The sequence below is a fragment of the Acomys minous genome (assembly GCF_964271855.1).
Source record: "Acomys minous genome assembly, chromosome: 6".
Lineage (NCBI taxonomy): Eukaryota > Metazoa > Chordata > Mammalia > Rodentia > Muridae > Acomys > Acomys minous.
The window spans coordinates 129,507,596-129,629,710 of NC_140487.1; the positions used below are offsets into that span (position 1 = coordinate 129,507,596).

The window sequence follows — 122,115 nt, forward strand, 5'->3', positions numbered from 1 at the left end:
GTGCGTACGCCCTCACTAGGGGTGGGATGATACTATGAAGGCATGGTTCTGGATGACCTCTTAAGATTTTTGTTTTTGTTTGTTTCTTTGAGATCCAATTGTACTTTAAAAGAAATGCTCGTCAAACAAAGAAGGGTATCAAAGACCCCCAGAGATAGATTACATAGTGCCTTATCGACTTTGAATTTCTTGAATGTTAATGAACAAAAACCCAACAGCTGCAGAGAAACATTGGAGTTTAGAAAAATCTGCTGAATTAGATCAGCCTGTCTATTTCAAGGACTTCCTGACCTCAGAATGGAGAACAGGAAGTGTGTTACGATGGGAGAGAGGTTTTGCATCTGTTCATACAGGAAAGGAGAAATTGTGGGTTCCATCAAAACTGATAAAAAAAAAATAGATATGACAGAGGAAGACCCCCTGAAAATCGTACATACACCCTTAATCCTAACACTATGGAGACAAAGACAGGCAGATCTCTGTGAGTTCTAGACCAGCCTGGTCTCCGCAGTAAGTCAGGGCATGACCCCTGCTGATAAAAATAAGTTACTTACAGAGACAGCCTAGGATTTAAACTAATTTTCTTTCTTTCTTTCTTTCTTTCTTTCTTTCTTTCTTTCTTTCTTTCTTTCTTTCTTTCCTTTTCAAGACAGGGTTTCTCTGTGTAGCTTTGGCTGTCATAGATTCACTTTGTAGACCAGGCTGGCCTCGAACTCACAGCGATCCACCTGCCGCCTTCGCCTCCCAAGTGCTGAGATTAAAGGCGTGTGCCACCACGCCCGGCTAAGTTCCTTTCTCTTTTTTTTTTTTTTTCTTTTTTGTTTTTTTGAGACAGGGTTTCTCTGTGTAGCCTTGGCTGTCCTGGACCCGCTTTGTAGACCAGGCTGGCCTCAAACTCACAGTGCTCCACCTGTCTCTGCCTCCCAAGTGCTGGATTATAGGCATGTGCCACCACTCCTGGCTAAGTTCCTTTTTCTTAATAATACATTATATGTCCCTACTGATCTAAAGGATGATCTTAGGTTTATGTAAGGAAAATGTCACTGCTCTAAAAAGGCCATCCATTGGGAGAATTGGTGCCACAGGGTAATTGGCCTAAGAAATATGTTCTGTTGGTCTGTGTAAGGACCAAGGTTTGGCAGGGAGACAAACATGCAAGCTGCATGCCTCCCACATTGAAAAGCCTTTGTGGGGCTGGAGAGATGGCTCAGTGGTTAAGAGCACTGTCTGCTCTTCCAAAGGCCCTGGGTTCAATTCCCAGCCACCACATGGTAGCTCACAACTGTCTGTAATCCTAATTCCAATGGCTCTGACACCCTCACGCTAAAATAAAATTAAATAATTATTATTTTTTTTTTAAAAAGAAAAGCCTTTGTATGCTGAGTTGAGGTGTCACTGCTCTGGCAGCAGGCTTATCTCTCTAAATGCGAGCTACTTTCATGGGGGGCAGGCGGCGGTCACACCAGATGCAAAAAGACACAGAGGATTTACAGATGACAAAGTACACGTCAATTTAGTTAGGTCTCCAAAACTCAAAGGTTATAATTCATATACATAAAAGGGTACGCTTAATGCCTTTTCTTTTGCTCAGGGCAACCAGCTTGTCTCTGAAATGGGTTACATTTTCTTGGGAGACAGGTAGCAGCCTAGCCTATACATCAGGTACTATAGAGCCTAGAAAAGGAAATTTAGAACTATACAGTCTTGTTTTGATTTCAATTAAATAATGACTATATGTTCTTTGGCAATGGTAATATTATACCTCCTCTTTGAAAGAGGTCAAAATAAAACAGACCTGAATGAAAGGGAGACTGCTAACTTAAGTCAGTCTGTACGTACATGAATTCAAACTACAGAACCAGCCTCAATTGTTCTGTGCTTCCTGCACACCTCATGCATTTATGGTTTTAGAACTGTGTAATGCTTGTGAGAAATTATATATTGTCAGAGCAAAAGAATTGGACACTGATGATGGATCAGACGGACAGAATCCATCCTCTAGCATACTGAGACGCTGACATCCTGCGTTCTTCGTGTTCCAGCCATAAGTGCTTCGGTTGCTGTTCGTCATCAGGACAGAAAGTCTCCCAGGACAGCTTCGGAGAAAGCACATCATTCTAATTGGTCCAGCATTTCAGACTGTCCCACACAGGACTTTTTGTTTTTTGTTTTTGTTTTTGTTTTTGTTTTTTTGGTTTTGAAAGACAGGGTCTCTCTGTGTTATCTTTGGCTGTCCTGGACTCACTTTGTAGACCAGGCTGGCCTCGAACTCACAGTGATCCGCCTGCCTCTGCCTCCCGAGTGCTGGGATTAAAGGCGTGCGCCACTACGATTTATAAAAAAATTGTTTTGAGGATTTCTTGACAATGAGACAGGTTGACTCCTGGCAACACCAAGTCTGCCTCAAAGAAGGTAATGAGCATCGAGGAACCTCCTTATGGAGATGGCTTCAGATGTGGCTTCCTAGGCCAAACAGGTACAATTTATTGTAATACCAGGGTGTCCCTGAACTTAGAAATGCCCCTACCTCTCCCTCCCAAGGGCTGTGATTAAAGGTGTGTATCACTGTGTTCAGCACCAAATATGGAGTGCTTCATGAATTTTTGTGTTATCCTTGCACAGAGGCCAGACTAATCTTTGTAATGTTCCAATATATATATATATATATATATATATATATATATATGCTACCAAAGTGAGCATCCCCTTAGATTTTTAAAAAAGATTTCTCTATTTAGTATTTGAGTACCCTATCTGCACGTACCCCTCTACACCGGAAGAGGGCGCTAGATCACATTACAGATGGTTGTGAGCCACCATGTGGTTGCTGGGAATTGAACTCAGGACCTCTGGAAGAGCAGTCAGTGCTCTTAACCTCTGAGCCATCTCTCCAGCTCATCTCTTAGATTTTTTTTGTTTTTGTTTTTGTTTTTCGAGGCAGGGTTTTTCTGTGTAACAGCCCTGGCTGTCCTGGATTCACTTTGTAGACCAGGCTGGCCTCAAACTCACAGTGATCTGCCTGCCTCAGCCTCCTGAGTGCTGGGATTAAAGGTGTGCGCCACCACCCCCTGCCTTGTTTAGATTTTTTTTAAATGGTCAGAAACAATACTGCCCTCAACACGTGCAATGTGGAGTCAAGGCATGTGGTTTCCCTTATGTCCTTTTACTCAGACACAGCTTCTTGGTCAGAAGCTGCACAAGTTTCTGAGGTTAGCCTGCAGCGGAGTCCCCAGAGCCCCCTCCCTTCCCTGCCGTGGCCAGCCCTGCCTCTCAGGAGGCTTACATACCTGACACCAGGGAGCAAAAGGATTTGCACAGCTGCTGTCAACATCTGACATGTCCTAATGCCTCAGCTTCCTCCAGCTGCAGCTTAAAAGGATGTCAGACCAGGTTTCCAGGGTCTTCCATAGTCTCGTGGTCTCTGTGCCATAGTTATATCCTGAGATGACCGTGGCCATGCCTACCCCAGGACTGCCCAAAGTCCTCACCATGTTTCCCTGTGTTTAGCATCAGCTGGAAGATGTGAGAAGAAAGGCCGAATCATACAGAGAGGCTTCCTGGTAGAGGCAAACTTCCAGAACCTGCTAGTGGCCACATGAAGAAACTGAGGCTCAGAAAGACAGCACAGTCCACCAGTAGAGGCCTGAAAGGACTCCTTTCCTGTTGTCTAGAATAGTGTGAGGAGGTGAACAGAGTGGATCCAGAGAAAGCCAAGGGTCCAGCTGGAACTGCCAGGGCTGGATCTGGGCAGGTCATATTGCTCTTGGCTTCATGTACCTGCTAGGAATGCCCAGTTTATGATGACCTTCTCTGAAAGGTGCGATACGTGCTCTGGACTCCCCCCAGTGGCTCTCCTAGTTTCCCAGGCCATGGAGAGCTCCCTGGGGTGAAAGAGAAGGGAAGTTTTATACAACAACTAAGGGTTCCCACAGGTGGTGGCAGCATGTGTGCATGGCCATCCTTTTCCTCTGCAGCCTAGCCAGGGTGGCCATGCCGAAGCTGGAAAAAGCTTGTTGGAGCTCAGGAGACATTGAGAAAGATGGTGGCTTTGTTCTACACTTTACAGAAGACCTTTACAAGCACCACAGACACCGGAAACAGGAGGTGGACTTGGCCTGGAGCCCATTCTGGGGGGTGGGGACAGAGGCAGAGGCGGGGACAAGGCCTGTTGGAGCAGGCTGGGGACTCCTAAAATCAGCCAACAGAGAGAAGACTCAAGAGAAGCACTATGGGAGCGTGGGCCATGCTGTGTGGAGTCTCACTGATCTGTGTGCTGGACCTAGGTCAGCAGAGTGTGGACGAGGAGCCCAGCTGTGGCCCTAACAGCTTCCAGCATGGGACTGGCACCAACACACGCTGCTGCAGCCTGTGTGCTCCAGGTAAGGCAAGGAGGGGGCGGTGCAGGAGCCAGGATGTACAGCAGCACCCTTCCCCATTACGCAAGGAGGGTGGGCACAGGGACACGGGAGTGCGTAGGCAAACTTTCTCGGTCTAGAGCCTTGAGTCTGGAGCTCTGAGAAAGAGGCAGAAGGTGTCTATCCTGGCTAGCTCTTCAAGATCAGAAATGTGAGAACAGGGGCAACAGAAACTGGAATCTTCTCCCTCAAGAGGGATCTGGAGGGGCTGGAGAGATGGCTCAGCGGTTGAGAGCACTGACTGCTCTTCCAAAGGATCCAGGTTCAATTCCCAGCACCCACATGGCAGCTCACAACTGTCTATAACTCCAAGACCTGACACCCTCATACAGACATACATGCAGGCAAAACACCAATGCACATAAAATAAAAAATTAATTTAAAAGAAAGAAAGAGTCCAAGGTGAAAGAGGACCACCCCAGGGACTGTCAGGTGGGTCAAACCTTAGCTATCACTGAAGCTACGGGTCTGTCTGGGTTGGTGTTCCAACACTCTCCTCTGCCCTGTCCACTGTCTGTGACTTATAGTTGTAGGTGTAGGGCGTTCTGGGGACCCATCAAAGAACAATATCTCAGCACTTAACCTGCCATGCCTCCAGTGTAGAAAGGGGCAGCTCTGAGGGCCCACATCTCTGTGATGGAGATGTAGACAGTAGCTTCTGAGGTGTTCCTAGTACCTTGAGGGACAATGTAGGGTGGAAATAGGGCAGCATGGGCCCAGGGACCTTAGGGAACCCCCAGTGGGTACTAATGGGACTTATGAAGCCACGACTTTGGAGCAGTGGGAAGCATGCATATTAGCAATCAGCCCTCTGAGATGGAACCCTGCGCTGGACAAAGTCTTGCCCTGGGGTTGATTGAGAATGGAGGCATAGCACCCTAACCATCTGAAGGACCAGAGAGGCTCTGCCTAGCAGCTGAGGCTTGTTCTTGCCTAGGCGAGGAGGCCTGTCCTAAAGGAGACTGCGTGTGTGCCAAGCCAGAGTACCACTGTGAAGACCCTCAGTGCAAGACCTGCAAGCACTACCCCTGCCCACCAGGCCAGAAGGTGCAGACTCATGGTATGTCCCTGGGAGACGGCTGAAAGCCACAGACCATGACAAGCTAACCGTGAGTTTGATGTAGATGTCCAGTGAGCACATGTAGATGTGAAAGAATGCTTGCAAATATAGGGCTCATGGGCATATCTTCTGGGTAGGCAAGGACCTGCATCCTAGATTCCAGAAGGGATAGATGTGCCGAGTGCTCTCAGGGAACAATGGAGCACATCTTCCTGTTTTCCTGTTCTCCATCAGAATGAGGCTGCTGAAGTCTCTTCAGCGCTGGCTGTGAGAGGTGGTGGGGACTGCCCAGGTGCTGGTCTGCTCTCAGACTATTATTCTGACTATGGCTAGTAGGTCTTAGCACTAATTCTGTCCATCTTCATAGGGACCAGTGTATCACGCCAGTTCCGGGATAAGCATATATGGTACTGCCTATCCAGGCCTTAGTGTTGTGGACCTGGTGAACGGCTAGACCCTAGTCTGACTCCCTCCTCACTAACCCCAGTGGCCCTATAGTCTATCTGTCTGTCTACAGGGAATATTAAGTTTGGCTTCGAGTGTGTTGACTGTGCCATGGGCACCTTCTCGGCAGGTCGCGAGGGCCACTGCAGACCTTGGGCCAAGTAAGTCTTGGATGAGTAGCATCGGCCTATTCTGAGGGAAGCCTCTCTTATCCATCCCTCGTAGTTACCCCTAGGAGCTCCCATTCGTCTGTCAAACAGCCGCCCTTCTACTGTGGCTACTTGGTAACCTTTGCGTCTGTGTCCCAGTTGTGCTCAGTTTGGATTTCTCACCATGTTCCCTGGAAACAAGACCCACAATGCTGTGTGCATCCCGGAGCCACTGGCTACTGAGAAATTTGGCCATTTGATTGTCATCTTCCTGGCCATGGCAGGGTGCCTCCTCTTCGTAACCACAGTCCATCTCTGCCTGCACATTTGGCAGCTGAGGAAGCAGCACATATGTTCCCGAGGTCAGTTCTGTCCCAGGGAAGAGGGGGAAATGTGTCTTTTTTTTTCCCCCTGAGACAGGGTTTCTCTGTGTAGCCTTGGCTGTCCTGGACTCACTTTGTAGACCAGGCTGGCCTCGAACTCACAGAGATCTGCCTGCCTCTGCCTCCCTAGTGCTGGCATTAAAGGTGTGTGCCACCACACGCAGCTGGGAAAAATGTGTCTTAGGCCACTTGCTGACCAGAGTTTCATTGCAGAGACCCAGCCACTCCTGGAAGCGCAGCTACCAGCAATTGAGGATGTTTCCAGCTTCCAGTTCCCTGAGGAGGAGCGTGGGGAGCAGATGGAGGAAAAGTGTCATCTGGGGGACCGGTGGCCATGAGGACTATTCTCCCTCTGTACCCAATGCCTGACCCTCCAAGACTTGGCCAGATCTACCCTTGGTGAGAATGAGGGTTGTGCTGTGTGTCTCCCCTGGGCCTGGCCCTCCTCCCTTCTGTGATGGTGGAGGTGGGTATAAGAGGCCAATAGTGGAGAGTTACAGGTGGTGTTGTAAAGAGCAGTGACTATAACTGGGCCCTATGGCTGCCTTCCTCTTCTGCCAGCGTTGTTGGGGTCGGATCTTTGGACCCTCCGAGAGCATCATGTGCTCAGCATAAGATCTTGTACAGATGGTTTTTTAATAAATACTTGTCTAGTAACCTGAGTGGCTGTGTTCTAGGGACAGAGGAAAACAAGGAGCCCAGGGCTGCGTTTAGGAACCTCCCTTGTCATCCTATGCCTATAGTCATTCCCAGGTATAAAATGGAGCGGTCAGTCTGGTGATAAAGGCCCCTGCCCATAAAACCTGATGACCTGAGTACAGTCCCTGGGGCCACGTGGTAGAAGTTGTCCTCAGACTTCCCACATGCACACACAAACAAAACGCAACAGAAACTTTAAGAATAATTTTAATCAGCACTCGGGAGGCAGAGGCAGGTGGATCCCTGTGAGTTCGAGGCCAGCCTGGTCTACAAAGGGAGTCCAGGACAGCCAAGGCTACACAGAGAAACCCTGTCTCAGAAAAAAAAATTTTTTTAAAGGGAGGGGCATCTGAGGCCTGTCTTCAGTGCTCCCTCTTGGTGACAGTGGTAGGAGCACAAGTCAAGGTTAATCTTGGCCACAAACCCTCAGTAGAGACTATTAAACTAAGGAGGCTTTTAGAAAGTATTAATCTACACTGAATACCTGCCTTTGTTTCGTGTGTGTGTGTGTGTGTGTGTGTGTGTGTGTGTGTGTGTGTGTTCATGCCTTTGTGTGTTTCTGTGCATCATGTGTAACTCTTTGGAGCAGGAATTATGGACAGCCATGAGCCACCAGGTGGGTGCTGGGAACTGAACGCAGATCTTCTGGGAGAGCAGCGGATGCCCCTAACTGCTGAGACCGCTCCCCAGTCCTTCTCTTGGCTTCTGGTCCAAATTGCTCCCCTCACCTCTGTCTGGTCCATATTAGGCAGCCATGTATTTGGGCTACTGCCCTTTGGGATGCCTGTGGAAACTGGGTTTTGATGGCACCTTAAGACATTTACCCTGGCCAGGCGTAGTGAGTGGTGCACGCCTGTGATCCCAGCACTCAGGGAGGCAGAGGCAGACAGATCTCTGTGAGTTTGAGGCCAGCCTGGTCTACAAAGCAAGTCCAGGACAGGCAGTGCCACACAGAAAAACCCTGTCTTGGAAAAACCAAACCAAACCAAGAGCCAGCCGTAATAGTATACGCCTTTAATCCCAGCACTTGAGAGGCAGAGGTGGGCAGATCTCAGGAGTTTGAGGCCACCCTGGTCTACATAGTGAATTCCAGGACAGCCAGGGCTACATAGTGAGACCTTATCTCAAAGGAAAAAAGAAAAAGAGATCCAAGAAGGTCTATTTGGCATGGAAGTCCAGGGAGTGACAGGCCAGAGGGAAGGAATCTTAGTGGCACCCTGGAGGCATCTGCACACTGGGCACTTACTCTGCCCGTCTTCCCCCTTAGTGCCTCTTGTTTTATCATTACCTTATAGCAGGCAAATGGGGACCAGAGGGTGTATCTGATGCTAACAGCCCCATCTACACGCAGGCTCCTGGGAGAGACTGGAGAAAAGATGGAAAAATTACCATGGAAGTGGAGGACATTGGGATCAGAACACGAAGAGCTCAGGGCCACACGAAGTCCCTTGGGGATGTCCAGCATCCTGATTGCCTGGAGCTGCCTCTTCTGTCCCTACTGGGTGGGTGAGGAGTCAGGCACAAGCTGCAAAGGCTTGAGTCAGCCTGGAAAGGGAGGTGGGGTCCTGGGGCATCTCCCAGCTTGCCTACCACACCACACCTCTAGGTTCTGAGCCACAGGCAGTTTGCACTGGAACTGCCACAGGTGGGGCATCCCCAAATAGCGTGACGTGTGCAATACCCACAGGCTGCATCTGCTGGAAACTCCTCCTGTGGGCGACTGATGGGTGTGATACAGAGATGGCGGGAGATTGTGCCGGTAGGGTGAGGGAGCTGTAGCCTCTGCTGTACCCTTGCCTGTCCCCCGCCCCACCCCCCACCCATCCCACTCATGTCCACCTCACGGGTATGGGATGAGCTGTGCCAGCCTGTCAGATCTGGGGATTTCCACTGAGCGCTGGGAGCTGTGCAGGGCCTGCTCAGGTCCCACGGACTAAGGCTGAGGCTGAGGGCCTGTAGTTGAGGGGCAGGAACATGAAGTCCAGGGGTGACGGAATGTGGGGAAGAGGACCTGCAGGAGATGTTCTGCTGCAGAGGCCACTCCAGACCCTGCCTTCTGAAGGCTGCCATCTGCCCACCTGCAGGGTCCGGCAACCATTGACAGCTAGGTGTGGCTCTGCCTGGCCTAGACTAGCAGGAGGGAGGCCTTGCTGAAATTCCCAGAAACCCCTACCCCTCGGTGGCTGCTCTCCAGTTCTTCAGGAAAACCACAGCACACACCCTTCACCTTGATTTCATAAGTTTTGTTCGGGCTCAGATAAAGGCCAGAAACCATCTCAGTTCCCAGAAACGCTTCCGGCCACAGCTGGTGGCTCCTGCCCAGCCTCCACCCTCTCACCTTGCTGAGAGAGAACCTATCTTTTACTCAGTGTGAGGCATGCCCCAGCTTGACAAAGAGACCTGTGTTATGGAAAGTGAGGTGCTTTTCCTTTTTACAACTGGACCACCTCGCCCCCAACTTCAGCTCCAGACAGCTGTCCAGAGAGCCCGAGGGCAGGTGGGTAATGACTAGCCCTAGCTGCTGAGGTGTATGCCCTCTGACCACGTCCCTCAGCCTGTAGGTCTTTCCTCTACTGGGCTTGGGTCACATCCCAGGGACTATCTCTCAGGCAGCCACTAGGCACTATGGGAAGCAGCTTATTTGCCCAAGAAGCTCCATGGGTTGGGATGTTTTTCTGAAGACCGGGGAGAAAGTGGAGTGGGTATTTAGGATGTCCTGAATCTGCCAGGTGGCTAGATGCTCAGATGCCCTACAGCCTCTCTCCCCCCAGAGCTCTATTTGGTCCTAAACGCAGGGCTCTGGAGGACTCACATGTGGACTGTAAAGGCGGATAGAGGAGCCATCATTCCTGTGGAGTGAGCGAGCAGGAGGTCTCAAACGTTTATTCACTGTTCTGCAGCTGCCAGGAATGAAAGGTAGCGATGGCCCAAGCCCTTGGGGAGCCTGTGGTTGACAGCTGCTCTGCTTGGACAGCACAGGTTACTGCCAATGGACATTTGTCACATGTCCCAGTAAAGGCTCCATGTCCCCCAGCATAGCAGTGGAAGCATCCCCCCTCCTGAGAGCTTTGTCCCCTCCTCTGACATCTTGAGACACCGTCCCCCTTCCCCCCCCCCCCCCGGGATGGGGGCCAGGGTTGCAGGTCCATGTGGCAGCTGAGAGCAGGAAATTTGATGCTGGTGATGCCATCAAGGGACACAGCTCTGACTTGGCCAGAGAAATGTGAGAAGGGGGAGACACTATGGGAAAGACTTGGAGGTGGCACAAATTGAGAATGTATTGACAGGTGGCCCCAAGGGACATAGCTATATCGCTCCTTGGATGCCAGCAGAAATGTGGCTGTGACCCAAATAGCAGATGTGGATTCATCAAGACCTTGGCATTTAGGCCCTGGAAAGACGGGTTGGTCTTCATTTTCCTAGCTTTAGTGGGCTTCAGATACCCAGAGACTCACAGGCCAGGGTCGGGGTCTTTGCAAGTGGAACCACAGATGGCTGTAGGAGACACTGGACTAGGTTACATAAGGACAAGAACGCGCTTAACGCTGCACCTTGTACCTTACGCTCTAGGCAGCAGCAAGAAGGCCCGGCGAGAACCCCGGGGTGGAGCAGGCAGTCTGCATGGAGACTGGATGTGGAGGGTGTGAAGAGATGTAGGGTGTTCGCAAGCCACACTGGGGTCTCCACGATTATTTCCTCTGGGACCTGCGCACCTCACTTTACCTCTTTGAGCCTCAGTTCCCTTTTTGTTCTGTTTAAGGTTTCCTGCACAGAACCCCCACTGTATGCTGGCCAGAGCAACAGCGGTAGACAGAGCCCTCTAGTGGTAGGCAGGCCATTGCGTCCCAGAAACCGCGCTGCCGCTGCACACTGTTGTGCCGGGAAGATCCCGCTACTGGAGGGATTGGTCTGGCGCTGGGTCCACACGCGGTGGAGCTAGGCTTGCTGTTTGGGACAGGTCACTTGGAAGGGCAAGGAAGCGGAATTGCCACCTTGGATATGCAAGAGAGTATTCCAGGTGGGCGGGGCCTTCTGGAAGTCTGTAGGTTGTTGTCTTTGGAGGTTTGTAAGGGTGGGATAGCTTGAGAGGACAGGGTTTGGCTGGAGGGACTTAGAGGCGGGGTCCTGGCTGCTTTGCGGTAAGACGTGGACACCTCAGAGGGAGGTGCACGAGCATTAGAGAGTGCAACCACCACCACGCCAGTTTAGCCTCCTCCTTCCTGGCCAACTTCTCCGTCCCTTTCATCTCTGACACAGTGCTTCACAAAGTGTCTGAAAGGCCAGAAGGTGGTGGGCAGGACGAGCCTGAACCCCAGCTCTGCACCAGAATAGTAATGGGAGAGGGTGGGTCTTCCTGGGGACTCCATTGAAGAGTAGGTGGGTCCCAGTGCCAGGCTGCAGAGGTCATGAAGGCAGGTCAGGAGGGTCCTACAGGATGAGTGACAGGCGCAAGCAGGGGCGCAGGATTTGGTGGGTTACCCCAGGGAAAGAAGGAGGCCGGTGGAGTTTTTCCCTTCCTGAAGGACCCACTTCCGTTCTGCATGCAGCTCCTTCTCCTTCCCCTCAGGTCAACCAAGGAGCAAGGAGAGGAGCGGAGACAGACGGGCTTGGGTCGCCCAGGTGGGATCGGCTTCTAGAGGCCGCATTTGTCACAAAGTAGCTTTTATAGGTCCTGGAGAGGGCACGGCGGCGCGTGGGGCCGCTGGATGCTTAGGGCAGCTAGGAGCCCCGGTGGCTGGTGCTCCTCTGTTCCTCCTCGCGCTCTTCCTCGGATGGTCCCGGGGAGGGTTCCCGGGCTGCGTCCCTGCTGCCTTCCGGGGACCCAGAGCAGACAGAGGGTTCGGACTCTGCTACCGAGCCACGGCCGGAGTCAGGCAGCCGTGATTTGCGGGAGGTGCATGTGGGAGTGCTCCTGGAAGGCCCTGGCTTGCGTGCGCCAGACCGGTCTGCGGGGGCACGTGCAGAGGATGCGGCTTCACAGGTGGGCCTGGGAGGCGGCGTTAGAGGCAGGCGGGCAAGGGGGCGCGAGCACCCCCCTATGCGCTGCCACAAGTCCGTAGTCTCGCCATTGTAAAGGAGCACAAAGCGGCGCTGTGACAGTAGAGGCAGCATCTTCTGACAATGCAAGCTCTTTTGGCAGGTCTCAAGCGCCAGGTCTGTGGGAGGCAGCGGAGGGACAAGGTTGAGAGGGCAGGGAGGAGGAAAGGGGTCCGTGAGGGATTGGATGTAGGTGGGTGAGGTGACAGAGAAGTTGGAGCAGAGGGCTTGGCTGCCACGCAGATTATGGAGTGTTGGAAAACTTGGAGGCAAGTAGGATGGGGTACCCAGAACTAGAAAAGAAATATATGGGAAAGCTGTTGTACGGGGCTGCCCAGAGCTCACCCAAGGTCTCCATAACCACTCCAGGGATCACCTCCTTCAGGACTTCACAATTGGTATGGAGGGCAGGGTTGGAATTCATCTCTAGCAGCCACACCTGTGACAGACAGTGCTCAGCGTCTCTCTCTCCCCACTACAGCCAGTTGGCCAGTTAAAAAGCTGGGATTCTGGTCCATATTAAGCCATATGGTTTGTCTGCTCAAGGAATTAAGACTCATCTTGAGAGCTGCTCAGTTCCAGGAGGAGATGAGCTTTATGGACAAATCCAAGTTTAGGGCTGAGTCCACCCACTGGACCTACTTAGGTGGTTGATGTACAGATGGGCCCTCCCTCCTTGCACTGCCTACCAGACCTCATCTTCCCAAGACAGCACCTTGAAGTTCTCATCAATCAGGAAATCACAGCCAATGAGGTCAAAGTAGCCCAGCTTGCACTCCAGCTTGGACTTGACAGCCAGGAAGCAGTGCACCATGATCTGCTGCATCCGCTTCTGTGGGTGAAGCAGGGAGGGTTCCTGGCTGTCACCTGTTGGCCCAGATGAAATATCCTAGGCCTGAACAGCCACACCTCTCACCTACACGCTCACCCTCACGTGCACAGCTGCAACTGCCCACACTTTCACACGCTCAGAGTCACAGGCTCACAGTCAGAAACTCATTCAACAAAATCATGCGGCTTCTGCTGTGAGGCGGCTACTAAGAGATACAAAAGTGAAACAAATTAGAACTCACAGCAGGAGACACGGAAAACTAGAACATAGAAAACCCTGGTGAGAAAGGAACATTATAGCATTTCAAGTTTCCCTAGTTAGTTTTATCCCATATCTTTCACCTCAGTGAAAACCTTGAAAAATTTATCTCAGTATCAGAAATAGCAGAACACATCTAATTTACAAATAATTGTATTAGTTTTCATAAGTTTGGAGGTTTGTTGAAATATTCCTTTAGAAAACACCAAAGGACAGTTGAGTATCATCAATCAGAAAATATACAAATTCAAGAGGCTGGTCCAGCGGTGGTGGCCCACGCCTTTAATCCCAGCACTCGGGAGGCAGAGGCAGGGGGATCACTGTGAGTTCGAGGCCAGCCTGTTCTACAAAGTGAGTCAAGGACAGTCAACCCTGTCTTGAAAAACAAAAACGAAAACAAAAATTAAATGTAATTAAAAGTTTAAAGCATACAAAGTATAAAAGGAAGTGGACTAAAATTCCTGGAGTACAAAAATAGTGACTACAATTCTTAAAAAAAAAAAAAAAAAAGGGAGGTGGTGGTGGCAGATATGGTGGTGCATACCTTTTAATCCCAGCACTCGGGAGGCAGTGGCAGGCAAATCTCTGTGAGTTCCAGGCCAGCCTGATCTACAGAGCAAGTTCCAGGACAACCAAGGCTACACAGTGAGACCCTGTCTTGAAAAACGAGAGAGAGAGAGAGAGAGAGAGAGAGAGAGAGAGAGAGAGAGAGAGAGAGAGAACTTGCTTGTGCTGACCAGGCTGATCCCAAACTCACCTGCCTCTGCTTCCCCAGGACAGGGATAAAAGGCATGTGCCAACCAACACCCAGCTCACCATGTGACTTTTATTGTCCTAAAACTATACACACAAGACTGGCTTCAAACTTAGAAATCTGCTTGCTTCTGTCTCCCAAATGTTGGGATTAAAGGTACGCACCACCATGCCCAGCATAGTAAAATTAATGTAAAATACTGTAAATGTATGTAAACCAAACACATTATTTAGCTAAGGAGAACTGGAAAAATCCCTAGGAAAAGCTAATAAACTAAATAGAAAAATATTTTTTAAATTATAGAAATATTAATAGACATCAATCAAATGAGATTGAGGGGGTGGCTAGTGACAACCCTCCCCACAAAAGGAAGTCCAGGCTGCTTCACAGGGTGTGTCAATTTATGGGTTTGTTTTTCTCACTGTAACAAATACCTGAGAGAATTACTTTCATGGAGGAAAGATTTTTGCTTGTTTGTTTGTTTTTGAGACAGGGTTTCTCTGTGTTGCCCTGGCTGTCCTGGACTCGCTTTGTAGACCAGGCTGGCCTTGAACTCACAGCGACCCACCTGCCTCTGCCTCCCGAGTGCTGGGATTAAAGGCGTGCGCCACCACCGCCTGGCTAGGATTTTTGCTTTATAGTTTCAGAGAGTCCCATCTGAGGGTCTCTCAGATTTGATCAGGGCAGACTATCAAAGCAGTGAGATAATGTGGTGGGGCCTCTTCAGATAGACCTCAGATCTCTAAAACCGTGAGCCAGAACAAGCCTTTCCTACAAATCATCCTACAAATCAGTTGATCACCTCAGGTGTTTCATATAGTGAAAGGGAGATGATAGATCTGATATCAAAATCAGATAAAGGTCAGCATTACTTATGAGCATAGACACAAAAATAATTAAATACAATAAAATTAAATTCAGAAGTACATATTTCATTGATTAGAATAAAGGAAAACTAACACAGGACCACCTTAATCAGTACAGGAACAGCATTTCACATCACTCAGCATCCTACCCTTAAAAAAATGCTTAGTAAACTAGAGAGAAAAGAGAATTCATGAGCTTTCCCCTCCTATCAGAAGTACCACTTTTGCCATGTCAACTTGGTATTTAAAATCACATGTGGAGCAACTACACATGCTCTAGTAACTCCCAAAAGCCAAGTGTCTAGCCCAAAGCCTGGGCACTGTGCACAAAGAACCCAAAGCCAGACTGACCGTGAAGGTGGTGAAGACCCAATCTCTGGGGAGGCCCTTGCTCTTCCTAAACTTGTCATTGATGTATCGGTTGAGGTGCTCCATGCTCCACACAGTACCCTCTTTCAGTAACATGTACAGGGGGCTCTTCTTCTGCATGAACTACAACAAAAGCAGGACCTAGAGGTCACCTTTAAAGGAACCTATGGAGCTGGAGAGATGGCTCAGAGGTTAAGAGCACCGCCTGCTCTTCCAAAGGTTCTGAGTTCAATTTCCGACAACCACATGGTGGTTCACAACCATCTACAGTGAGATCTGCTGCCTTCTTCTGGCCTGCAGGTGCATATGCAGGCAGAACACTGTATATAAATAAATAAATCTTTAAAGGGACCATAGGCCTCACCGTGACCTCGTGACCCTCACAGCAACTCTGTCACCACCTCCTCACTGACTGTGAGACCCTTGTGTATACACCTTTATGCCTTGAAACTTCCCAGTCAGCAAATCCCCACAGAGCCAGAATAAGGATGTGTGCCAGACTCTCCCATTGGGCCTTTGGTCAGCACACCGATAGTAGCCGATTCAAGGATTTAGGCTCTAAGGTACTAAGACACCTGAGTCTCTGTCTGGGGCAAAGGCATGAGGCTGCTAGGCTACTTCCAAGCCTGGGCAGGCAGACTTTAACTAGACCCTTCCTCAGTGTCCCCAGATGAGGATGAGTCATTCTCTGAGCTCAATCACACCTACCGGAAGAGGACTTCTATAAGGGGTTCTCACCTGATTGGTCAAGTGACCACCGAGGTCACTGGAATGAAGATCATACAGGCTGAGGGTGAGGCGGGCATAGCCATGGCCAAAGAAGACCATGTAGGGCATGGCACAGGCAATGAGCAGGTAGGAGCGCACGTCAAACTTCTTCCCGTCGAGCAGCAGCGGGTTCTGGACATATCTAGGGGGTACCACAAGGGGCACCTGGGGCTGAGTTGCCTGGCCAGCTGGCCTACACCTGTCATCTCCACAAGGACCACTTCCTCATTGCCTCCCACCTGTCCCAGGCATGGCCATTGCCTGAACACTGTCCATGGTTAGAGGACTCTGAACTGGTCAGGGGAATTAGAAAGAGGGCCTCATAACCAGATCTTTACCACCCATTTGCAAGTGTCTGGGCCACCTTAAGGTGCAGCTCTTACTAGGAAGCATATGGGAGCCGCCTGGGCCCCTGTGGCAGGGAGGGGTGCCTGGAGGAGGAAGGCTGACATTGGACCATGAGCGGGGGAGGGGCATTTCACATAGGAAACTGCGGGTCTTCGAGGCTTAAGGTAGGGAGAGCATGCTTGGGACTGCCCTGTGGAAGGGGAAGGGGGCAGCAGGTAGCGGCTGTGGCACAGGCTGACTCTACTGGGACCTTCCTAAGGGTGAGCTGAGCTTTCCCTCCTAGTCCCAGGTGAAACTGAGCATCTGGGCCCCACTGTAGGCAGACGAGCCAGTGGTCAGCTCTGTGTTGCTGTAACTGGCCGGCTGGGCTGGAGGATAGAGAAGACAGTTGCAGGGCGGAGGACAAAAGGACCAGACCCTTGTTGACCAGCCCTCCCTAAAGCCTGTGTTTAGGGGCAGTGTCGTCGGCTGCCCTAGCTAAATGTGACACCTCCCCTGCATAGGCTATGGGGCTGGAGGTAAGCTGCCTGAGGCAGGTTGGTCGGGTGTTGGAGGTGCTGTGGCCTGCTATGGCCAAGGGCTTCTCTGCTGATTATCACCAGCGCTCACAGGCACCAGCCAGCCTGTTATCCCTGCTGAGACCCGGGCCCTTCCTGGCATCCATGCCCACACCTCTGCACCACCCGCGCCTGAGGTGCACGGAAGGGCATCTTGCGGTAGATGGGGTCGTCCTCAATGCTCTGGGTCTTGGCCTGCAGGGCAGCAGCCTCCTCCTGGCTCCTGATCAGAAAGATGCCCTTTCCCTGGTTGGAGGCCGTGGGCTTGCAGATCCATATCTGGGTTTCTGCAGGGAGTAAGCCCTGAGCCTCTGGCCCTGAGTTCTCCCTGCCCCAACCATCCCTCACCCCACTATCCTTTCCCTCAGCCCTGAGCATGCCAACCTCGCTGGCTCCAACCCTGACCCTACCCTGATTTCACCGCCTTGCTCCAGGTCAGAGGGCTATTCCTTTGTCACACCTTGATCACACCTATGATCCAGCTATGGCCCTGGCTCTGCCACACCCCTACCTCTAAGGCCACAACCCTTCTTCCTCCCACCCCTCAACACCAGAAACCACCAGGCCCCAAGCCCTGGTTTCACTTTTCCTTTCAAGAACTATTCCACCGTTTCCAGGTCTGGCCCTGCCCCACCCTGCTAAGGGTCCTGACCTGATCTTGTCTACCCGTCTAGTGTGCCTGGCCCTACTCAGGGGTCTCTCACCATCAAATAGAGTGAAGAAGGCCTGTCTCTCATCCCTGATGTCCAGCCGATAAGTCTCTGGAAAAAACTCTTCCATTTTCAGGACCCTTTGGGAGAGCAAGGATGTAAAGACGTGAGGAGGGCTGTCCTCCGCCTCAGACTTGTCCAGTGATCTGGTCGTTTGACCTGCAGGCTAGCTGGAAGGGGCATTTACTGCTGTGTCCTCCAGCCTTCTCAGCTATTTCCTTTTCTCACACTGTGCCGTGTAAAACATTCTTTTCAGTGCTTTCAGTTTCTCTGCTGCAGCCGGCCTTCTAGCTGCCGACCTACTGCGTGGTTCCTCTGTGTCAGCTCTCTTCTATGTGGGTTGGTTTCCAGTGCCAAGACAGTGCCTGGCATAGAACCATAGTCTGCCTCTGAGCTCCCAAACTGCCCTTCACGTTATCTATGAGCAGGTCGCACTGAGTGTTGCTCTGTCCCAGCTGTCTACCTCTGTGGCCCAAGGCATCCTGCGCTGGTCTGTTTGAGTTCCTCAAGGACTGATACCTCTGTTCCAAATCTGCATCCCCAAGGGACATAAACCCTGGTGTGGGGGTAGCTCTCTCCAGGATGATTGGAGGTGTGGGTGGGGTATGCAGTGTGGGAGTACAGGTGGGCTGATGGGTGCCTCGGGAGAGTGGCTCTGAGTTGCTGGTGGGAAGTTGGTAGGAAGCAGACAGCTGGACGCACAGATGTCAAGATGGTGTTATGGTTGGCTATGATCTAAATGCTGCCTTGAGGAGGGGGCATATGGTTGGATGAGTGGATAGATCTCTAAATAAATGTTTGTGTGAACGAATGGCTGGGCAAGTAATCAGTGAACCAGGCAGTGGTCCTGCTCCGCTTTGTGGTAGGGGCAGAGGGAATTGGATGGATGGATAAGTAGTAGGAACAAAGTGATGCCAAAGTGGGTGGGAGCAACGGATGACTTCTGGGGACATCCATGGGAGGCTGTTGTGGACATAGAGTAAGGAATGGTGGGCATGCATTTGAGTGGAGGCAGACTGGTGACCAGTGGGGAAAGAACGGAATATATGAAGGACAGTGATTAGGGTCAGTTACAACTGGCATCTTGGAAAGGACAGTCAAATGCTGAGGGCTTGCAGAGGGAGTAGTGAATACATGAAATGGGGGAAATGGTCCTAGATGACAGATGGAGGTAGAAGTGGGTGTGCCTCTGGGGCTGGGCAGGATGGGCTCACTTGGCTTGGGTGCTGGGAAGCAGCCTGGCTTTGCTCAAAGTGCGTGAATGCTCCCGCAGAGCACTGAGCAACCCGATCTTGGTGGTAAGCAGCTTGTTGTTAGGGAGCTGGAACAGCAACTGCTGGCCTGGCAAGACAAGAAGGGTCACGTGGGTGGTGCCTGGAGGCTGTGCCACACCTCCCCCCCTTCAGGGAGCGTCCCTTGCCTTCCCGGAAGCTGCAGTAGTTATCCCTGCACTTGATTTCACACCACTTTAGCTTGTAGTCCTCACAGCGGCTGTCCTGAGTGCGTTGCCAGCCCTTGCTCTCACAGTAGTTGCTGATTCTGTGGGATACAATGAGAGAGGAAAGCGCAGAGCTGGGGCAGCTCGGACCGCGGAGCCGCCAGGGAAGGGCGCGGAAATGCTATCTAACATCTGAAAAAGTACAGAGCCTTTTAAGCTAATACCAAATGATTTTAGCAGTACGGATGGTAGCAATACAAATGGCTTATCTGAAGTCCATAAAACTCTTTGGAAGGGACTTAAGAGATGGGGCTTTCTGGTGTGACCCACTCCCGGAGACGGGATTATACTCCTCTGAGCAAATGGCCAGAAAAAAAGGAACAACAAAGAAGGTTAAATTTTGTGTGTCCTGGTCCTGGCGCCTTTCCTCTCCGTAGTCGTTTGGATTTTAGACCCCTCCCTGCTTCTCATGTCAACTATAAGAAGAGTTCCTCGGGCTGGCGGCGTCCGGGGTCGTTTCTGAGACCTTTGAATTGGGGATCGGATGCGACCCAGTGCCTGGGGCTGAGTAAAAGATTCTCTTGTATTTACAGCAGTCTCGGGTTGATTTCTCTGGTTCTTTTTTGGGGGATGATCTGGGCGCAGCAGCAAGGCAATATTAACTGGGCACTTGGGGTTCCCTGAGGAAGGCAAGGCAGGTGTGGCTGCCTACAGCAGCATCTTGGGCTAGACCCAGGACAGGGGTGGTGGGCATACTGCCCAAACCCCACTCACATGGATGCTCCATTGGTGCCTCCGATGTAGAAGAAAGAGCCCTGACTAGGACTGGGCTGCTTGTCCCCTTCCAGCAAGAACTCCAGGGAGGTCACTGGGAGTTTGGCAGCTTCTTCTTCCTCCAGGAGGTCTGCGGGCAGGTAGGTAGGTGGTCAGACCCCCCAGGTTTCTGGCTCAAAAGGGTTTTCCTGCCCCTCCCAGATGCCAGAAGCCCCACCTGCATCTTGGTCCAGCCGACTTAGCACAGGTCGGAGCCCCTCCTTGATACTGCTCCCCATCCGTTTCTCATGGGTCCAGCCTGGAGACCAGTGTTGTCAGGTGGGGAGTAGGGAGGTATCCATTCTATCTGCCTGAGCCCTGCCAATGCCAGCAGCCGCTGGGAACTAACCCAGCCACTCTGGACCCTCTCTTCATGCCAAAACAGACCTCACCAGGAGGTCTGAGGGTCATTACACCCAAGAAAGGAGGCAGTCACCACCAGCCTAGTAGTGTGGAGACTACAGAAGGAGTAGAGGGCAGCCCCATCTCCACCCTCCTTACCAGCAGGAAAGGCTCCATGCAGGGGATGGGCTGGACTGTGAGACAGGAGCCCACACGAACATGATGTGGGGATGTCTCCAGAGGGCAGGGGTCACAATGTCTATGATGACATCATGGGTGACCCAGGAGGCTATGAGAGGTTGCACTAAGTGGAGTTGGGGTAGGAAATGCCCACTGTGGTGGCTTAGACCGGCAAAGCCTGCAGATTTTTGTTTGTTTATTCATTTTGGTTTTTTGAGACAGGGTTTTCTCTGTGTAGCCTTGGCTGTCCTGGACTCTTTCTGTAGACCAGGCTGGCCTTGAGCTCACAGTGATCCGCCTGCCTCTGCCTCTCCAGAGTGCTGGGATTAAAGGTGTGCGCCACCATGCCTGGCTGCCTGCAGATTCTTAAGCATAGAGTTCCTAGGATGTGGGCCCCTGCAAGCTTCTCTCAGAGCCTGGCTGGCTGGCTGGCTGGCTGGGCATGGCCTAGTGTGAGCCCAGTCCCCTTCCTATGAGATGCTGTTCCCGGTGGCCCTGACTTGAGGATATGTGAAGCCAGTCCCAGGGCCCATCTGCATTCACCTGGTACCCGAGTGTGGCATCGACGGATCCTGGACCGTTTGGGTCTCTTGGAGCCAACATGGGTCCGAGGGGGCTGACCCCGGCAGTGGATGAATATTTTACGGCTGCATGTTGCAGGCATGAAGGCACCAGGGCGAGGAACCCTTGAGGCAGATGTAGTCCCTACACCCCTTCGGGGTCTTCGAGCAGCCCGAGATCCCAGCCCTTGGGTAGGGCAGACACCTAGACCCACCCTGCCTGGGGAAGTACGCCTCCCTGTGTCCTGGGCTGTGGCTTCAGCTTGCGTCTCATTTCCATCTTTGTGATGGTCATGAGGCCTTCCGGCCCGTAGGTGCAAAGCCATCTTTGCATGCCGTCTCTGCCGACTGAGTCTTCTTCGGCCAAGAACCTTCTGGCCTCGACGAGTGTGGCCTTTGTGTCTGCTGCAAAAAGGGTGTCGATTAGTGTTGTTCTTGTTGGGTGCCTATTTGCAGGGTTAGGGCAAAGAGGCTCCTAGCCCCAAGCAAAGGTCCCCTCAGTCCACGGGTTCCCAGGTGCTCCGCCAAGGTCCTGCCAACACAACCTGTCTACAGCTACGGGCACTCTTCTTCCCCCAGCACTCCTGCCCTAAATGCTGTCCTTTTTCTCTATTTGCCATCTTTGGATTATTTTAGGGTATTTAAAATCAATTCCTAGACAAATCTTTGTGCCTCACATCAAGGAAATAAACCCAGTTTGTTGGGCAGGAGGGAGTGAAGAGACGGCGCACAGAGAGACCCGTGACTGAGAAGGGAAGACAAGCTGAGGCCTTTGGGTGGGAGCAGGTCAGCTCTAAAGAGGAAAAAGGGTCTGTGGATAGATGGACTGGCAGCAAAGGCCCAGGGCAGCCCCCACGTGACTGTCAAGCCGTTCAGGCTTTATGTAGATCCCACCGTTTCACCCCCACTGAATTGACAGAAGGGGAAAAAAATCCAAAACATTCTAGATGATGTTGAGAAAGCCTGGAACCTCCGCAGAGGGTTACCTGCAAATGCGGAAGAATCCAGGAGTGCCTGGAGAGCCCTTCCCACGGAGGGAAGAAAGGCTCACAGGAAGAGGCTGAGGCAGCAGCTTAAAAATTGGGCCGGGATGTGGGTGTGGGTGATTCTGCAATCACTAGGGGGTCCACTGGGTTTTCAGAACCCAGCAGAAGGTCAGAGATGGAACCTTAAGTCACTGGTGTCCCCAGCACTTGGGCGGCAGAGGCAGGTGGATTGTTGTGAGTTCAAGGCCAGCCTGGTCTACAAAGCGAGTCCAGGACAGCCAAGGCTACACAGAGAGACCCTGTCTCAGAAAAAAAAAAAAAAAAGACACTGGTGTTCAGGACTGTGCACAGCCTGAGAGGCTGCAGGGCCCCCAGGGACATCTTAGGGAGCCTCCTGGGTATGAACAAGAGGAACATACGGGCATGGACACAGGCAGAGGAAGAAAAAAATGTGGGATAGAGATGATATGGAGACTGAAACAACCAAGCTCGCTTCGAGAATGTGTTTGAGGGTCAGGGAGATGCTGTACCCTAAAAAGGCGCTGGGTTCTATTAGAACAGCAAAGAGCCCCCCGGAAGTTAGTCATGTGATACAAAGGTCAGAATTCAGTCCAGGAAATTGTTTGAGGAGAACTGAGGACAGGGCCCAGTGGACCAAATCAAATACAAATGCACAGAGACCCAACAGTATAGCTTGTTGAGAGATGAGGAAAGGAAGGAAGTTGGACAAAGGGTGGGGGTTGCCCTGTGGCCAACCAGAGCCCTCTAGCCTTTGAGGAGGGTACACACTGGAGTGCCAACTCCAGGAACCCGGGGAAGTGAGAAAAGGGTGACCAGAGAAACTAGAAAAGAGAAAATGGATCCTCTGTTACCTAATTTGTCTTTGTAACTCAGCTAGTTTTACTTGGAGTAAGAGCTTGACAGAATGCTATGCAGATCGTTTCTACCTAGAACATGTCAGGGTGGGGCAGGCAGCCCAGGAAGTATACCGTTGAGTATAAGGGTAGCCACACAGTCCCAGGAGGATCAGAGCTTGGGGACACCTAAGCAAAACAAGTGACTATATGAGGCAATGAATGTCTTAGGAAAAAAAACTTCTCTGTGTAGCTGCTCAGTTGGACTGTTGGTACTACATGCACATGAAAAAGCACACACACAAAAAAAATTAAAGGTCCTGTCATGTCTGCAGACAGCAGCACTGTCAGAGGCTGGTTGGGTGAACTGGGTGTGGGTGCACACACCTTTAATCTCAGCACTTGGGAGGCAGAGTCAGGAAGGATCTTTTTGTGAGTTTGAGGCCAGCCTGCTATACAAAGAAAGTTCTAGGACAGCCAGAGCTGTTAACACAGAGAAAGCCTGTCTCCAAACAAACAAACAAACACCCCCACCCCAAAGCCTATTTAAAGTCTCAAAAAGAAACCAGCAGATTTATCTGCCCCCTTCACGGATAACCTCCCAGCTCCACTGTCTCTGGAAGGTGGGTGCCTTTTCTACCGTGTGCTCCGGCCTTCCTAACTCCATATTCCTGGTTTTTTCACAATGAATTCAGCTATGAATTATTATTCCTTGTCATTCATATTTACTAAAACTAAGCTAGGAGTGGTGACACAAGCCTGTAATCCCAGAACGTGGGAGGCAGAAAAAAAACAGGATTGGCAGAAGCTAGCCTAGCCTACACACTGAGACGGTGTTTCAGGAAAACAAAAAATATCAAGGGCTCAATTGACAGAGTGCTGCATAGCATGCGTAAAGCCTAGATCTGATGCCCAGCAAAAACAAAAAGCAGGAATGACAAACACACACAATCTCAGTACTTGAGGAGGGTCAGAAATTCAAGGTAATCTTTAACTACGTAGGTTGGAAACCAGCCTGAGGCACATGAAACCCTACCTCAAAAATTAAAAAAAAAACAAGTACCCCCCCCCACACACAAAATAACCAAAACGTCACAGAAAGCCTATATTTACCTAAGAGAGGAAGAGATGGGATGCAGCGTCTAAACTGCTGCTCTTATCTGGTAGCATGCCTCAGGGATGAGACCCAGAGTCCAGAAAGGAAGGGTCACGGTAAAAGTTTCAGTTACTATTTCAGGGGGCCAGTTGTCCACTACTGTAGCAAGTCATGTGGTCATGAGTGTTGGGATATTACACAAAAGCTGAGGGAAAGCTCCAGGCTAGGAGCCAGACAGGAGCCTGAAGTCTTCATAATAAATTTAAAATAAACTTTTTACCTGGTCACATAAAAAGACCTGCAGGACAGCACAGCCCGGTACAATGGGCAGGAGACGCGTTTTTTAAGCCTGAAGAAGATGGCCAAGAAAATGACCACATCAGTGCTCCGCTGAAGTTTTCCCCAGACACGAATTTCGCAACACGGGGCTCTGGAAAGGTGCTGACATTGTCTGAAGGGCTGGTGCCTCCAAAGCAGCGCTCACTGTCTGGGGATGTGTTCTCTGAGGCTCTCAAGAGGTGGCCCTTCTGAGGGGCCAGTTCTGGGGGAGACAGACATGGCTCTAGGCAAAGAGCTCCTTCTAAGGGATCCCAGCCCCACCCCACAAAACACCCTTTCTTGGCTGAGACACTGGGGTTTGGCGAGAGGGCTCAGCTCAGCCAAGCTGCCCCTCCGCCCAGTCCCCGTCTACTTCCGGAAAGGGCCAAAAAATGGGACACAGGAGGGCAATGACTCAGCCTCAGCCCTAGTCACGACCCTCAGCCGAGACCAGTCAGAGTCTGTCTTACCTGCTCTGCGAGGTCTTAGGAACCGTCTGCTAGGATACAACAGTGGTGACCTGGCAACTGTCTCCAGGCAACTATTACTAAGGAACTATGATTCAACAGCTGCCCAAAAGTAAACAGAGTTCTAGGGGCAGCCTCATAGAAAGAAGTTGGGCAAAGGAAGCAGTGGAGAATGGGGTCGAATTGGTCTGAGGAGGGTGGGGGGGATGCTGATGCTGAAGAGGGGTCTCGTCCAGACACCCTCCCCATTCTGAATGTGGGGCATAGCCCCACTTCTTCCATCCTCCCATATATTCTTCCAGGATCATCCTGAGCATTCACAGGGACTCCTTAATTCAGAGCTAGTGGTCTGGGGGTTCCGACACCAAGCAGGCTTCGGGGTGGCTCTCAGTGCCAGTTTGTAGTTTCCTGCTGGGGTCCTTGCGACCTGGTGTGACTCCTGCTTCTGAACCCAAGTTTCCAGCCATATGGACCTCACATGTCCATCATCTTTCAGAGCCTTGTAAGGGTCACAAGGGTTTGAGGGGTTTTATGGCTGCTTCTAAAAAGCCAGACCATATGCTGAGTCCTGGAGCCTATGAACACGACTTTATTTTTAAAATAAAGGTCCGTACTGATGCGATGCAGTTACCAGGCAGACTCTAAACCCAATGACTGATGACCCACTCAGAAGGAAGCAGAGACAGGGTATGTGGCCATAAGCCACAGGACCTGGGAAATAATAGAACTGCTCTGTGCTTCCTAGACACTTAGGTGATAATATTTCCTTCTAAAATCCCTGATGGCGTTGAAGACTAGATAGTCACCGTCTTAGCACAACTTAGTTTAGCTGTTTAGGAACTAAGATAAGGGTTCACGTCTAAAAAGAGGTTTTAAGGTCTAGATGTTTGTAGGTTGATAGATATGGAAAGTGATTTAGCTGTAGAACTTGGACTTACAAGGGTAGGATAGACAGTGGAATACTTTTTCCAAGGATGCCAAATACGAATGGACTGGACATCATAAATGAAATTCTTACCTGATAATTCTAATAGTTAATCTTATTGTGTATAGTTTATTAATGTTAGATAAAAAGTCATTTCTTAAAAGATTTGTTTATCATATATACAGTGTTTTGCCTGCATGTACACCAGAAGAGAGTATCAAATCTCATTATAGGTGGTTGTGAGCCACCATGTGGTTGCTGGGAATTGAACTCAGGACTTTTGGATGAGCAGCCAATGCTCTTAACCTCTCAGCCATCCCTCCAGCCCAAAGTCATTTTTTTTTAAACAAAAAGAGGAATATGTAATGGAAGTCTTGGTTTCTTTGTAAACTCAGTTATGTAAATATGTTTTTGTTTTAATCCCAGGTGTAGGATTTTAGTTTGGGCTCTGGTTTGTCCACATGCACGGTGTGGTCTTTGCCCGTTGGTAATGGCCTGCAGCTCAGAGGGAGCCTGGTCTAGGACTCTGAGGAAGATAAATAGAAGAGCCCAGAGAAAGGGTGGTGTGCAGCGTGCAGCAGTTTGGAGAGCCCAGACTCGGAGTGGGATGGCTTGGAGATAGACAGAGAGGAAAGTTTCAATGCAGCGGCTCAGAGGAGACTGCTTGCTGTTGAAGGAGACTGGTATTGCCCCCAAAGAACCCACGGATCCTACACAGCTGGGAGAAGTAAATGGGTCCATGGCCCCTCTCCCCATTAACATTCTTTCTCATGCCCAGGGTTAAGGGGTTGGTGGAAGGGAGGTCAAGGCCTCAATACCCCAAATAAAATAACATTAAAAACATGTGTGAGCTGGGTGTGATGGCGCACGCCTTTAATCCCAGCACTCAAGAGGCAGAGGCAGGTGGATCACTGTGAGTTCAAGGCCAGCCTGGTCTACAAAGCGAGTCCAGGACAGCCAAGACTAACACAGAGACCCTGTCTCGAAAAAACAAAACAACCAAACAAAACAAAAAAACCACACCAAAAAAAAAACCAACCAAACAAACAAAAACTCTCCCTGGGTCCTTGGAGTATTTCAGAAGTTCTGGAAAACAATTGTTTGGGCTACTCTCTAACCCTCCTTCACCTTCAGGTTCGATTGTGGTTCTGCCCATGCAAAGGGGCTCCATCATCCTCCTGGAGGCTGTGCACCCCCAGTCACTCATGTGACTCCTCCCTTGAGGTCTCTTCCCCAGCAGCCAGTTGCTAGGCATGGCTGGAGGGGCACCATCTCTCAGCTGTGCCTGTCCTGCCTTTCCTATGCTGTGCTGGGGGCAGGGGTCTTTGTGGTCAGTCCAGTGCTGGATCAGGAAACCTCTCTGCCCCAGACTAGCAGTGTGGGACTTGCAGGTGGGCTGGGGCATATGGTCTAAGCCCTGGACTTGAGTTATTGGGGCATATGGGTCTCTCTGTGTAGCCTTGGCTGTCCTAGACTTGCTTCGTAGACCAGGCTGGCCTCGAACTCACAGAGATCCACCTGCCTCTGCCTCTTGAGTGCTGGGATTAAAGGCGTGCGCCACCACGCCCGGCTTTGACCTTGGTATATCCTAGCGTGTATACATCGCATACCAGAGCCAGCTTGTGTGGTAGCTGGCTGGGTACGATGAACCCTGTGTCTCTCTCCCGTAGGTCTTCTCTCCTCTCGGCTGGGAGCACAGAGCATTGGATGCCTTGTGTCCTCAGCCTGGTCCCTTGCAAAGCTGCTTGTTAATAATGTTTTGTATGGTTAAAATGAAGTGATGAAGATACGATTTCACAAATCATGCAATTTATTGCCTTAAAGAGATTATCCCCCTGCCCCCGCCTTGTTTGCAATGCTCGAAGAGAAGGTGATAAGGAGACCAGCCATCACAGAGTGCACAACGGGCAGACAAGCCCCTCAGCCACACAGAAAGAACCTCGATGTAGGGTCCAGTTGCTCACTTGGGGCACAGCAGGCCTCTGTGGGAGGCCAATCTCCATGTAATGGTTCTCTGGAGGGAATGGCCTGACCAGTGCTAAAAAACCATTAAGGGCACGTTGGGTCCTTTAGAGAGGGCAGTGAGTGAGGTAAGGCTTGGCTCTGCTGGACTCAGGCTGTACTGGCCAACTTCAGGTTTGCAGAGACAAGGTGCTGAGGGAAATGGCTTACATTCGGGGTTCACAGAGGTTCATTTCTAGTTCTTTTCACAGCAAAACTCATGCTGCTCATAAAGCAAACGACGTAAGAGTTGGGAATCATTCTAAAGGGACAGTTTTAGAAACAGCCCTTAGAAAATTCCCAGGGATGGGGGTAGAGGTTAGGATTGGGGTGTTCAGCACACAGAATTAAAGGATGGCTCTCTGCTCCTAGGAGCTGGAGGTGGGCTACAGAGAGGGGGCTCATGAGCAGGCTGACAACACAGGGCTATGCAGCCTTCTGCATTTTCCCTGGGTATGGGTCACTGTCACCTGGTCTGGCACCGAAACCCACATGCCCTCTCTTCCACCCTGGGTTCGGCCACAGTATTTAGACTTTTGTTCTCTTTGGCCCCATGAACTGAAAATTTGGGGGATGGGACCGAGGACCAAGGCTTTGGGTATCCTCTGGTTCTACACCAGTGTTTATAGCACAGGGGCTACAGAGTCTGCAAGTGGCAGTTGACTACAGCTTGAGGTCTCTCAGTGTGAAGCCCAGTAGGCTAATGGGGCCAGTGACACTGTGACAGCCCCACCCACTGCTCCTGAAAAAGACTTGATCTGCTGTGCCTACGACAGCTACCACACTACCACAGGGTCAGAGGGAAGCAGTCAGGCTTGGGGCAGGGGCTGTAGACTCAAACTGTTGTCTGTTTGGATAGAGGGTATGATGGCCCCAGCCATGGACCACACTGTACTAGATGGCTAAGGCAGGGTCTCTACCCAGTGTCCACGAGGATGTCGACTCCAGCGGTGATAAGGCCATGGATGGACGGCATTACCAGACAGTATTAGACAGAGGTATCCAGATCTAACCATGTCTGGTAAGACACCCATCAGCAGGCTGTGCACTGTGCAAGGGCCTCCCCATCTGGGCAGTTAATCCTGATTTGACACCTGTGGAGGGAAGGCGGGGTGGGTGGGGTGGGGGTGTCTCCTGCCTGCTCTGGCCTTGGAGTTTGCCCTTCTAGGACCTGGGGTTACTACTCTTAAGGATTTGTTACCAGGCCCCAGCCCACTGCCTGTGGGTGCGACAGGGAAGTCATCTGGTCACTCTTCTTCTTTGGCAAATGCTCATGACAGCACCTCTTTGGTTCTCTGACTGGCTGTTAGGTTAATGAGTAACACTGAAGCCCGGATCAGACCCTCTCCCCCCGGGAGAGGCATCTAGGCTCATGCTGGGTGGGGCTCCCTGCCCCTGTACTCTGGCTTCAAATAAAGAAAGATAAGAAGTAATCCTGGATTCTGGTTTGGGGCAAAGTTCCTATTCTGGACAGCCACTGGGAAGGAATTCCTTGTCCTTAATTAGGAAACAGCTGGTGACATCACAATTCTGTGTACCAGGCTCAGGTCCCTGAACCCACCCTTGCCCCCTGTCTCCTTACCTAGCCCAGTACCCTGGCCGACCATGACAGTCTCTCTAGGAATCAATGAAGCCCAAAATCTAGCCAGCAGGGGAGGAGTTGAAGGTGGGCACTGCTGCTCTGGGAATGGGTAACAGCTGCCTCTACCCCAGATGGTAAAACCATCTCTTGCCCCAGCATGAAGTAATAGACAAGGGTTCCCACCTGGGGCAAAGTCCAACCCCCATTGACTTACTGAGCTGTAGAGAGGAGACAGGCCCCCCTGCAAGCCCAGCGCATCCTCAGTCTTGGCCTCGCTGGAGTCTAGGAGCTAAGGCAAGTGTACAAGTGTATCGCCAGTCTCTCTCCGACGAGTGGTGGGTCACCTTTGAACATCGTTACCAGACAGTGTTAGAATCAAGCCAAGAAATCCAGCACTGTCCGGTAAGATGCCCACAGAGGCCCAGGTGTGCTTTGTCAGGAAGATACAGGGTAAGTAAGGTATGTGGTTTTCACCCTCAGAGAGGCCCAGTCGGGACCTGGTGCCATGAACAGCCATATATGCATTGGAATATACCAGCAGGGAGACTGTCTGCTTTGTCCAAAACAAGGGGACTGTGACACATTGGCTCAATACCCGTGTTGAAGGTGCTGCTGGTCTGCAGGTCAGTACCCACTTGATACAGGAGGGGAAGGCATCCCAGGCTTGAGGAGCCCCACTAGGGGTCAGTACACAGCTCCCAGATCTAGGTGAGGCAGCTTTTTGGCACGAGGCCCTCTGAGCCTGGGCTCAGACTTAGCCCTTTAGAGCCTTTGTTGCAGTCCCACCCAGCCCACACCTGCTAGGTGTGGTGGCAACACCTGCCTGGGTGTTGTAGGCAGGACCCAGGTACCCGAGTGTCCTAATACCCAGAGCACTGGGAGGGGGCTACCCCCAGGGCAATGGTAGGAAGCCTCTAATCCCAGGACACAGAGAGGCTCTCTCTCAGAGGTGCCTGGTTAGGGGAAGCTCTCCCTAAAGCCCCCATGTCCAAGGTTAACTTTCTGCCCCATAGCCCCACCTTGGGTAGGGTAGGTGAGAGGGCTGATCAGGAGGCGGCTCCATTGCTGCACGCAGGGCTCCGCCGTCATCATTACCAGGCAGTATTAGAGATCAGACACTATCCAATGCTGCCCAGTAAGATGGCCACGGCTGCCCAAGTTGGGTATGGAGGCCGCCCAGCAGGGAGTTGAAGAGAACTAAATCCCACGGTCCTAATCTCCAGAGCACTGCAGAAGGAGAGTACCCTCAGGACAATGGAGGGCGGAGAAGGGCAGACCCATCTCCAAAGATAGGTAGTGGGGGGCTCAACAGCTTGAAGTAGAGTCAAGTTCTCTTTTGGAAAGTAGATGGGAAAAAAAATTTTTTTTTTAGGATGGCAGTCTCATGGGCCCTGAGGTCTCTGTCTGCCCCTCCATGAGGCTCAGAGGAAGGGTTTTGGCACCAGGGGCCATCGATAAGCTCCCCTGTCCAGCCAGACCTGGGCTGACAGCCCTGAAGAGTTCCAGGCTAGATAGAGTTCCATGCGACCAATGGCCAGGTCAGGATCAGGTCATAGATAAGCCCTCCATGTAAGTATACTCCCTACAGAACAGCCTGGCCATGAGGCCCAGGCGCACTAGGGCCCACAGTCTATTTCAAGGTTGGTAAGGTTCAGCCACTGGACAATGGGCCTCTGTCTCCGGGTGCTTTCCTGCCCAGCTCCCACTTGCCTTTCTTGGGACCAAAGAGGGACTAACTACGTGGTGGAGTTTGCTGTCTGATGGTCTGGGGGCCTGACATTTTAAGTACATAGGATCAGCAGCCCCCAACAGAAGTACAGCAATCACACACCCATAGCCTGCAGTGCTGTGCCACATCTGCATAGGGGTGTTTGGAACAGGAATGTTCTTTGACCCTCTTGTTGCTAAGGGCATAGCCTATAGTCCCCACACAGACCCAGGAATCTGAGCACTTGCCCCAGGGATACCTGGGGGCGGGAAGAGATGCAGTCTGTGCTTCCCCTCATCCCGTCTCTGCCTTTACACAAGCGTTCCCCGAGTTTGGAGAGCCTGCCGAAGCAGCGTATCACGCTTTTCTGGCATCTTCTGTCACAGAGGCCACACAGGTGGCTCAGGCCCTGCACTGGTCTCCTTGGATCACGACGAACTCACTGCCTCCAGGCAGCTGCTGGTCTGTTCTCTAGCCACTTGCCCTGCAGACAACAATTCTCAGGGAACCTGACCGGAGCACAGGCCCAGCAGATGGGGGTGGACCGACTACAGGAGCCCGGGGGCTCTCAAACACCTCCCAAATATACTTCCCTTTCCCTGGACTGCTTTAGCTCTATCCTATCAGACCCATAGAGTGTGTGTGTGTGTGTGTGTGTGTGTGTGTGTGTGTGTGTGCGCGCGCGCGCGCGAGTGTGTGTGTGCGCATGTGCACTTTGGCAAACTAAAGCTTCTATCTGAGAACTAAGTAGAATTTCAGTTGTTCTCGTGGCTGCGGAGCCACAAAGAGAAGAGAGACAGGATGGCGCTGGGTGAGGGTTGACACCAAGGGCATTGCTGTCCTCCCGACTGGTTGTGTCAAAGACACAGGGAAGACAGAGCGGTGTCTAACAATGAGCCTGGTGTCCCTGTGTCCTTGGCCACTCAGGGCGAGCACTTCTTAGGGAACATGGAAGACGACAAAGGGGACCCTGCCAAGTACAAAGCTGGCCAGGCCGTAAGCCAAAAGGGCAGACCACTCTCTCTGTACTGAACCCTGTTCTTGCCCAGCAGGCTGAGAGGTACAGGGACAGGTGCCTAGACAGGAGAGAGAGAGAGAGAGAGAGAGAGAGAGAGAGAGAGAGAGAGAGAGAGAGAGAGAGAGAGAGAGAGGCTCTAAAACGCACAGCCTGCAGGTCCTCCAACAAAACTTAAAGGCTAAACAGACGCTAGAAGTCATGAGTAGGGGAGAGACCCTGTTTTATCCAGCACAGGGGTTAGGGAGAGTCAAAAACATGACAGGATTGCAGCTAACGGGTCAAGAAATGAAAAACGAAAATAGAGGTTCTATTTGGAGCCCTGTGTGGTGCCTGTCTGGTTAGCTGTGTCTGGGATGTGAGGACCGGGTTGTGGTCCCCGCAGCTAGTTAATTATCAGCACCCACCAGTCTTAGTTTAGGCAAATTGAGTAATGGATTCAGAAGCCCAGGGCCCCCCATCCCTCCCTTTCCAGGCTATCTGATCCCCACCTGCAAGAACAGAGAAAGTTGGGGATTTGTGGCAGAGGAATGCAATCCCAGTGTGAAAAAGTAAGTCGCTGGTTAACTTGCCCAACGGGCCTTAATCAATGGTGAGGCCAGAGAACAAAGCTCTGAAATTCAACCTCTCCAGAAGCAGATCGGCCAAACTTAGATGCCAGCGGCTGTGGGGGGCGGGGGCAGGAAAGGCTTGTCTTGTCTACGCTCTGGCTACTTCTTAGCGTCTGTTGGAACTACGTGTCTTCAAGGCAAAGCCGCCATTTCATCCACACAGCGGTCAGCATTGTCCCTCAGCCCCTGAGTTGTATAGCACACCCTGCATCCTCCGCACCCCTGGTGCTGTTCTCTTGCAGGTAGGGGACTTTTTTAGGCCGTTTTACCTGACCCTAAACATACTAAGAACATCCTGACCAATTGATTTTTGCAAATAAAGTATTTGCAAATTACCAAGATGTCTGAAAGTTAACAATGGACTACATCCATATTTTATGGCCCACTTGTATTTTCATAAATGCAAAACATTTTGCTTTATTCGACATTCTGCCAGTTGGCCTAACATTTTATCTGGGTTACTAGAAAAACAAAACTACTTTTCCAGATGCCCAGCCTAAAAAAGGCTTAAAATGTTCATCATATATTAATCAAAACACTGCACTCTTGCATCCTATGAATTATGTTCAAGAACAAACAACATACTCTATATTATACCTAAAGAAAACTAACCTTACTTCCCTTTAACATTATCAGCTCCAGAGCTTAAACTCAAAGAGTTGGCCATCTGGGTACAAGCTCAGGGCTGAGCGTGCCTGACGCCATAGCACAGGCTAAACGTCCCTCCAACCTGGCCTTTACATGGCTACTCATGGCTGCTGTGCTATTTGGCATTTACGAAAAAAGTCTTCAAAATAGACTCTGGCCCTGATCCTGAGTAATGGTTTGCGGAACTTGTTCCGTCTCCTCCAGTGTGGTCTCGCTTTGTTGGCACCTCAGAAATGAACAAATGAGAAAAAGCCGGAGGACAAGACTGAGCAATTCTGATCTCACACTGTCACCAGTCTACAGGTCTCAGCCAACCTCTGACCATAGGTCACTCGGGGTCATGGCAAAAGGAAGCCCTTCCCAGCACAGAGACCCACCAACAGAGATGAGAGCCTCATGCCGGCCAGCCGCACCCTTCCCTGCACCCACCTCTGAGGCAGCAGTCTACTGTGCTGGAAAAAGTAGCTCAGGAACAGCAGTGGCTGCTTCAAGAAAGAACTTTCCAGAAGGGTCTGTTTCCAGGAGTCTGCTCTCCAGGTGCTTGGACTCACCTGGTCTAAAGATACAGCCCGTGGGGCCCTGAGGCTCCAAAGCCTTGCCCAAGATGGCTCCGCATCTGAATCCCGGCTGCCGCTCAGTTGAAGAAGCCACTTTCTTCTTTGGAAAAAAGATCTGTTCGGTTCTGCACTCACCGATATACAGTTCACTAGAGAGAGGCTGATCTACGAGTCGCAGGCCTGTCACCACCATATCCTACTCCATGTCAGACACATGGGGGGGGGGGCCTTCGGCCTCTCCCTACAGAGTGGTATTCGGAGGCCTCTCTGGCCTCCCTCCTGCCCGTCCCTACCTGCCCCAACAGGTTCCTGACAGGATCCTCCACTGCAAGCAGCTCCACCCCCAGTATTGAGGCAGCACTGTGCCTGTGCCTAGGACCTACCAGGTGGGGTGTAAACCAAGGTTTATAAAGGACATGGAGAGGCTTGGGCATCCATCACCCCCATATACCTGTCAGCCGTGGTGGATAGGGCTGGGCGCCCAGCTTTGCCATCAACCCAAACTTTCCCTCAGCCGGGATTCAGCCTCAGGCGTTGTAGCTGGAGAGGCTCAGCAAAGAATGACTTGTCTTCCCTTCAGGTGAGTCTCAAACACAAAGAAAACCAGGGTGCACAGTGGGCTGGCACAGGCCGACAACTCGGGGACAATGGGGAGGAGAGAAACAGCTCGCAGCCAGCCGGGAAGGGGAAGGACAGTGTGGCCTGGGCTCGCCTTACATGTAGCCACTCACCCCGCCCCATGCAGGTGTCTGTTGCCTGCCAGCCAATCTCTGCTCCTGGCCCCCAACAGGTGTGTCCCCTGGGCTCTGATAGGCTGAGAGGGAGGCAGCTCTGATGATGAAGGCAAAGGGGCGGTAGGCTCACACATTCCTGCCCCCACCTTGCCCGCCAAGCCCAGGTTGAACAAAAACCTGGGTAGGAAGGGCCCCTGTGGGCCATGGTGCTTGGGCAGGTGATTACCTAGGCCCAGGCCACAGGAGCAGCTGCAGGCAGCAGCTCCTTTCCGGATCCGTGGGCACTGCAGGCTGCCTTAGAAAGGGGAAAGGTGGGGTATAATGTTTGTATGTCCTGGGCCTGACCATCTCTCACCTCCCAGGCCTCTCAACTGTGGCTATTACCTCTAGCTGGATCTCAGCCTCTACTCCTGACCAGAACTTGAAAGAGCTACACTCTCCTAGCCCCTCTCTATAAGCAGGTAGCCTTAGAACTCCACAGCCACAACTACTGGGGTCATAGGTGTCTCTGGGGCCTTCTTTGAACACAAAGGCTACTGCAGCCCCAAGAACCCTAATGAGCAGGGCGTGGTGGCGCGCGCCTTTAATCCCAGCATTCCAGATGCAGAGGCAAAGGCAGGTGGCTCTCTGGGTTCAAGGCCAGCCTGATGTACAAAGCAAGTTTCAGGCCCTAGGGCTATACAGAGAAACCCTCTCTGAAAAAAACAAAAATCAAAAATGATCAGACTAGTGGTGCAAGGTGTCTTATTAGGCCTTGGAAGGGCATGTGGTTTCTGGTTCTGGGGCTGGGAGAGTATGGCCCCAGTGTAGTCTAGGGATGAAACTGTTAGGTCCCTTTCTAAGAGTTCTCCATGACTCCACCAGACATGTTTGTTTCTTGGGCTCCCTGGGGAAGGGCCTATAATGAAAGACAAACGACCCTAGCAATTAGCCAAACCAGCAGAAAGGTCCCCAGGAGGCCCAACTATTTTCCATAACGAACTCAGCTGCTCTGCTGGAAACTCCTAATTATGAAGGGCCTGTCTCCTGGGCCCCGACACTTGCTATCCCTCTATGCCTAGGAGTAGAGGGAGCTTTGTAAGGTCTGCTGGCTGTCCTGTGTACAACCTCCAGGAGCAAACTTTCCTCCAGGGATGAGGTGGCCAAAGGAGGGCGGCCTAAATCAGGCAGTAGTTCCCAGCAACGAATGCTGGAGTTAGGACCATGGCCCTTCAGTTGAGTAGACTAGCTACTTAACACTGAGGGTTCTCAGTCCACTGCCTGCCCTAGACACCCTGGTTCATACCTCACTTGAGCTCAGCCTGCCTGAACCCAAGGGTTATGCTGGGGATAGGAATGTCACAGCCGGGCAGCATGAGTGACCTCTGGCTTCCTGAATCCCACTTCTTCAGGCTGTCCCTTCTCAGTTATCGGGACTGTTGCTCACCCTGATGTTCACTTAGAGTATCTGTGTTTGGAGGACAAGAATGGGGTCAGAGCTGGGTGCTGTGGCACACATCTTTAATCCCAGCACTCGGGAGGTAGAGGCAGGTGAGTTTGAGCCAGCCTGGTCTACAGAGTGAGTCCAGGGCAGCCAGGGATACACAGAGAAACCCTGCCTCGAAAAAACAAAACAAGTGCTCGCTTCGGCAGCACATATACTAAAACTGGAACGATACAGAGAAGATTAGCATGGCCCCTGCGCAAGGATGACACGCAAATTCATGAAGCGTTCCATATTTTTCCACGAAAGCCTTCACTTACCAGGAAACTGAGACAGAGGGGAGGACATTCTAGTGGCACTCTAGATGAGAGAAGCATGGGAGAATGGCAAAGTAGAAGGATTCAGAGGGTCCTAGAAGCCTACAAGTAGAACATTATGATAGGCAGATTTGGGCTCAGGGGTTCAGCTCAAACTAAGGCACCAGCCAAGGACAATACAGGCGGTAAACCTTAAGCCCCTACCCAGATCTAGCCAATGGACAGAACACTCTCCACAGTAGAGTGGAGAGTGGGATATTACTTTCTCACATACTCTGGTGCCTCACCTTTGACCATGTCCCCTGGAGGGGGAGGCCTGGTGGCACTCAGAGGAAGGACAGCAAGTTACTGAGAAGAGACTTGATACCCTATGAGCATATACAGGGGGAGGTAATCCCCCTCAGGAACAGTCATAGGGGAGGGGAATAAGGGGGAAATGGGAGGGAGGGAAGAATGGGAGGATACAAGGGATGGGATAACCATTGAGATGTAACAAGAATAAATTAATAAAGGAGAAAAAAAAGAAAAAACAAAACAAACAAAAGACAAAACAAAAAATGGGGTCAAGATACCCCCCTGGATACTGGACACCTGTGTTCTGGGAAGACTGAAGCATTTTCTTCAGACCCCAAACCTAAGGATGTTTGCCAACAGGCACAGGAACAGAAGAGCTGTTTCTTGTTAACTTCCTGGCTCAGATTTGCCTGTTCTTGCCTAGTAGGCATCTAAGTCTGGCCTGGTGAGATGGGCTGAGGGTGTAGGCAATCCCACAGATGGTAAGGGCAGCCACTATCTATGGAACCCTAGGAAACGGCGGGGCCAGACAAGGACCCCGAGGTACAGACCCTCATGGAGCTGTCTACACAGCTTAGTTTTAATGTCTGTAACTGTCTGGAAAGGACCAAAGAGAAGAGGTGGAGCATATTCGCCATAAGGGACAGTTGATATACAAGTCAGGGTTTCAGGGCATAGCATGACTGGGACTGACTATGCTCTGGTAGGAAGAATAGAGTCGTTAGACACTTTCTGCCCTGACTGCGTTTCTCCTGGGTGGATGAGCTTGAAGGCAGAGGCACTCCTTGCCAAGGTCGGGGGAGACTCAAGGGCTTCTGGTAGGAACATAGCAGCCATGGAGGGACCTGTTTCCCTGTCATCTCCATCTGCGATGCACTCATGTCTATGAGCTCCTCTGTCTGCACGTTCACTGATGCTCTACTGTCTAGCCTCAGAGAAAGAGTACAAATACTGACTTGAGCCCCACTTTAGAATGGACCCAGCTCTAAAAGCTCTGCTCTCTGCTCAGGTGCCCTAATTAAAGTCTGTTGAGGACATTTCTGGGGCATGTCCTAGGAGAGTCCGACAGCTCTGAGCTGTGGTACGTAGCCCTTAGTCTCAAGGAGCCACAGGCCGGGTGAGCACCCTAAAGATGACATGAACAGGTAGATATCTTCTGATGAGCTTGAGAGAACTGGGCCTGCATGAGAAGGAGGTAATCTGAGAGGCTCACCCAGTTCCTGCTCACATACACAGGCATCTGGGTGGGATCCTGGATAAGTGTTCTTTCCTTCGTCATCAAGAACTGTGTGCTGCCAAGACGGACAGACGGCTGCATTCAGTCCTAGGTCACGATGCTGAAGCTCGTGTAACCTCCCATTTCTTCCTACTCCCTCATAGCAGAGGTTGCTGTTCAACACGGGCTGAGCATCAGAAAGAAGGGACCTCCCACTTGGTAAGCTCAAGTCTCCTCCTTTCTTGTAGATGCAGCAGTGAACCTCGCATCCTCACAGCTCCTGCCCACGTCCGTCGCCAGGGAGTCAGCGCCCTCCACACAAACCCAGAGAGCTCTGAACAGGAGTTTTCCCTCCTAGTCTCAGAGTAGAGAGACAACCAGGTTTCCATGGGAGACTCAGTGGAAAGCCTCCACCAGGGAGCTGCCAGAGCAATAAGACGGAGCCATTGTACCAAAGTGTCTACAGATGTTCCTCTAGCCTTCTTGGTCCTAGATGGACGAAGCTGAGCCCTGACCTGCTCTGGCCTTGGCCCTTCACAGACGTTATGCTGAGTGGCCAGCGGCCCTGTATGTGAATGTTCTCAGGGAATAAAGCTGTCTTTAAATATTTTCCTTGGCTGTCTGGAAGAATCTCGGCTGGCTGACCACTGGGTTCTTGTTCCTGCAGTTACACCCATGGTTCCCGTGTCCTTCCTGAGTCCTAAGTAGAGTAACACGGCCAGAGCCGTCTGTGTCTGTGCTAGCGACTGGTCTAGAGAAGGCAAGGTTGCCACATCTTAGCACAAGTCTTCGAGCAACATGATCAGTTACCTCAGACTATTCCACTGCGGAGCTTCCTGCTTGAAGGGATGGAGCCTCAGATGGTCATCACAGTCCAGATCCAGCATCATGGTAGGGTTCAGGAAGCCTAAGGCAGTCCATCCCTTTCCCATCTAAAAAAAAAGGTTCTGGCCAGGCGTGATGGCGCATGTCTTTAATTGCAGCACTCGGGAGGCAGAGGCAGGTGGATCACTGTGAGTCCAAGGCCAGCTTGGTCTACAAAGTGAGTCTAGGACAGCCAAGGCTACCCAGAGAAACCCTGTCTCAAAAAAACAAAAAATAGGGGGCTGGAGAGATGGCTCAGCAGTTAAGAGCACTGTCTGCTCTTCCAGAGGTCATGAGTTCAATTCCCAGCAACCACATAGTGGCTCACAACCATCTATAATGTCATCTGATGTCCACCTCTGCCTGCAGATGTACATGCAGGCAGAGCACTGAATACATAATAATAAATAAATAAATCTTTTTTAAAAAAATAAATAAATAAAAATAAAAACAAAACAAAAAACAGGGTTTCTCTGGGTAGCCTTGGCTATCAGACTCACATTGTAGACCAGGCTGCCCTCAAACTCACAGGGATCCACCTGCCTCTGCCTCCTGAGGGCTGTGATTAAAGGTGTGCGCTACGACCTGGTGAGAAACCCTGTCTTGGAAAAACAAAAAACCAAACAAACAAAAAAGGTCCTACTGTCTTGCTGATGCCTAGGTGTTCATTGACAGCTCTGAGCACCCAAATGGATGGGCAGTCTGAGTTGTAGCAGGGTCTACCACCTACCATGTGAAAAAGCATAGTGAGGAAGGCCTGGGACTCATGTCTGTCACAAATCTTTCAGGGCAGGCCTCAAGTCTCAGAAGAGTCATCTCTCTGTAAATTCCACCTGTCAAGAAGGTCAGTGGATGTGGGGCACAATGAGAGAGAGCGTCTGCGGCCTTGCTGGTCAGTTGAGCTACTTCACACAACACACCAGGCCAATCTTATGCCAGCTGTGCTGGGTGTCAGAATCTCTGTGAAACCAGACAAAGGTTCTGTCTGGCCCACCTGCAGGGCAGGGCAATGTTACCATGGCAGCAGGAGAAGGTTAGTGGGTGGGAATATGTAAGGAAGCTCTCTAGGGACCTGGGAGGCCTGGCTGCTCCCCTTTGTGGCCTCTTCAGAGGAAGGGCTAGTCTGAGAGGTGTGGCAGAACCCCCCCCCCATTAGTCTGGTAGTAGAGTTGGCCTGAGGGAACCCAGCCCCCAGTCCCTCAGCCCTGGCTAGGCTGAGGCCTCCTTGGGTGGGGCAGACACAACAAAGGCCTATTGTGCTGGCAGCCAGGCTACTTCCTGGATGGCTACCAGCCTTGCCAGCACCCAGAACAAGCTGAGGAGGGGTCCCACGAGCAGCCATGGGCTCGCCTTCACTCTGGGACAACCTGGAAGGACAAAGGAGAGCCCTGGAGTCTCCACTTAGGCTTTGGTTCTCTTAGGCATGGCGGACTTCAAGGTTCCCTGAGTCTGTCATGTGCACACAGACGGCTGCCAGCCTGTCTATTTCTAGCTTTTCTTCCATGTGACCCACACACCTTCCCACTGGCTTTGACTCTTCTAACTTGCACACCAACACCTGGGCAGATATGGATGGATGCTAAGAACTGCCTAGCCCTATGTAGGGTCTATCTTAAAGCCAGCACCCTGTCCCAGGGAGCTTAACTCTGTTACCTCAGTCTCTGGCCTTTTGCCACATCGGGGAGGGAGCTCCAAGCTCTCCTATTGCTCTAGGGAAAGGTTGGCATCTCCTCCACTCCTGGTGGACAGTCTGTGGGTTATTTTTGTCTCTCCCTGCTCTAGCCAGTACTGTCCCTGGAACAGGAACATTTCTTTTTTTTTTTTTTAAGAAACCTAAGGCCGGGCGTGGTGGCACATGCCTTTTATCCCAGCGCTCGGGAGGCAAAGACAGGCAGATTGCTGTGAGTTCAAGGCCAGCTTGATTTACAAAGTGAGTCCAGGATAGCCAAGGCTACACAAAGAGACCCTGTCTCAAAAAAACAAAACAAAAAAGAAAGAAAGAAAGAAAGAAAGAAAGAAAGAAAGAAAGAAACCTAGGAAGAGCCAGCATTGTGGCGCTCATGTCTGTTAATACCAGCATACCAGCACTCAGGAGGCAGAGGCAGGCGGATAGCTGTGAGTTCAAGGCCAGCCTGGTCTACAAAGAGAGCTCCAGGACAGCCAAGGCTACACAGAGAAACCCTGTCTCGAAAAACCAAAAACCAAACCAAACCAAAACAATGACAAAAAAAAAAAAACCAAAGAAACCTAGGAAGAAAACAGCTCATAGAGTAGTAGCTATAGGGCCCCAGCCCCAGGGCTTGCAGAGCCCCATCTTAGTATTTGGGATTCAAGCAGATTGGGGGGTGTCTGGCCCAAGACCAAGGGCCACCAGTTCTGCCTCTTCATGCCTCCAATCCCCCTCTCTTCCTACACTAATCTGCCTCACCTTCTCAAGAAGGCCCACGGAGCTGGGCGTGGTGGCGCATGCCTTTAATCCCAGCACTCAGGAGGCAGAGGCAGGCGGATCGCTGTGAGTTTGAGGCTAGCCTGGTCTACATAGTGAGTCCAAGACAGCCAAGGCTACACTGAGAAACCCTGTCTCAAAAAACCAAAAACAAAAACAAAAAGGCCCATGGAGTGAGGGAACTGGAGTATTGATAGAACCCCAGGTCTATCTTAGATTTGCTTTCTGCCCTAGGTCCATGGCGCAGGTGCTTCTCAACACGCTCGCTGCTCTCTCCTAAGGGTAGGAACCAACAGGTAAACACACCTAGACACAGACGTCTCCTGCAGCTCTGCCCATCTACTCAAGGGCCCATACAACCCTTGGCCATGGAAAATTCAGGACATGAGGGTCAAGCCGAAAAGGTCATCCTGTTAACTTGAGGTCCCTTTACAGGCCTGCTTAGCCATCTTAGAGCATGTGCATCATGTGGCCTTAGGCCTGGCAGAGAGGTGGCACAGAACAGACGCTGCTAATACTGGACCAGGCCCTGTAGGCGGCCTCAGCCTTGACATACTTGAGCCCTCTGCTCTCATGTCTTCCCCAGTTCACCCTGCAGGTTGCTGGTTTGGTTTGGTTTTTTGTTTGTTTGTTTGTTTTGAGACAGGGTCTCCCTGTGTAGCCTTGGCTGTCCTGCACTCGCTTTGTAGACCAGGCTGGCCTCGAACTCACAGCAATCCACCTGCCTCTGCCTCCCAAGTGCTGGGATTAAAGGCGTGCGCCACCATGCCCGGCGAGGGTTGTTATATATTAACCATAGCATCTTTTGAAATCTCAGGGAAATGCAAGCAGAAAACACAGAACTTAAATTATGAAAACTTACATTCACTTAGGCACGCCCTTGTGCTACATTTGCCTGACCTGAAACTGCATATTTATTTCTTTCAGTTGTTCTTTGAGATCCACCTTTAATTCTTCAGAACTCCAGCCAGATTTCCAGAGGCCCAGCTGTGGTCAGCTACTGGAACTTCTCAGCCCAGCCTATCTGATGTCCACGTGCTTTGCAGTTTTGTTCTGCTCAGCCATGTCCTCACTGCCCCCCTCCCAACCCCCCATGGGCTCATTGCATGGGTACCAGTACCACAGGAAGAGAGGAAATCTGAGGCTGGAGTTCTGGGTACCGTCTGGCCTGGAAGCTGAGAGGTCTCACTCAGCGCAGACTTGTTGCAGGTTCTAATGGGGCAAAGGGGGTTCCCATGGAGAGCCCTGGTGGCTGACAGGCAGCACACTTGATGGTTCCTATTGACAGTAGACACTGAGGCCAGTGATTTACTGTGCTGTAAAGAACCCCAGGATTTGGTTGGGATGTGGGTGACTGCTCTGCAGAGAGGACAGAAGGAATTATGGGGTCTGGAGAGCTGAAGGAAGAACTCCTTCTCGCGGCCTCCTTGGGCACCTGCACATACACTGTACTCATACAGACACATATACATAAAGTAAAAATAAATACTTTTTTTTTTAAAGGGGACTTGCTGTTGAGCTTCTATTTTCTCCTGCACAGGGACCTGCTGTCAGATTGTGTTTCTGGGTGTCCGTCAGTCCCTGGTATTGATGACCTTCTCAGCCAGGCGCTTGAACATGAGCATGAAGTTCAGGGTCCAAGATGCTTCTGGACCAAACCCTACGCCAAACCCCAGAACCCTTTAAATGAAATTTCAGGAACCTCGGCATCATAGGGTCTTAGTAAGCACTCCACGCGAGCGGCCCTGCAGCTCAGTTGGCGCATGGCGCCTTGAAAACCTGCTTGCAGACCTCCGGGGAGGCTGGCTCTCTGCGGCCTGAAACAGAAGAGGGCCTGGGTAGAGAAAGCCCAGCTGGTGGAACCAAGACAGGTATGGAAATCTGAGGCAAATCAGTCTCAACAGGCTCAGCCCCACCCTCGCAAGCTCCTGTGGCCCAGGCTTCTGCATGCACAAAGTCGAGGGTGTAAAGTCTGACAGGGTATTCTGACGGGGTTATGGGAGCGGCTGGCCTGTGCAGGGGTCTCAGACGCTTGGGGCCAGCTTGCCATCCTGTGGAATGACAGAAGGTGCCCAGGATGAGCGCTCAGCGGGTTGCCACTGTTTGTACTAAAGGAGCAACCCTGAGAGCTGGTGGACTTCCACAGTAGGGTAGACAGTGGGGGAGAGAATGAGAGGGTCAGGGCTTCACCGGCCTCACAGCCCTGTAGCTCAGGGTCCCTCAGACCCGGGGGAAGAAGGGAAGTGGGTAGGCAGGGCCACTTCCTGTTTGAGTCTGACTGGCTGAGCCCTTCCTGCCCACAGCTTTATCTCTACTTGATTCCGCCGCCTGCCTCTAACCTCTAGGGTTTCCCAGCCTCTAACCACGCTTCATGCTAAATTCAAGGAGAACTCACAGGTCAGTTATGTCAGTGGCCCAAGGTGGGTCCAAGCCAGGCTGGGCTTGGTCTACTCCGAGGTAGGCAGGAGTCCAGGTGGGAGCTGCAGGGGGCAGGGGGTCTTTGGTGTTTGCTGGCTGAGCAACCAAGGAATTGAGGCCTGGAATGTGTGCTCAGGACAACACAACTCAGGGTTCCCGTCAGAGAGAACGGTCCCTACACAGCTGGGCCTGCTTCCTGAGGGACCTATGACAGCTCTATGTTCACCTGGGACACACACCAGATCCCACCTCTAAGTGGTTGTGAAAAACAGCAAAATATTCAAGATCAATCTTTTATTGGCTTTGCTTTTGCCTTGTTTATTTACTTTGAGAAAAGATCTTATGTAGCTTAGGCCAACCTTGAACACTAAGTAGCTAAGGATGACTTTGAACTCCCGATCCCCCTGCCTCCACCTGCAAAGTGTTATTGCCTTATTGGTGGCTCAAGTCTTTAATCTCAGCATTGGGCAGGGTGAGTTTGAGGTTAGCTTGACCTACAGTGTGAAAGCCTATTTCAGAAATAAAATACGAGAGCAAAAAGTGGCTTTGAGTTGGATGTCATGCATACTTATAACCTAAAATGCTCAGGACGTCGAGGCAGAGGGATCCATTGAGGCAAAGGGCAATATATTGAAACTTTCTTATCTAGAAAATGTCATGAATGGGGCTGGAGAGATGGCTCAGAGATTAAAAGCACCGACTGCTCTTCCAGGGGTCCTGAGTTCAATTCCCAGCACCCACATGGCGGCTCACAACCGTCTAATGCCCTCTTCTCTCATGCAGCAGTACATGCAGACAGAACACTGTATACATAATAAATAAACCTCTTTTTAAAATGCCATGGACAGGCTGGGCATGGTGGGGCACACCGTTAACCCCAGCGCTCGGGAGGCAGAGGCAGGCAGATCGCTGTGAGTTCGAGGCCAGCCTGGTCTACAAAGTGAGTCCAGGACAGCCAAGGCTACGCAGAGAAACCCTGTCTTGAAAAACCAAAAAAAAAAAAACAAAACAAAACAAAACAAACAAACCAAAAAACCAAAAACAAACAAACAAACAAAATGCCATGAACAAATAAATGTAAATAAATAGCCTTGATGCTGAACAAATAAATGTAGATAAATAGCCTTGATGCTGAGCCTTCCCCTGAGAGTGTAGGAAGCTGTCCAGGCTTTGATCAGTGCTGGAAGAAGAGGAGAGACCTATCCTTGCTTGTGACACGAGGACCCAGGGGTCCCTTTGGACAAATCTGGCCAGTGTCAATCAGTACACAGAGGCTAGCTCTGTGTGCCCATGGGTGGGTAGTACTAGACATTGCATCTATCTCCTGGTGTCCACACCTCAGTAGTACTCCCACACTGGGGAGCTGCAGAGAATCCAGACATCACTGTTGGAGCCTAGCTTTTTCCCTACCTATGGATCTGCCTCAAACCCAAGCACTGGAAGGACACAGCCTTGTACAGGTAACAGATTTGCGTTAAAAGCAGCACCTGGAGCCAGCATTAGCATCTAATTTGAAAATTCTTAGATTCAGGAAGAAGGTTAGGGTTGCAAGGAAGCCCTCCAGACCTACGGAGTAAGGCCAGTACGCTGGCCGCTGGCCTTCACTACTCTCAGCCCCATCTCTCTGAGCTGGGTCCTGAGCCAGCAGCAAACCTTGCTTGGGTGGGGAAAAGCATATTCTAAGAGAGCATGGTAGCCCTGGTGGCCCCCAGGCCTCCTGGCCCCTGCTTTTCTTTGTATGGCTTCCCAGTGGCCACACTGACTCCTGGCACCCTAGGTCAAATGTCTGCAACAGCGACCTGTTGACCTCCCTGAGCAGGAACCAAGGCAGCCCCAGTTATAAACTCTCAGGGGGTGCTCAAGGCACTAACTAATTGAAGGCCAGTAGACACCTTGCCCTGTCCTACTGTTGGGACTCCTAAGCGCCCAAATTTACATGGTGGACACTTTTGCCCAAGCCTCCTGCAGTTCTGGGTGCAGCCACCTGGGTCCTGACTGCTCTCCTGTCCCACCTTCCAACCCTGACTCCTCCCCCTCAATACCTTCCCTTCCTCCTTATAATTAACCCCTTATAACTCACGTGTCCCTCTTCTTGTGCCTTTAGACGGAGCACTTCATCTTGGTGCCTCTGCAGGCTGTAGATCAGAATTTATTCTGATCAATTTACATATGTATTTATTATTTATTTATAAAAGTACAATTTATTTATTCAAGGCTGTAGGTGACTGGCACAGCGTTGGGCCTGTGAGGCCTCATTGAGGTCAGATGGGAGTCAGACTGGGCCAGGTGGGGTTAGTAAGTCAATCACTGTGACAGGTGTGACTGATTGATCCCCCAGTCAGGCGCTGGGAAAAGCTGGGGCACTAATCGGGAGTATGTGGACCAGCATGGTAGATGACTTCTGAGGAAGAGGGAGGCAGGGCCTAGAAGCCCCAGGCACCCTTGGAATAGGTGCTGCCTTAACCAGGAGAGGGGTTTCTGGACGCCCAGGCTGAGCAGAAGCTAGTGTGTCCCTGTGGTATCATAGAGGTTTCTCAGGTTAGACCCCTGGTGGAGCAGGTGTGGAGGGCTTGGCTGCTCTTGCTGCGTGTGAGGGTAGGGGGCAAGTACGGGTAGGTGGAGGCCACTCATTCCCGCTATGTGAGCTTTGGAGGACCTGACAGAGAGGCCGGAGTAACCCTGCTCTGGGTCAGGACTCTTTTCAGATTGCATTGCAGAGGAGGGAGGCAGAACCATGCAGAAATCCCACAGGAGGCAGGGTCCCCAGCCCCAGAGGCTGAGGCCTCTCCCTGTAGCCAAGCTGGGGAAACTGAGCTGGGACTCCAGCTTCAAGCCAAAGTCCTGTGCTTGGTGACAGAACTAGGTAGGGGAGAGTGCCACCCTGTTTTCTGCACTCCCCAAGCCCCAGGTGTCACGGCTGGGCCCTTAAGGCAACGTCTGATGCAACCGCAGCACAGAAAGAAGGCCACTGTGGCCTATGGCCGAGCAGAAGGGAGCACTGTCACATAAGATTATTCTGTTCACCCTGGGGACCCTTGCTCCTGGCAGAGGTCTGAGCCCAGCGAGCCAAGTGAGGCCCCTCAGCCCCCTCAGGCGCCCAGCTGCCCAGAGCCCTAACCCAGTCATTCTTTCTGGCCTGATCGTCTCCCTTGCACAGCAATTCTGGGTTCTTAACAAGACCCCTGGGTCTCCACCTAAGTAATTGGTCTCTAAAGGAAAGTGTCATGGAGACAGAGCCCCGGGCCTCATGGGGTGGGTGGAGTCAGAAAATCACCACCCTTTTCCACTTTGGGTGTCTAATTGTGCTCAGGGGCTGCAACTCCCCAGCACCAAGAAGGCTTGTTTTTTAGAGTACAGGAGTGGTTTGGGGGCTCACTGGCTTCCCGTTCTCAGACACAAAAGACCACTTTGCTCTGCAAAGTACTCAGATACGTCCAGGAATCAGGCTTAGGGTGACATGGAGTGGGGGGGCGGGGCGGGTGACAAGGCTGGGGTTTAGAGCCAAAGCTACTTAATCAGCAAGGACTATCGATATGGGAACGTTAATCAGGTGTCTGAGGGGCTGCAGTACAGTCATACCGCACCTAGATCATGGACTAAGACGCGTGGGGCCGGAGGATGTGTTTCTGTGTTTGCAGTACAGTTTATTTCTAATCGGGGTCAAATTCACATGACATAAGTTAATCATTTTAGGAGAACAATGTATTGCACTTCTGTATTCATAGCATCTCAGTAACTACCAGATGTAGTTCCAGAGCATGCTTATCATCTGAGAGAAACACCTTGAGCAGTGCTTTCCAGTCTTACCACCCTTCAATGTCTATCTCTATGGGCTGAGTCTGTTCTGGGCACGTCCTAGGACTAGGTCACACACAATTATGGCTTTTTGTGTCTGGGCAGGGGACCCAGAGACACCCCCACCCCTACCCCCGTCAATCCCAATTTCAATCTTCCCATAGCTAAAAGTGTAGATATTTCTTGCTGCTGTTTTTTCCATCCCATGGGCCTTTGTTGTTTAGGAAGACACGCACCTGCTCATGGTCTATCCTATTGTCTGGGAGGGCCAAGAGAGAGAGAGAGAGCGTCCCAGAGGGAACCTCAAAGTTTAATGGAGTCAGAGCTAACTGGTAACGAGAGAGGGAATGCTCTCTGCCACGGCCTGGCCGGGCCAGCCTTGTTAATAGAGTGGCAGCACAGCTATGTCTTCAAACAGGAAGACAACGTCGGGAAAGAGTATGGAGGCACATTTTTATTATGAAACCATTATGTGTGGTGAGAAGGACTCTGCTGATCCCGTTGGTTCAAACTGTGTGTGAACAGGAAGCGTCCGACTGTGAGTCAACAGCGAGAAGAGAGAGAGACACCGTGGTTTTACAGTCACTGGGTGGAAGAAGCTCTCATTTAGAAGCCTGAGGCCACACGTTCAGGAGCTGAAGGGGCAGAAATGGGCGTGTAGCATTAGGAGAGCCCTGAACAGCTGGAACATGGGGGCAAAGCAGCTTGGTATGCACCCTAGGAAAAGGAGGCAGAGACAGCCCTCAAGAGAATGGAGAGTGCAGGAACCCGGGAGGCAAGAGTGGGGGGGGGGGGGGGAGTGGCCAAGGGCAAAGACCATAACAATGCCAGGCCTTGGCTAGATAGTCCCAGGGGCCATCTCTCCTCCTAAGCACAGGCCATGGCGGAGCAGGCTAGCACTGAGGAAATGTGGAGCAATGGTCTGACGTGAGCTATGAGAGTTTGCTCATTCTGATAGGTACCCTTATCCTTCCTCTCTCCAGGCGCACAAAAATAAGACTCTCAGAGCCGGGCGTGGTGGCATATGCCTTTAATCCCAGCACTCGGGAGGCAGAGGCAGGCGGACAGCCAAGGCTACACAGAGAAACCCTGTCTCGAAAAACCAAAAAAAAAAAAAATAATAATAATAATAAGACCCTCTGTCCCACCTCCAGGGCTCCTGGGTAAAGGGGCGTATACTAAACTAACTGCCCAATACTGGGAACAGTGATGCCTAGAACAAAATGGGTTTGGGTTCCAGAACTCTCTCCCTCCCAACATGACTGCATCCTAGCTCATGGGCCCACACATTATACTTTTCCCAAATCTCATCCTAAAGATCCCCAGACCTTCCTCAAGTGCTACTTGTGGTGCCCTAAATCTGGACTCTGAGTGGTCCTGCCCACCCATGATCATGTGCATTTCCTGTCTCTCTGGACCATCTGGCATCCTCGGGTGCTATCTGGCAGCAGGGAAGGATGCTGCACACGTAGGATGTAAGCATGGCTGTACACGTAAGTGTAAACAGGCTTATGTGAGAAGTGTGCAACTCAAGCATAGGAAAATGGCTGTGTGGGGTGTGGTGGTGCACACCTTTAATCCCAGCACCCTGGAGACAGAGGCAGGAGGATCTCTGTGAGTTAGAGGCCAGCCTGGTCTACAAAGCTAGTCCAGGACAGCTAGGGCTACACAGAGAAGCCCTGTCTTGAAAAAAAGAAAAAAAAAGGGGGGAGGAGGGGGGCTGGAGAGATGGCTCAGTGGTTAAGAGCACTGCCTGCTCTTCCAAAGGACCCGGGTTCAATTCCCAGCACCCACATGGCAGCTCACAACTGTCTGTAACTCCAAGATCTGACACCCTCACACCAATGCACATAAATTAAAATTTAAAAAAGAAAGAAAGAAAGAAAGAAAGAAAGAAAGAAAGAAAGAAAGAAAGAAAAGAGTGTGTACATACTGGCAAGCATGTAACTACACACATGTAGATGTTGACATAAAAGCAGGCACTCAAGTGTGCAAACAGGGTAGTGGAGGAAGGTGCGTATGTGCTGGAATATGGACATGGAAACATGACTGTATATATTGGCAAATATGCAGATATAAATTCTTGTGTTTGCACACGGGCAGCCACACGTGTGTGTGTGTGTGTGTGTGTGTGTGTGTGTGTGTGTGTGTGTGTGTGTGTACGCAGTGGTTACTCCTTAGCTCCAGCCTTCTGCTTCCTTATTTGTTAGATGATGACAGTGGAGGAGAAGCAGGATTATGAAAGACTTAAGACAGGAGTGGGTCTCCTTACTGGCCTCCAGGTTTTATCATTTTTACAAAGTAATTCTCTCTCTGCTCTTCTCCTCAGGCTCCATTCAGAGCCTGGAACAACCATCCACAACTTGAAAGTAATGACCATGCCTGTTCAGGAAGGGCCCAATGTTGGGAGAGGAGCTCTGGGTTCACAGAGCTTAGCAGTCAGTAGAGACAGTTCTGAGGTGTGCAAGGAGAGGTTTCCTGGAGAAGGTGGCCCCTTGATTTCCAAGTAGAGTGGACTGGACCCAGGACAGAACAGCCTGTGGGGAGCCGGTGGTGCACGCCTGTAATCCCAGCACTCAGGAGGCAGAAGCAGGTGGATCTCTGTGAGTTCAAGGCCAGCCTGGTCTACAGAGCGAGTCCAAGGCTACACAGAGAGACCCTGTCTCAAAAAACCAGAAGGAGGAGGAGGAGGTGGAGGAGGAAGAGGACGGCTATGTAGATGATTTGAAATGGGAACTGAGAAGCCTCATAACAAACAAACCCTGTGGATAAAAAGTGTGTACCAGATCAACAGCAAAAGCTAAATGTGGTGACTCACATCTTTTGACTCCAACATTGGGTGGTAGAGCAGGAGGATCGCTGTGAGTTCCAGAACAGTCAGGACTATGGAGTGAGATCCTGTCTCAAACAAACAACAAACAAGCAAACTGCGTACCAGAAGAGTAAAACTACAGCTCCATTTCAGATGATTCACCAAGCACGGTATGCCTTACAAGCTTAGCACAGAAAGCTGTATGACACTTTTAATTTCACAAACAAAAACTCACAAAGAGGAAAAGACTGGAACTTGATGGCATTCCCTGGTGGAAAAAGATGCTATGAGCAAAGTTAAATTTCAAGTAATAGATTTATGGGAACAGGAGGAACATCTTATACTCAAGGTCAGTACTCAAAACATACATCACTCATGCTCCTCCTTAAGGGCCCTGACTCTGAGCGTACACATCTCAGAAAGATGGGCCAGGTCAGCTGGCATGGCTGCCTTGCACTTCACAGTGTGTGTGCTGAACCCTAACCCTAACCCTGGGTCATGAGAGACTCATGCCACTAAGAGGGTTAGTCCACCCTTTCCTACCTGGACCATCTTGGCCAAGCCTCAGTTTCCCATCTGTACCAAGAAAACACCTATATATATATAGAAGATCCATACAGGGTACCATACTTTTCTCCTTTCTTCTTCCTTTTCTAAGACAAATCCCTGGATAAGATGGGAAGCAAGGCCAGCCTGGTCTACAAAGTGAGTCCAGGACAGCCAGGGCGATTACACAGAGAAACCCTGTCTCAAGAAACCAAAACAAAAAATCCAAAAAACAAAAAAAGGATGGGAAGCAAGAAGCAAAAAGCAGCAGGTATCCAAAGTTAAAATGTCCCTTTAACACAACTCATCTAAACAAGGCTTTAGTAAATTGTGCTTTCAGCAGGATGGCTCAGATAAAAAAACATTCTCTATTTGTACCAGCTGGGAACAGAAATAGGACACATCTCAACACAGGCAGGGCCTCTTCTTGCCCTTCAGTTTCTAATGTCCACCACATTGCACTGAACACAGGTTATACCAATGTTTGCTCCTTCTCTCAAAATCACAGGTTTGGAGCTGAGGGTGTTGCTCTGTAGCAGAGAACTTTCCACTTGCCTAACATGCAAAACCCTTAGTCTGATACCCAACAGCAAACAATAACACACTCATACACATATGGGGGGGACATGTGAGCTTGCAAGCTGCCTAACACCTGGACACAAACTTATTGTTCTGGATTTTTGTTGTTATTGCTGTTTTTGTTTGGTTTTGGGTGTTTTGTTTTTTGTTTTTGTTTTTTCGAGACAGGGCTTCTCTGTGTAGCCTTGGCTGTCCTGGACTCCCTTTGTAGACCAGGCTGGCCTCGAACTCACAGAGATCCACCTGCTTCTGCCTCCTGAGTGCTGGGATTACAGGCGTGCACCACCGCACCCGGTCCCCACAGGCTGGCCTATGTTCAGCCATCTTGTCAGAGTCTGTACCTTTAAATCTCTGTTTTTCCCAGAGATTGCCTTTCACCAGAAACTAGCTGACCCTGTTGTGGGTCAGCAGTTAGACTAAAGACAGAAAGAGATGGAGCAACCCTGTTATGGTTTAGCAGTTAGACTAGACAAAGAAGGAGCCAGATACCCTGTGTGGCAGGGCATTATGACCCTGCCTGGAATTCCCTGCGTTTTGAGAAAAGCCTGGAGCTGGGTTGCTATAGCAATATGCTTCCCTGCCTTCTGACTTATAAAAGCTGCTGCCTGACTGATAAAGTTTGAGAGTTTGATCAATCAGACTTGCTCTCCTTCTTTGTGTCTTGCATTCTTCAATAGGTGAACTTCCTCCTGAGTTTTAGTCGAACCCTGCAGGTTGGGGAACATAGATCTGCCTGCCTCTGCCTCCCAAGGGCTATTTTTGTTTTGATTTGAGAAAGAGTTTTACTATATAAGCCAAGGTGGCCTGGAACTCACAAAGACAGTCTTTTCTCTGATTCCCGAGTGCTGCAATTAATGGCATTAAAGGCATGTGCCACAGTGCTAGGTTATTCCTGGATTTTAAGACCTGACATGTGCTTATTTGCCGGAAAATACATTACAAATGCAGTCACCAGGCCTGGGAGGATGGCTCCGTAAAGTGTTTGCCATACAACTGTGACGACAGGTTCCCTAGTACCCACATTCAGCTGGGTGCTGAGGCATGCATCTGTAATCCTGTGACTAGGGACTGGGGGAGGCAGAAATAGGTGGATCCCTGAAGACCATTGGCTTAGCTAAAATGGGTGAGAGTGTGAGGTTTGCTGAGCACAATTGTGGAGGAGATCCAATGTCAACCTCTGGTTTCCACATACATGCACACACATGTTCACACACAACCACACAAAAGCATACATATACCATACACACCAAACAAGCAAAGGACGTCTTTGGGTGCTGGGGATGGAACCCAGGGCGTTTGGCTTATCAAGTATGTGCTTTAGCATTGACCTACCTCCCCAGTGCCTATAGATGACATTTTAACACTAAAAAGCCCAGAGCTGGAAACCTTTCCCTCTGTCTGGGGAGTTCCCACTAGTTGAGTAGTCTGACCAGACCAGCTAACCAGTAAGCTGGGAGTGCTGTTGGCCCCATCCTTGGGAGCCACAGAGAATGAGGGGGAGTCCACTGGCAAAAGTCCACCCTATGCCAGGAACCTGCCCCTAGGGGTTGGGGTGACTTCAGAACCAACAGGTGCTAGTTCTGAATTCCAAGAAGGCTGCCCCTGGTTCCTGTCAGGGATCCAAGGCCCCTAGCACAGGGCCACAGGATCTGAAGACCTTCCTGAGGGTTGCTGTGTACACAGAAGCACAAGCCCCCTGCGCCCTCCCCTCCCCCATCCCACCCCCACCCCCCAGCCAGGGCTTTTGGAGAACACCAAGACTGTCAGGTTAAAAGGTCTTCCTTTGAATTGCTGCAATTTTTTTTCACATTCCATAGGCCTTGGAAACTACACCTACATATCTGAGGCCAGCTGGCTATGGGTATGGAGACCACTCTTTCTGGTTCCTGGAAGGGCTCCTTCCGAGCACAGCTGCAGCACATCCGTCCAAGGCCTCCCGCAGCTTCCTGCTGACTTGCCTCCATCTTCTTTCCCATCCCTGCCTTAATTCCTCTGTGTCCTAAAGAATGAATAAAATTGCTAACACTCAGGGCCTGGATTGCAGAAAACAACGGGGTGGGGGGGTGCTTCCTAGAGGAATGGGGGCTTGCCAGGATTTTCCACTTGCCTGCCTGCCCAGAGCTGTTGAAATAAGTAAACCTTGGGAAGTCGTCCAGCTGAACAGGTCAGGGGCAGGTCAAGAGGGCCCCAGACCCGCAGAGACCCCAGAAAAACAGTCTTGTCGCCTTGAGTTTTGTTTCTGTTTGTTTGTGTGGCTGTCCTAGGCCTTTCCTGGGCTCCAAGGACTTCGCCCCGGGCCAGCAGGAGGCAGAAAGCCCACACAGGAGGATGCACCAGTTTGTTAGAAGTTATGCTGAGGCAGAGAGCTTTGAAGTGATTATCACTTGGCTCAGACTGCAGAGCACATACGTGCTCACCATAGGGCAGGGTGTTTATGTCTGAGCATGCATGGTTATGAATGCATCTGTATATGTGTTCTTGTGAATAGTGGCACAGAACAAGGGAGGAACTAGAGGAGCTCACAGAAAAGGGAGCATACCTTTCTATTCTCTTGGGGACAGGGACCCCGCCAACATGAGCCCCTCCTTCCTTCTGGAGAAAAGCTAGTTGGGACTACTCCCACCTCCAGTGGCAGGAGCGGAGCGTAAACACAAGGCCACAGGTGGCGCCGCTCTCTAACGAAGTCTTCTGAGGGAGGTGAAGTGGAGTTGCATCTGCTCTCCTTGGAAGCCTGTCCTGGTTGGGGAGTTCCCGCTGTAGCTCGACCATCCGGGAAGCTGGGAGGGCTGCAGGCCCTAGCTTTGGGAGCCACAGTGAAGGAGGGGAGAGTCCCCCACCCCACCCCACCCCCGGCAAAGCTCCACCCTATGCCCAGAAACTGCTCCTAGGGTTGTGGTGACCTCAGGAACAACAGCTGCTTGCTTGACTTCTAAATTCCAGGAGAGCAGCCCTTCTCTCCTGCCTGGGATTCCCTAGCTAGTCTCTACCCTACCCCAACAGTGCCCGGCGCCCTGAGGAGCCGCCTGAGGGTTGCTGTGGATCCAGGGGAACCCGGCCCCTCCTGCCAAAGCTTTTGCGGAACAGAGAGCGGCAGGCGGGGCAGTCTTAGTCGCGCGCACCTGGCGTTTCTGGTTTCCTCCTGTGTGGATGGCTCCTAGCCAACTCGAACTCAGAAGGAACGGAAGGGGACCCTGCCACCGAGCACCTCCGCCCATTGTCGGGAGCAAACTGGGGGTTGGGCGGTGCTAGGGAGAAATGAACAGGTGCACGCCGACCGAATGGGGAGGCCCAGGGGCCGCTAGCCACCCTATCCCTTCCGGCCCCACGCCGAACTGCCTGCTCTGTCACTGTGTGTACAGAGCTGTAGGGTCTCCACAGATGGGGAGTGGCCAAGTCCTGCCTAAGGACTGGTGGGTTTCTAATCTGTCTTCTGGCTGCCAACCAGGTTCCGCCCGCGCCGGCGGGAAAGGGTTCAATGGCCAGGAGACCGCGCCTTTGTTTGCTTGCGATCCCCACCTGTGTCCAATTAACTCGGACAAATGAAGGCGAACTGGATTGAATGAGTACAACAAAAATAAGAATTCGCCCCAGGGAGTGGCCAGGTCCTTCAGCCACGCAGGCGCCTGGCTCTGCAGCTGGCCCTCGCTGCCTTGGAGAACTTTAAGACTCAGATCTCTAGACCCTGCTCTTCAGACAGGCTTCTGTGTGTACCATCCAACCCTAACCCTACCAGTCCTAGGGCCTCTCCCCTTAGCCTCTGACCACCAGTCTGCCCTCCATCCCCCATGGCGTGCGTTTCCTTCCTTTTTCCTGTCCAACGAGTGACTGCATGGGCTGAGCCACAGGGAACCTGGTTGCCTTTTTCTCCTTCAAACAGACCATCCGTGACCGCCCATGCTCTCTGACCTCCCACACTCTGCTTCCTTCTAAAACACGTCAGCCCTAGCTTCCTGGTGTGAACTTTGAGGCTTCTCCCCAGGACAAGGTTCCTCAGGTGTCGCCCTACAAGCAGCCTACCCTAGATGCACGATACTTAGCTTCCACATGGATTCTCAGAGATTTGCTCATCCCTAGACACCTGCTGCCCCACACCACAGCCAGGGTTGAGAAGCACCTCCCACCTGTCCCCCAGGGCACCAAGAGGTGGACAACTGGCTCCCTTTGGCCTTGCTGGCTCTCAGTAAGGGTGAGGCTGTTGTTCTTCGGCCAGTGCTGGGCATTCGGCATCAACAGGCAGCCAGCGGCCACAGACACAGCACTAAGACCTGATTTCTCTGACCTGGACTCAGACCCCTGCACGGAGGGAACCATGTCCAATTTTTAAATTAAAAACTGAGGTCTGGGACTAGGTGGAGTGCTTGCCTAACACTGTGTTCAATCCCTAGCAATGCCAAAACAAAACAAAAAAATAACAAGAAAATGATAGGATTTAAAAAATGTAAAACCCGCCTTTTTCCTCGTTGGCTGAAGGCAAGATGGGTCACCAGCAGCTCTACGGGAGTCACCCCCGGAAGTTCGGCCAGGGTTCTTGCTCTAACCACCCACCCCCCACCCCCCGTCTGATCCGGAAATACGGGCTCAACGAGTGCCGTCAGTGTTTCCGTCAGTACACGAAGGACATAGGCTTCATTAAGTTGGACTGAGCGACCTTGAGTGGATTATTCAAGACTGTCTGCCCAGTGGAACTGATCATGCTAGCCTTTGTACATAAAGAATAAAAAAGTGAAGACCTCAAAAAAAAAAATGTAAAACCCAAATTTCTAGAAGCCAGGCCTTTGAGCAGCATGGCCCTTGTGCAGGGTCCATGTGGATGACAGATAAGGTGTGGGTAGGTATGAAAAACACCAATAATCCCTCATTTCATGGTTAAAAGTTTCCAGAAAGCCCTACTGTTAGGATTCTACTTCAGTCTGCCTACCTGCCATGGGGGCGTGGCCCCCTGCCCAGGGCCATATAAAAGGACAGACCCAGCCGGGTTGTGGTAGCTCAAGCCTTTAATTCCAGCACTTGGGAGGCAGAGGCCAGCCTGGTCTACAAAAGTGAGTCCAGGACAGCCAAGGCTACACAGAGAAACCCTGTCTTGAGAAAATCCCTCCCGGAAAAAAAAGAAAGAAAAAAAGAAAAAGAAAATCCAAAAACCAAACTAAAACAAAAAAGGACAGGCCCACCTCGCCCTGTCTCTCTTATCCCCTTTCTCGCTTACTGTCTCACCTACCCCTTTTCTCTGTTCCTCTGTCTCTCTCCTTCTCTCTGGGGGTACCCCTCCCCTTCCTTCTCTCCCCCATGCTCATTTAATAAACCTCATATAATGTAATATCTGCTGCCTGGTATTTTATTATCCTATTTCTTATTCTCTGGTATCTTATGTATTATTATTAAACATAAAACCAACACAGTGGAAAGCTATGGTCAGTCGGCGTTTTGGGAGTGCCCCCACCCCTACTCCCTGGGGAGGTGGCAACCTCAAAGTAGATATATGTGCATGTAATCCAGGTCCGAGACACTTGGCATCCCTGAACGCCAGCAGCTTCTGGCCTACACAGCAGGGTAGTTGGGAGGAAAAAAGGAGACAGTGACCTTGGTATGGTTGCAGGCTCTTGTGGGGACACCCACTTTGGGAGGGAGGACACCAAGGAGATGACTTGATGGCATCTGGTATTAGAGACTGATTAATCTTTGTTGTTGTTGCTTTTGGTTTTTCAAGACAAAGTTTCCCTGTGTAGCCTTGGCTGTCCTGGACTTGCTTTGTAGACCAGGCTGCCCTCGACGAACTCACAGGGATCTACCTGCCTTTGCCTCCCGAGTGCTGGGGTTAAAAGTGTGCACCACCACACCCGGCTCTAGAGACTGATTTTGAAATTAAGATACAAGTCAGCTGGGGGAGTGACATCATTGATTTTAGAGGAACTCCAAAAAGTCGGTCACTCCTTCCTAGGTCTTATGGGAAACTGTGAAGCCACATCCCTCACAGGTGTCTCCTTAGTGAGTGGGTGGTGGCTTCATCTGTTGCCTTGAAGCAGCTGATATGGAAGGAGCTAGAGGTGGGGCAAAGCTACCCTTGGGGCCCAGCGTGATGACTCGGAACAAGGAGTAGAGGGAGTAAAAGTCAGGGCGTTGTAACCACACGAACTTGTTCAGGCCTTTATGAAGTGAGGACCCTTGAGGTTCAGACTCAGGACAAAAGGCTGAGATGCCTGTTTAACATATCAAAGCAGACCTGGCCTCCAGGCTCACCCAGCATCCCTCAGTCCCTACCAGTCACAAGGCCTGGCTGACATACTCCACCCTCTGCCCTGAGCTTTCCAGGCCAGGGACTGGGCTTCCTCTCTTCAGGAAGCTTTTCCCTATGAACCCAGATGTTTGGTCTCTCCCCTCCCCTCTTTCTCTGTCTGTGCCCACACTCCCTTCTCCTTTCTCTGTCTCCCTGTCTGCATGGTGACTTCCCTGTGAACCTGCCTGAGAGCTGCCCCCAATAAGCCTGACTTTATACTTTAATTTGACTTAAATTGGCTCATTTAAGCAGAGAACACCTATCATCTTTATTAAAAATTGATACACTTGATTTCCAAATTCTCACTGCCATAACAAATGATTGCCAAATATCTTACATCTAAATTTGTTCTGTTCTACACTTAAAACCCTACTTCTTTTTTTGTTTGCTTGTTTGTTTGTTTTTGGTTTTCTGAGACAGGGTTTTTCTGTGTAGGCCTGGCTGTCCTGGACTCACTTTGTAGACCAGGCTGGCCTCAAACCCACAGAGATCCACCTGCCTCTCTCTCCTGAGTGCTGGGATTAAAAGTGTGTGCCACCATGCCTGGCTTCTACTCTTAATCTTTTATCTCTGATTTCTTTGCATTCTGATTTCAAAGGAAAAATAGATATATCTTAAAAGTATGCTCTACTGGGTATGGTGGTGCATGCCTAGGCAAAGTAAGATCAGTTTTTCTTCCGCAGGAAAGTCTCTCAGATTTGCTGGGCCTGGCAGCCGGAGAGTGATGGCTGCCCTAAGATCTGTGCCCCCCAATGAAGCCATTAACACCACTGGAGCCTAGTGGGGTGGCCATCTAAGTAATGGATAGGTCTCTGTCATTTTAACTGATACAGAGGCCATTTGGATTATACTTCCTGCTAAAATTTATTCTTCTCAGATCTCTGATGGGTTTGAAGACTAGACTAATGAAAGAAGTAACTTTTTTTATTATTTCCTTTATTTAAAGGAACTCACTTTACAGTGGCTGCTCCCAGTAATCAAACACCTATGTCTCATAGAGGTAAATAGTTGGATAAAAAAAAAAAAAAAAAAAGAAGAAAAAGAGTGGGGCTGGAGAGATGGCTCAGATGTTAAGGGCACTGACTACTAATCCATAGGTCCTGAGTTCAATTCCCAGCAACCACATGGTGGCTCACAACCATCTGTAATGGAATCTGACACCCTCTTCTGGCCTGCAGGTGTATATGCAGGCAGAACACTTACACATAATAATAAATAAATATGTTCTTTTATTTTTTTTAAAGAAAAAGAGTGTAAAGTTTACAACTATAAAGTTCAAAGCTTTAACATTAATCAAGAGAATTCTGATAAATTAGTAGTTTAACTCTGGTAAAACATTCTACTCTAGAATTCACTATCATAGTCACAAACTCAAGATTTTAAGTTGTTTGCCAAGCTTCTACTGTGGCACAAAGGCATGGATCTACTGCCTCCTCTACAGTGTGGATTTCAGTGCAGCTTACAGACAGCGGTAATGCTGACATATCTAAAATTTATCTCTTTTTGTAAACTAATAAAAGATTCTTGTACGCTCCAGGGAACCCACTTGAGTCCACCTCTCACAAGTCAAATGGACTCCAGATAAGCACTGTCAATCAGCAGCCTGTTTCCCCACCTGCCAATCCCGAGGGTGGGATCACTCCCCCTTTCTCTAGTTTTGGGATTCTCCCCACCCGCAACCAACTGTGACGATCACAGACCTAAAAGTTCCAAATGCACACCTATAAAAAGCATTTCTCTCTAAACTCTTAACTTCGTCTTCTGGCCCTGGCATATATGTCTGATCCAGCACCCTGCCAGGTCCAAGCATTTCATCATAGTCTGTATCCAGGACAGCCCCAACAATGGCTAGCCCAGATAGTCCTACAACCTGGACAGCAAGTGAAACAGCCTGCTTTTCCTGGACTTGGCCAATGTTCCAGCTTTTTGTATCTCTACCCTCCACCACCCGCCGTCCTGTTTTCTCAAGTCTTAGAAGACCCCTTCCTGCCCAGTACCCTCTCCACCTCGCCTTTACTCACCATCCACCTTGAACAATGCTTCCTGGAGCTGGCTCTGCCAGGACTAACTGGACACTTGTTATGAACACTGATTTGGGCCTCTCAAGTGCGCCTCTCTGGGTGTCTGCTTCCCTCCAAGTGCTCTATGTGGTCTGGTCCTAGGCACCTGTGGGGGGTTCTGGGGTCCTTCCTGTATCTGTACCACATGGCTTTTGACTGTGAGAAATTAATTTCCGCTAGGACCCTGCATGGAGCTCTAGTCTTTTTATTTATTTATTTATTTATTTATTTATTTATTTATTTATTTTTTGAGACAAGGTTTCTCTGTGTAGCCCTGGCTGTCCTGGACTTGCTTTGTAGACCAGGCTGGCCTCGAACTCACAGCGATCCGCCTGTCTCTGCCTCCCGAGTGCTGGGATTAAAGGTGTGCGCCACTACGCCCAGCTTGGAGCTCTAGTTCTTGTGTTACATAGCTACACTGAAGGTTTGTGGGGACTATACTGCTATGCCAAGGCACAAATGACTCCCAAAAGCCACTGCACCTGCTGAGGGACCATATTGTTATGCTCTTTAAGGAATTTTCTTCCTGGCTGGGGAACAAACTCATTGCCCTCACAGGACAGCAAAGACTAGTTTGTTTGGTTTTGGGTTTATTGTTGTTGTTGTTGTTGTTGTTATTATTATTATTATTATTATTATTATTATTATTATTATTATTATTTGAGTTTTTCAAAACAGGTTTTCTCTTTGTAGACCAGACTGGCTTAGAACTCACAGCGATCCACCTGCCTCTGCCTCCTGAGTGCTGGCATTAAAGGCATGTGCCACAACCGCCCGGCCTGCTTTTTGGTTTTTCGAGACAGGGTTTCTCTGTGTAGCCTTGGCTGTCCTGGACTCACTCTGTAGACCAGGCTGGTCTCGAACTCACAGCAATCCACCTACCTCTGCCTCCTGAGTGCTGGGATTATAGGAGTGCACCACCATGCCTGGCTAACGTGCCTGACTTTTTACATTGACTCGGGAGAAAAAAATTCAGTTTCCCTGACATGAGTATCAAGTACTCCATAAGGGGAACAAGTTAATCAAACATTTTTTTTTCAAGAAAGACAACTTAGGACGTAATTGCTCACACCTTTAACTGCAGTATTGCATAGACAGGTAGGTATATGTGAGTTCTAAACCAACCTAGTCTACATTGTAATTACAGGCCAGCCAAGGGTGTGGTGGTGCACATGCCTTTAATCCTAGCACTTGGGAGGCAGAAGCAGGCAGATCACTGTGAGTTTGAGGCCAGTCTGGTTTACAAAGCGAGTCCAGGACAGCCAAGGCTACACAGAGAAATCCTATCTTGAAAAATCAAACAAAACAAAACAAAAAACCCACAAAAAACAGGCCAGGTAGGGTTACACATAAGACAAAAACCAGACTCTACCTCCTAGGACACACCTTTCCCCACTCACAGAGGCAAACTCCAAGGAACTGCCACATCCAGGCTAGACAGGAACTCAGGTACTAACTGTGTGTGTATGTGTGCCCCAAAGCTCTTGATATCCTTGTTAGGAAGGTTTAGCCCTCCCCTCCCCCGACCGGAGGCAGCCAGGCTTGCACAGCTGGGTTCAAGACCATAAGTGAAGTGTTAAAATGCTAGGCTGGAGGTGGCTTGCCTTCCCAGGATGGCTAAGGGTCCTGAAAGAGATAAGATATCTGTAAGGCTAGATAGATGCCTTGAAGTGGACAGGCAGCCAAGGTGACATCCATCTATGAGGGACTACCTGCTGGAGAGAATACACCAGGGTCAGCCGACTGACCGTCCCTACCCATAACCCCAGGACCTCTGAACGTGAATGTTTGAAGGCCTTGGAGGACCGGATCTCAGATCCTTCTCTAGTCTGACTAGGATCTTCACCACACCAGGAAAAGGACAGTACAAACAACAACAACAGCAAAGAAATCATGAGAAGACACTTGAAAATGTACCAGGAAGAGAGGCCTAGAAAACAGCCCGGCCTACATCTTGGTGTCAGCTTGTAATCCTCAGGACTATGATGAAACCACCTTACTGCATAAGTCCCCTTGGCTAAGATATACCCAGTCAGCCCTGAAGGCATGCATCTTCCTACCACACATTATAGGAAGCTACAGAGGTGCCCCTATGGTGCCTAACCACCCTCGTCAAGCCCTAGAAGGACTATGGGAGCATCCACTGCGGTTTACAAACACCCAACTCTTGGCTGATAAACCAGATGGCCTTGAATCAAAGGCTACACGCTGTCGCTCTCCAGCAAATTCTCCTTTTGGCCATCAGACACATCAAAAGTAAAATGAGGTATCCTGGTTCCTCTCAACAGGCTCAGCCCTGACACCCAAGGTTCACAGCTGCTCATACCGCCTGACCTTGAGGCAGATTTGCCCTTCTGCTTCCTCTAGGCCAAGTATGATGGTGTGAGCCTGTCGTCCCAGCATTTGGAAGGTAGACAGGAGGATCACAAATTCAGGACTATGCATGGTGGTGCACGCCTTTAATTCCAGCACTAAGGAGGTAGACAGATATCTGTGAGTTCAAGGGTAGTCTGGTCTACCGAGTGATTCTTGGACAGCCAGGGCTATTACACAGAGAAATCTTGTCTCAAAAAAAGAAAATGAGCCGGGCAGTGGTGGCGTACACCTTTAATCCCAGCCCTTGGGAGGCAGAGGCAGGCAGATCTCTGTGAGTTTGAGGCCAGCCTCATCTACAAAGCAAGTCCAGGAGAGCCAGAGCTGTTACACAAAGAAACCCTGTCTCAAAAAACAAACAAACAAACCCAAAACAAAGCTAAAATAAAATAAAAACAAATAACAACAAAGAAAAACGGAAGCCCCTGAAACTAAAGACTAGGGAATTCAAATTGAAAGCGCCACTGGGCATCTGGCAGAAAGGAGGGGAGAGTAAACCTATGCACAGGTTTGTATTTGTGAAATGTCATACAGACAAAAGAAAAGTCCCCAAAAACTCCAGAGAAAAAAAACTAAAATCAAGTTTCATACCAAAACTAGGGATTAAAATGGCACTACCGAGCTGGGAGGTGGTGGCGCACGCCTTTAATCCCAGCCCTTGGGAGGCAGAGGCAGGTGGATCGCTGTGAGTTCGAGGCCAGCCTAGTCTACAAAGTTAGTCCAGGACATCTAAGACTACACAGAGAGACCCTGTCTCGGAAAAAAAAAATGGCACTACTGGGCCGGTGGTGGCACATACCTTTAATCCCAGCACTCGGGAGGCAGAGGCAGGCGGATCGCTGTGAGTTGGAGGCCAGCCTGGTCTACAAAGTGAGTCCAGGACAGCCAAGGCTACACAGAGAAACCCTGTCTCAAAAAACAAAACAAAACAAAAATAAAATAAGATGGCACTACTTATGTCGACGGAGGCCCTCAAGAGCAGTAGGAGGATGTGCACAGCCACAAAGTGACCCAGGCCAACTACGGTCCTAATGGCATCTTAGGACAGCACCTCCAAAGCCATATGTTTCCTATACCCTCCTTTTTAAGCGGCTATAGAAGGACCATCTACTTTGGCAAAGAGCAACCCAAGAAATGTGAGCTCCAGACCCAGGGAATCTGTGGGAAGCCAGGAAGATCTCCAGGACCTAGACCAGAGGCCGTCTCAGGATGCCAGTCCCACGCCAGGCACAGGAGGATCAGGCTGAGAGCCTTCCCCAGAAAGGCCCAGTGCAGACGAGTTAGTAATTTGATGAGAGAAAACTAAGCAAGCAAGGAAGAAAAAGGCAATTATTAACCCTTTGGAAAGTAGCACAAAAGTTCAAGTTAGAACAAGTATCAGAAGCCATAGGCCCCTCAAATGCAGATCTTGTTAAAGCAAAACAGTTTAACTGAAGTCCTCACATAACGATGGGAAAGACAGAAAAACCCAAGTGTTCAGTGCCAAGACAGGAGGTGAAAGACAAACACTGCCGCCCGGGTGAGGTCAGTGGGTAGCAGCTTCTAGTCCTGTCAGGGCAAGTGGCGGTGAATCCCACTAGAGTTGGGGCAGGCACAGGGTGTGGCCTAGAAAGTGTTTGTCTAGAATATTTGTCTCAAGCAACATTCAAATACAATGCTGATAGAAAACGAAAGTAAAAGTTATGCTGGTGCGCTCCGTGTGAGGCCTGACAGTGGTAAAATAATGCTGCCGTAACCTATTCCTCAAGGTCTGCTGAAGCAACTGTTCTTACGTCTTAAGAACGTGTTTCTGAATCACCTTCCCCACTCTTTGACCACAGAACATTTCACATTTTATACTTCACCTTGTCTTGATGACTTATACTGGCTGGGTTTTCCCATTATGGTGTGGCCTCATGAGGTCCAACTTCCCCGACCCACCTTAAGTGGCCTCCCCAGGCATAGTGCCCAGAAGCTTTGCTCGTGAGGCTAAGGACAGGCTCACTCCTGTAATACTCTGGACTTGTGGGTCTCCACCAGTCTGAATTTCAGTTTTAAAAGAGCAAACCTGGGACACCCAGTCTTACCCTATCTGGCTACAGATCCTACAGTTAAAGGGCATGCTAAGTACATGTGTGACTCAATTAACGGGACAAAACAGAAGCACTTCCCTCCAGGTACCAGACACAGGCAGGATGCGGTAAGACTGGGTTAGGACCTTCACACACATCGTTTCTCCCAGGAAGCTTAAGATATCTGTAAACATCACAGTGGCTCGAGACCCCTGACTTCTCCTAGGAGCTCATGGGTTACTCCATGGTTTGTCTGTAAACTTTTCTCAGGGAGAGAGAGAGAAAGAAAGAGAGAGAGAGAGAGAGAGACAGACAGACAGACAGACAGACAGACAGACAGGAGACAGAGAGACAGAGAGACAGAGAGACAGAGAGACAGAGAGACAGAGAGACAGAGTTCTGACCTATCCAGCTAATCCAATATCACAGTCTATTCCTCATCACAGCTCCCAACTTACACTGAACGTGGTTGTAGCTTTCTGGAAGACCCTTCTCTGCCCTCTGCAGAAGAGGCCTCCTCTCACATGGACTTGACCCCATGATAGTATCTGAGTGCCCAGCCTGACATGCCCTGGAAAAACACCCTCCCAAGACACTGACATCTACATATGGGGCCAAGAAGGAAAGGTTTCAGGGTAGGGCCTTGGACTACTCAGAAGCACAGAGGTAACCAAAGTAACTACAAGTCCACAGACAATTGTTCCCGTTCCCCACAGACTCTGATGGAGTCTCAGTCCTACCTGGTCCCTGGGGCCTCAGGTGCCTTGTGGGCTAGCAGGGCTGCCTTATCACAGCCTGGCTGGACGGAATGTGGTGAAAACCTTTGCCTGGTACAACTGCCGCTGCTCCACAGCCCAGGAATTTTGTGTTGAATAATTTTTAACTTCTGCTCTGAGAAAAAACAGGGTTTGTGTATAATGTTCATCGACACAGGAATGCCGAGGGGCTTTCATTGAAAAGTGGAGACTCTGTTATAACGAGGAAAGCCTTGACTTGGAGAAACAGCAAAGTGAGCAACAAAAAAAGGTCAAGGAAAGCTGCCCTGGGGGCTTGTATACAGACCCTGCTGGTATTTAGCCCTGACTGCTGAACCCTGGCCACTTGCAATTCAAGGGCAACAGTTCTCCCTGGAGAAAAACTGAGAACATTGTGGGGGTAGGGAACAACTCCCTTTCCCAGGATAGGTTTGTGTTTCCTGGTCAGGATAGAAACACCCTCCCCCACACATTTCTGCATACACTGCTTGTTCTGTGGTCACTCACCCCACCTGGCCCATAACCCAGTGAGATGCCCTGTGATTGTTAAAGATCTTTGTATTGCAGAAATTGCCCTGTTAAGGACCACTCTACAACCACTACACCCAGTCTCAGGGGCCGGCACTCAAGGGTCTATTCTAGGCAGGCTTGAGCCCTGCCTCCAGGCCATGCCTCACCCACCCACCAAGGCCCTGAGCCTTCTGTTAGTCTGAGACCCTCTTGCTCTGTCCTGGTGAGAATCTAAAATGATGATGACCTCACGACTTTATAGCTGGACAACGAGGAGACTGCATATGGTTGCCATGGCCCCCGTGGCCACTTGCATGGGGAGGTAGTCCATGGGTAGGGTCCACCTAGGACAAGTGTAGAGCCCCCAGGTGTGGCCAGGATTCTTCTAAGTCTTTGTTTTACTTTGACAGGGCATTTGGTGGCCTGCCTTTGTACTTCTGTGCCCTCTTCCCTGTGAAGCATCCAACAAAGACTGAGTATGAACACCAAGTCTGTCTCCCTTCTGTCTCCCGCTTGTTCACCTATCCACCAGGTGTAAGAAGCATCCATTAAAACAACAACAACAAAAATGAAGCATCCATGTACCTCTGAGTTATTGCCAGCTCATGTGCTAGGACAGTGTCCAGCACAAGGCTCTGCAGGGGCATTCAACCTGTCACATTGGGTCTTTCAGACATCGCTGCCTAAACTGCTCATGATCCTCACAGCTTGCACAAGCTCCAGTGCTTGGCCTTGCCAATTCATGGGTGATCGGAACCCATCTCAGCCTTTTATTTGCATGTCTCTAACTACTAATTCTGGGCCTCTGTTCATGGGGGCCCCAAGTTCAGGCCATCAGGTGGGGCATGGTGGCACACGCCTTTAATCCCAGCACTCGGGAGGCAGAGGCAGGCGGATTGCTGTGAGTTTGAGGTCAGCCTGATTAACACAGCGAGTCTAGGACAGCCAAGGCTAACACAGAGAGACCCTGTATCAAAAAACCAATAAATAAATAAATAAATAATTTTAAAAAGCCACTTATAGACTTTTGCTCGTTTTTTTCTTTCCTATGGAATTGTAGAATTCACATCCATCCAATTCCAATCACATTTAAATTGTTTCTTATTACATTTACTTGTTGACTGCTTGATTTTGTGTGTGTGTGTGTGTGTGTGTGTGTGTGTGTGTGTGTGTGTGTGTGAGCTCCATGATGAACATGTGGAGGTGTAGTGATAATTTTGGAATTTTGGTTTCCTTAAAAACACAAAAATAAGAACCAGGCATGAGCCAGCCATGGTGGCACCTGTTTTTTTTTTTTTTTTAATTTCAGCACTTGGGAGGCAGAGGCAGGGGGAATCACTGTGAGTTCAAGGCCAGCCTGGTCTACAAAATGAGTCCAGGCCAGCTAAGGCTACACAGAGAAACCCTGTCTCAACAAACAAAAACAAACAAACAAAAAGAGCCAGGCATGGTGGCACGCGCCTGTAATCCCAACACTCGAGGGAGGCAGAGGGCAGCCTGGTCTACAAAGTGAGTTCAAGACAGTTAGGGATACACAGAGAAACTCTGCCTTGGGAGAAAAAAAAACCCAGAGAAATAAATTGGACATGATGCCACACGCCTTTAATCCCAGCATTCATGGAGGCAGAAGCAGGCGGATCACTGTGAGTTCAAGGCTAGCCTGGTCTACAAAGCGAGTCCAGCTCACAGAGTGGTAGGCAGATCTCCCACTCTACCATTACATGCTGAACCTCTGGGTGTTGTGGTGGTGCTGCATGTCCACCACAGAGTCGGCCTGTGTTGGCTGCTGTGTAAACACCTCATCCCACTTCCAAGTTAGAGATCCAAGGGTACAGCCATAGGCCAATTCAGGGCCAGCGATGGCCACACCTTTACATCTGTGATTTACAAGTAATAGTATACGCCCCACATCCAATAAAGAGCAACCCTTGAGATTTGTGCTGTTCAGTTGTGAGAAACCAACCCAAAGGGAGCCCAGGTTCCTTCTACCGCTCTCCCTGATCACAGGGCAGTAAACAGCTGGATAGCTGTGGGGCATCACTGTACGTCCACCAGATGGATTCTGCTGTTGTTTGAACTTTGCAGGGAGGCTAGCACTGCCCTCCCACAATTCCCAAAATGACAGTAGGTGTTTTGGAGCTCCATGTCTTAAAAAACCAATAGTGGAGGCAGAGGCAGGCAGATAACTGTGAGTTTGAGGCCAGCCTGGTCTACAAAGGGAGTATAGGATAGCCAAGGCTAACACAGAGAGACCCTGTCCTGAAAAACAAAACAACAACAACAACAAAACAAAGAAACCAATAGCTTCTCTGAACTGATGTGTTTCCTACTAGCACCAGTGAATTGGGGGTTTTCTCTGTCAGGGAGAGGGGGATGGCGCTGGAAACATTGCCCCTCCTGACATGGAGATGCTTCCGTTTAACTCCAGGAAAAGCTTGGGTCACTTTGGAGCTGGTGTCCACTGCCCCCCAGGCTATACACCCCAGCAACCCCCAATCTCCTTCAAAAGTGTGCTTTCCAGAAGACTTCCAGCCCTTCAAAGGGTGGGCTCAAGGTCAGAGTATAATCCAAGGGTTCTTTCAGTCTCAGGCTTGGCTGACTTCTTGCCTGAGGAAACGCCAGGGAGAGGAAGGGACACTGGCTCTTATTAAATTCAGGCTCATGCCAAAGCTGAGCATTCATCAACCAGGCAGCCCCAGAGTGTCTAACAACCCACTGCACAGGATGGCCCAGTTCCACTAGTCACTCCTCTGGGGTCAGGGAAGGGGGACTCAGCCCCCTTCTGCCTTCAGTGCCTGAGGGGCATGTCTTGCTTGCTGCAGATCCTTCGAGTCCCGCAGGTGGAATTACCAGGGAAGTCTGAGGTGCACAGGTCACATTTCACAGGATTCAGGATTCTAGGGTCCACTTTTTGGAGAGGAGTTGGGGATAGAATTGAAGCAGGCTCTCACAGTGTATATCTCTGTCTGGCCACAGGACCCACTTCTGAAGGGAGCAGACATATTGTGCTCCTAGCTACTCCAGGGTTAAAGAACTTCTGGTGCCTGGTGGTTCTGAGCCAAGGCTCCCCCCATCTTCTTGTCAGTTACCCTCAGGCGTCTTTCCAGACCACAGCCCTCGTACAGGCACAGCAGCGCTCTGAGCTCCTTAATGGTCTATCTTCCCATTATCGCCCCATCAGAACACAGAGACCAGGTTGGCAGATGAAAGGAACATCAGGATCTATCCTGTGCTGGCACAGCCGCCAACCCAACCCTTGGTACCCACGTCCTTTGTACAAGGAGTGTGATCCAAGGCCCTCTGTTCCGGTTTCCTGTCAGATGAGACATCTTTGCTTTGTGTCTCCACGACATCGTGGCCCACTTAGCTCCCTCTGTGGCCGAGACATCTCAGACACTCACTCGCCGACGTCTAGTTCTCATGCTCACAAGCCCGTCCTGGTACAGCCTGACACTCGTTTATTCCTGTGCTGCTATGGCTGTGGCCTTCATCCTGGTGAGCCACTATTTGCCAAATAAATATTTGCTCAGGGTGGGACTTGAGTTTTACATGGGCCTAAAGTCGGAGGACTCTGTGGCAGCACCACAGAGGCGCAGGGGTAAGGGAACATGGTGGAAAGCTGACCTAAGGCTCTCACACTAAGACTCAAGAAGTCAGACCCAACTTGCCAGAGCACAGAACCCAAAGGAAAGGTGAAGGACAAGGAAGACTTGACAAGTGCAGGGCACATGGGAAGCCATCACCAACATCAAACCAGGGAGAAAGGTTCATGGAGCAGGAGCCATATGAGATACTTAACCCTGAATTCACAGGGCACCCTTCATGAGTTACCTACTGCTATTGAACAAGCACCTCCAAATCTAATGTCTGAGGACATACATTTATCATTTCTGTTCTGTAGCTTAGGAACCAGTGGGACCACTGTCATTGGAGGCTGGACTATATGGGGACAGGGTTGCCACAACCTCAAAGTTCAGTGGTAGCGGGTCTTCATACATGCTCCTTCCATGGAATTTTTTAGGTTTTGTTTTTGTTTTAAGAAAGGGTGTTGGCCTGCCATGGTAGTACATAGCTTTAATCCCAGCACTTGAGAGGCAGAGGTAGGTGGATTGCTGTGAGTTCAAGGCCAGCCTGGTCTACAAAGCGAGTCCAGGACAGCCAAAGCTACACAGAGAAACCCTGTCTTGAAGAAAGAAACAAAGAAACAAAGAAACAAAGAAAGAAAGAAAGGGTATTGGCAGGTGTGGTCCCACAAGCCTTTAATCCCAGCACTCAGGAGACAAAAGCAGGTGGATCATTGTGAGTTTGAGGGCAGCCTCATGTACAAAGCAAGTCTAGGATAGCCAAGGCTACACAGAGAAACCTTGTCTTTTTTTTTCCCAAAGCAGGGTTTCTCTGTGTTAGCCTTGGCTGTCCTGTACTCACTTTGTAGACCAGGCTGGCCTCGAACTCACGGTGATCCGCCTGCCTCTGCCTCCGGAGTGCTGGGATTAAAGGTGTGCACCAACACTGCGCGGCTGAAACCCTGTCTTGAAAAAAGAAAAAAGTTGGAGATTACCTTCGGGGGCTAGAGAGACGGCTTGGCAGTTAGGAGCACTGGCTGCTCTTCGAGGGGTCCTGAGTTCAATTCCTGGCACCCACATGCCTGCTCACAACTGTCTGTGGCTCTAGTTTCAGAGGATCTTACACCCTCTCACAGACATACATGCAGGCAAAAAAGAAAAAAAAAGTCAAAAAATAAATAAAGGATCTTATGTAGGTCAGGTTGATCTGGAACTTTTTTTTTGTAGCTAAGGCTCCTGGTCTTCTTTTTTCCACATCCCAAATATTGGAGCTATAGACAGGGACCACCATATCTGGCTCCATGGACCTCACTGCTGGGCTACCTGCAAGGATTGGCTGTTCAGAGCATGTCATGCTAGCGAAAATACCCAGGCCTGGTGGTACAGGCCTGTAATCCCAGCTACTTGAGATGCTGAGGCAGGAGAGTAAAATGTTTAAGGTGTACAAAAACAGAAGGCAAAAACATGGTGGGGAACCATTGAGATGGCTTAGTGGGGTAAAGATGCTTACGGCACCAAACCTGATAACCCGAGTTCGATTCTCAGGATTCACTTGGCATAAGGAATGAATCACTCCCATAAAGCTCTCCTCTACTAGTGAGCCACGCTGACACACATGTGTGCGTATATACACAACCAGTCAGCCAATGTAATTTAAGACAAAACACAAGGTGGAGATATACTTTAGTGTTGGAGTGATTGCCTAGCTTACCCGAGGCCCTCAGGCCCTCAGTTCAGTCTCCAGTAACACACACACACACAGATACACACACAGATACACACACACACAGACACACACACACAGACACACACACACAGATACACACAGACACACAGACACACACACACACACACACACACACACACACACACACACACACGCCTGTCACTTTTGTGCTTGTTCAAACACCAGCCATCAAGTATATTTAGGAAGCTATTTGGTAGATAAAGGAGTATGGGGAGGGAAAACCCTAGGGTGCTGCCATAATTAGCTGTCCTGGGTTTAAGACAGCTGCTGGTCAGACTCCTGGCCCACTAGCTTTGCTTGCTTTGGCTTTTTTCCCTGGGAGCCAGTCATCCTATTTGTGGGTTGTCTATGTTTGCTGATGGACTAGCAATTGTTTGGCTAATAGTATAAAGTCAGAGGACCTTTGAAAAGACCCACATTTTGTTCTAACTTAATATATATATAAATACACAGAACATACCCACCTGTTGTGGGGCCTGGAGATCAGACAGACGTCAGAGGCTTGCTTCAAATTGTGTTACGTGTTGCCTTCATCTGGTCTTTTATTTTCTTTCTTTGTTTCTTAGCTTTTCTAATTTTTTTGAAGATTTATTTATTTATTTTATGTATGAGTGCTCTGTCTGCATGTACACCTGCATATCAGAAGAGGCATCAGCTGGGCGTGGTGGTGCACGCCTTTAATCCCAGCACTCGGATCCCTGTGAGTTCAAGGCCAACTTGGTCTACAGAGGGACTCCAGGACAGCCAAGGCTACACAGGAGTTTTGTCTCAATCAGGGAAAAAAAAAAAAGGCATCAGATTCCAGTATAGATGGCTGTGAGCCACCATGTGGTTGCTGGGAATTGAACTCTGGACCTCTGGAAGAGCAGTCAGTGCTCTTAACCTCTGAGCCATCTCTCCAGCCCTCCTTTTTTTTCCCCCTTCTTTTTTTAGACAGAATTTCTCTACATAGACATGGGTGTCCTGGAACTCACTTTGTAGACCAAGCTGGTCTCAAACTCACAGAAATCCACTAGGTTCTGCCTCCTGAGTGCTGGGATTAAAGGTATGTGTCACCACACCTGACTTTCACCTGGTCTTTCACTTAATTTCCATAAAAAAATAGCTCAAGTTTTGCATTCATTTAGTGTGTTTATGGATTATTTAGTTTAAACCACATCCTCTTATCACCAAAGCCCAGGAACATCTTTAACTTTTATTATACCAAATACAAGCCATCTGTACATTTCAGAGTGATGGACAGGTCACAAAATAAACAGACCTGAACATCCAGGCCTGGGATGCAGACAGGATAAGGAATGGTAGTGGTACACAACGTGTTCTTATTTGAGTTCTCAGGGCAGAACAGCACCTTGCACTCTTAGAAAAGCCTTCCAGGACCTCCTTTGTACATTGTAGAATTTTGTTTTGTTTTGTTTTGTTTTGTTTTGTTTCGATAGAATGTCTCTTTGTATCCTTGGGGGTCCTGGAACTCACAGAAATCTCCCTGCTTCTCTGTCTCCAGAGTTCAAGGATTAAAGGCATGCACCACTATGCCTTGTTTGGTTGTTTTTGAGACAGGGTTTCTCCGTGTAGCTTTGGCTGTCCTGGACTCGCTTTGCAGACCAGGCTGGCCTTAGACTCACAACAATCCACCTTCCTCTGCGTCCTGAGTGCTGGGATTAAAGGTGTGTGCCACCACCGCCTGACTGGCCTTTATTTTTGGAGACAGGGTTTCTCTGTGTAGCCTTGGCTGTCCTGGAGTCACTCTGTGGGCTACCCCAGGCCTGGCTTTGGTTTTGAGATAGGATCTCCTGTGTAGAACTCCCTGTGTAGTTGTAACGACCTTGAACTCCAGATTCTGCCTCTGCCCTCCAGTCCTAGATTATAAACATGCACCAACACACTCCACAATGTGTTGTATTACCAGTAAAAAGTAAGAAGTAAGTGGGGTCCTAGACATCTGGAGGCTGTACTCTGGGTGGCTAGTGAGGTTTAGGGACACCAGGAAGCCATGGTCTGAGGCTGTAGGGGCTAGTGTTATGAGCTTTTCCTGGATGAGACCGCCAGGAAAAAGAGATGGTGACAGGGTCACTTTCTGCTTTTATTCCAAAGCCAAGTTAGCCTAAGGGTTGAGCTTGGCATTAACCCTCAGGCCACCTCTCTGTTCTTTGGCTGTAGAGGTTGAGGTTAATGTTCAGGTCCTGAGAACCTCCTGGAAAGATCTTAAGCTATACCCTGCCCTGTCTTCCTCAGTTCAAGTAGTAGAGTTGGAACAATAAAGTGACTGGCAGCGTTGGCCTAGTCTTGGTGGACAGCTGCTGGAAAGGGACGCCACCTGCAGGGCAACTCAGAAATCCACTGTTCCCAGGTTGTGTAACTTCTGCCCCAAGGCCCTGAAGCGCCTGAGTCAGAGCTCCCAACTGGGATGCAAAGCCCATTTGATGGCAAAGAGGAGGACAGGCCCTGTGTGGGCCCCATAGCAAATGCTGGCGAATATGATGGCAGCTGGGGCAGTGTCCTTCCTCTGACCGGTGAAGTCCAGAGGCAGCCGTGAGCAACCAACCCTCTCGACCGTCAGTGAGAGTGAGGTCATCCAGTCGTGGCTGAGCCTTGCTGATAACACGAGCTAAGGTTCTTTTGTACGGCCAAGCTCCTCTACCTCTGGGGTTCTTGTCATGACGATTGTGTTAATTGGCATTGAGGGCTAGCAGGATTCAGTCTCACAGCCTAAAGGGTGGCTATTAGGTTGGCACCCGCCATATACGGTGCCCCAAAGCCCTTCCCTCCCAGATCTGTGCTAAGCCTGCTTCATATGATCTCCTCACTCATGCAAACGTAGCACCTGTCCAGGAGGGCTGTCTCCATCTCAAGTCCATTCAGCTCTGACTAAGGCACCGTGTGCAAAGTAGGTGTCATGTAGAGATGCTCTCACCCCACCTAACCCTGCTGGTTACCAGAGGGTGGGACCTGTGGTTTGCAGGGCAGTCTGGGCTGCAGGAGGAAAGCTTGTTAGTTATCACAGCCTGCTTAGCCTGCTTCCTTCTGTGTCCTCCCTCACAGGATTCCACACAAGATGCTCAAGTCTAAAGCTGCCAGTCTAGGGCCTGGTAAGAGAAGGCGAGGGATAAACACAGCAATTAGGGCCTCCTTCTATTACATGGATTACGTAGCCTGGTAACTGAACCTCCCTTAGCTCCGGCTGTTTGGGAAGGAAGCGCTGAGGGTTCTTACCTGCTCATCCCTCCCATGTGGATGGAGGGCTTCTGGGCTTTGCTGGTGGCAAGGGTGAACAGGTACTTGAGACACACATAGTCTAGCACTAGGGGTGGTGGGCCAAGGGCTCCTGTGCTCTGTGGGGTCCTAGACACCATCAGCTTCAGCCCATTGAGTCAATTGAGCGGCACCTTCCCAGGAAGCTACATAACATTGTCCTGGAGACGAAGATCTGGAAGCAGTGAGGATGAGGAAGAACAAACCTCTGGGAACAACGTGAGGATGATTGCTTCCTTGTGAGACACCCAGAGCCAGCAAGCCTGGGCATGTTTACCCCAGGGACCTTCCTTCCTGATATGACACAACACAGCGAGCTCTGGTGCTGTCTCCAAGGACTCTTAAGGAAACTGCTGAACTGGCCACTCAACTGAGCCAGGTCTAAAGCTTTCAGAAGAGTCCATAGAGCTGTCAGGAGCGCTATCTACTTAAGTTATCCTTCTTTTAAAGGATTAATTTGTTTTATTTATTTATTTGTTTGTTTGTTTTTGGTTTTTTGGGACAGGGTTTCTCTGTGTAACCCTGGCTGTCCTGGACTCCCTCTGTAGACCAGGCTGGCCTTGACCTCACAGAGATACACCTGCCTCTGCCTCCTGAGTGCTGAGATTAAAGGTGTGCACCACCAACTCCTAATTTTCCTGTCTTTCTGGTTTTTGGTTTTGTATTTGTTTTATTTTTAATCATGTGTGCCTGTGCATGGGTATGTGCAAATAAGCTCAGGTGTCCAAGGAAGTCAGAGGCTTCAGAGCCCCTGGAGCTGAAATTTTGAGCCATTGTGAGCTGCCCCACATAGTAGGAACCAAAGCCTGCTTCTCTAGATCAGCCCATGCTTTTGGCCACTTGCCCCAACCTGAGGGGTTCAACCAAAACTCGGGAGGAAGGTCACCTGTTGAAAAATGCAAGACACAAAGAAGGAGAACAAGTCTGATTGATCAAACTCTCAAACTTTATCAGTCAGGCAGCAGCTTTTATAAGTCAGAAGGCAGGGAAGCATATTGCTATAGCAACCCAGCTCCAGGCTTTTCTCAAAACATAGGGAATTCCAGGCAGGGTCATAATGTCCTGCCACACAAGGTATCTGGCTCCCTCTTTGTCTAGTCTAACTGCTAAACCATAACAGGGTTGCTCCATCTCTTTCTGTCTTTAGTCTAACTGCTGACCCACGACAGGGTCAACTAGTTTCTGGTGAAAGGCAATCTCTAGGAAAAACAGAGACTTAAAGGTGCAGGCTCCGACAAGATGGCTGAACATTGGCCATATGGCCTATTGTCCCCAACAGCCACTGAGCCTTCTCTCTCTCCAACTTTTGCCGTCCCTCTCCTTTTTATTTTATTTTATTTTTTTCTGAGACAGGGTTTTTCTGTATAGCCTTGGCTGTCCTGGACTCACTTTGTAGACCAGGCTAGCCTCGAACTCACAGCGATCTGCCTGCCTCTGCCTCCCAAGTGCTGGGATCAAAGGCGTGCGCCACCACTGCCCGGCTGCCATCCCTCTCCTTGATGTGGCATATACTCCAGGACCTATGGATTCTGTCCAAACAACCTCTTTGTCGAGAAAAGGATAGAAGCCAAGCCAGTTGATTCAGACAGCCCCCTGGATGTTTGTTGAGCTCTGAGCCCCGCAGTGGCATATCTTGCAGAATACAATTACCACCGAGAAACTGGTGTGGCACCTGTGTGGCTCATGTCATCTCTTCATACAGGAAAACGTTGTAAGAATGTAATGTTGGGATCTCTTGCTGCTTAGGCCCCAGTACTCTGCAGTAACGTTGCCCCTTTCTCAGATACTGACTGGCACCGTACTGAGACAGTATCTATGAGTCTGCAATTAACACTTTCTGGTGCCAGTTTCTCTTACGTTGAAAGTGAGTTTACTTCAAATTGGGCATCGCCTTCCCCCATTCCTGCCTAGGAACTGGAGAGCCTAGCTGCAAGCTCCTGCTGTGAACCCTCCCACAACCTCAGAAAGCTTTAAAAATGGGCCTTGCTGGTCCTGGTGGCACATGCCTGTAATCCCAGCACTCGGAAGGCAGAGGCGAGTGAATCTCTGTGAGGCCAGCCTGGTTTACAGAGGGAGCCCAGGACAGCCAGAGCTGTACAGAGAAACCCTGTCTTGGGAAAACAAGAAAACAGGCCTCACTTGTGCTACGTTGGCTGATTCTTCTCTGTAGAGACTCCTCTATGCTGTTTTCCTTGGTGCTGGGGCCTGACCTCTCTCTGTAGCCCCTGCCATGCGGCTGCCTCTCAATCTGTTTGTCCATGGTATTGCTAACTCCTCCAAAAAACTCCCTGGAAACCTTTCTCAGTGTGTCCTTGATGAAGGCTGCTCTCCCCTCCCCTGCCACCATTCCTTCCTCATCATCCGCTTCCCATCTATTGTCTAACGTTTCAGGGATGTTTGGTACAAGGTCAAGTCATAGTGGACATGGATGGCTGGCTCTCTTCTTGCTGCATAGTGGTCTCTAGGGTGATTGCCTCAAGCAAGGGACATTATTATCAGTTCTACAGGACAACACACTGCCATCCTCCATCAGCAATGTGTGAGAGTACTTGGCAACAGTTACAGTTGCTTTTAATTATAGGTGTGGCAAGATGTCATTCTCTTAATGAACATTTCTAACTGGCAATGATATTTATGAGAACCGCCCCCTCCCCTTTTTTTTCTTAAATCTCTCCAAGGTTATTAGCCTGACAGAGACCCATATTCCTGGAGCCTTCTCCTCTTTCACACTGATTAGCCAGTTACATCAAAGTGGATGTGGAGTTCTCACTTCCAATTTATGGTATAAGATATAGTCACCACCTATGTTAGGGATAAAAGTCAGCGGCTGGGCTGGAGAGATGGCTCAGAGGTTAAGAGCACTAACTGTTCTTCCAGAGGTCCTGAGTTCAATTCCCAGCAACCACTATAATGTGATCTGATGCCCTCTTCTGGCCTGCAGGTGTACATGCAAAGCACTGTAAATAAATCTTAAAAAAAAAAAAAAACCAACAGAGGCCATCTTGACTGTGTGTGCTTATTAGAAATAAGTTCTGGGTCACGAAGAAAGAGACACCATTCTAACTGAAGTGTCTGGACAAGGCAAACCACTCCTGATCAAGAGGGTGCTCAGCACACATCAGTACAGGAAGTGAGAAGTGCATTTGGTTTTTATCCTAACTCAGGTGGAGGCCTTACAATCTTATTCAGTTGGCTGGCACGGAAAATATTTGGGGAACAGGAAATGGAGGAAAAGAATCACTGCTCCTAGGGGAACCGTGTCACTGTCCCAGGTCATCACATTCCTAGAATGGAGCCCTGGGCCTTTGTGTAAGCAAAGGTTCTAGTGCGTGGGGAGGATTAAGACATTTGCATAAAAGTCTTAAGAGAAAGTGAATAAGAAGTGTCATCAGCACAAAGCAAATGGTGTCCTGTCCATCTTTCCGTAGGCGTCCTTGGTGACGTTTGATAAACCTGTAGCCAAGAAGCACCAAACACAGGACACTGTCCCATGAGGGACTTGACTGGAGGTGAACAAAGCACTGAAAACCGGAGGGAAAGAAGCCTCCATTCTGGGGCAGTAGGGCTCATATAACTTACTGATAGTTTAACTCTCATAAAGCCAAGATGGGGAACATGTTAGCCAAAAATAGTTCTAAGAGAGTGTCCGAGGCAGGGAGCAACCAACTCCCTCTGGCAGGCCCAGAGGCGCCCCCCACCCTTCTCAATAGTCACAGATCTGATTTCAACTCATTTCTTTCCCAGGTGGGATAAAATGATGCCAAGGTTACGGACGCTCTCATTCCCAGGTTGTACATGGTCTCTAGGCACAACAGCGCCACCTATGGGTGTTAAGCACACCTCCCACTTCTTTGCTTTTCCTGGGTTCACTTTCCCAGCAACAGCTTGTTTCTAGAAGCTGAGGGGCAGTCAAACAGACCCAGATACATTGACAGGTACTCACAATTATAATTGTGGTAAGGCATATAAACTCATCTTTCTATTCTTTTTGTTCTGTTTTGAGACAGGGTTTCTCTGTGCAGCCTTGGCTGTTCTGGACTTGCTTTTGCAGACCAGGCTGGCCTTGAACTCATGGAGATTCACCTGCTTCTGCTACCCTGAGTGCTGGGATTAGAGTAGTGTGCCACCATGCCCAGCTGAACTCATCCTTCTTGGTTTGAGACTTTTTTGTTTGTTTGTTTGTTTTGTTTTGTGTTTTTGTTTTTTGTTTTTTTTTCGAGACAGAGTCTCTTTGTGTTAGGCTTGGCTGTCCTGGACCCGCTTTGTAGACCAGGCTGGCCTCGAACTCACAGAGATCCACCTGCCTCTGCCTCCCTGAGTGCTGGGATTAAAGGCGTGGGCCACCACGCTCGGTTCAGGCCCACAGCTCTTAACACTGAATTATTAGAGCTGCTGAGACTTAGAGTAGAGTTCCAGAGAAGAGTAATCAAGGTGGCCAGTAGAATATTGAGTTGTCTCACCGGCTCTACCAGATCGGAGACACTGAGGTCACGTCAGTATCTAGGAAGCGAGAGGCCTAGAGGAGAGCTAGTGCTTGGCAGCCGCGCTGCCTGAAGGCAGGTCCCGATACCAGGGTGAAAAACCAGTCCCGACACAAAGGCTGACACTCCCTAACCTTTATTCAAAACACAGCCCCGGTGTACACCCTTGTGCCCTCTCCGGATGCTGCCCATTGGTCCAACACCACTTCCGAGAAGATGTAAACTGATGGACTGCATAAAGCACATGGCCTCCTCCTTGTGTCAGGGTGGCACGTCCAAGGTGTATTAGGGAAGCAGCCCAGCTACCTGAGGCCTCCAAAGGGGGAGAGCTCGGGGTGATCAGGTAGCCCAGAGACAGACCCCTAAGCGTTCCACGCGGCGACTTCAGATGCTCGGTGCTCGGTTTAGCGTGGGTGTGGCCTCCCACTTGGGAAGAACAGGAGTCCAAGTCTTCAAGCAGACACTACAGATAAATTAGAGAGTCCAGATGTTTACAAAAGGCTTAATTTGAACTTCGTAAACGTTCACTTTGAGGGCTGGACGTGGTGGCGCACGCTGTGAGTTCGAGGGCAGCCTGGTCTACAAAGTGAGTCCAGGACAGCCAAGGCTACACAGAGAAACCCTGTCTGGGGGGGGGGAGTTCACTTTGAAACGGGGCTAGCCAATCAAACCATTCGTTCTGAATAAGTTTGAAATGCATCTGCTCCATCTCAATCACAAACTAGGGCCAGTTAAATATGCCAAAGGCTTATGTGGCGTTGATGCTCTAGGGAGAGAGAGATCGCAACGAACTCGGAAGTCACAACCCTTATCCGAACGGCCTAGAGCCAGAGGGTGGCCCTCCTAACAAGGACTACGGTGATTGGTCGCCGCTAGGACTATTGGGAAATGTAGTCGTTTCCCGGTCCTCTCCCTCTCCTTAGGTCCAAGTCAACTTGGACTACATTTCCCAAACAGAGCTCCGAGTCCAAACCTGCTACTAGAGAGAATCCCGGACAAAGGCACTTGGGTGAGGGGGCAGTTTGGAGTTGTAGTTTTTTGTCCAAAGCAGAACCAGCCGACGCCTGGGCGGGGGCGGACCAGAGACTACAACTCCCAGATGGCGCTCGTAGGGCGTTCGCTAGGCGGCTCGTACGAAAGAGGAACCCGCCTGGTGTATGGTGAGTGAGGGCCCTGGTCTGATGGAGGTGGCGGCTGCAGCTACAAGATAAGACTCCGGGTAACTTAGACTCCAGGACTGGCGCAAGGCCTAGCGGGACAGTGCCCACCCTGTCTCGCTGCCATTTTGTCAGCGATGTGGCGGTATGGGTGGAGCCGGGAGTGGAGCACGGTGGTTGCACGAATGGACAGATGAAGGGAGGGGAGGTTGAAAGGGAAGAGTGGACCGCCAGTAGCTCGGAGGTGCGCTGGAGCGGAGCAGGACGTGGGAGATGTGGGACTTCCTTTGTCTGTTGGTGTCATGAAACGGCCGAGGTTCTGCCACAGATGAGGACTTTGCTGTGGGACCCACTTGATCAGCGTGTTGCATTTCCTGCCGCATTTAGGCTTTTGGTCTTTGCAGCTCCCCCACCCCGACCCCCCGCAACTCTATTCCTACTGAAGTCTCTACTCGATAAGCCTATTAAATTTAAAGGTATCGAAGTTGGCCCAGTATTTTGTTTTTGCTGTTTTGAGAGGTTCTGGGCAGGTTGCCCCTGCCAGCTTTGGACTTGCTATCATCGTGCTCCTTACGTGAAGCTCTCTTGTCCACGAGCAGCACCTGTCACAGCACCTCTCAAAACTGCCACTCATATTTCTCCATGTTAATTTGGATCTATAAGGTACCTCATTAAAAAAAACAAACAAACAAGCAAACAAAAAACATCGCTTCCAGTCAGGCGTGGTGGCACACACCTTTAATCCTAGCACTCGAGAGGCCGAGGCTGGCAGATCTCTGAGTTCCAAGGCCCAAGGACAGCCAGGGCTACCCAGAAAAAAAACCCTATCTTAAAAAACAAAATAATAATAATGAACGAACATTTCATAGGGGCAGGAGAGATGGCTTAGTGGTTGAGAACGAGGATTGGACAAGAAAACCTGAGTTCTAGTCCCAGTCAGTACTCATGTCTAGGTGCTCACAGCCCACCTGCAGTTCCGATCTCAGGATCCAGCTCCCTCTTGTGGCCTCTACTGGCACCTGCATTTATGTTTATACACACACACACACACACACACACACACACATAATTACCTAATTAAAAATAAATACTTAAAAGAGAAACCCCAACCTAGTGCTGGAGAGGTGACTCAGCAATTAAGAGCACTTGCTGCTCTTGAGTGTGAGCCCTGTGGGTGCTTACAACTATCTGCAACTCCAGTTCCAGGTGATCTGACACCTAGATTAGTCTAAAACCATGAAATCGAAATCCACCTACCTCTGCTTCTGGAGTGGGATTGAAGGATTGTACCAACACTCTGGTGCTTTTTTATTTTTGTAACCCATTGAGTTCAGTTAATGCTGTCTGTTGGAATGTTATTGATCTTACTAGCTTGGTCTTGCACAAGTAGCCATAGCTTCAGTGAATTCATGAGTACAGTGGTGATATGTCCAGGAGACAGCAGGAGACTCTGGCTTTTAGTTTTATTTATTTTTCACTCTCGCTTTTAAATAATTCTTCTTCCTCCTCTTTTTCTTTCTCGAGACAGGGTTTCTCTGTGTAGCCTTGGCTATCCTGGACTCACTTTGTAGACCAAGTTGGCCTGGAACTCACAGTGATCCACCTGCCTGAGTGCTGGGATTACAGGCACTTGGCACTGCGTATCAGTTTTTTCTGTCCCCTCTTCCACAATCTTCCTTGAGCTTTGGGGAGGGGAGGGTTGAAATAGATGTCCTATTTATGACTGAGCACACTCATTTTCAGTTCTTCAACCACCAGATAGATTACCTTATCTATTCATTTGTTGACGCAGGATTTCACTATGTAGACCAGGCTGGCCTTGAACTCACAGAGCTCCTCCTGCCTCTGCCTCCAAAGTGCTGGGATTAAAGGTATGCGCCATGATGCCTGGCCTAGATTACCTTTTAAGGGAGAATATAATAGGATGTGACATTTTAATCTTTGGCACATGTACCCAGACCTGGATATCTGAGAGGTGATAGCATATTTCCTGTTCTAGTATTACCAGGGCAGTGGGAGGTGGTGCCCAACTAACCCTGAGGGACAGATGTACCCTCAGTGGCTCCCAAGGACGCTAGTCTTTGTTTAGCTGTCTAAGGATGAGAATCTATTCAAAAGAAAATTAATTTGAAAGTCATCATCTACATAAAGAGTTTGAGGCCATCCTGAAATACATAACACACACACACACACACACACACACACACACACACACACACACAGAGAGAGAGAGAGAGAGAGAGAGAGAGAGAGAGAGAGAGAGAGAGAGAGAGCGCTATGTGTGATCTGTACGCACATGCTTGTAATTCTAGCACTTGGGAGACAGTCTGGTCTACATAGTGAGTTCCAGGCAAGCTTGGACTTTATAATGAGATCCTTACTCCAAAAAAAAAAAAAAAAAAAAAAGTGCTGGGGAGCTAGCTCATTTAAAGGCACCTGCAGCTGGGTGTGGTGGAGCACACCTTTAATCCCAGCACTCAGGAGGCAGAGGCAGGCAGATTGCTGTGAGTTCGAGGTCAGCCTGGTCTACAGAGTGAGACCAGGACAGCCAGGGCCACACAGAGAAACCTTGTCTCGAAAAACAAACAAACAAAAAAAAGTGCCTGCAGAGCACGCGTGAGGGTCTGCGTTTGTGCCCACAGCACCCACATAAATGTGAGGCGTAGAGACAAGCAGATTCTTGAGCTTAATGACTGTCAGTTTAGCTGAATCAGTGAACTCCAGATTCAATGAAAGAGCCTGTCCCAGCAGGTGGGGCACACCTGTAATCCCAGCCCTTGGGAGGCAGAGATCTCTGGGGAGACCAGCCTGGTCTACAAAGCGAGTCCAGGACAGCCAGGGCTACACAGGGAAACCCTGTCTCAGAACAACCAACCCACCAACAACAACGAACTGTCTGGAAAAGTCGCTGGGTGGGGCCTGGGGAGATGGTTAGAGGCTAAGATGCAGGTGTAACCCTGAGAACGTGAATCCAGGGTCCCAGCCTGAGTGGGGAGAGGGGCATGCTGGCCTTGCAGCAAAAGTGATGCGGTCCAGGTTCAGTGAAAGACCTGTCTCAGGAAATATGGAGGGCTGCCCATGTTTATTCCCAGCATCTGAGCAGCAGAGACAGAAGGAACTGTGAGTTTGAGGCTAGCTGGTCTACATAGCCAGGGTAGCCAGTACTACATAGAGAAACCCCGTCTCCAAAACAAAGGATTGTGGGGTGTGATAGAGGAAGCCACCCATGACCCATCCCTGAGCACCAATGGACCATACACACATGCACCACACACAAAATAAGGTGGAGAGGGATTAAAGGCAGTGCTGACTTCTGGCTTACACACTTCCAAACATGCAGGTACACCACACACAACAGGAACGAACACACAGGTTGTCATTGAGATAGCTCAACAGCTTACGCACAGAGCTGAGTTTAGTTCCCAGGATTCCCATAGTGAGAAGAGAACTGACTCACAAGCTGTCTTCTGACCTCCATGCATGCCATAACACATGTGTATATATACACATAAATAATCAAAAATTATTATTATTATTTTTTTTTTGGTTTTTCGAGACAGGGTCTCTCTGTGTAGCCTTGGCTGTCCTGGACTCACTTTGTAGTCCAGGCTGGCCTCGAACTCACAGTGATCCACCTGCCTCTGCCTCCCGAGTGCTGGGATTAAAGGCGTGCGCCACCACGCCCGGCTAAAAATTTAAAAATTATATACAGAACTGCTGAACCAGTGAAGTGGCTCAGCGAGTAAAGGGGTTTACAGTCAAGTCTGACAACCTGAGTTTGATCTCTGGAACACACATGCTGAATGAAGAGAACTCACTGTTCTCTGACATCCACATACATGCTATCACGTGTTTCGTGGTGTGTGTGCATACTCATGTGCACATGCACAGACACACTAAGTGAATAAGTGCATGTTAAAGAACTGCCATATCTAACTAATTGGAAGACACTTCAATAAGACACGCGTGACTAATGACATGAGGAGATGCCAGCCATCACTAGTCAGGGAAATGCTGACAGCAATAAGATGCCACTATGTGCCCACCAGTACGTTCCAGATACTGGCGGCATGCAAACCCTGTAAGCTCTTCTGCTCTGCTGGTGGGAAAGTGAGGAGGTACCACTGTAGAAAAAGATTTGACAGGTTAAACACACCTCTCTGGTCCATTGCAAATTCCTTGGTATTTACCTATGAGAAATAGGAATACAGGTTCACATAGTGTGTGCTCGGGGATCTATGATTTCCAAAATAGAGCCAGCTCAGGGACCTGACAGTAGGTGATAGGTAAAGGAAGTGAGGTACAGCCACATGACATAGTAATGAGCAGAGCCTGCATAATACATCTAAAGAGCCTTGGTGTGAACGAAAGGAACCATTTATTTATTTATTTATTTATTTATTTATTTATTTGGGTTTTTGAGACAGGGTTTCTCTGTGTAGCCTCGGCTGTGCTGTACTCACTTTAGGCCAGGCTAGCCTCGAATTTACAGTAATCCGCCTGCCTCTCCCTCCCGAGTGCTGGGATTAAAGGTGTGCGCCACCACGCCTGGCGAAAGGAACCATTTATATCATGTTCTATTCATATGAAATTATGGGCTGCTTTGCAGTGACAAGGCCAGCTTGGTTGCCTGGGGCTGTAGGTTGAGGAAGGGGGCCTCATAGAATGCCCCAATACCAGTAGCTTTTTTGGTGCAGTAGTGGTGGTCTCATAGGTACACAATTTTCCCGAGCTCCCGGACTTATTTATTATTTATTTATTTATTTATTCATTCATTCATTCATTCATTCATTTATTATGTATACATTGCTCTGCCTGCTTGTGCCCCTACAGGCCAGAAGAGGACATCAGATCACATTATAGATGGTAGTGAACCACCATGTGGTTGCTGGGAATTGAACTCAGGACCTTTGGAAGAGGAGTCAATGCTCCTAACCACTGAGCCATTTCTCCAGCCCCCCTGACTTACTTATTTTAAGTAGATATGGTTTATTGTGTGGAAATTGTGCTTCAGTAAAGTTGACAAGTAACATAAGGCAGTGTTGATTTGAAATGTTGGACTTCTTTTACTTGACCTGGGCTTGAGCAGAAGGGTTTATTTAACATCTGGGTGTTTTCCTCCAGGGCAGAGAATTATGTTGTTAGGTAAGCAAATCTTAAATTCACAGAACAGTTGAATTTTGATTATATCCTATAGTTGAGGAGTGACCACACTATGATGTGAATATGTCTGTAAGATTTTCTTTCTTTCTTTCTTTCTTTCTTTCTTTCTTTCTTTCTTTCTTTCTTTCTTTCTTAAGATTTGTTATGTATACAGTGCTCTGCCTGCATGTACACTTGTACACCAGAAGAGGGCATCAGATCTCATTATAGATGGTTGTGAGCCACCATGTGGTTGCTGGAAATTGAAGCCAGGACCTCTGGAAGAGCAGACAGTGCTCTTAACCTCTGAACCATTTCTCCAGACCACAAATAAGGACTTTCACAAAGTGGGTGTGTAAGGAGTCCCAGATCTGTGAAAGAATCTTTTTTTAGTTTTTTGAGACAGGGTTTCTCTGTGTTAACTTGGCTGCCCTAGACCCCCTCTTTGTAGACTGGCCCCAAACTCACAGCAATCTGCCTGCCTCTGCCTCCCAAGTGCTTGGATTAAAGGCTTGCTCCTGGCTCTAAGACGTCACACCTTAAATAGAAGAGTTAAATCAAGGACAGAATGTATTTTGGAACTCAGCATGCATTACTGAAACAAAGAAAAAAGCATGTACTGCGTGCCAGAAAGGCTCTGGATAAGGTGTCACAGGTAACTCCCGAGCACTGCCTCTTGCCCCTTGCAGTGTGGGCATTTTCCTGACAGTCCTGGCTTAAACCCAGTATAAAGTGAATTATAGTGGATTCCCTTCCGCTGCTGATAGAACTAGAGCCACGTCATCCTAAAACCCTATGGGTCGTGTAGACCCACATAGTCGCTTCCCTGGGTCCTCGGGCGGGGCCTCTCACTGCCCTAGGTCAGAGAGGAGAGTCCCTTATTTTTAGCCTAAAGCTGAAACTTCTCTGTGTTCTCTCAGGGTTCTTCTACCAAAGTTCAGAATACTATTGTTCCAGAACTGGAGATGCCCAGCTTTGCTGCTATTTCAGTGCTGCAGAGGCCGCTGCTAAGTAAAAAGTCTTCATAGAGGTAACTTATTATTGTTGTTATTGATTATTATTATTATTATTATTATTATTATTATTATTATTATTATTATTTGAGGCAGGATCTCAGGTTGGTGTTGAATTTACTATGTAAACGTACTACTTTTTTTTTTTCCAAGACAGGGTTTCTCTGTGTAGCCTTGGCTGTCCTAGACTCACTCTGTAGACCAGGCTGGCCTTGAATTCACAGCGATCCACCTGCCTCACCTCCTGAGCGCTGCCTGGCTGTAACCGTATGGCTTTTGATCCTCTTGCCTCCAGCTCCCACGTGTTTGGATTACAGATGTGCAGCATCACACAGGTTATATGATAATGAAGATGAAACTTAGGGCTTTGTTCGTGCTGCTCAAGCACTTTCCAACTGAGCTACATCCTTAGTCTTTTAAGAGGTAACTTTAAGAGCTTGGCGTGGTGGCACACGCCTTTAATTCCAGTGCTTGGGAGGCAGAGGCAGGTGGACACTGTGAGTTTGAGGCCAGCCTGGTCTACAAAGCGAGTCCAAAGACAGCCAAGGCTACACAGTGAAACCTTGTCTCAAAAAACAAAAAACAAAAACAAAAAAAATAACAACAACAAGAGGTAAATTTATTGCCAGGTGTGGTGTCGCAGCCTGGTCTACAAAGGCAGTCCAGGATAGCCAAGGCTACACAAAGAAACTGTCTCAGAATTTTAAAAAGGTAACTTTATTGGTTTGTTTAAAGATTTATTTTCATTTTATGTGCTTAGGTCTTTTGCCTGCTTGTACCACACGCATGCAATGCTCTCAGTGGCCTGATCCCATGGAATTGGAGTTACAGACAGCTGCCATGTGGGTGATAGGGATTGAACTCAGGTCCTCTGGAAATGACTCAACTACTCAGCCAGCTCTCCAAAACTGGTTTTGTTTTTTGAGACAGAGTTTCATTATGGCCTGGAACTCACTAGGTAGGCCAAATTGTCCTCAAACTCATAAAGATCCTCCATACCCAGTTAACTTTTTTTTTTTTTTAAAGATTTATTTATGGGGCTGGAAAGATGGCTCAGTGGTTAAGATCACTGGCTGCTCTTCCAGAGGACCCGAGTTCAATTCCCAGCAACCACTTGGCAGCTGACAACTGTCTGTCACCCCAGTTCCAGCAGATCTGACACCCTCATATAGATATGCATGCAGACAAAATACCAATGTACATAAAATAAAAAAATAAAAAAGATTTACTTAAAAATTTAAAAAAGGGCTGGAGAGATGGCTCAGTGGTTAAGAGCACTGACTGCTCTTCCAAAGGACCCAAGTTCAGTTCTCAGCACCCACATGGCAGTTCACATCTGTCTGTAACTCCAAGATCTGAGACTCTCATACAGACATATATGCAGGCATAACACCAATGTACATAAAATAAAATTTTTTTTAAAAATTAAAAAGAAATAAAATAAATAAAAAAAATTTTTAAATTATGTATGCAGTACTCTGTCAGCACATACACCTGCACACCAGCAGAGGGCGTCAGCTCACACTATAGATGGTTGTGAGCCACCATGTGATTGCTGGGATTTAACTTAGTCACGGCCTCTGGGAGAGTAAACAGTGCTCTTAACCCCTGAGCCATCTCTAGCCCCCAGTTAACTTTTTATTCTTGTTTGTTTGTTTTTCAAGACAGGGTTTCTCTGTGTAGCCCTGGCTGTCCTGGATTCACTGTAGACCAGGCTAGCCTCAAATTCAAAGAGATCTCCTTGTCTCTGCCTCCCGAGTACTGAAATGAAATTAAAGGTGTGTACCATCGCTGTCTTGCCAATTTTTTTGTTTTTTTAAAGAGATAACCTTTAGGGGGCTGGATGGATGGCTCAGGGGTTATAATGAGCCTCTTCTGGTGGGCCCACCCACCAGTGGGCAGAACATTGTAGACATAGTAAATAAATAAATTTGAGAGAGAGAGAGAGAGAGAGAGAGAGAGAGAGAGAGAGAGAGAGAGAGAGAGAGAGAGAAAGAAACACCTTTCGGAGCTAGAGAGATGGCTCAGAGATTAAGAGCCCTGGTTGCTCTTTTAGAAGACCTGAGTTCAATTCCAAGCACCTACACAGAAGTTTACAACTGTCTGAAACTGCAGCTTCAGAGCATCCAATGCCCCCTTCTGGCCTCAAGAGTCCAGACACTACTACACAAACATGAGTGCAAGCAAAATGTACATACACATAAAAGGTAAAAAAAAAAATTTCGGGTGCACTGACACAGACTTGTAATCAAAGCACTTTGGGAGGCAGAGGCAGGCAGATCACTGTGAGTTCAAGGCCAGCCTGGTCTACAAAGAGTCCAGGACAGCCAGGGCTACACAGAGAAACCCTGTCTCAAACAAACAAACAGACCAAAAAAACCCTTTTTTTTTTTTTTAAAAAAGAGATTTATTTATTATGTATACAGTGTTCTGCCTGCATATACACCTGCATGCCAGAAGAGGGCACCAGATCTCATTATAGATGGTTGGGAGCCACCTTGTGGTTGCTGGGAAATTGAACTTAGGACCTCTGGAAGAGCAGCCGGTGCCCTTAACCTCTGAGCCATCTCTCCAGCCCCCCAAAAAACCTTTATGGCAAAAAGTATTCTTCAAATCTTATTTTGGACTGATTGATTGATTTATAGGTACCACGTTGTGAGTTAACGTAAGTTTGTTGTAAGAGGGACAGGGAGACTGGAGAGGTGGCTTGTGGTTAGGAGCACTTGATTTTGCAAAGGACCCACGTAGGGTTTCTAGCAACCCAGGTGCCAGCTCATAATTGTCTACAACTCCATCCGTGGATCTGATGCCCTCTTCTAGCCTCTGCAGGCGCTAAGGATACCTGTGATGTACATGCATACATACAGTTAAAACATTCATATACATAAAATAATATTTGAAAAAAATTAAAAGGGATGTAGAGGTGGTTCAGTTGCTTGCCTAGTATGCACAAAGCCTTGGGTTCAAGTCCCCGGCCCTGCGTAAACCAAGCTTGATGTTGCACATCGGTAATCACAGCACTCAGTGGTAGAAGCAGGAGATAAGAGAGATGGAGAGATGACTCAATAGTTAAGAGCACTCGGGAGCACTGGTTGCTCCCTCTGAAGGACCCAGGTTCAATTCCCAGCACCCACATGGCAGCTCACAACCATCTCTAACCCCAGGTCCAGGGGATCTGACACCCTCACACATACATACAAGGAGGCAGAACACCAGTATACATATGCTATAAATAACTAAGAAGAAGAGCACTGGCTAGTCTTCCAGAGGCCTGTGTTCTCTTCCCAGCACTCACATGGCGGCTTGCAACTGCAGCTGTTACAATCTGTAGCTCGAGCTCCAGTAGATCTGATGATCTTTTTTGGCTTCTGCTCATGGAACACAGACAAATATGAGGACATACATCATATACCTAAAAAAGAAATTTTTTTTTCAAGACAGGGTCTCTCTGTGTGGCCTTAGATGTCCTAGAACTCACTCTGTAGACCAGGCTGGCCTAGAACCCAGAGGTTCACCTGTCTCTGCCTCCTAAGTGCTTAGATTAAAGGTGTGTACCACCATTCCTGGCTTGTTATTATTCCTTTTTTCCCCCTTCGGTTTTTTGAGACAGGGTTTCTCTGTGTAGCCTTGGCTGTCCTGGACTTGCTTTGTAGACCAGGCTCGCCTCGAACTGACAGCGATCCACCTGCCTCTGCCTCCCAAGAGCTGGGATTAAAGGTGTGCGCCACCACGCCCGGCTTCACTATTACATTTTTCAGCATGGGTGCTACTCTGGACCATGGTTTTACATCCTCTTGTTTCCCCAGGTTCATAAAGGCAGAACCTGTATCACTGAGGATTCCCACTGAGCCCGTGTTTACCCCCACCCACTAGCTAAGACATGAGGGGGGGCCTCACGGGGACAAGTGTGTGTCTGCGTCCTGGGAAATCAAAGGCACAGTGGTCTTGCTTTCATAATTCTGACAGCATGATGTTTCTGGAAGCAGCACCAGGCCATCCCTCTCGATCAAGGCTTTGCTCACCTGCCTTGATTCCTGAGTTTTGAGTCTTAAAACTATGGTATGTGGCTGGGCGGTGGTGGCACACGCCTTTAATCCCAACACTCGGGAGGCAGAGGCAGGTGGATCGCTGTCAGATCAAGGCCAGCCTGGTCTACAAAGCGAGTCCAGGACAGCCAAGGATACACAGAGAAACCTTGTCTCGAAAAAACAAACATACGAAAAACCTATGGTATGTGGTGGTCAGGCCTATGAGCTCCCCACAGTCCTGTCTCTGCTGACAACTGATCCTCAGGTGATGAGGAGTTGGTATCTGTAGCTCTCGTCCTAGAGGGGCAGGTTAAGGTGCTTTGACTACATCATTGCTTCCCTGAAAAGCTGCCCCACCCTTTCCATTTCAGCCCTACCCTACCTGCTTTAGTCCTGCCCTCCCAGTTATGCCCCTCTCAGCCCCGCCCACCCTTGCCAGTCCCTCCTCCCTGCACACTGTTCTGTCTTGCAGATCTCTCTGTTAGCTCCCCAACATGGCACTGCAGTGTCTCATGCTCCTGGCTGGCCTTCTGATGGGAGGCATGAGCAAGTCCACAGAAAGCAAGGTGGGTAACCCTGTACCCAGTGACAATGGGTCTTTACCCCATAAAAATCTCAGTCTTTGAACTTAGGGCTCACTGAAGGTAGCCTAACCCTAACCCTGGGAGAATCCCCATAGAGTCTATTGCTAGGATTAGAGACCCTTGAACTCTACCTATCACCTGTTTATTCTGCTTTCTAGAAGTTTCTTTGCCAAACCTACTTATTGCTGTAGCTGACCTAGTATCTCTGCAGAGCCACCCTCCAGAGGTACCTGCTCAGTTGTTGCTTACTCAGGAGAGCTGGTGACTGGTAGGCACACATGGTCAAAGCCAGGGACCTCCAGGGGACTGAGCTTTGTTATCTCAAATAGAGGTGCCAGGATTCTGCTCTCCAAGGCAGACAGGATGAGGGCTTCACTGTTTGGGGTGACAGCATGAGAACCTCTTACTGACTTGGCCAAGGGTAACCAGGGGATGGCTTGTGTGCTGGGCCCTGGTTCTTCCCATGGTGGCTGCCCAGCCCCCAGGGCCCCTGTTCCCTCTGTGGAGGTTAAGAAGCAGAACTGACCTACATAATGGATCCTTGTTTTTTTTTTTGTTTGTTTGTTTTTTGGTTTTGTTTTGTTTTTCAATGCAGGATTTCTCTGTGTATCCTTTGCTGTCCTGGTCTTGCTTTGTAGACCAGGCTGGCCTGGAACTCAAAGTAATCCACCTGCCTCTGCCTTCCAAGTGTTGGGATTAAAGGCGTGTGCCAACATGCCCGGCTCTTTTTTAAGATAGAGTTTTTCTGTCTGTCCTGGAACTTGTTCCATAGACCAGGCTAACCTCAAACTCAGACATCCAGAGTATTGGGATTTAAAAGCATGTGCAACTACCCGGCTGGAACGCTGCCTTAAAAACAGAAATGAACAGGGTCAACAAGGTAGCTCTGCAGGTAAGGGGCATGCTGCCAAGCCTGATGCCCCCGAGTTTGTTCCCTGAAACCCACAGTTAAAGGACTCCCAAAAGTTGTCCTCTGACCTCCATGTACATGCCTACATTCACATATACACAACAACAACAACAACAACAACAACAATAATAATAATAATAATAAATAAATCAATAAATCTGAGTTTCATGGCATACGCCTTTAATCCTAGCATCTGGCAGGCAGAAACAGGTGGATCTCTATGAGTTTGAGGCCAGCCTGGTCTACACAGTAAGTTCCAGGACAACCAGAGCTAAAAAATGAAACCCTGCCTCACAATACAACAAACAAACAATAATAAAGTAAAATTTAGAAACTAAGAATAGAGAAAAGAACCGGGTGTGGTGGCGTACACCTTTAATCCCAGCACTCAAGGAAACAGGCAGGCAGAGCTCTATCAGTTCGAGGCCAGCCTGGTCCACAGAGTGAGTCTAGGCCAGCCAAGGCTACACAGAGAAGGCCTGTCTCCAAAGGGAGGGAGGGAGGGAAGGGGCAAACTTAATATGTTTTACATTTCTTGAGAGCTTCTATAAAGAAATAGGGACAGCTGTATATTTATGTTGGGTTTGGGGAGGAAAGTGTGATTGGATGGACGGCATGACCGGATGGTCGGTAACTAGGGGCCTAATCAGGCTGCTGCTCAGATTCGTGTCCCTATGGCTTTGGAGACCATAACTTGCCCTTTCAGCATAGGGAGGGCGCCTCTCTGTGAGGGCCTTAGCCTGTCCTTGCAGGTAAAGGGCAGGAAGGGAGTCAAAGGCTTCCTTTTGAGCTCTCTCCGGTGTCTTACGTATTCTATTTTAGGGCAGTTTGTTATGTGCCACATCATGCCAGGCTGTGCAAGGCCCAGGCCAGTTCACATAAATTCATTAGTTCTTACCCTTCCTGGATTTTGGGAGACTAGATAGTTAGTGTTGGACGCACCTGGTCACCTGACCCTAGAGAGTTTGGGAGTTGTGGGTGATGAGAAAGATAAAGCCCTGTTAGGACCAGTACTGTCCTTGACACAAGCTAGGCCCTTAACCAACCAGTCTCCCTGATGTCTCTCCTCTAGGCCCAGCAACTTGAGTGTTGTGTGGATGTGGTAGACTTCAATGCTACCTGCCCCGGCACAGGGTTATGTGGCCCAGGTAAGCACACCAGTCAGCACACCACCAGCATTCCCAGATGTCTTTTACTCCTCAGCGACAAAATAGCCGGGATAGCACAGGCTGTGGCATTGTGCAAAGGAGGCCTACCTGGGCTTCCTTCTTACGGAGCCTAACCACACCCTTGCTGAGTCCCTACAGGAACCTTTGGGGACTGTTGTTCTGTAAAGAGCTGAGGCACAGGGAAGAGGAGGAGGCTCAGAAGGAGACTAAGCCAGGGTAGTGCTTCTAGGAACTAAGCAGGTTTTTTTGGGTTTTGGTTTTGGTTTTTTCGAGAAAGGAGTTCTCTATGAAACAGCCCTGGCTGTCCTGGCCGTGCATTGTAGACCAGGCTGTTCTCGAACTCACAGAGATCTACCTGCCTCTGCCTCCCAAGTGCTGGGATTAAAGGCGTGCACCACCACCACTAGCTTGAACTGAGCGTTTTTGGATGTATCTTTTTAAAAACACTTTACTTTTTTTTTTTTAATGGATATGAGTGCTCTATTTACACCTGCAGGCCAGAAGAGGGCATTAGATCCCAGTATAGGTGGGTGTGAGCCGCCATGTGGTTGCTGGGAATTGAACCCAGAAGAGCAGACAGTGCTCTTAACTTCTGAACCATATCTCCACCCCCTGGAGGTATCTTTTTAAAGATTTATTTTTTATTTTTTAATTTTTAAACTTTTTTTATTTTTCCAAGACAAGGTTTCTCTATATTATCTTGGCTGTCCTGGACTTTCTTTGTAGGCCAGGCTGGCCTCAAACTCATAGCGATCTGCCTGCCTCTACCTCCCGAGTGCTGGGATTAAAGGCGTGCGCCACTACGCCCAGCTTTATTTTTATTTTATGTGTGAGTGTTTACCTGTGTATGTGTATATTGTGTGTGTGTGTGTGTGTGAGCGCATGCGTGGGTGTGTACCACATGCATACTTGATACCCTCAGAGACCAAAAGAGGGTATAAGATCCTCTAAATCTAGAATTACAGATGACTGAACCTACGTGTGGGTTCTGGGACCCAAACCCAGGTCTTCTTTAAGACTAGCAAGTGTACTTAACAGTTGAGCCATATCTCCAGCACCTATCTTGACCTTGGAGTATCCAGCAATGTCTGGAGGCATTTTTGGTCATCACAACTGGTGCTAAATTAGTCGAGGAGGATGCTTCTATCATCTGGAGGTAGAGGCCAGGGTGCTGTTCGCTAGCCTCAGTGCACAGAGGACAATCCAGCTTCAATGTCAGCATGCCAAAGGTGAGGTCCCTTACCCACCAAAGGTTTTAGGAGGCTATGAAGGTAGCACTTTCTGAAAGCAGCTAACCGAGGTCAGGGCTGGTGAGAGAGGTCAAATAGGGACATCCAGGGGAGGAAGACTGAAGTGAGGTGCCAGGGCCACCACTATCGTGGCCTGTCCTGAGGCAAGAAGTCTTTGTGGAAAAAGATGATCAGTCTTGGGTGGGTGACTCTGGGCTGCTGTTTATTTAGACTAGAATGGCCCAGAGCTAGAATGAGCTGATGTCTCGCTTAGACCACTTATTCATTACTGGTAATACTATCTCTGCCACCACAGGAATGCTTTTTTCTCCCCTCAACCCACCTATTCAAATCAGATGTTAGAAAACATTCATTATTAAGGTCCAGTGACCTATGGTTTAGCTCTACGTATTGGCCACTATCCAGCTTTGGCATCTAGTGCCCAGTCAGTGCATATAGAACATGTCTGCTCATCTTCTGTGTTGGGGATATTAGAAGGAAAGATATGCCCTGACCAGGTGGGAAACAGTTATCCACAAGTCACTAGCCAGTACAGGCTGGGTCACCCCAAGCATGAAGGTGTGGCTTTGGTCAATACATGTCTGGGATAGAAATTTGTCTTGATCCTGCTACAGAGACCCTGGGAAATGGCACAGGGACAACAAACAAACCTATGTACACCTGCCCCTGTGTTGAGGCCCAGTGAGGGTACACTGCTATGCTTAGGAGCTACCCTGATACACGGTGGGCAGCTACCTTGTATCCTGGAGGAAGTGATTCTGGTAGGTAGGCTCGACCTTCACATAGTACCTGTTAGTTTTAGGTTTGCACAGTCTCCTGAGGCATCCAGTAAAATGACTGCCTTAGTGACAGGCATCCACAGGAACTTGGTTGTGAGCGCTATACTTCCTGTTGAGTTTATTTCTTTTTCTGGAATTTTGCCTGTACCCCACACATTCCCACAGCACGTTAGTGTTCCTGGGTTGAAAATGACCAATTCACAATACAGAAAAGTTTGCATAAGACAGTGAGATGAGCCGGGCGTGGTGGCGCATGCCTTTAATCCCAGCACTTAGGAGGCAGAGGCAGGCGGATCGCTGTGAGTTCAAGGCCAGCCTGGTCTACAAAGCGAGTCCAGGACAGCCAAGGCTACACAGAGAAACCCTGTCTCGAAAAACAAAAAACAAACAAACAAACAAAAAAAAAAAAGACAGTGAGATGACCTTGACTTACTTTGGCTGAAAAACCCTGTCTCCTGGTGCAGGTTGCTACAGGCACTGGAATGCAGATGGGAGTGCTAGCTGTGTCCGGTGCTGGAATGGGACCCTCCCGACATACAACGGCTCTGAGTGCAGAATTCGTATGTCTTCTTCAAGCTATCTGCCCCTGCTCCCCCATACTTCACAGGGGTCCTCATGTCCAATTTGGGGAGAAACCGAGGGAACCACTGTACTTGTCCTCTCCAACAGTGAGGACAGTACTCACTTTCCCAAGAGTATTGTCTGTCAGTGAGCAGCCCCTTGGATCCTCTCAGAGTGCTCTGTTCACTGAGGACAGCTGTGGGTGAGACCGCTCCTTGCTTTCTCATCTCTAACTGAGACGTCCCTTTAGGACTATATGTGGGGGCCTCAGTCCATGGCCCTGGGTCTCAGGCATGGCCTGGGCCTCCTCTCAGTTCTGCTCTCCCACAGTCACTGGCCGGGGCACGCAGTTTCCCATGAACAGAAGCTCAGGGACACCTGGACAGCCACATTTTGGTAAGTCTCTTAGCTAATAGATCCAGAACTGTGCCTCTGCCTGGGACCCAGGCCTGGGGCACATCATTAGGGCTGGTACAGGCAGGAGTGCCAATCCTGAAGTTAAGTATTTTCTTCAAGGAACTGTGGTCAAGAAAAAGGTCTGGCGGGAGTCCAGCATCCCCTGGGGATGGAGTTATTTGGCTTGTGTGTGGACACGTGTGGGGATGCCACGGGAGGAAGACACTTCATGGTCTCCAAAGAGCTTCAGTTAATAGCAGCCCTCACTGCTGCCTATTTATGCTTAGCCTTTGCCTCATTCCGGGTCCGCTGTGACGCCCAGGCTGCTAGGATTGCGCTGCCCCATCCCAACTTGCTACTGTAGGATGTAGGCCTCTGTGAGGCTGCAAACGCACAGGCATACCTCCTGATCGTTGTCAAGAGGCCCACCTTAAGGAGGGCTGGGGAGTAAAGGGTGGAGGGATGTGTCTGGAGAAGCAGCGTGGCCAGGAAAGCAGGACAAAGGATGGCCTGGTGCTGCCAGAGAGAATGTCAAAGGCAGAGGAGCCGCATAGGTCAGGGAGCTGGGTTGAGCTCCAGCACAAGCCTGCCTTTTCTGAGGTGACTGAGTCACTTCAGGGACACATCATCCTGAGATGAACTCATCCTGCGTTAGTGGTGGATCCAGACAGGTGCAGTGGTGCTCGCCTGTAATCCCAGCACTCAGGAGGCAGAGGCAGGCGGGTCTCTTTGAGTTCGAGGCCAGCCTGTTCTGCAAAGAGAGTCCAGGACAGCCAGGGCTACACAGAGAAACTCTGTCTTGAAAAAAAAAAATAGTGATGGATCCTAGGCTTGGAGTCCTATTTTTCTTTTCTTTCTTGCTTTTTTTTTTCAAGACAGGGTTTTTCTGTGTAGCTCTGGCTGACCTGGAACTTACTCTGTAGACCAGGCTGGCCTCAAACTTAGAGATCTGCCTGCCTCTGCCTCTGCCTCTGCCTCTGCCTCTGCCTCTGCCTCTGCCTCTGCCTCTGCCTCTGCCCCTGCCTCTGCCTCCTAAGCACTGGGATTAAAGATGTGTGCTGCTGCCACCGGTTTGGAGTCCTATTCTGAGAACTCTCAGTCCTTCTGAGAGGTCTTAGAACATATCCCTCCTCTCAACTAGAAATTGCACTTGCACTCCAAAAAGGTGCTATTCTCACCAGTGGAAGCCAGTTATATAGAGTAATGGTGTAAGGAAATGACCTCCCATGGCAGTTAGGACTGTTCTGTCATCTACCTGCTCCTTAGTATGTGTTGACCCCAAACAAATGGGGATGAGCAGGAGGCAACTGCATGCATCAGAAGTGAGGAGTGGCAGAAGTGTCTGCTGCCAAGGGTGGAGGCTCTGACTCTCCTCCAAGAAGCTGAGGCCAGTCTAATGGAGAGAGCCCAGGACCTGATACTTGTGGAGCCTGGAATTAACCTAGGTCAGGAAACAGTAGGCAATACGATATCCCCTATCTTATGGCTAGGTGTGTTGGCCTGTGGAGAAGCCTAAGGACAGAGCCCTCGCTCTGACCTATGGCTAGCACCTAGTAGGGCCTCAAGTATGTTTAGGGAATGGTAGCCCCAAGGGTTAAGCAAGGAGTACTGGACAGCTATCTCCTAAGACTCGGGCTTTCCTGGCAGCTTTTGATTTGTCTGCAGGGGGTCCTCATGTGGCAGCTTCCCTCTTCCTGGGGACACTCTTCATCAGCTCATGCCTCATCCTCTCTGTGGCTGGGTTCTTCTACCTCAAGCGCTCCAGTAAGCTTCCTCAGGTTTTCTACAGGAAGAACAGAGGTACTTCCATCCGCCTGGCTTCAGGGTTGGTTACTGTCCAGAGTCTGTCCCCAGGCAGGGCCTTGGGGGTCCCCAGCAGGTACAGAGCAGGCACGGGGACTCCACTGTGCCCACACTCACCAACACCCTCAGATGCTGTTATAGCTGAGAATGTGTGGTGGGGCCCTGCTGCTTAGCGTTCCCCAGGTAAGAAGTGTGGCTGAGCAGCTGTCCAGGCTCAGGGTGCTCGGGGCACACAGAGCTGAGACAGCTGCTGGGCAGCAGGGTGACATATGCCTTTTTCTTCCCCAGCCCCTGCCCTACAGCCTGGTGAAACAGTAAGTAACCTGCCCAACTAGGCTGAGCAACCAGGGTTGAGCACCTCTGCCAGGCCATCCAAGTCTCATTCTGCCCTTCTCTTTTCAAGGCTGCAATGGTCCCTCTGCCACAGTCTTCAGGTACAGGCTGCAGCATGTTATGGGAGTCGGGTGGGAGGGTCTTACTGTGGACATCTTCAAAGCCTGTGTGATGGTTTTCTCAAAGATATAAAGGTCCCTCTCTGGGACCCGCCTTGCCTTCACTCATTCTAAGTAGACTGTTGGATAAGGCAGGGATGAGGACAGGTGCTCAGCAGGCACTGCTGCTCTTCCTTCTCATCAGCGTGCATGGTTCCCATGCTGTGTCTCCTGCAGCCATGTCTAAGTCTGGCTGTTTGAAAGCTGCAAGGAACAGGTTGGATCTTAAGCTTTTCCCTGCCAGGCCCATCTGGGCAGTGATAACCCATTACATAGAAGAGGAAGCCATGGCTGGTCCACAGTCATACAGCTACAAGCCCCAGAGAAGATTTACTTAACTGCTTTCCCCACCTCATTGTCTCGCTGCGCAAGGGCTTAGAATAGAGAACCAGTGACAGTGTTTCTCTCTTTTGAAGATAAAGTAGTTCCTTAATGAAGTTAGACATGCCTTGTTCCAATTAATACCTGTCTCAAGTTCTCCAAAGCAGCCTCCTCCCTGAGGACCTTACAGGTGTTGTCAGTGACCTGTACCACACAGCAACACACACACACTGGCCTCTTTAAGAAAACTATATCCCTTGATAGTTGTTGAAGCCGGAAGTTAGAAATTAAGATGTGAGGGTGAGAGACATGTATTCCAAGGCCTGGTGGATGGGGAATCCCTTGTGTCTCTTCCAGCTCCTAGGATCTCATACCTCCTGTGGCTTGTGGCCATACCAGCCATGTCTCTCTCTCCCTGTAGAGAGGGTACTAATTGGGTTCTAAGTCCACCTGATTAATCTAGGGTGATCTCACCTCCTATCCTAAATTACATCTGCACAGGCCTTTTCAAATGAGGCTTATAGCCGGGTGGTGGTGGCGCACGCCTTTAATCCCAGCATGCGGGAGGCAGAGGCAGGCGGATCACTTTGAGTTTGAGGCCAGCCTGGTCTACAGAGTCCAGGACAGCCAAGGCTACACAGAGAAACCCTATCTCAAAAAACAATCAATCAAACGAGGGTTGTGTTCATGGGCTTCAAAGCTCAGTGTGGTTCCGTCTTTAGAGGTTGCGTCCAACTCCCTGTGGTGCATAATGCAGGTATGGTTTGTGCTTTTGTCTTAAAGAATAGCTGTGCTATGGTCCAGGGCCTGGGGTCTGATAGGAAATAGCTGAGCTCATGGAGCCTCCATCAGAAGAAACTGTCTTTGTACAGTGTAGCCTGACGAGCTTCATTTTCTTGTTAAAATAAACACCATGTATGGGCTTTGTGCCCGTTGGCTGTTGACTGTGCTCCTGAGAGCCAACAGTGCAGGCAAAGACCTCAACTTACCTGGTAGTCTCTGACTCAGCTTGTCTCTGACCCCATTTCAGTGAGGAAGCCGAGGTACATCAGGCGTGAGCTGCATCCAGACAAGACTAAGGATCCATCTGCCTTCTCCACAGTGGAGGCCCACATCAGCAACGTCTGACTTCTAGAGGTCAACTGAGACTTCACAGTAGAGACCCAAGGCTCCACTCCAGTGAGCTTAATACACAAAGGGTCTTAAAATAGGCCAAAATTGGCTCTCAGTGACAGGCATAAACAGATGCTAGGGGGAGCCACCCTCCATGCCGTGAGTTCCTCACTGGATGGTTTCACAGGAGTAACCATTTGTTTATGAGACCCAAGGACTCAAGAGCAAGAAGTCATGTGGAGTCTGGGCCCCTTAGGAGTCACAACAAGGTTCCAGCATCTGTAACAGCTACAACACAGACCTGATCCAAATGGTCAAAACTTCTGGAGCCCGTAGTAGACAGGGCTCTCTCATCACCAAGCTGAGAAGAGTGAAACCAAGATCCTGACAGTGGAGAAAACACAACCTGGAAACTGGTACCAGAGATAGGCTGCTCCAGCGTCTACCTGCTAATTTACCTGCTGACCTCAAGGCACACATTTCTGAGAGTTGCAGAATGGAGTGTCCTGGGTTTCCTGATTCCAGAGGCCAGCAGAGCCTTGTCTCCCAGGGATAGACTGCTGTCCTTTCAGGCTGAGCATGCAAAGTAAAATGTTTGCCCATGGGGCCTCCATCTCTGAACACTTGAGGTCACTGGGCTTGTGAGGTCATGTTGGTCAGTGGCCCTTTCTTTGCTGTTCCAAGCCTCCAGGAGCAGTGCCTGTGAGCTGCTAGTGTGGCTGGTAGTATTGGCCATGTGCTCCTGTGGCAGCAGGTGTCCTGCTAACCAGTGCCACCTCTGTGTGGGCCAAGGGTGTCTAGCATCTTCAACACCAGGCACACAACTGAGGTTACTAACAGTGGGACGCGGTTGCTTTCCCAGACGTGAACCAGTGGCTCAGGTAACAGCAGTGATTTAAGGTTAGACCAATTAAACTAAACTAGATCTTCTCTCCTCTCGCTTTATTGTCCCAAGGGTCAGGTACTCAGTGTGTGGGAGCCGTCTCCTCCATTGCCACCTTCAGGGGACAGGGAACCAGGGAGGTGAGGGTCCAGACCATGTTGTCTGCTGGGACTGGCTGTACAGCACAACCCACCCCTTCGTGTCTGACCAGAGCCTGCACCACATGTAGCTCCTCCCACTTCAGGGCACCGTCTTGCATGAGAAGACGACCCCAGCTCCTTAATATTGAGGTAGAAGGTGCCAGTCAGGCATGGCATAGTCAGTCAGATAAGACTCCGGATGCATCACTAGGCTTTGTGGGGGCCACTGCCAGTTTATAGATTTAAGTCACCCTTGGGAAAGGCAGGACCCTCCTCCCTGGCCGCCTGGGTCCAGCCTAGTCGTCCCGTGTGGAGCTGTCTGCTGCTGACTAGTGGCAGAACTGGGTAAGGAGTGCAAAAGGAGGCTCGGGGATTCTGCAAGTTCTCCATGGTGGTTTGAACAAGAATCCCACCCACACCCCAGGCTTATATACTTGGATGCTTAGTCATCAGGGAATGGCACTATTTGAGAGGGCCCAGTGGCTTCCTCTTCCTGCTGTCCAAACATGGATGTGTGGATGTGGAAGGCTCGGCTCCTCCTCCAGCTCCATGTCTGCATATGCACTGCCATGCTGGTAGTGGACCAAATCTCCAAAACAGTAAGCAAGCCCCAATTAAATGCTTTTTTAAAAAATAAGTTGCTGAGATCATGATGTCTCTTTACAGCAGCAGAACACTAAGACCCTGCCCTTGCTGTGTAACTTCTATAGGTCTCTGTGCACTAACTAGAGGGCTATGGCCCAAGACATCTGTAGAAACTGGAGATGAGTTTCTTGCCTGAGGCATCCAAAGAGCATCCCTCTGCCCTTGGCCATGTTTCAGAAAAGTGCTGGGGAGTGAGATCCTGTCAGGCTAAAATGTAGGTTTCCAGGGCCAGATCCCTTGTTCTGAGAGACAGGATGTGGGGTAGCTTGACACTCGGCCTACTGCAGGGTTCGGTGCTCTAGGCAGCATGAAGCACCTCCAGGGTTACAGCTCCCCAGTATGATTTCTAAAGAAGAGTGGAAAGGGATGCTGATAGCACCAAGGGAAGGCAGCATACAAAGTGGCTTCCTGGGGTCACAGATGGTTCCTCACCCAGCACGTCTTGAGTAGCTAGTGCCCATGCACTCCAAAGTGGAAACCCCAGATTATTCCGGCCGCTTCCATGTGCCTCCTGGTGCCTGGCACAATGGAGGCGCATAATGGTCAGCAGAAATGAAGGGCTTAAGGCTGAGAGCCTAGCCAGGCATGGTAGCGCACACCTTTAATCCCAGCACTCAGGAGGCAGAGGCAGGCGGATCTCTGTGAGTTCCAGGCCAGCCTGGTCTACAAAGTTAGTCCAGGACAGCCAAGGCTACACAGAGAAACCCTGTCTTGAAGAACAAAAAGACTTGAGAACCAAACAAAGTCCTGGTCCTAAAAGGCCTCATGCGCTAGAGCCATACCTTGTTTCTCAACGGTGCATCGTCAGACACTTGCAGCCAGGTCCATAGCCTTGGTAGTGAGGACTGTAGTCAGGGTAGGTTTTGGGGTACTGCTGAGAGAGTGTGACCACTTTGGTACAAGGATGGGGTCAGAAAGGGCTTCAACCAAAGACGGAGCTCCTAGGGCTGTGGAACCCAGAGTGAGGAGATAGGAAATAAGGTTGGCTTGTGGGCCATGCTAACATAAATGCACACATGTGCTCCATGGTGGTGGTATATTGATGCGCACACCCACACAGTCACTTGCTTGGCAGTTGCTGCTACTTTGCTGCTGGTTAAGATAGGGTCAAGACGCACCCTACTTACTGCTGTGTGTAGTCTGAGTGTTTTTTATACTGGCTGGGGCTCCTGCAAGTCCTGGCTCCTCTGCCAGCTGGGAGTTGACTTCCCCTGAGGTCAGGCTTGGGAGAAGGCCCAGGCTGTGAGAGGCGTGATAGATTCCTAAGGCCTCACAGCACACTTGCCTCTGGACATTGACAATTCACTGGGTGGCCTTGGTGACCTCAGAGCTTGGGTATTCATTCCCAGGAGCCCTCTGAAGATTGTTCCCAGAACATCTGGGACTCCAGCTTCCTAGAGGCAGCATGTGACACAGAGTCATACGCTACACAGATCTTGGGCTGGGCCCTTAGCAGCTTTCCCTCCGTGGCACCCTCATGCCCTCTGTAGTCCTGGATCCCCTCATCCAAGGCGCCCAGCCCCCTCCTTAGATCTTAGTTACCATCTCCTCTCTGGTCCTTCATTTTCTCTCAAGCCCCTGCTTCCCTGGGCCCTGTTTTTGGTTCCTAGTACTCACAGAATTAGGCAGGGGAGCTCCTTCCAGAGCTCAGGCTCCTTCCTCCGGTAGGACCTTGTCCCCAGGCTCCCACAATCCCCATATTTTAGCTCCCTTGAAAGTTGCCCTTGAGCATAAGAATATTTAGAAGCAAAACTGTGGCAGCGTCTGGGAGTCTGGACCACTGGGTAGCCAATGAGTACCTGCAGGTAGGAGTACCTAAGCTCAGTACTTCCACCAAGATGAGGTCCCTTCCAGCAACATGCCCTCCCCACAGGCCTATGTGTGAGCTCCTGTCTCAGAACCCTACAATTCACTGTGCCAGAGGACAACTAAACTCAGGGACAGGGAAGAACCTGGCCTGACCAAAGTGGGTGGGGAAAAGAAATGCCCACCGGGGTTATTGAGTCTAGTCAGCAAGGATGTCTCAGTCCAGTGGGCCTGGAGCTGCCTATCATTCAGTCCCCAGACCCATCCCATTCCAGTGTGGCACTCCCTGCCCCAACCTTACATGCCCCTTGGCCACCAATTCATAATTCTACTGTGTCACCTGGCCGAAGGTTCTTGAGACCCTATCTTTCCAAGCGCCCCTGAAGGTAGGGGCTTCCTTCCTGAAGTGTGAACAAATGGTACCCAGGCAGTACTCACAATCCATTGGGGCTAGCCCGGGTCCCTAATATTCTTAACTGACTCCAACACCTTGGCTGTGGTCCAGGCCTGCCTAACCCTGACCTTGCACCCCTACTTCCAATTTTCCAAACGCATCAGCGGCAGCAGATAGGGCTTTGCGTGAAGCAATTGTGAGGTGAAAGAAGAAGAGGTAGGACATTGGTGGGCACAGGTGGGGACAGGGCAGAAGGGGCAAACTGGGCTGTGTCTGAGAGTACACGAGGCTCAGCGAAGGGTCTCTGCTGAGCGCACTTGCTTTCCAAAGGAAAGGGGCTTTGAGTATCTGAGCATCTACTCAGTCTGGACCAGGGGCCTGTGCTGATCCTAGATGAATCCTGGCTCTAACCCTTCCCCTGGATCCCCACCCATTCTGAGCCTGCCAGGGAAGAGGACTAGCCAATCTCTGATGTTCATGCCGTTCAAAGCCACACCCCCAGCCACCATGACTTGGAGGGTATAAATAACCCCGTTTCAAAGCTCATGGCCTGAGAATTCATACCTGTCTCAGTCAGGCAGCTCCTGGATGAACACAGGCGCCACACCTCCCATTCCTACATACGCACAGAAGAGGTGCGCCAGCCAGACCGGTGCCACAAGAAGGCTGTTGGCTGCTAGCCTGTGGAGGAACACCTGCCAGGTGGAGCAGAGGCTAGGCTGGACCCGGAGGAGGGGGAACAGGCTCTTCTAGAGCCAGTCAGCCTAGAGACGCAGAGCTTTGCCGTTGCCAGTGGAGAGGATCATGCCAAGGAACTGCTGACCCCAGCTACCAGGTAAGGCCAGCTCAGCCTGTCCTCACCTTTTGCCTATGCAGTCTCAGGGTGAGGCCCCTTCATGGAAGGTGAGGCCTGGTGCCAAGGAACCAGTCCTGTGAGCAGCACCGGTCAGGAGAGGATAGACCCAAGGTCCTCTCAGACTTTGCCAAGACCACTGCTGCTTCCAGGAAGTGGTGACATCGCATGCACGAAGGTTGGGCCCTCATGATGTCACAGTGATGTCAGATGATTCACGTAGACCCAGCGATGACCCAGCAATCTTTCAGCCATTCTATGCACTCATGGAGCTGACCAATGAAACAGGGAGAAGGGTCATCTCTGTTGTCGCTGCTGGGATCCATGAGTTTTAAGGCCAAGGCTTTTGTAGTTAGTATTCTCTGGTCTGAATGCCTATGTCTTCTGAGGTGTAGTCCTGGCCCAGGGGAGGTAAGCAAACAGTACTAAGTGGTCAGCGGTTTCTAGGATTCCTCTCAGGGAAGTGGGGTGAGCTGTCAAGAAAGAAGGCCTGGATCTTCTACATTCCACCTTCTTGAGAGGCAGCCGTGTGACTAATATTGGCAGAACAGGGCACAGGTGTCCTCTGGCTACTGGCTAAGGAGCATTTTTGATCCCTGGTCTCTGGCACTGCTCCTTCTCCTTTCCAAACAAGCTGGTCCCAGATTCCAGACTACAGTCGTTCAAAAACTTCTTGGGCCTCAACTAAGGCCCTTCCTGTTTCTTAGAGCTTTATGGGCCCAGCTGCTCGCCCAAAGACCCCAGAATCCTTACACAGCTGCCTGGAACTCAGATGTATGCCATGCAAACCAAGGCCCACACCAGGGTCAAGTTCAAACCCCTTCCACCTGATCCAGAGCCACAGGTAGCTCACGCTACCTGGTCATGGCCCAGCTTCCAATTGGCACTGGTCCAGAAGACCCTGCTTAAGTCACTCCACCTTGGAGATGCTTTTTTCATATGGAGGAGCTGTTATGATTATTCTGTGGCATGGGTTCAGCCTTGCAAAACACAGACATAAGTAGTAGCTACAGTGGGCCACTCTCGTGACCCACGTGGGGAAGGATGGACAATCGGTGTCCAGCCATCAGTGTTGACAGCCCCTAGCACTTGGCCTCTATTTTTGAAATCCATCTGGACTGTCCATGCCTAGGGCTTGGTACTCTTGACTTTGTAATAAATGGAAGAGGACAGGTTACTGTTTGGACATGGGTGGAATTTTGAAAGTACATACATGTGGTTAGTGCCCTTCACTGGAATCTTTTTTTTAAAGATTTATTTATTTGTGATGTTTATAATGTTTGCCTGTGTGTACACCTCCACACCAGAAGATCTCAGTATAGGTGGTTGTGAGTCACCATGTGGTTGCTGGGAATTGAACTCAGGACCTTTGGAAGAGCAGCCAGTGCTCTTTTTTTAAAAATATTTTATTTAATTTTAATTTATGTGCATGTGTTGGTGTAGGGGTGTCAGGTCTTGGAGTTACAGATAGCTGTGAGCTGCCATGTGGGTGCTGGGAATTGAACCAGGGTCCTTTGGAAGAGCAGGCAGTGCTCTTAACCTCTGAGCCATCTCTCTAGCCTGCTTCACTGGAATCTTTGGGTCTGATGCTGGGTAAGAAAAGAGTGTGATGACTGGCTGACCTTTCAGGAAAAGGGCATCTCATAATGTCTGGTCTCTGTTCCACAGCTAATAATTATGTCATCGGTCCAGCGGTTATGGCACACAGCTATGCTACCCCACCGCCAGAGCAGCCCCACAGGCACAGTGCCCAAGTCCCCCGCCTCAGTTGGCAGCCCCAGGTCCCCTGGTACTCCTGGCTCAGAGAGGGTGGCCTCCCCACTGGAATGTTCCATCTGCTTCTCAGGCTACGACAACATCTTCAAGACACCCAAGGAGCTTTCCTGTTCTCATGTCTTTTGCCTTGAGTGTTTGGCTAGGCTGGCAGCTGCCCAGCCTGCAGGCGGTCCTGGCAGAGACGCTGTGCCCTGCCCATTCTGCCGGCAGCCCACCACTGTGCCTGCTGCTGGGGCTCCTGCACTGCGCACCAGTCGTCAGCTACAGGCCAAGATGCCAGCACACCTACAGAAGGAGGAGCCTGTGTGGCTTGAGGGCACCAAACTGTGCTGTCGCCCCTTGCCCACCGCTTCTGGCCAAGAGGCCAGTGGCTTTGTGAGTGTGGATGTCGGCTTGAACAAACCAGCTGAGCCTATCCTACCAGTACCTGTTGAGAACCCTGCACCCCGCCGAAGCCGTTTGGCCCGCTGTTGGGCACGCTTTGCTGACTGGCGTCGTGTAGCTCTGGTTTCTGTGCTGTTGCTGGTCCTCTTTTGTGTGGTACTCTGGCCTGTGCAGTGTGCGCTCAAAACTGGAAATCTGCACTGCCTTAACCGGCCACCTACAGCCACTGCCACTGCCACCGCCACCACCAATGCCCTCACCCTTGGGCCCCTAGCCAACAACTAAGGTCACCACTTGGGCAAGGCCAGCTAGTCCACCAGCTTCGTGGATGGGTCTCTGACCCACTGAGGTCAAGAACCCAGCAGCTTTAGATGTTAGTTGAGTTGCCCCCCCCCCAGAACCTGATATAGGACACATATGTGTCCCTCACTCTCCACGACTAAGTGCCAGTGGGGGGCAAAATGGTCCTCAAAGCCTCTATGAACTACAGGTTTGTAGAAACTGCCCTGGGACCAGCATACAGATGAGGAAAGGAACCTAGGAATGTCTGGCCAGGCCTTTGGCCTCCCGACATTGCCAAAACAGCAGAAATTTGCCATCCTTTCTTTTTATCAGGGCCCTCCCCAGTTCCTTCTCTGGGAAGGGCTGGACCCTCCCGCTTGATGGGGATGCTGAGCAGCTAGTTTTCTGATTAAGAGTGAAAACAAAAAGGCAGGACACTTGCTCATACCACAGCAGGACCTTGCCAGCTATCCCTGGCCATTGTGAATTGTACATTTTAAAATAAATAATTTTGTATAAATGTTGTTTCTCTGTGTACCCCTCAATCTCCCACCGTTCAGTTTGTCCTGTTAGAAAGTCTCCCACCCCACATCCTCGCAATGAAGCCTCCCTCCACTCAAGTAACCTAACTGGATCACAGTGGGAGTGGGAGTGGGAGGGGGCGGGAACTGACACTCGTCTTTCCTGGCTTCACAAGGGCGGTGGTAACTCCTGACTTGCCTGTAAACCAACACCATGAAGCTGTGAACCAGTAGGTAGCCTGAAAAACCTACAGACCACAGGGCCCTTCCAACAGATCCCCAGTCTTCTCCAGGCCAGCCTGGATACGGAAACAGCAAAGTTTAGTGTCATGAGGGCCCTGTCCACCTCACAGCCATGCAGGTTCTGCCGCTAGCCCTAGGAATCCTGTACTACCTACCAGGTGAGTATGGCCAGGAGAGCCCAGGCCGTTTCCAGCTTGAGCTGGTTTCAGCCTCCTCACCGCTGACTCCCCAGCCAAGGTTCTTCCTGTCCTAGCCAGCCGTGCCTTTGCCTAGGGCAGGGAGTTGGTTTAGAGAGGTGCTAGCTGGGCCTATCTTTGGGGGACTCCCTCACACCCCTGGCACCAATGCCAAAGACACTGAACTGAGAATTTCACTGAAGATGCTACAAAGCCACAGGCCATCTGTGATGGGTAAAGGATCTTCTATGTCCCGTGAGGTTGTGACATTGCACCCTGTCACACTTAGTGATGCATACATTGGAGCTACACCCGTGTCACTGGCGGAGCCAGGCATGTGAGAATGCTTACATGGTCACATGGGCATATCACATGTGTCTTCATTCCACAAGCCTTATCCATTGTGGCCAAGACAATCCTGAATCATCAGAGGGACCAGATCCCAGACCATCCTGAAGTGGGTAGTGTTAAAGGACAGGACACAAGGAAGCTGGACTAAAGTACACGGCAAGCCAGGCTCAGACTACCCCTATCCTTGTCACTGAGGTCATACACAGGACCATGCGGAGTGGCTGGAATTGTGGCACACACAAATTCACATAGAGTCACTTGTCAGAGTCCTGCAACCACATTTTAGCTGGATGCGAGGAACCGGGCCAGGCCACTGGGATCTTCAAATGCCCCTTCCGTTGCTGGAACTCAGGCCTAGCTAGACCGAGGCAGACTCCTGGATGTCTTCCACAACTCCAGTCATGGTCAGTCAGCAAAGTGGCCCTTCAGGGAAATACAGGGAGAGGCTCTCCTACCCCTGGGGTGTCCCGGGGTTCCTCCACCTGTGGCGGTTCTTCTGGTACCCGGTCCTGACTCCTTCGAGAAATCCCAGACCCCCAAGATGCCCTGGGCCGCAGGTACCGCTCAGGTGGGGAGCTATGGCTGGCCCCAGAAGCACCTGGTGCCAGTCCACCTTTGCACGGTGGTACTGCCTTTCCCCATCCTTTCATGCAGTTGCGGCTTCTCTCCTGGGATAGCCGCTTCTGCGTTAGGATGCACGCCTTCCTGAACCAGCGGCCGGCTCCTGTACTGCTATGGTGGTGGTGATTGTCACTCAGCACCAACTGAATCATTATTCTGGAAATCATGTCTCAATCCAACCCTAGGAATAGAGAGCTCAGGGGGCCAAGGGCAGTCTAGGTGAGCGCGGCCTTAGTGGGACCCAAAGGGGAGCCGGTGCTGTGGTGGGGCAGGGGAGGAGGCAGAACCCAGAGAGGAAGGTGGACCAGCGGACAGAGTCTGGAGGTGGACTCATACTGTAGAAGGGTAGAGAGGACTCTGGTTTATGGAGGATTCGTGAAGGTCATGCTGTGGGACTCACGTGTCTGTGGATGCAGTCAACCAAAACATTAACCTTGATAAAGGCTTGTTCATCCTATACGGATCCCGATGGCCCATCCCCCCACCTCCTCACCCCCACCCTACCCCCCACCCCCACCCCCACCCCCAGCCACACATGAGATACACTGGGTCTGGCTCTGAATCAGGTTCACCTCCTCCGGGAAACGTACAGATTTCAGCGGGCTCTCGCTGGACTTCTCCAGCCATGGTGGCGCCTGCTGAAGAAGTACTACAGAGCTTCACGGTACCAGGGCAGTGAGCTGGAGCCCCCTGCTTGGTTGTGGAGTTCACAGATGAGAAATGCACACAGTGCTGGGACCCTTGTGGGCAGACACAGAGATTAGCCTAAAGTGACCAAGTGGTGGGACCGATGATGGAGGAGATGCAAGGAAATACTCCGGGTGGGACAGAGACCCCAAGTGTCCAAGATGAGCAGAGAAGAAAAGCAAGGGCAAGATTGACAACATTGAGTTTTATTTGGGAAAAGCCACCCTTAGGGACTTCTGAGGAACTACAGTTTCCCCACTTCTACTCATGGGTGCAGGTAGAGAGAATCTGTGCCTGGAAAGAAATAGCTACCACTGAATACAAATGGATATACCAAAGCTGTTTAGGGTCAGGGCAGGCCTGAGTGGGAGCACAGGGGAAGCTGCTCTGGAGCCCCTGGGCAGAGACCTGGGTCTGAAGTCGAGAGCATTGCTGTCTTTTTTTTTTTTTTTTTTTTTTGGTTTTTCAAATAAATAATAAATAAAATAAAACAAATAAACAAAACAAAACAGATTTATTTATTCTGTATACAATATGATCAGATCACATTATAGATGGCTGTGAGCCACCATGTGGTTGCTGGGAATTGAACTCAGGACCTCTGGAAGAGCAGGCAGTGCTCTTAACCACTGAGCCATCTCTCCAGCCCCTTTTCTTTCTTTTTTTAGTAATTTGTTTATTTTCATTTTATGTGCCTACACATATATCTGTGTGAGGGTGTCAGATTGGAGTTACAGACAGTTGTGAGCTGCCATGTGGGTACTGGGAATTGGACTCGTGTCCTCTGGAAGAGCAGTTAGTGCTCTTAAATACTGAGCCATCACTCCAGCCCCTCAGCTTGCTTTCTTGTGTCACACAGGGCCACCTGTCAGAAGAGCAGCATCACCAACAGTGACCGGAGCCTTTCCACATCATTATTTGTTTTTTGTTTTGTTTTGATTTTTGAGACAGGGTTTCTCTATGTAGCCATGGTTGTCCTGGAATTCACTCTGTAGACAAGGCTGGCTTTGAGCTCACAGAGATCCACCCATCTGCTTCTGCCTTCCAAGTGCTGAGATTAAAGGTGGGCACCACCAGCCGGGCGTGGTGGCACACGCCTTTAGTCCCAGCTCTCGGGAGGCAGAGGCAGGTGGATCACTGTGAGTTCGAGGCCAGCCTGGTCTACAAAGTGAGTCCAGGACAGCCAAGGCTACACAGAGAGACCCTGTCTCGAAAAAACAAAAAAACAAAACAACAACAACAAAAAAAGGTGGGCACCACCATCCCCAGCTTCCACATCAATTATTAATCAGGAAAATGCTCCCACAGACTTACCTTCTGGTGAATCTGGTGGGGAGCTGTAAGGTAAAAAGGCTCCTGACTGCCCTGCCAGGGTACCTTTCCCCTCAGAGCTGTGACACAGGAGCATTTTCTCAAACGCTTCTTAAATGACGGAAGCTTGGGGATATTTGACCAAAAAAAAAAAAAAAAAAAAAAGGAATCAGCACACACGGCTTCTGTGAACCGAGAAAGAAGAGCCTAGGCTTACACTGTGCTAAATATGTTAAGGACATGGGAGCCACCAAATTCAGTGGGGGTTGGCCTGGGGACTCAGCGCAGGGCTTCCTCATTCTCCGCATAGACTTGGGGACCCTGACCATGCTGACTTCTAACGGTTACTCACCAGGATGACCTGGTTGATGCCACACCTCAGTTCTTTCTGAGTCCTGGGTCTGGTGCTCAGCCATGTTGCACGGCCACCTTCAACTACTGCACGTTGCAGCTCTGGCCATTATTGGAAGCATTTGTTCTAGGACACAGTGCTTTACGTCAGCGTGCCAGTATGTTCTACCGAGCTACACACATGCACATGTAGTCACGTAGTCACTCATTCCTCAGGGCCCGCCTCTCCTCTCCTCCATCCCAGTGTTTCACAGCTGTCTCTAGAAGCAAGGAATAATGGAAGCTGGCAGTCTCACTACCATAGTGTCTGACCAGATGGAGACTTCAGGGGGGCCCTCACCTCCTCCTATCCAACATCCTTGGGCCCCTGTCCCAAGCCCAGAGGATAAGAGTCCAATGTGGGCACTTGTGGGACCATCTCCAATTTATCTCGGATGCTTTCCCATTTAGGCTGATTAAGCTCCTTCATGCCTCATGGCCTTAAGAGGCTTGTAGGGAGAGAGTGTGCAAGCTAGGAAGCACTTGGGCAACACCCGCCACAGGGATGGGAAAAATAAAAATTGTTACTCCCTGAGGTGAACCCAGAGTCCGGTGCCTCTGCCTCCCATTAGCCACTTCCTGTGCTACTCACTGCTGCAGTGGTCAAGACAAGTGGTCCCCGTAAACGAAAACTCCCAGAAAGACGCTGTGTCTGCAGAGATTGAATAGCTGATTAGGAGAGCAGTGTTGTGAAGAAATTGAGATGCTGTAGGTCCAGAAACTAACTGGCTACTTATCTTGGCGACTTCTAGTCCTTTAGAACAGCCGTTCCTTGCCCACTTCTGTTTTGGAACTAACATCTAGTGACTAATAGATAAAAAACCCTTTAGACGCTGGGCAATGGTGGTGCAGACCTGTAATCTCAGCACTCAGGAGGCAAAGGCAGGCAGATCTCTGTGAATTTGAGGCCAGCCTCATCTGCAGAGAGCCAGGGCATGCACATCTACACAGGACTAAAGGCATGTGCCACCATGCTCAGCTCTATTTGGTTGGTTTTTGGTTTGGTTTGGTTTTTTCCCAGACAGGGTTTCTCTGTGTAGCCTTGGTATTTGTTGATTTTTCATGTCAGGGTTTCTTTGTGTAGCTTGTGTCCTAGAGTTATTCTGTAGACCAGACGGCCTTGAACTCACAGAGATCCTTCTGCCTCTGCTTCCTGAGCACTGGGATTAAAGGTTTGCACCACCACTGCCCGGCAAAAAAAAAAAAAATTCCGAGACAGGGTTTCTCTGTGTAGCCTTGGCTGTCCTGAACTCACTTTGTAGACCAGGCTGGCCTCAAACTCACAGTGATCAGCTTGCCTCTGCCTCCCAAGTGCTGGGATTAAAAGCATGCGCCACCACCACCACCGGCCCATTGGTTTGCTTTTAAGGCTGGCTTTTTATAAGAAAAACCATAACCAGGTAACCAGGTGGGGAGCAAGGGGAGGGCAGCATTACAGCATTTTGACCAGTTAAACACAAGAAGAATCAATTTTTTTCTAAGCACAGTGTAACCAGGTGGATAGACAAAGCATTTTAAGCTGATTGGCTGGAATTTAGGGTAGGGGAGCTCTTTCGTTTTTGTTTTTTGTTTTTTGTTTTTGTTTTGTTTTGTTTTTTTGGTTTTTCGAGACAGGGTCTTTCTGTGTAGTCTTGGCTGTCCTGGACTCACTTTGTAGACCAGGCTGGCCTCGAACTCACAGTGATCTGCCTGCCTCTGCCTCCCGAGTGCTGGGATTAAAGGCCTGTGCCACCGCCACCCGGCCATAAAATGATTTTCATTGCTACTTTATAACTGTAATTTTGCTACTGTTATGAATCATAATCTGTGTTTTCCAATGGTCATTCAACCCCAAAGAGGCTGCAAAGGACAAGTTGAGAACCACGGGTTTATAGGGTTGCTAACTGCTGCTGTCCTAACAGTTACTGCATTCATCACTGATACTACTGAAGGAACACTGGTTCTCAAACAGGAAGTACAAACAGCTCAATCTACCAATGAGCTAGTTAACAATGTTTCAAATATTGAAAGAAGCCAAGGAAAATGACAGAATTTTTTTTCTCAGAAACACTGAATAGCCTTAAGAATAGCATTGATTAGATTAGGCAGCAAATGAAAGAAATTAACTATTGATTGATAATTGTCATATTTTATCTCTACTTTTTCTTATAATGAATCTAAATATACATGGAAATTGGTTACAACCATCCAGACTGAGTATAGTCTTTTTTTTTTTTTTAAAGATTTTATTTATTATAATGTATACAATGTTTTGCCTGCATGTACACCTGCACTCCAGAAGAGGGCACCAGATCACATTATAGATGGTTGTGAGCCACCATGTGGGTGCTGGGAATTGAACTCAGGAGAAAGAGCAGCCAGTACTCTTAACCTCTGAGCTTTCTCTCCAGCCTCCCCCACCCCTCCTTTTTAAATTTGCCTTTTAAAATAACATATAAGCCTGTGTGGTGGCACATGCCTTTAATTCCAGCCCCTGGGAGACAAGTGGATCTCTGAGCTTGAGGCCAACCTAGTCTATAGAGTGAGTTCCAGGACAGCCAGGGCCACACAGAGAAACTCTGTCTGGGAAAAACCAAAGCGAGCACATAAAGCTATAGATCGGTGATATACATAGCACAAAATAGCCCTGGCTGTCCTGGAATTCTCTTTGTAGACCAGGCTGGCCTCAAACACACAGCAATCTGCCTGCCTCTGCCTCCCGAGAGCTGGGATTAAAGGCCTGTGCCACCACACCCAGCTGGGGAATTACTCTTACTCTGAAAAGATGGTGGTCATGGAAATGAGTCTGTATAGCCCACAGATAGGTCTTGTGGGAAGATGCTTTTTTAAAAATTAGACTCATGAAATTGAAAGGAAAGATGCAGAAAATAAGCCATGCAGTGGAGAAAATGTTGAACCTGTACCCTTCCCCACTACATCTCAGCTCCCAGGCTTCAGGCCACTGGGAGGCAGGCATCCATGACAAGGCGAGGTGCATTAGCCTGCAGCTCCTGCAGAAACACTTCATTGCTGAATAGGGCTGGTCCTAGGCCCAAAGGCCGGACTCCATCTTGGAGCTCCTGCTGCCGCCGCCTGCGCTGTTTGCCCTATTGGGAGACAGAGAACAGCCCGCAGGCTACAAGCACAAAGGTCGCACCTGATGAGAGGTGCACCAGCCTGGAACTCACACGGAACCTGGCCCCAGATGCCCTGCCTAGCTGCAAGATCACCCTGACTCAGGGCAAGAGCAGGATATGCAAGGCGAGTCTTGGCAAAGGTCCAGTATTTATGGTGCTACAGAAACCTTGAAACAGACTAACAACTCCCTGCAATAAATATTTGCATGTAAAGATTTCTTTTGGGGCGGGGGGAATACTATGTAATACATTGAAGTTTCCAGTGCCACTAAGATGAACAAATATGTGATGGAAAAATGGAAAAGGTGTGTGTGTGTGTGTGTGTGTGTATGTGTGTGTGTGTGTGTGTAGGGCAGAACTTGACACCCGACACAAGAGAAGGTTGTGGTGGACAGAGGAACAAGTCATTGCCAAGGAGGCCAGCAGGGTGGTGATCCTGGAGCTTGCGCAGACTCAGACATGCTGTCCATCCACACTATGAATCACCCTGGCTCTGAGTAACAACAGGATGTCCTAGATGAAAAATGGTTCATTTTCTGGATTGGTTCTCCTGGAAAGACCTCAATGGTCCATGCTGCCCCCTAGAGGCCATATTGGTACTTGTGGTCTGTGCTGTTGCCTCATGCTGAGTTGGAAACCGGGGTTCATATGTGAGGTCTGGACAGCTGTGGAGTCAATGTCTGAGGCCCAAGCTACTGCTGGAGACCATGTTGGTGTCTATGGTCTGTGTTGCCATCTAAAGCCATGCCAGCGTCCATGGCCTGTGCTGCCACCAAGAGCCATGAAGGTGTCCGTGGTCTGTGCTGCAGCCTGAAGCCATGTTGATGTCCATGGCCCATGCTGCTGCTGAGGGCTTTGCTAGTGTTTGTGGCCCATTCTGTGGCAGAAGGCTGTGTTGATGTCTGTGGTCTGTACTGCCATTGGAGACCGTTCTGAGGTCTGTGGCACGTCCTGACACCGGAGGCCATGTGGATGTCCATGGTCTGTACTGTCGTCAAAACCCAGGTGCTCCCACTGACTGTAAAGGGCAAGGAAGCTTCTTTTTCAGTGTATTGATCACTGCAGACTCAGTTGAGAAAAAGAGACCTAGAAGGCTTCTGTGTCAACCCCTACTCCCCCAAAAGGTAAAAGCCTAGACAGGAAGCCGTTGAAGAAAATTCTGGAGAATTGTGATAAGGATGCTGAAGCAAACAGCCGATGGCTTCTGGAGGGGTAGAGGTGGGAAAGGACTCAGTTTTCTCTAAGGGGCTGGCCACTGGGAGTTTGACCATGCTCCACGTGACTGTATGGACCTGTTTTTGTGGGAAGAGGATCATGAGGGTAGCGAGGCCTACCTGGGAGGACTGGGGGGAAAAGACATTTCCCCTCATTTAGCTATTGTCCCTTGCAATGGCCAGCTGGTTTCTCAGGTTCATATTATTTGGAAATATTGCCTATATCTCCTGAGTCTAAAAAGCAAATCTTTTTTTTTTTTTTTTGTGACAGGGTTTCTCTGTGTGGCCTTGGCTATCCTGGACTCTCGCTTTGTAGACCAGGCTGGCCTCGAACTCACAGTGATCCACCTGCCTCTGGCTCCCAAGTGCTGGGACTAAAGGGGTGCGCCACCACCGCCTGGCTTAAAAAGCAATTCTTGTGATGGGAGTCCATTCTTTCTAATCCACCCAGGAGACCCTGGAGAGCCGTGAGGACCCATGGCCCCTTGTATCTGTTAGGCCCAGAAGGTACTGCACTCATTAAAGTATACATGTTATCTCTAGAGTTGCTTGATTCGTCTGTGCTAGTCACAATGGGCATTCCTTCGGGCCCTGTACAGCCTAGAAGACCTACTTAATTCCCAGGAAGCTCGTATGGCTTTTTGTTTTTTTGTTTTCTTTGAGACAGGGTTTCCCTGTGTAGCCTTGGCTGTCCTGGACACTCCTTGTAAAGCAGGCTAGCCTCTAACTCACTGCGATCTGCCTGCCTCTGCCTCCCTGAGTGCTGAGATTAAAGGCGTGTGCCACCACCACCAGGCTGAAAAGTATGGTATTAAATTGTCATTTGCTGAGCTTGGCCAAGGTTTGCCACCATCTGGAGCTATGTTCATTCCATGAATTCCAAGGCCACCTAAAGTATCCAGTACGGTCTCACTTCATCTGCACAGCTCTGTGGTCCTAAAGGCACCATTCCTCTGGGAGGAGTCATTTTCTGCATTGGTCCACACATGGTTGGATGTCCTTGTAGTTGTGTGGGTCTATTCTGCTAGGGAGTAATGGCTGACTTCCTGGGGGCACCTCCAAGTGCCTAATTAGGTACCCTCCAAGGGGCCTTGGACCTCCAGGGTACCAAGGTGACATAAAAGGCTGAAAGAACCCTGGTGGCCCAGGACTTACTGGTATGCCATCTCCTGGGGCCATGTTTCCTAGCACTGGACTGGGATCTGCTGCAGCACTATAATCATAGAAGGCTCTTGCTTTACCGGGTGTTTATAGTAGTCTCTGGAGCTGCGCAATAGAGATCCCAGGGTATACACCACCCAGAATGTAAGAATCCTGGTGGTTCCCCAGTGCGATTTTTCTCCTCATCTTACTGCTGATTAAAATGTTTGGGCCCATTTCTGAGCTCCTGCATGGACTAGATGGTCACACGTGGCAAGTGTAGGCTTCTCCCGGGCCTGGCTGTTAGATGGTATGGCATTGATGTTACATTTTCCTTTGCTGTACATGCTTGGGCAAAGAGCGTCTCCCACTGTCACTCACCTGTCAAACCATCACAGCTTCCCCCTCCCTTTTTTGTTTGTTTTTTTTGGGGGGGTTGGTGTTTTGTTGTTGTTGGTTTTGTTTGTTTTGTTTTGGTTTTTGGTTTTTCGAGACACAGTTTCTCTGTGTAGCCTTGACTGTCCTGGACTCACTTTGTAGACCAGACTGGCCTCCAACTCACAGCGATCCACCTGCCTCTGCCTCTGGAGTGCTGGGATTAAAGGCATGCGCAACCACTGGCAGGCTTGTTTTGTTGTTTTTTGAGACAGGGCTTCTGGGTAGGTCTGGCTGTACTGAAACTCATTCCATAGACCAGGCTGTCCTCAAACTCACAAAGATCTGCCTGTCTCTGACTCCTGAATGCTGGGATTAAAGGCATGTACCACCACTGCCTGGCTCCTTTGTTCGTTTGTTGTTGTTGTTGTTGTTGTTGTTGTTTTAATTTATTTAATTTTACTCTATGTGCACTGGTATGAAGATGTCATAAGTCCTGGAACTGGAGCTACAGACAGTTGTGAGCTGCCATGTGGGTGCTGGGAACTGAACCTGGATCCTTTAGAAGAGCAGACAGTGCTCTCAACCACTGCGCCATCGCTCCAGCCCCACTGTTCATTCTTGATGTGAACCCAGAGTCCTGTGCCTCTGTCTACCATTACCTTTCTAGGTCCCCTGATGTTCACATGTGTGCTGGTTGCAATAATGGTGTTTTGTCACAGTAATAGAAACTTAGGAGAAATTGGTACCAGAGTTGTGGTATACTGTTGATAGACCTGATTATGTTTTGGAGAGGATTGTGGGAGGACTTCTAGAATAGCCATTGTATTTTCAGATGCCAAAGGATAATGCTGAGAGTAGTGCAGATGGAGGCCTGTCAAGTGATTTTTCTTTGATTCATTTTATTCATTGCACATGAGTGCTTTAGAGAAGAGGGCAGCAGATCTCATTGTAGATGGTTGTGAGCCACCACGTGGTTGCTGGGAATTGAACTCAGGACCTCTTGAAGAGCAGGTGGCATTCTTAACCACTGAGCCATCTCTCCAGCCCCTCAAGTGATATTTTGAATTGAGAATTTGTAGTTCTGGTTAGTTGGGACTAAAGAACTGGCTGTGATTAACAAGAGACCAGCACTACTGGAGTAAAACCTTTGCTTTTCTGGGACAATGGATGCTGGTCAGCTGGGACTGGAAAATTGGCTATGATTAACAGAACAGCAACATCACTGAGGCAGAATCTTCTGGGAAGTACATCTCAGGATCAGGACATGGAGGTTGTGGTCTGTAGACAGCTAAGGCTATATATTATGCTGGTAATGTATTAGAGTCTCCAAGGTGGTATTAGTTTTGAAGTCATGAAGGAAGCAGTCACTGAGAGCAGCAGAGACTTGGCACTGTGTGGCAGGGCTGGTGCCCAGGTACAGCAGGAAACCCTGGCAGTTTTGAGATGCCAGTACCCTGGGATGTCCACCAAGTCCAGTAACAGGCCTGGAGTGAAGCTGGCGTGCTGTAGATGGCAGGCCAAAGAGGTAAAGCCCATGAGTGGGTCCCAGATGTCAAGCACTGAACTCAATACTATTGAAGTTTGGTTTTGCTTTAATTTGATTATGGCTGTACTCTGGTTCTTTCTTCCTTCCTTCCTTCCTTCCTTCCTTCCTTCCTTCCTTCCTTCCTTCCTTCCTTCCCTTCCCTTCCCTTCCCTTCCCTTCCTTCTCCTTCTGATTTTTCAAGACAGTGTTTCTCTGTGTAGCCCTGGCTGTCCTGGAACTCACTCGGTAGGCCAGCCTGGCCTCAAACTCAGAGATCTGCCTTCCTCTGCCTCCAGGTGTGGGTCACCACTGCCCAGCTGAGGCTTTGAGCTTTTAAGGAGGTTTTGTTTTGGTTTTTAAAAAAGTTTTACAGGAATTTTGGAGTTTTAGAGACTTCGGATATTTAGAGATAGAACGTTTAAAGGCAGTGGGACTTTTACAAGTTTGAATGTTTTATATCGTGTGTGTAGGTGTTGCTGAGACCAGAAGAGAACAGTCATTTGGAACTTTTGTAGTTACAGGTGGCTGTAAGCCCTCTCACATGGGTGCTGGACACCAAACTCCAGTTCTCTGGAAGAACAGCAAGTGCTTGTAACCCCTGAGCCATCTTTCTATCATCTGTCTACCTCTGCCTCCTGAGAGGTATGCCAGATTAAAGGTGTGTGGCTCCAGCATGCAGTCAAAACACCAATATACATAAAATAAAATAAAGAAAGTGAAGATATAGCGGGGGCCCCACATCTGGAATGACCCTTAACCTACAAGCGCCTCTTTGCACCATTTCCCCTGTGCCTCAGGCTTGAGGCTCCTCCTATAACTGTTAACCTCTTACAATCCTGCTTCCAGCCTCAGATCCTACATCCCCACAAATCCCTTGGGAGGGATGGGGAGCAAGGCATGGAGAGATGACTCAGTAGTTAAGAATGCTGGATGCTTCCAGAAAACCTGGGTTCAATTTCCAGAACCCACATGGCAGCTCACAGCTGTCTGTAACTCCTGTGCCAGAGATTCTGACACCCTCACATAGACATGCATGAAAGCAAAGCACCAATACACATTTAAAAAAAACCCCAAAACCAAAAACCAAACAAACAAACAAAAAGGGCAGGTGTGGTAGTGCCTGACTTTAATCCTGTCACTCAGGAGAGGCATCTTTGTGAGTTCGGGGCCAGCCTGGTCTACAAAGCCAGTTCCAGTACAGCCAAGTCTGTTACACAGAGAAACCTTGTCTCAAAAAACCAAAAACCCCCTCACCCCCCTCACACACACACACACACACACACACAAAACAAAACTGAAACCAAAAAAGGAGGGGTCATGTCACCCTCAAAGCAACCTATGAATTCACCAGCCATAGTGACATTCCTTGGAGTACTGGCCTCTCCTACTCTTCCAGGCTGGCTTTCCCTTCCAGCCCCCTTTACTTCCCAGCACAACATGGATGGGTGCATACTCTTCAGCCCTCTACAGTGTCTCAAGCTCTCCAACCCAGCCTCCTTCAGACCACCAGGCGTCTCCCATCCAAAAGCCCCTTGCCTGTTTTCACCCTTGCCTCCAACCTGCTCACTACCTTACACGGCCTGTGATTCACCTTGCCTCAGGGCCCTCCTCATGAAGTCATAGTTTTTCCCGGCAGAGTCTAGTCTACAAGAACCACCAGACTTGCCCACTACTCCTATCTAACTGCAGGGCACTGGCTTGTGTTGTTCCTGGTGGAAGGACCTCAGGCCCATTGTACTCCAGCAGGAGCTGAGTAGAACGTCAGTTCTCCAACCCTTCCTGAAGACAAGACAGTGCAGTGTCCTGATCTGTACTGCAACCTGATGCTCTTAGCACCTGCTATCGCAACGGCCTTTCTGCCCATTCTGAGTTTCTTTTCTTTTTCAAGATTTATGTATTTATTATATATACGATGTTTTGCTTGCCGGGATGGCAGAAGAGGGCACCAAATCTCATTATAGATGGTTGTGAGTCACCATGTGGTTGCTGGGAATTGAACTCAAGACCTTTGGAAGGGCAGTCAGTGCTCTTTTTTTTTCTCTCCTTTATTTATTCTTGTTACATCTCAATGGTTATCCCATCCCTTGTATCCTCCCATTCTTCCCTCCTTCCCATTTTCCCTTTATTCCCCTCCCCTATGACTGTGCCTGAGGGGGATTACCTCCCCCTGTATATGTTCATAGGGTATCAAGTCTCTTCTTGAGCAGTCAGTGCTCTTAACCTCTGAGCCATGCTGAATGGAATGGTAAAACCTCTTATCACACCTATAAAAGTAAGATTGTGAATATTCACAGACTCATGGGCCCCCGGCTGAGCTTACAATTTATTTGTGTTTGTTATTTGTTTTGAGAGTTCTCATTGTTCAGCCCCAGCTGGCCTAGAGTTTGCTACTGATGCAGTTCAGGCCTCAAATTCAAAGACCTGCCTGCCTTTATCTCCCAAGAGTAAAGATTCTTGTCACCATGCCCAGCTACATAGGGTTTGTTTCAGTTTCAACGTATTATTATTTGTGTGCATGTGTATGTGTGTGTGTGTGTTTGTGTGCACGAGTGCGTGTGTACCACTGCCCCAAGTGACAGAAGGACAACTTTATGGAGTTGCTTCCTTCCATTCACTTTTTTTTTGTTTTGTTTTGTTTTTCGAGATAGGGTTTCTCTGTGTGTTAGCCTTGGCTGTCCTGGACTCACTTTGTAGACCAGGCTGGCCTCGAACTCACAGCGATCCGCCTGCCTCTGCCTCCCGAGTGCTGGGACTAAAGGCGTGCGCCACCACGCCCGGCTCCATTCACCTTTTATGTATGCTCCAGGGGTTGAATTCTGGGTGTCAGGATTGCATGACAAGCACTTTTACCTGTTGAGTCATTTCCCTGGCCTTCCATGTGTGGGTTTGATAAGAATGAAGAATGATTACCAGAGGCTCATATATGAGTGTTTAGTCACCAGGGAGTGGAACTGTTTGAGAATTGGGAGGTGTGGCCTTGTTTGAGTAAGTGTACAGCTGGGGATGGGCTTTGAGGTTTCAACAGCCCAAGCCAAGCCCAGTGTCTCTCTTCCTAATGTCTGTGAAGCCAGATCTCAGCTACTTCTCCACCGTATCTGCCTACATGCTGCCATGCTCTCTTATGTAAGAGTTGGCATGGAGCTGGGCAGTGGTGGTGCACGCCTTTAATCCCAGAACTGGTGGATCTCTGTGAGTTTGAGGCCAGCCTGGTCTACAGAGTGAGTTCCAGAACAGCCAGGGCTACACAGGGAAACTTTGTCTCCAACAAACGAATGAACAAACAAACGAACAAACAAAAAAGCTATGGCTGGGAGGTGGTGACGCACACTTTTAATCCCAGCACTCCCAGGCAGATCTCTGAGTTCAAGGCCATCCTGGTCTACACAGCAAGTTCCAGGACAGTCAGGGCTATACAGAGACACCCTATCGTGAAAAAACAAAACAACAGTTCCCATGCATGGTGGTTTGAATAAAAAGGACTCCTGTATGCCCATAGGGAGTGGCCTTGTTGATGGAGGTGTCACTGGTGGCAGGCTTTGAGGTCTCAGATGTTCATGTCAGGCCTAGTGTGACTGTCTCTTCCTGCGTCCTGTGTATCAGGATGTGGAGCTCTCAGCTCCTTCTCCAGCACCCTGCCTGCCTGTGTGCCACGATGCTTCCTGTCATGATGATAATGGACTCTGAACTGTAAGCCAGTTAAATGTTTTCCTTTATAGAGTTGCTGTGGTCAAGGTGTCCCTTCATAGCAATAGGAACCCAAACAAAGATGCTGTGGTCAGGATGCCTTTTTCACAGCAATAGAACACTGACTAAGGGCTGGAGACATGGCTCAGCGGTTAAGAGACTGACTGCTCTTCCAGAGGACCTGGGTTCAATTCCCAGAAACCACATGGCAGCTCACAACTGTCTGTAACTCCAAGATCTGACACCCTCACACAGACATACGTGCAGGCAAAACACCAATGCACATAAAAACAAAAACAAAACCAGACAAACCCAAAACACTGACTACGATTTTACTAACACAAAATCAGAAAAGCACACCTTTACACTGAAGTTACGAGTTCAAGAAGCCACTGAGCACAACCTCTTTTTCTTCCTGTTCTTAAGGGTAGCCCTCAATATCTTGAAGACGGGGGTGGGGGTGGGGGGGGGGTGGGGGGGGTAGGGGTGGGGAGGGTAGGGCAGGGGGGCCAGTGGTTGCTCAGAATTTCCTTCTCAGGGTTTCCGAGTTAGTGTCTCCCACTGCACATATCTGAGCCAGATGAAAGGGCTACCTCACTACTATTTTAGCTCATATATATC

At 49.8% G+C, this 122,115-nt stretch overlaps 5 protein-coding genes and 1 pseudogene across 17 annotated transcripts; 4 read left to right on the plus strand and 2 right to left on the minus strand.

Moving 5' to 3' along the window:
- The first annotated feature begins 4,170 nt into the window (after window positions 1-4,170).
- On the plus strand, window positions 4,171-8,646 carry TNFRSF18 (TNF receptor superfamily member 18). 2 transcript variants are annotated; one of them, XR_014779751.1, is made up of 6 exons: window positions 4,171-4,379; window positions 5,353-5,475; window positions 5,993-6,080; window positions 6,228-6,430; window positions 6,665-6,850; window positions 8,502-8,646. XR_014779751.1 is itself a non-coding variant. In XM_084784704.1 (5 exons), exons 1-5 carry the CDS (start codon window positions 4,229-4,231, stop codon window positions 6,787-6,789), a joined length of 690 nt encoding a protein of 229 aa, XP_084640830.1. In that variant the 5' UTR covers window positions 4,171-4,228; the 3' UTR covers window positions 6,790-7,102. The 2 variants fall into 2 exon arrangements, 1 of the variants encoding a protein (XP_084640830.1); XM_084784704.1 differs by lacking the exon at window positions 8,502-8,646 and having other exon boundaries at window positions 6,665-7,102.
- Window positions 8,647-10,038: 1,392 nt separating this feature from the next.
- TTLL10 (tubulin tyrosine ligase like 10) lies at window positions 10,039-64,783 on the minus strand. 9 transcript variants are annotated; one of them, XM_084784697.1, is made up of 14 exons: window positions 24,365-24,700; window positions 24,199-24,267; window positions 20,966-21,384; window positions 20,079-20,159; window positions 19,862-19,991; window positions 19,070-19,188; window positions 18,864-18,990; window positions 17,644-17,729; window positions 17,055-17,226; window positions 16,005-16,176; window positions 15,249-15,389; window positions 12,882-13,019; window positions 12,533-12,626; window positions 10,040-12,306 (listed from the first exon to the last, which is right to left on the minus strand). In XM_084784697.1, coding segments are annotated over exons 1-14 (2,187 nt in total). In that variant the 5' UTR covers window positions 24,367-24,700; the 3' UTR covers window positions 10,040-11,869. The 9 variants fall into 9 exon arrangements, 8 of the variants coding, with proteins under 8 accessions (XP_084640825.1, XP_084640823.1, XP_084640822.1 ...); XM_084784696.1 differs by having other exon boundaries at window positions 20,966-21,387; XM_084784698.1 differs by having other exon boundaries at window positions 10,043-12,306; window positions 12,903-13,019; window positions 20,966-21,387; window positions 24,365-24,699.
- LOC311600796 (small ribosomal subunit protein uS14-like) lies at window positions 55,670-55,932 on the plus strand (the record flags this gene model as incomplete). The annotated part of the gene is made up of 1 exon (XM_084787832.1): window positions 55,670-55,932. The coding sequence occupies one exon, from the start codon at window positions 55,670-55,672 to the stop codon at window positions 55,835-55,837; it is 168 nt and encodes a 55-aa protein (XP_084643958.1). The 3' UTR covers window positions 55,838-55,932.
- Window positions 64,784-78,806: 14,023 nt separating the features above from the next.
- LOC311599602 (uncharacterized protein C1orf159) lies at window positions 78,807-99,904 on the plus strand. 3 transcript variants are annotated; one of them, XM_084785641.1, is made up of 10 exons: window positions 78,807-79,417; window positions 85,477-85,586; window positions 90,070-90,163; window positions 92,164-92,239; window positions 94,754-94,849; window positions 95,181-95,246; window positions 96,894-97,046; window positions 97,338-97,363; window positions 97,453-97,483; window positions 98,892-99,904. In XM_084785641.1, exons 3-10 carry the CDS (start codon window positions 90,092-90,094, stop codon window positions 98,987-98,989), a joined length of 618 nt encoding a protein of 205 aa, XP_084641767.1. In that variant the 5' UTR covers window positions 78,807-79,417; window positions 85,477-85,586; window positions 90,070-90,091; the 3' UTR covers window positions 98,990-99,904. The 3 variants fall into 3 exon arrangements, with proteins under 3 accessions (XP_084641767.1, XP_084641769.1, XP_084641768.1); XM_084785643.1 differs by having other exon boundaries at window positions 78,817-79,417; window positions 96,912-97,046; XM_084785642.1 differs by having other exon boundaries at window positions 79,416-79,476.
- Window positions 99,905-103,366: 3,462 nt separating this feature from the next.
- RNF223 (ring finger protein 223) lies at window positions 103,367-106,658 on the plus strand. The gene is made up of 2 exons (XM_084785050.1): window positions 103,367-103,677; window positions 105,364-106,658. Exon 2 carries the CDS (start codon window positions 105,373-105,375, stop codon window positions 106,138-106,140), a length of 768 nt encoding a protein of 255 aa, XP_084641176.1. The 5' UTR covers window positions 103,367-103,677; window positions 105,364-105,372; the 3' UTR covers window positions 106,141-106,658.
- A 6,712-nt stretch (window positions 106,659-113,370) lies between these two features.
- Window positions 113,371-116,284, minus strand: LOC311599715 (single-stranded DNA-binding protein 2-like; annotated as a pseudogene). Its single transcript has 2 exons — window positions 115,681-116,284; window positions 113,371-113,523 (listed from the first exon to the last, which is right to left on the minus strand). The product of its transcript is annotated as a single-stranded DNA-binding protein 2-like (transcript).
- Between the last annotated feature and the right edge of the window lie 5,831 nt (window positions 116,285-122,115).

Excerpts from the sequence above, each read along its gene's own strand:
- TNFRSF18 (XM_084784704.1), top strand. The coding sequence starts at position 4,229 with ATGGGAGCGTGGGCCATGCTGTGTGGAGTCTCACTGATCTGTGTGCTG. Across the intron at positions 4,380-5,352 it reads CTGCAGCCTGTGTGCTCCAG|GCGAGGAGGCCTGTCCTAAA; the intron begins GTAAGGCAAGGA and ends GTTCTTGCCTAG. Across the intron at positions 6,431-6,664 it reads GCAGCACATATGTTCCCGAG|AGACCCAGCCACTCCTGGAA; the intron begins GTCAGTTCTGTC and ends GTTTCATTGCAG.
- TTLL10 (XM_084784696.1), bottom strand. Across the intron at positions 17,227-17,643 it reads CTTCTTCACTCTATTTGATG|AAACCCAGATATGGATCTGC; the intron begins GTGAGAGACCCC and ends TACTCCCTGCAG. Across the intron at positions 12,307-12,532 it reads AGTGGTTATGGAGACCTTGG|ACCTGGCGCTTGAGACCTGC; the intron begins GTGAGCTCTGGG and ends TGCCTCCCACAG.
- LOC311599602 (XM_084785641.1), top strand. The coding sequence starts at position 90,092 with ATGGCACTGCAGTGTCTCATGCTCCTGGCTGGCCTTCTGATGGGAGGC. Across the intron at positions 90,164-92,163 it reads GCAAGTCCACAGAAAGCAAG|GCCCAGCAACTTGAGTGTTG; the intron begins GTGGGTAACCCT and ends TCTCTCCTCTAG. Across the intron at positions 94,850-95,180 it reads CGGCTCTGAGTGCAGAATTC|TCACTGGCCGGGGCACGCAG; the intron begins GTATGTCTTCTT and ends GCTCTCCCACAG.
- RNF223 (XM_084785050.1), top strand. The coding sequence starts at position 105,373 with ATGTCATCGGTCCAGCGGTTATGGCACACAGCTATGCTACCCCACCGC.